Genomic DNA, 142,862 nt, shown 5'->3' on the forward strand with positions numbered 1-142,862 from the left:
GCTGCCTGCTGCCAGGGGAACTCTCTGAAGCAATGCACCATCTATATAAAGATATGCCATCATTAATTACTATATACACAGTATATACTACCTGCCGGTAGTTCTCTGCACTAAATATCATTCCACATACGTCTTAGTTTACATTTTTGGAAATGTATTGAGCTGATAGGAGATAAGGATGAGAGGGCATCCTACCTGGGATATACCCAGCCAAAGATGTTAACCCAAATATACATGTGAGGCTGTCACCAAAGAAAAGTTCTTTGACCAGCTTAATATGTAGGCTGAATGGGCCAACTGGACAAGCAAGTTTTAAGCCCCCTGGATTTCATGTTGTGTAATTGCTGAGCCTGTTCAAGAGAAGCAGCTACTGGGCCTTGGAGGGAACTGTCCAGTCTGATGGCAGCATGTTATACTGGGCCTTAGAGTGCGTTCACACGAGCGTAGGCGTATTTACGTTCGCACGAGCGCAACGTATATTCGCCGGAGAGAACGTTTTTCGCCGATCACGACCAGAGCTAGAAAGCGTATTTTCGTTTGTTCCTACTATGCAAACTATCTTTTTGGCCATCGAATATGCGTTGGCGCGTATTTCGGTCGCATATGTTCCGGGTTTTTTTCGGGTTGCCATTTTTACGCGCCGTAAAATCGCCCATGTGAACGAATACATTCGAAACCATTGCCTCAGATGGTCACGTATATACGTTTGGTCGCAAAAACGCGCCGTTTATGCGCTCATGTGAACGCACCCTTAGAGGGAACTGTCCCGTCTGACGGTAGCATGTTATACCCAGCCTTGGAGGGAACTGTCCAGTCTGACGGCAGCATGTTATACAGGGCCTTGGAGGGAACTGTCCAGTCTGATGGCAGCAAGTTATATCGGGCCTTGGAGGGAACTGTCCAGTCTGATAGCAACATGTTATACCGGGCCTTGGAGGGAACTGTCCAGTCTGATGGCAGCATGTTATACTGGGCCTTAGAGGGAACTGTCCAGTCTGATAGCAGCATGTTATACAGGGCCTTGGAGGGAACTGTCCAGTCTGATGGCAGCATGTTATACTGGGCCTTAGGCCTCATGTCCACGGGGAAAATCAGGCCCGCTACGGATTCTCCATGGAGAATCCGTAGCGGGTCCCTCCTGCCCCGCGGACATGAGGCATAAAAATAAGAATTAACTCACCTCTCGCACGCTCCGGATCTTCCCTTCATCGCGGCTTCATCTTCTCTCCGTCATATCCGGATCTTCTTTCTTCGGCCTGGCGGATGTGCACAGTACGTCGGTTGCAAGCCGCGCATGCGCCGGCCCGAAGAAATTAGATCCGGCCGCGACGGAGAGAAGATGAAGCCGCGAAGAAGGGAAGATCCGGAGCAGGTGAGTATATTCTGATTTTGGTCTCCCGCGTATCTGGACGACTTTCATAGGCTTCAATAGAAGTCCAGTCTGATGGCAGCATGTTATACCCGGCCTTGGAGGGAACTGTCCCGTCTGACGGCAGCATGTTATACTGGGCCTTGGAGGAAACTGTCCCGTCTGACGGCACCATGTTATACCGGGCCTTGGAGGGAACTGTCCAGTCTGATGGCAGCATGTTACACAGCAGAACTTGCTTAGCAGATTGGCATACAGCTTTGTGCAAACTTCTGTTTGTTTAACTCTCTGTCCATTCTGGGCTCAGGAGTCCGGTGGGCGGATCTTCTCAGTGATTGACAGCCTTCACTATGAGTGCGCACACAGAGTTAGCTGTCAATCATGATGTAGGACCACCCACTGGACTCCATATCCCTAAATGGGCAAAGATTTAAATTAATTGCAGGTTGAACTGAATCTTCTCCCACAAAAGCTGTATATTAGTAATTACCGGGAGTAAATTGTGTGACGCTTATATGTAATTCTGCTTCTCCGTGTTCAGTCTTTAACCATTATATTTACTGTTTTTGCACATTGATTTTCCAGAGCGGGGTCTCGTTGTGTTCTGACAATGAATATGGGATCCAGCTGGAGGCGATGACCATACAAGTTAATGACATGGCTGCCAAAATGAGACCTGCATTTATAGAAGAGACAGATTCCAGGCTTGGTGTCTATTTTCACCAATGGATTTCTTATTCACAGGACTTTATTTCTACCGGACTTTCCGCAGTTGGATATATTCACAAAAAAGTGAGTTATCCACTGCATCAAGAGGAAGATTCCAGGCTTGGTCTCTGCTCTCACCACTGGACTTGATTTCTACCAGACATTCAGCAGTTGGATAAAGTCACAAAAAAGTGAGTTATCCACTGCATCAAGAGGCAGATTTTAGGCTTGGTCTCTGTGTTCACCATTGGACTTGACTACTACCAGATTTTCAGCAGCTGGATGTATTCACAAAACAATCGAGCTATCCACTACATCAAGAGGCAGATTCTAGGCTTGGTCTCTATGTTCACCTTTGGACTTGACTACTACCGGATTTTCAGCATTTGGATATATTCACAAAAAGGTGAGTTATCCGCTGCATCAAGAGGCAGATTCTAGACTTGGTCTCTGCGTTCACCATTGGACTTGACTACTACCGGATTTTCAGCAGTTGGATATATTCACAAAAAAGTGAGTTGGCAGCTGCATCAAGAGGCAGATTCCCCGCTTGGTCTCTGCTCCCATCCCTGGACTGGACATTTTCTGGATTTTCTGCAGTTAGATAAGTTCACAAGGAAAGTGAATTATCTGATGCATCAAGAGGCAGAGTCCGGGTTTGGCCTCTGTCCTCAACAATGGACATAGTAGACATCCACAGCCTTAAGGGAGGGCAATCCATCAGCCATGGTTCCTAAAAGGTTTCCTCTACTGGGGCTTTTTACTCTCCTGCGTGCTGAATTTCTTGACTCTTTGTGAGTCACAGGCCCATCAACATCTTCATCAGCAGGGCCACAATTAATACTATTGCTATGACTTCTAATTAGAACTTCTACATTTGATATCTTGAATTAAGTTAATAAAGAAGTCAGTGTAGAATTGGGCGTTGTGAATCTGAGCCTCTTTATGAATCTTTATAGTACTTATAATAGTAGAGCAAAGGTGATCTACTGAATACATAGAAGATCGAATTGTGTCCCTTGACTTTTTCCCAAGTCCAGACGTTGCATGTCCTGTTCTGGCATTTGTGGTGCAACTTCACTGTGGTAAGTGGGAAATACAGAAACAACCAAATTCATCTTGCCCTTCAGACAGGGGAGTAACCTTCAATACATATTTGTGTCTTGCCTTTCTAGTTGCTTTTTCCACTTCTTTAGGGTGCCTTCACACTGGCGAGAAAATCGCGCAAGATTTGTGCGTTGCGTGACACACCAATATGAAACCCATTCTTTTGAATGGGTTCATACACATTAGCGATGTTTTCCTGCATAGCACCGCAATGCAGTGCTATGCGGGAAAAACATTGCAGCATGTCCTATCTTTCTGTGAGATCACCTGTTGTTTTTGATGGGGCTGTCGGCAGCAGCGCCGGCCCCATTGAAAGAAATCTGCGATCCTCTGCTGCAGCTGTGACTCCCTTCATCCCTGCAGTGATGCAAGGCTGTGTTCACATAAAAATGCCTCACATCTACGGTGCTTTCTCGTGGTGGCAAGTGCGATATCAGGATGTGAATCACGGCCCGATATCGCACTCACCAGTGTGGAGGAGCCCTTATAGTGTGAGATACAGGGTGCTAATAAAGGGACGCCACAGCACATCTAAGATAAAAAAGCCAACAGTTTTTTTTCTTGCACCACACTTTGACCCCTTTGTGCGACCTTTGGTAGATGATTTCAGTGTCATTAGATTTGTGACATCCTCATCACTGCCGGAAAATCATAAAATTTGAGTTTGATACATTGAGTGACTGGTCAGGCAAGGCCAAAGTATCTATTTTAGTTTAAACAAGTTTTATTAAGATATTTTCAAAAATGGTACAGGAATAAAACATCCTGTGCCCCCACGCAGGGGGCTAATTATTGTCTTCGTAACATCCATTAGATTTTAATACAACACTGTACGCCTAGTGTGGAGTATTGGGAGGGGGTAACAAAGGGCATAAAACGAGGAACACCGGATCCTGAGGAGCCAGTAGGAAAACTACTCCCCCCCCCCCCCCCCATCCCGATAGAGCAACATACCTAGGTCTGCCGCAGAAGACGGCAGCAGAAGTGGTAGCGCGGGCCACAGGTGCCAAGTGCTGTAAGAGGAGTGGAGGCGGGGGAGACAGTCCGGAAGGTCTCCAGGTCCAGAAGATAAGGTAAGGGTGGCTGTCACACATAGAGAAGCAGAGGGAGAGAAGAATCAAAGAGGGAGTGCAGGCCATGCGAATGGCGCTGCTGGGCGCCCAGCAGGAGGAAGAGTTGGGGGCAGGGGGCAGGGAGGACGGCAGTGAAATTGGCATAGCAGAGGAAACTTCTCTCAGCTCCTTGCCTCCTAACCCTGCTATAAGCTGGAGGCAGAGAGGGGACCCCGCACAATACATAAGTGAAAGGGGAATCCCCAGAATCTTGGAGACAAAAGAAAGAAACCTGGGCAATATAACTCTCCTATAAGAGAGAGCCCCGATAAAAGAAGTTGATATAAATAAATTAAATAACTCATTCCCCCCGACATATTATATATAATAGTGTATCAGATGACCCTTCCCCGACATATTCTATATAATTTTACAACCATTTCTCCAAACATTTTATGTTCGCGTAGCAAACATCGCATCAATCTAGTTTTACATAGTGATCCTACAAAGCTCCCAAAAACAGTCCAGCCATATGTCCCCTATATACAGTGGGCTTCAGCAACGAAAGTAACATGCACCTACCTACATACATTTATGTCACTCTGGATGTGCAGTCTTATTTGCTATGCTTTAACTTTTCAGAATAAGATGTTGTGTGTGTAACTGAGTAGCACTATTTTTGGCCATTATATGGCTTGTATATAGAATTTAGCACTAGTTTTCTCCCTTTGCAGGCTCCACCTCTATTTCTCAGTTTATTCTGAGCTGGTGGGTGTAGATTAGCTGCTATGTTGTTTCCCATAAATAGCATACATAGAGAAGATGTGATACTCCTCCCCTATTAGATCTCTAGCATACACCCTCAGAAGTAACAGCAGCATGGAGGACAATATACAGCAGTAATGAGCAGGGATCCAGCACTGTGATGACTTAAAACACTTACTAGAAGCTGTTCCCACATCTAATTGTGAATATCTCAGCTTCTGTCTCCCTTCAGCAAGCAAACCTCCCACTGTAGTATACAGAAGTTGATGTTCATAAGTTTCTGTATGTTTCTGAATGGTCTCTGTAGTCTTGTGCTTATGTGTTGTCAATGTGTTCCATGTGATTGAATGTGCATAGGTTCAAGTTCCTTTCTTCATTAACATTCACCCCTAATAAATCAGGACCAAAAGCAAGAAATAAAAGATTGGAAAGAGACGAGATGGGAAACACATAAGGTGAGGGAAGGGAGGGGTGGATGAAAGAAGGCAGTCTATGATACTTCTCATATGCTTATGCTAAGTTGGGATATAGGAAAGGGCCGCTCTATTGTCCACTTCGGGGATTATGTTCCTCATAGATTTGGCGGAGTGGAGGCTGCAATAGAAGGTAGGCCCGGGTATACTGGATGAGTCGGGGATCTAGCTGTTCAGTTTCATAGGCACATGGTAAGAGAGTATTGATACCAAGATGCCCATGTTTTTTCATATAACGTTTCGCGGTCCATGACGATAGCTTCCAACTTCTCATTGACCATGATCCAAGAAAGTTTAGTTTTCACAAAATCAATGCTAACTGAAGTCTTCCTCCAGGAGTGAGCGATTGCTATTCCTGCTGATAGAAAGCAATATGATATCCATTTATGTACATGTCGGGGATCCTTCTGCCCAAGAGAGCTTCCCAGGGTGATTTTTGTAGCTATAAGTTTGTGATGGAGAATATTGGGGTGTATACCTGAACCCAAAAAAGTCAGAGCTTTGGGCAGTTCCACCAAATGTGTAAAAAGGTGCCCTCACCTCCACAACCCCTGAAACATAGACCTGCCGTCCCTGGGAACATATTCGAGGTTCTCTTTGAAATCATGTACCATCCCATTAGGAGTTTGTAGCCAGCCACAGTGATTGATACATTGATGGAGAGTTTAGCTGTAGATAATGCGATTTTATGCCAATCTGACATTGATAGTTCTTTGCCCAACTCCCCTTTCCATCTCTTCATGTAGGGAAGCTTATGTATAGGTGTTGTGAAGTTAGAGTACAGTTTGGCAATTATTCCAGAGCCCCTGGTATTTGTATTGCAAGGGCTTTTGAAAATGGTCATAACGGCCAAATCTTGCCTGTTTTCGGAGAGATAATCAATACGTTATGCTTAATTTGTTCAAGACAAAAGATTTTCGAGTTTGGACTTCCCAGAAATATTCAAATTGTCTGAAGCCTAGCCTTTCAACAAAGTTGATTATTCTGGTGAGTTTTCTAGGTATCCACCATCCAAAGTCAGTTTCATTTATACCAGGGGTGAAAGCTGGATTGCTGAATATACTTGATATGGGGGAGATGTCTAGATATCAGGTTATATCTTTTGGATCATCTATCCCAAAATGCCACAGAGGAGGGCAGGGTAGAACGCAGGATTGCTCTCGTGTTCTATTCTATATGAATAAACCCTTTCGAGTGATTAGGGAAAAACTGTCTGAGCCTCAAATGATACCTATTGGGGTCTATTGTGGCAGAAGAAAATAGAGGTTAATTGTGCTAATTGGGCGCAGTGGTAGTACTTTAGGATGTTACGAACTGCCTGGCCTCCTGCGCTGCGAAATGCATATATAGTGGATTGTTGGATGCGTTTGGATTGTAGACATTTCAGATCGACTGCTAGGATTGGGATAGACAAGGCGTGAAAGAGATATTGAATTTTTGGGAGCCATAACATTTTAATGGAGTGGATTCTGCCTAACCAGTAGAGATTATAGGATGCCCAAATATTCAGGTCTTGTTCCAAGGTTTTAAATAGAGGAGGACAGTTAGTTTGGTATATGGGCTCAAAGGAGTTTGTGAGATGTATTCTCAAGTATGGAAGGCTCTTAACCCATTGGAAGTTGAAGTTAAGTTTCAAGAGTTTTAACATGGGGGGGGGGGGTTACGTTTAGGTTTAAGGCAAGCGATTTAATGTTGTTGACTGAAGCCCGATATTGCTCCAAATTTGTTCAGGATGTGATATATGTTAGGGACAGAAGTAAGGGGGGAGGAGACAAACAGCAAGACATCATCTGCGTAAAGGGCACATTTGTGTTCCTGTCCCCCAATATGGATACCCTTCACATTTATGTTTGCTATGAGCATAGTTGCTATAGGTTTGATTGCCAACACAAATAGGAGAGGCGATAGGGGACAGTCATGCCCCATTCCCCTCTTGATGGTTATAGTGTCAGACTCAAAGACGCAGGGAAGGTATACAGCGCTTGAATGAGAGTCTTAAATTTCGTTCCAAAACCCATTCCCTCAAGAATATAGAATAAATATTGCCATCATACTGAGTGTCAAAGGCTTTGTGTAAATCTAGGCTAAGGACAAGTCCTTGCCTATTCTCCTCCCCGTCTCATTCGGATTGTACGGCCGAGAATATGTTGATTCCCCGACTTGTTTGATCAGTGGCTTGACGACCTGGAATGAATTCCACCTGGTCAGGTTGAAAATACTGGCTTATGAAGGTATTGAGTCTAATGGTCATGATTTTGGAAATAATTTTTAAGTCATTGTTAATTAGAGAAATAGGGTGATAGTTTTTGTAAGTTGTATGATCCTTGTTAGGTTTGGGGATAACATGAATAAAGGCTCTAAGGGAGATAGATGTTGGGTTTGTAGGAGAGAGAGTCGAAAAACCCTATAAGAGCGCCGCTCAGGGATGTATGAAAATATCTTATAATATATATTGGAGAAATTGTTTGCGTTTAAGGTTTAAGTGATTTTATTGCCACCCATTAGAGATGAGCAAGCACCCAAATGCTCGGGTCCGTGTTATGCGAGTCGAACTTTTCGTAAAATTCGAGAGCTCTACTCTAGTAACAAACCCCATTGACTACAATGGGAGACTCGAGCATTTTTGTATGTGGGACGCCGGGTCCCGAGCTGAGGCACGTCACAGTTGGGAGGAGCCAGAAGCTGGGGCGGGGTCAAACATGATTTGATGCTCATTCGAGTAACGAGCACCATCGAGTACGCCAATACTCGAACGAGCATCAAGCTCGGCAGAGTATGTTCGCTCAACTCTACCACCCATGCTTCCTCCACTGTCACATCCTCTTCAAGGATTTCTCTGTATTCTAATGCTAACCTAGACAGGGCTTTATTGAGCAGTTTCCTGCACATTTGATCAGGGAAGCGTCTTTTAGTGTACATGCGATTGTAAAACTGACCAAATGCCCCTCGAATCGTTAAAAGGTTTTTGCTCAAATTGCCATTTTGAAGGCATAATTTAAGAAGTGCTGGGAGGAATAGCCTGGGAGCAAAACACTGGACTAGTAGTCTACTCTGTCGGTCCCCTTGTGAAAAGAATTTATATTTGGACCATCTCAGTTTTTCTGCTATGATGGTCAAGCATAGATTTAATTCAGTACTTGCTTTAGCGATCTCAAATCGGAGATCCAGAGAGGGGGTCGTTTTATGACGTTCAAGTAGGGAAAAGTATTGGGTCTCTTTTTGCTGTAATTCCATTGCTCATTGTGCCTTTATTTTGGAAGCTAATTGAATGAATTTTCCTCTGATCACAGCCTTGTGGGCTTCCCAATTTGTAGCATAAGAAGTATCTGCAGGGTGGTTGTGCGGAAAGATGTCCTCGATAGTATCTAGGATGAGAGATTCATTCAATCACCGATGCCCAGTGGTTTTGTAGCTGGTTATTTTTGTAATAGAAATTAAGTACGGACATGTCAAAATTTTTGCTTGAGAACAATTTGGGGGGATAAATCTAGTTTGGATGAAGACGTGGTCTATTCTTGTGTATTTATTATGAGTGACTGAATAAAGTGTATAATCCCAATCCGTAGGGTGATAATTCCTCCATATGTCCACGAGGTCAAGAGAGTGCAAAAGCTTTGCAAAGTAATGTGCTGAAGCTTTTGGGGGGGGGGGGGGGGGGGGAATGAGTTTTGATCTGAATTAGATTTATCTAGGGAGCTATCTAGGGCTAAATTAGAATCTCCACCAATAATAATTGGGCCTTCAAAGTGGGGGAGTCAGGTGGATAGGAGATTATGCAAAAATTGTATTTGTTTAGTGTTGGGGGCATAATAATTAACAAGTGTGATTTGCGAACCATTAAGTGTACCCGAGAGAATATTAAGAACCTACCCTCAGGGTCCCAGTGGATCTTCTGTGGAGCAAGGGATGTTTACCTAGATATCCAGATCCCCCCACCTCTCCTCCTTTGCGGAGGCCAGATAATGTGTAGGGTAGTTCCGCTAGAAGGCAGCCAGAGTAAAGGCTAGGGCAAAATGCATTTCCCGGAGGAAGACCACATTCACCCGAATTCTGTGGCAAAGATCAAAGGCTTTGTGTCTCTTGATGGGAGAGTTAAGCCCCTGGACGTTGTGAGACAAAGAAAATTGATTTAGTATGCATATTTAGGCAATTTGTAAAATTAGCAGTTAATATACATGGTCATGAAGGAGAGGCTGGATAGACCCTGAGAGCATCCATCTAGGTAACCCTTCTCTGGAGGAGATTGTATAAGGTCTTGTAATGGGAGGAGGGGAGACAGGGAAAGGAAACAATCGTGTGACTGGGGGGAGATAAACATACAAAAACACTAAGTGTTTGGGGATGGATTCCCCTAAATTGTGTCACAAATGTGACAAGGAATAGAGGGATGGTAGTTATAACTATCAACCACCAGTCCATTGTAGTAGGGGGCAGAAGCTCCTGCATAACATATCACATTCGGAGTTCAAATAAGTCAACTTCAAAGGAAGGCTAAGAATAAATTCAACAGGTAACAGCTTACCCTGGTTAGAACTGGTGGGAGGCGTGCATAAACACAAAATGTTCAAGAAACTTCAAGCGTACCACATGACATACAGTCCGCAGGTAACAGCTTCATGTGGGTAAAGCCGTGAGGAGACCCCTTATAAAGAGGCCTATTGACTGCAGGTCATGTAGTAGGTCCTGCTTTCCTTTTAGTAGTGGACTTCCAGAGTGGTGAAAGTGGTGTATGGTCGTCTGTAGAGATTGTCGGTGGAGTTAGCTTATTGCAGAGGCGGCCAAGTTGAAGAAGGGATTCACCTTTGGCAAAGGAATTGAATCTGTGTTGCTTGTTATTGTACGAAAAAACATAAGCGAAATGGAAAAGACAAATGGTAGGGAGTATTTTTGTCTGCCAGGCATTGCAATAGGGGCCTTAAATGTTCTGTGTCTCTGAATTGTCTCTGGAGATATATGCGTGGAGATTTGAATCTTGTGGCCTGCAATGCAGATGGTTTGTCAAGCTCTTGCTGTTTAGATGATTTTTTCCTTAATGGAGTAGAAGTGTGGCTTTACTATAATGTCATCTTTGCACTGTGCTGCCAGTGCCCTGTGGGCTCTGGCCAGTTCCATGTGGGAAGGCTCGATGTCTGGGATTAGTAATAGAAGGAGCTCAAGACTGCTTTAGATATGTCTGTGATGCCTTCGGGTAATCCCCTGATCCTAAAATTTTTTCTTCTGGATCTATTTTCAAGGTCTTCTATTTTCATATTAGCGACCTCCAGGCATTCTTGTAAGTCAGATACCATTCTAGAATTTAGATTTTTATTCTAGAAACCGTGGAGTCTAAGGAATCTAGCCTTCTCCCAATATCTGCCAGGTCTTGCCTGAGGGTTTTGGTAATGGTTGCCGTGGTTTTGGAAAGTTCGTTGGATAGCAAATCTTTGAATCTAGATAGAAGGCAGGTGTCTGGCGAGAAATTTAGTTGGCGTGGAGGAACTAGTTCTGGCATGGTGGATGGGGAGTCTGGGCCATCAGGGGATTTAGACGTGGCGTCAATACCCTCTTGACCGTAGAAGTCCTGGGACAGTGAATCTGTGTTTGGGCTATTTGGCAGTAGGGGGACATTTGACAGCGCCAATAGATCACCACTTGCTGGGAACGGGGTTTGTCAACTCTGCCTCCAACCAGCAATTGCTCCGATTGATTCTCGAGGTGTGCTGTTCAGACAAGCACTGCGGTGCTTCATGAACCAATCATAGCCATTTAATGCAATGGTCGTGATTGGTTCATGGAGCACCGCAGCTCAGCCAATTAGAGCAATCGCTTGCTGGAGATGGGGTTTACAAATCTCGTTACTAGTAAGCGATGTTCTGTCAGTGCCGAGAACTGCAAGCAAGCCTGCCCAAAACTGCAGAGACCAAAGAGAGGGGCCTGGACGGCACCTAATAAGTATAAGACATCCCCCCAAAATAAGACCCCGTGCCTCTTTTGGGGCAAAAAATGGTTTTATTTTCGCGGAAACATGGTAGTTTAGAAGTGGGACCAAGGGAGCATACAAATTGAAAAATCTACAGGTATTGAAACCACGCCCCGGTCAAATTGACCCACCTTCCTCAATAGCAATCACAACAGATGTATGCCGGAGCTGGATATCCCATCTCTTACATATGGCAAGGGATTTTCTAACCTATTTAGCAGAAAGGATTCATCAAACAAGGCTCAAAGATCAGTGTTACCCACAAGGGGAGTGAGGGGGGCAAGCCTTGAAATCAGTCTCAGGTGTGTTACAAAGCTATCTTATATGTCAAGAAGCAGTCCCAGAAAAAACAAGACTTTAAGATCCCGTCAACCAGCGCCTCACAGAAGCTAAAAGACCCCCATGTGCCTGGTAGGGGGCAGAGTTTTGTCCTAACTCCACCAATAATTTAGAAATGCGGTTATGAAACATGTCTAATATACATTTACATATATAAGCTTTTTGATATAGGGAAAACTTTGGTAGGCCCGCTCTTCCCTTTTCTTTATGCCGAATTAGTATGCTGTATTTCAAACATGGCTTGGAACACCTTCCTCATACAATGTCGGAGAGAGCCTAAGAATATGGAACAAATAAGATATAGATATTTTGAGTGAGAGGGCTTGAAACAGGTAGAGGAATTTAGAAGAAGAGCCCATTTTCAGAACATTAATCCTCCCAAACCACAAGAGAGTAAGGGGTCGCCACCTCTTCAGGTCTATCTCAAACAAGGAGAGCATGGGTTTATAATTTAGATTGAATAGTTGGTATGGATTAGCTGTCAGAAAAATCCCTAAATATTTGATACAATCATCCCACCAACGGATGATAAATGAGGATCCAAGACTCATCCGTTGACGGCAGTTACATTACGAATTTCAAGCTTGTGGACATTAACCTTGAAATAGCTAGCTCTGCCGTATTTTTTAATTCCCAAAACATTGTTGGAAGGGCAACTCTAGGGTTCTTCAAATATATTAAGAGATCATCTGCAAACAATGCTACTTTATCTCATTCTCTCATCCGCAATATGTGTCACACTGTACATGTCCAAGGACCTCCAAAACAATCTTCAAATTCACTGTACAGGCTCTGTCCATACCACAGAATCCTCAGCATAGAATGATTCCTAATTGGCCATCATCTACAATGTTACTATGTATCCTCGTTAAATCGGGGTATCATATCTGCTCACAAAATACTTTGTTGTTTTGGCAACCTTTATACCAATTTAACTTAATTTAAAATAATAAAACTTATATAGATATCTTCATATCTTTCTTTTTATATCCCGTTGTACATGATTGAGGCAAGCCGAGAACAGGCGAGATCTAGTCGCCAAAACCACCCCTGAAAAATATATAAGATGTATAAATACATATATTGATCAAAGTTACAAGTAATAAGCATAAAACCATAAAAGTATCTAAGGTGGAAATCCATTTAATTTCTTTTCTTCTAAGAGTCTGCTCCCGATCACACCCCTTCCCCCGCATAGAGGAGCCAAATGGTCAAATCACGCTATACAATGACTAATGGAATCTTCTACTTCAGTAACATGTTTAGAAACCTGTAAATCAAGAATCTTCTAGTAGTGCTCTTGTACTTGTTAATACAGTCACATACCTCCATAGGTGTTTCCACAACGTATATCTTACTACAAGGACATTCAAGCCTATAGATCATGTAACTGGACCAACAAGTGTAAAATGATCAAATATATATTTTTCCTTTATGAGGATGTCAGAATGTGTCACCCTTTACCAGAATACCACAATTTAAGCAACCTAAGCATGGAAAATTACTCTATTTTTGTGGCGTAAGTTAGTCACATTCTTTAAAGGATCCTACATCGACCTTAATCAACTTTTCTCTTAAAGTATGTCTTCTTCTGAATGCCATCCAAGGAAATGTACCAAATTCTAGTATATAATGAAATTATTTTTTTTTAAGACCACACCACGACGTTTGGGTAAGATCTTTACTAATTTCCGAAGCAACAAGATTCCATCAGCCATTGCAGTCTACAGTTGTCCCAACGGGAGGTACAGGCAAGAGTAGCTATTGGCTTATAGTCGGCTGCACCACCACAAGATACTTCTTGTCTGATGTAAACCTAAAGGAGGAAAATGATGACAGATCTTATATTCTTTCTTATTACAGATTCAATGTGCAGAATTGTGTGACGCATGTCTCCAGACTGTTGCGCGGAGTTGGAGTTGCCACCCATTTCCCTGGCATCTCATTTAACTACTGCTAAACTCTTCAATCTTGAGCTCTATGGGAGTTTATGGTCAGGTGTTCAAAAGCACCATGAGACCAAATACTGCACTGGTGCTACTATGTGCCGCTGCATGATTAGGGCCTCCTAGTCCTGGTGTCCATGTGCAGCACCTCTGGTTGGCAGGGATTGATACGTGGAGTTAGAATAAGACATTTTGGTTTGCTTTAATTTTGCTCACATCTGCTTAAGATGTTCCATTAGCGCCTCCATCGCAGACTCCGATAAGTTACTGGACAGAATAGCCCAGCATGCAATGTTATTTTATAAACAGAAATGGCTTATCCAGCACACATGCTATCTACGTATTTCGATACAGAATGAAAAATGGCTTTTAATCTGCCTGCAATTCTGCATTTTAAAAAAAATGCAGAAGGCCCTGCGGATTTTGGTACAGAATTCCTCAGTGGCAGCTTAAGCTGCATCTTGCGGTGCATCCTGGTGGAAGAATTCCAGTTGTGAGAAAGATCCCTTAAAAAGGGAGCCCATCATCTGCTAAATTGTTCTCCTACCGCCACTATAGTGTGATGGAGCATGAAACAAGCAGGTCACACATGGTGGTATATAATATACACACCCTTCTAGAAGCAGTTCTTGCTTAAAGGGCACGCAAATAAAGTAAGTTCTCTGTCTCTTAAGTCAGCGTGTCACTGCAGAAACCCAACTCTCCTCCCGTTCGCTGCTACACCGTGTATTGAGGTCAGCACTAAGAGCACTGTAATCTTGTGCACACACCATGCACCGCTCCTGAAGCATCTTCCCTGCAAATGCACCATGGAGTGAGGTGCACAGAACATGTGACATTTCAGTACTACCAGTGCCAACATCAATACTCCGAGGGTGGCGGCGAACAAGAGGAGGATGGGTTTCTGCAGTGACGCACTCAGAATAAAGCCGTGCAAAAAGATATTTTTCAATGAAAAATGCTTTGATTATGCAAAATATTTAACTATGCAAATTTGGTATCATTGTAAGTGGATATGCAGAATAAGGACTGCACAATATTAAAAAATGCCAGAATTGCATGTTTTGTTTATCCCAACTCCAAAAAAAAACCAAACAAGTCACTGTACCCCAGAATGGTCTCAACAGACACATCACACAGCCCCTCTGACTCAAAAAATTAAAGAGGTGATCGACAGCTATAAATGGATAGAGAGCAGCAGTTAATACTGTGCAGTGCATTTGATATAGTGCTTAAAACTCATGGGAAAAGGAAAGGGAGATGCCAAAATGTCTCTTCCTCTAAGGGTTTATTCACATGGGTGTGGAAAATGGACCAATTTCTATGCATGTGACATCTGTGTGCATGTGATTTAAGTCTGTGTCCGTTCGCCTTCACGTGCTCAAAAAAAAAAAAGATAACGGAAAAAAAAACCAAAAAAACCCTTTATTGGAATTGCTAAACATTGCTCCATGGGGGAAAAGAAAGCAAAAAAAGGAGGCAACACAGATGGCATCCGAGTGCATTTTTTTCTCTCTCATTAACTTAAATTGGCGTTTCTAGTCCAGAATAGGGCATACTGCGATTTCTTTTTGCTTACCTTCTCTATTTTGATCCTCATTAAATTCCAACATTGCGACCCACTCATCTTTGTCATATACTAGGCTATAGATCAAAGTACTAGAACCCAAGACAATGTTTCTGGGTAACTTCACAAGCGGCAGCTTTGTAGCAGAAACTAATTTGGCTGTATAAGGCTTGAATTAACTCCTGTGCTGCTGCAGACAACCCCACCCTGATGAATGGGACAGATCTTCAGTCACAAAAATGTCTGCAAGTGTCGTGCGAATATACCACACACTATACATGGTCATGCTGAAAGCCCATGATTGACAATTATAGCGACTAGAGCCCTATGTGAATGTCTGATCAGTAACAGCACCCATGAAAATTACTTTTTAATCCCAATTGCATTTCTTCTCTTCCCATTGATTAGATCAGTGGTAACCGTGATCAAACAGAGAACATATAGAGAAGATACAGATCATGTCTTCCCTGCATGCCCTCCTTCCACAACAGGAAATTGAAGCCTAAGCATATGTTCACACGGGGCAGATTTTGCAGCAGATCCAAAGCTAAAAGTCTGCATCAAAACTCGCAGCATTTAGTGTCGATTTAGATGCGTAATTCTTCCCCTCATGGAGAAGAGGTGGATTCCGTAGCATAATCGGCGATAAAATGGACATGCTGCTGATTTAAATTCCGCACCGTGTGTCAATTTCCGCATGGGTCTTGTGTGGATTTTTTCTGCAACATTTGGACAAGATTTTCAAAATCTCATCGACTTTGCTACTACTGTACATACAATTGACTGTGCGGAGGGACCACATGGAAAATCCGCCCCATGTAAATATAGGCTAGGGGTGCTTTCACCGGGGACTAAATATTCCACAAGAATGTTACAGAATGCCTTCTTGGGGAACATTCTGCAGCAGAATCCACACGGCTAACGTGCGGCCTTTGATGTGGAATTGCCAGCAGAAATCTGCCATCTTCAATTCCACACTGAAACCCGCATTTGGATGTGTGGAACTCTGGAACAGCATCTCCTGTAATGCTGTGGAATATTCTCTCCTGCATGAAAGCACCCTAAAGACCCTCTTTTCATGGGATGATCACCAGCAGGCATGAATACTCAAAGGAACCTTCATTTGTCCATTCAGTTAATATACCCCTGAGCACTCAAATGCTCATTGGTCGGCTTTATGAGCCCTTTCATGTGGCTAGAAAACCGCTAACTCATTGACCGCAGATCTTCTCGTGTAAACAGGGTAAATACTGCCGGCAAGTGCAATCTGTGGCCAAGTGTATCAATGATCATTCGTCCCCCTCCCCCTACTGATCCATTGAATGTGAATGGCTATAGTGTAGATCGGCAGCAAATTCACTTGTGTAGAAGGGCTTCAAGGGTACATTCACAGGTAGTGGAATTGCTGTGGATTTTCCCCGTGGAAAAATCTTTACTACCAGTGCGGATTCTGACATGGATCTGCCGCAGACTTCAATTGAAAGGGTGAAATCTTCTACAGATCCCATCAAAATCTGCAGCAAATGGTACAGCCACACACCAAAATGCACACTGCAAAGTATGTTGTGGATTTCGGAGTGAATCAAGACCACATTCCACCGCGTGTGAATGCACCCGAAGGCTAAAATTGACATAGCAGATGAGGCAGAAATTCGAGCAACTTGCAGAAATCCACATGCTTGATGCAGCAACTCCTCCACTCAGATGGACAGAACCGATGTGCAGTCGCAGAAATGTCTACAACTTCTTTCATAGGAAGAACTGATGGGGTTCCAGGGCGAATTCACAACGGGAGTCCTGTTCATGTTATGTAAGCATTCGGTGAACATTGCAGAACTAGTTAAGTCATTCAGCAGTAGGACGCAAAAACACTACAGAATCAGAGCTGTTTGTACTGTACATTTTATACAAATTTAAAAAAGAAAAGAACAAAAAACAAAAATAAAGACACACACTGGAAACATTTGACCAAAAACAGCATAATTTGCATCACCTAATGCCCCAACTTAAAAAAAAAAAAAGCGTGTAGACATAGTCAACTTACATGTTTTTTCATCTGTATTGCTGAAACTAACAGTCCAATGGGGAATAAAAATGATATAAAAAGGGGAGGGCGGGTTAGCAAAATAATTAAACTAAAATGGGGGGGGGGGGGGGGGGGGGGGGGGAACAGAGCCCGGGTGTGCAAATCATTTCCACATACACACATATGAAGCTTTCAACCGAATGACCCCAGAAAATGAGCTTAAGGGCTGTGGGCCCTACGTGGGTGCTTGAGGACTGCTAAAATCTATTTTGGAAGGGTTAGAGAACCCATATACATATTAAATATACACATAATATATTTTGTTTGCATTATTTGTAAGGCAATGAAATGGTAACAAATTGTATCAGAAAAAAAATATTCATATATATTTCTTTTCTTCTGCTTTTCAGATTTCAGACCGATCATTATGTAGGGCAAGTGGAAAAAAAAAGTCAAACACATAATTACATGCAACACTTGTGTTCCTGTACACAAAATAATCCGACAAAAAGTAATAGATTTTGTGATTTAAAAAGGGAAAAAAAAAAAATATTTGGTGTACTGATTTAATCAGAAGCAAGGATGAGGAAATGGAAGGCGGGGGACCCAAAAAACGTACAGAAGATTTGTGGATAGACACCTCTACATAATCGTGTCTACTGCACAGTCGATCTAACATTCTTAAACAAAAATGGAAAAAAAATTCTATAGAATTAAAAAAAAATAATAATTAAAAAAAAAACATTAGGCATTTCACGCTTCTGACCAAAGGGTGCTGAGGGGGAAAAGGCACTGCAAAGAACAGGCGTGCCCATTATCTGTTTGCAGGCATAATGGAAATATCTTAAAAAAATACCTTTACTCATTCATCCATTAAAAGCACAGCAGTGTGCTTCATGTATAGTCATACAGCTGATGCATCTTACTGACCCCTTTCTCTTAACTTAAATAAATGTTCTTTTAAAACTACCCAGAGATGCAAGTGTAAGCCTGGGAGCAGGTTGTGGGGGTAGACAGCCATCAGCAGGTTCAGTGCATTTTGCAGAGAGGGTCCTAGGAAACAAAAAAGTTTGGCCTCTCATTTAACACAGAGGAGCCCTCCAACATTGGCCATAAATTCTTCCAGACTCTTAAGGAAAGACATTTTCTGTTTTCGGTCCAGGGTGGGGGGTGTGCTGCTTGCAGTTAGTTTGTTGAAGGCATCTGCTAAACGCTGGTAGATAAGAGGATCCTGCTGACTGGATAAAAGCGTCTCCACCAACTCCGCATATTCTGCCTGCAATGGAAGAACAGGAAACAAAACACACAAAAGTCACACTGGGGCACGTTCACACCAGCGTTCAGGCTTTCCGTATTGGGAAAGAATTAAACGAGAATTAAAAAAAAAAAAAACCCCCTCCCCCCAGTTTTTTTCTCTCCTCCTATTGATTTCAAGGGGTTTAAAGAAAAAGAGAAAAAAACAAACAAACAAAAAAAACAGAAAGCAAAAGGAGTAGCTCATCCTTGCCCAAGTAAAAAGCAACACAGAATATGTAGTACCACACTGTACTGTGGAGGGGCGCCACTGGGCAGCCAATCACTGCCAACACTTCAGTAATAAAGCATCTTATCACTGAAACGTCTATGTTAATCTGATGGACCTTCAATCCAAATCATATGTACCACGGAAGCAGACTCTGTAAGGCTCCTTTCACATGCAGCGATAACCGGCTCGCGTGATGATAGAGTTGGCTCGTGCGGTTTTAACATGCATTTTAAGTTGCTGGAATTTCGTTCGCCAATCGTACAGTCGTTCAGATTCACAGCACCAGATGATGAACGAGCGATCGCCGTTTACCCGTAACAAGCGAACGATTATTTTTATGCGTGCGTAAAACGAACTATGAATGATAAGTGAATGAATTATTGTTCGTCGTTCAAATCGCCGGCCGCATTTACACTCAACAATTATCGGTTAAATTCGTACGATTCAACAATTTTTGATCATTTTATATAAAGGAGTGACTGAGGAAAGAACATTGCACTGTCTGTTGAATATATTGTGAGCCAGCACCGGAGTATTCATTAATTATGGACTATAACGAAGCTGGCATATATGGACTTCACTCCCGGCCGCTTCCACCCACACTAGTTTCCAGAAAGACGACTGGCGTTTTATCGCAGCAGCGCTGAAGAACATACTACTAGTAGAAAGTCCGTCCCAGACTGCAAGATCATTTACGGACATTCCTATTCAGAGCCTAATCTAGTTTGCACGCACTAGTTCTTGTAAGATGCACTCCGCCGAGCCCATATGCATGTGATTTATGCCTTCAGATCTAGCGGTCTTGACGCTCTCTGAGTGCGGTGCCGCGTCCCTTTTAGGTCTATGTTGGACCTTTGTTTATTATAGTCTAGTTATCCTTATATGCCATATATTATGACATTTTCTGTGGTCTCTAGGCGTTTATAGGGGGGAAATCCTATTTAGACACATGCTGGTTGACTATTTGCATGATATATTGGCAAGCGCAAAGCTGGCATTAACACCTTCCTGTCCACTGACAGAATTCTTCCGCCTGTAAAGCTTCAATATTGGAAGACGTCAGACAGAGTATGCTCACTTTTGCCAGCTGCTCCTTTGCCTGTGCAGCTCTGATGTGTTGAATGTTGTCAATTCCTGCTTTAGCCAGCAGATGGCACCATTGTATAATGGCAGAAACAGCGAGCCTCCTTAAGAAACCCTCAATCCAAAAATGGATTGGAAAGGGTTACATTTTAGCTGCAATAGTTTTATTAAATCGTAAATCTTTAACACCTGATGTTTTATTGAGGCATTCTTTCTGTGATCACTGTATTGTTGCGACACTATCATGTGTTGGAATGCAGCTTTATTATGAATACTTTGACACATTTATATGAATATTTTATCTTTTCTCCTTAGGGAGAGCACATAAGGAGAAAAGACAGCATCTCTGACCCCCGTCCCAGGCCTCTCACTAGCAAAGCCAGACAGCTATGTACATGGAGTCTGGCTTTGCTTTTAATTCTCAGTCATTGTTACAAGGCTTGTATAAAAAGTCTAACTTTGCTTGAAGGAATGCTGCCTTCCAGTAGGTGGCACTGTGGAGGATTTATTCCATCTCCTTTATATGAAAACTGTGATGCATTTGGATACTTTACCCTAGATCATGTGATCAAGTGAACATGTGTGTTCAAGCTTTTGGGTGGTAATTAGCAACTTCAGGTGTTGTGCTCTTAAATATTCTGTATAGTTTTTAATTAATTTGCTACGACAGAGTACCGGATGGCAGTGGAAATGCGCCAGATGGAATACCACCACCATTGTGTGTTGTGGTCTCCTATCAAAATATTTGTAAGAATTTTCAATATTAAATTTTGTGCCATTTTCTTCAAGTATTGGATGAGCTGGATCTTTCTCTGTATGTAACCAGCTCAGCTTTTAGCCAGATATGTCCATGCAGATTGGAGGATGTGGTGAGCTGGACCTGTATGAAAACTACACACTGTGCCTCACAGGCACTCATCACCACCATAGCATCTAGAGGGTGGACCACAGAAAAGCACTCCGGCACCACACTATTCTGATAGTGGTCTCAAAGAAAATATGTCAGTTGTCCATAACAACCAATCACAGCACAGCTTTTATTTCTTATACTGCGGAGGTAAATGAAAGCTGTTCTGTGATTGGTTATGGACAGTTGTTTTGCCAACAAACCACACCACTCTATGTCCTTAAGAATATCAGCTGTAACTATGTAGCAGAATGGGCAAATATTACTTTTTATATTAGTTTTATTAAACGCTTCTATCAAACTGTGTAATTACTCAACACTCCATTAGAGGTCAACCTACACTTTAGTCACTGGCAAAGGGTTAATGTGGCAGCCAGGCCTTGCGCAGGGTCCCCTTGATCAGACTGTAAGCACTTGTGAACAGGGCCCTCATTCTCTTCTCTGAATTTCCAATCATTTTCATCCTCCTCAATCATCCAGTGTCCAATCTCCTCACTATTATATCCAATAATGACACGGAGCCCTTCATACAGTCCATGTAATAATCTTACCTGGTTTAGGCAGACCAACGTGTAAAATGCTTCACCTGCGGCCGTTGTCATTTCGGTGTTGTGTTTTTGTAAAACAAGCATGTCAAAGACCAGCTGTGGAGGAAGAATATAATAAATCTCAGCGATCACTTAATACGATCCATGCAATAATGAAGAATGGAGAGTGCCTACCTTTAGAAAGTGCCTTGTTGCCGCCAGCAGTGGGGAGTCCGTGTCCTGTGCCTTCGCACACTGCTCCGCTAACGGGGTTAATGCTTCCAGACAGAGCTGGGAAACCTCCGAGCTCATGCTGATTAGTACAAGTTAAGGAAGCTAAAGAAGTATAATGCAAAATGGTCGTACGGGAGAACATGTGTAACCATGTATATTAGACCTGCAGAGTACAACATTAATTTACCCCAATGAGATGACTGGGCTAATAAACCGAAAAAAAGCTTGGGGTTGTAAGATGTATGTAGTGCCCTTTCGATCACAATCCATAGCGTCCCAACAGCTTGCAAAATGTCCTTACGATTATGTAGTTTCTACTCCTATCCAATATAAAAACGATAGAGCCCACTGGCTTTCTGATTCAGACCTCCCAAATTTGGACCATCTGATGCACTTCCTATCGGAGACTTTCCTCTGGATTGTACTAGAACAGACCTGCATACTAGACTGCTGCCCCCTATACACAGATTGGCCGCCGGAGTCTGTCAGATCTGTAAGCGGATTACTATATATGGGGTAATAGAGCACTTCCACACTTGTTAAGACTCCCAAATAGGCAATTCTGGATAGATCTTGGAGTCACCTCCCTGGAGCATGTATACATTTGATGGAGGTTTGGCCTCCTTTGCGCAGGTCATTTTACAGATACCTCCAGGTAAGACATGCGCTCAATGCTCAGTTCCCAGAACCACATCAGTCCCTTTTGACCTACCCCTTGATAGGAGTTTTGCGCACACAAGGACCTAGAGGGTTAATCTCGCAGATCAGCTAAAATTTCACACGTAGAGCTGGGTGTCTTTGACTAATGGCGAGAAAAGATTCCTTCGCTCTCTGAAGAGGAGTGGAGTACTGCAATGTCCTCATCAGGAGCCAACAACAACATGATTCAATTACATATTATACATCAATGCTATCTGACGCCAAGCAGACTGTCGGATGAATAGAACCCCCAACACACAATGTCACCGCTGTCAGACACCCAACGCTAACTTTAACCATCTGATGCCGAGCTGCCTGATCGTATACTCCTTCTGGACGGAGGTTACAGACATCCTGGGACAACTAATGGGGGTGCCACTTCCTGTAAACCCCGCTGTATGTCTGCTAGGTATACTGGATGAAAAGGAGTGGCAATTCCATATCAGCATTTTTCTTGGAGAGGTGCCATTTTTGGCCCGTAAGGCTGTAGCATTGTACTGGATGGATAGGAGACCCCCGACGCTCCCACAGTATTTGTAACTGTTTCGTATACTTGAACCATGTTACACTCAGGTTTGTACTACAATTTGATATGTTCTTATATTCTTAGTAAAAAAAGTTTAAAAAAAAAATATATAAAATTTTGATAGAGCCGCTGGCATTGCTGTCAGCACAGGATGGGCTCTTCAAATAGAAGTCTCAAAAGGCCCAATAAGTTTTTGTAAGTTTTTCTGTGAACCACAGCACAATCTTTATACAAATTTACATCAAGGGTATTCCTTGGCAGAGTGCTTAAAATGCTCCACAATTCTGGATTCAACTGTGAGTATGCAAGGCCAACGGCTGGTTCTTTTTCCTTACCCAATCCAGAAGACCAAACAGCTGCAGAAACTCTCAAACCTACATTCAAAGGAGTTGTACCAAGACTGAACATTATCTCCTGAACATTATCTCCTATCCACAGGACTGTCTGACCGGTTGGTGTCTAACCGCTGAGTGCCCACTGATCATGAGAAGGAAGGTGCAGAAGCGCGGAATAGCGGTTAAGCACGCAAGCTGCCCTTCCAATCATTACAATGGTATTCCCTGAGATAGTGGTTGTACTCAGATATTTCCAGTAATTGCAATGAGATGAATGGAGCAGCAGCGCGCATGACTGGCCGGCCCGACAGTCAAACAGGGACCCCCCTTCTGATGATTTGTTAGTCATACCCCATCATGTTGATAGGTGATGACTTTTAATCTTGGCACAAGCCGTGAACACTTGCCCACTGGATGTTGAAGCCTGACATTTCACAGAAGGAAAGGATACGAGGTCATCCCTAGCTCCAGAGAATACATGAGGCTCTTGAACAGATCTTCGGGAAGCTGCGGAATCTTTTCAGGGAAAATCTCACATATAAACGTGATCAGCTTGTAGTACTGATTACATAATGACGGGAACTGCAATAGATAATGTGTCATGAGCTTCTGGATTACATCACAAACTAGAAAACAAAGTAAATAGGAGCGTGAAGACGAGATACGAACCTTTAGCAAGTCTTGTGACATTAATGGCAGCACAATATTAACACCATATAAAACTACATCAGCTGCAGACACTGGCCTATTTGTCGCTTGTCCTTGCTCATGGGGGCGAAAAACTTCATCTGTAACAGATTACATGATATACATTACAAATACATTTTATTAAAGGAGGTGCATTATCATACACATCTCAGCTGCTGCAGAACATCTAATAAAAAAAAGAAATTAGACTGTCAGCGAATCAGCGGTTGGTGTAAGAGATTCTTGCAAAAGTGAAGTTAGACAGTCCTCTTCTGCAGAATGTTATGCAGCACCCATGTGGCACCGCTCATCTCTGTATAATCACTGAAGTCTAACATCAAATGTGATGCTTATAGATTTGCAGACATGTCAATGAAAAACCTATTGCATTGATGTGTATTCTAAGATGTGTAAGGTTGTACCAGAATCGCAAGTCATCACCTTATCACAGTGATTCCCAGCTCTGGTCCTCAAGGCACCCCAACAGGTCATGTTTTCAGGATTTCCTCTATAATGCACAGGTGATGTAATTCTTGTGAATGCCTCAGACGTTGCCACGGGTGTTCTTTCCATAAGATGTCCTGAAAACATGACCTATTGTGGTGCCTTGAGGACCGGAGTTGGGAAACACTGCCTTATCCACAGTATAGGAAAAACTTGCTCATCGGTGGGGTCTCAGAGGTCGGACCTCCACCGATCCCAAGAATGAAAGGTCCCATTTCCCCCCATCCTCCTTCCAGTGAGGAAAAGACTGAATGAAGTGCTGGCTGTGCAAGCGCTCTATTCATTTTCAATCCAACTGCGGGGAATAGGCAAGTGCTCAAGTATTTCCATCAGCCCCACTGAAATGAATGGTGTACTGACCATGTGTGCTTAGCACAGCGCTCCATTCATTCTGATGTCACTGCGGGAGGAGAAGTGACCCCATGGTGACTGACCCAGGGAGACAAGTGTTCCCTGTTATCAAGGTTGATGGGGGGTCCAGCGGTGAGAACCTCACTGATCAGCAAGGTATCCCTTATCCTGTGGATAGGGGATAACTTGCAATTCTAGTACAACCCCACCATTAAACAGTTATAAAGAAACACAGCAGATTGCAAATTATGAGTTAAAGGAGATGTCCCGCGCCGAAACGGGTTTTTTTTTTTTTAACCCCCCCCCCGTTCGGCGCGAGACAACCCCGATGCAGGGGTTAAAAAAACCACCCGCACAGCGCTTACCTGAATCCCGGCGGTCCGGTGACTTCAATACTTACCGCTGAAGATGGCCGCCGGGATCTTCTACCTTCGTGGACCGCAGCTCTTCTGTGCGGTCCACTGCCGATTCCAGCCTCCTGATTGGCTGGAATCGGCACGTGACGGGGCGGAGCTACACGGAGCCCCTCTCTGGCACGAGCGGCTCCATAGAAGAAAGCTGAAGACCCGGACTGCGCAAGCGCGGCTAATTTGGCCATCGGAGGCCAAAAATTAGTCGGCACCATGGAGACGAGGACGCCAGCAACGGAGCAGGTAAGTATAAAACTTCTTATAACTTCTGTATGGCTCATAATTAATGCACAATGTACATTACAAAGTGCATTATTATGGCCATACAGAAGTGTATAGACCCACTTGCTGCCTCGGGACATCTCCTTTAAGACCACTGACGGGTATAATTATAAGACGTCTTACAAGAAAATCCAAGCAATTCTGACACAGCTGTTTTGTTAGAGGCGATGGTATACGTAGTGCCATGCCCTGAGTCAGGTCATACCTGTGTCACTGAAGTCAATGAACTCTTTAGATAGCAGATTGGTGAGAAGTTCCATGATGAGCAGGAGGTCCTGGTACTGATCCTCCTCTGCCGTTACATCTATACGCTTTCTTCCCAGATTATTTTTGGAATATACTTGAAGCAGGGTCAGGCAGGCTTCATAGAGATTCATGGCTTTTGACTGGAGAAATATAAAACATAACTTATGAGACTGATGACTGACACAAGCATTCATGTCACCACTGTGTGATCTCTGCAGTCACTTACATTTCACCAAAGTAAGGCAATAGAAAAACTAATTAAAATCCATACAATAGAAGTACTGTAACGCTGGGTTCACACAGGGCGGATTTGCCGTGAAAATTCCGTCCGGAATTTCCGCGCGGCAAATCCGTCTGCGGCCGCTAATCTCGAGATTGGCCAGCCATGTGGACGAGATTTCTCAGAAATCTCATCCACACGGGACGACCAATCCGCTGCGGTAAACCAGGCAGAAACCGCAGCCGCGGCTTTGCTGAATGCAGCAGGTCTATTTATTTTTTATTTCCGCTTCGGCCGCGCTCTCCTCTATGGGAGCGCCAGCCGCAGCAGGAGAGCGAGCGGCGGGGCCGCTTCAAAGCAGTTCTCCCGGTTTTTGCTGCGGCCGAACCGCGAGATTTCCGGCGGGAATCTGCCCCGTGTGACCCCAGCCTAAGTGTACTTTATTTTGCTGGAGATCCAGCACATCATTCATCACCCCAGGCTGTACACCATGTATCCGGGTTCCTAATGCAACCATTTCCTTTTGCTGCACAACCATGCCATTTATAAGCCATTAAGCCTTGCTTAAAAAAAAAAAAAAGGAGCACATGCAGACAAGATGTTTTAGGAGGAAAGACCAAAAATGGAACCAATGCCCCTCACTGTTTGCTGGCAGCATAATTGCGTGGATGAATGGTTGGACGTGTACTAACAGCAGTCACACGTCAGGTAGCCTAAATGTTCCTTAGTGGCGGGATTTCCTCTGCTGTCACTTGGATTGGAGGTTCTGGAGTGGAGTTTGGCAAATGTGCCAATATGTATTTTTTTTTCATGTTACAGTGCCGAATGGCAGCAGCCCAAGCTAGTCACGGAAAGGGACACCGGGCCACAGAAAGGCAAGAACAACAGGTTCATTGGAGGAATTTCCCTTAACAGCTTGACGACAGAAAAACAATATACTGCAAGACTTCAGTATTGCAGTATAAGAATTCAAATGATCAAAGTCTCATGGGGGTGTTTTCACGCAAGCAGAATATTTCCGCCATCCAGACCTAAATATGCAGTTACTGCAAAGTTCCGCTCCATAACCTGCATGTAGAGTTTTTCTAACTGTGCATCAAATTTGAGTTTAAAAACCTCTTTCCTCATATTCATATATGTTAACAAAAAATATTTGGTATTGATGCATTCATACGAGTCAGATTTTTTGAAAGGGAAAGCGAACAAAAATAGCTGTGCCCTCAAGGGGTTAAATATAGTTATCACACTAATCACAATGAAATCAAACTGCCGCCAGTCAACTAGCTATAGAATTATCACTTGTCCATTGCATAAACAATACCAACAATCAGTGTTTTATGACATGTCGTAAGGCCGCATGCACATGGCCGGGTCGGATTCCAGATGTGGGATCCCGCACCAGAATCAGACCCTGTGCTCCGGCGGCGACCCCTGCATACAGGTCATGTCATTTCTTCTCTTCTGTGCTGTGGATGTGCCACCAGATGCACATGTGCAGTACAGTTACCCGCGGAAGGGCCATAGGACAGATGGCTTTCATTGACTTCAATGGAAGCTGTCCGTGCAAGGTCCGCACTAGAATAAAGCATGCTGTGATTTCCCCCCTCCCCGGGGATAAGCGATTTTGCATAGCATGCTATGGCAGGTATTTGCTGCGGAATCTGGGGGCAGATGCCGGCCTTAGATTCCACACTGCATATACAGCCGTGTGCATTGGGCCTAACACTGATCAGCGAGGGTCTGTCCGCTGGGAGTCCATCAATGCTAAGGACTGGGTGATTTAATTTCTAAGGAAGTAGAAAACATTGCATTTATCCTTCATTAAAGTGAATGGATCTTAGAGAAAAAACATGCTAAACAGTAGCCATAACTTCCAATCATTCAGCGAGGAACACCTTGGATAAAAAACCTCCTCGTTCTCAGGATTGGTGTATTCCACTAGATGAAGGACTGCAATTTGTCAGCCATTACATGTATCATAGTAGACCGCTTGTTAAAGTAACTGTCCCTGTTCCCACATTATGGGGAGTCCGTACTTACCTCTCCAAGGTAACAAATCTGTTTATGTGCAACTTCTACAAAAACCTCTATAATAAGGTTCACAGTCTCTGGGGTATTCTTATAGACTTCCATTAACCCAATGCAGTTAGTTAAAAAGTCCATAAGGAAGTTGAAGAGGATGGCCACATTGTCTATCTGCGTGGCTTCTGCAATCCCACAGAGGGCTTCTAGTGTGGCTGTGATCTCCTGCTTCACCTCCTCCTCTTGGCAAATTTGCTGGAAGTTTTCTTGATTTATTACATTCAAGAACCTCTGCTGTAAAGGCTGCAAAACCTGGCAGAGATAAAATATAAGATATATACAAGACCAGTTAGTCATTGATCCTTTACAAATGGGAGGTGGCACAATGCTTCTGCGGCAGCCCTCCTGCCCACGTAACAGGCCTCCCACCCAGTCAGCGGCCTATAGTACCCCGCGAGGGGGAAATAAACCCTTAAACAGCCTGTCAGCCTATATAAAGAGTCAAACACTCAGATGTACGTCAAAATGGTATCAAGTGAAACTACAGGTCGTACTGAAGGAAAAAAAGCCTCCACACACCATTGATGGAAAAATAACGTTAAGATTGTGACCAAAAAAAAAAAAATAGGGAAATTTTTTTTTGCCATAACAGATATGCTGTAAAACAAAAACACCCCCAAAAAGTTGTGTTCTTTTACCACTTTGCCCCACTCAGACATTTTTTTTAGTACATTAATGGTATCATAAAAAAAAAACTAACAAAAACAGCTTGTTCTGCAGAAAAGAATGCCCCATGCAGCTATGTCCATGGAAAAATAGAGTTCCGATTTGTTGAGAGCTGGAAAGAAGAAAAATAAATAAAAAGAAAAATGGCAAGCATAGAAAAACATGGCTGCTTTCTTCCAAACACAGCGCCACCCTTGTCCATAGGGTTGTGTGTGGTACTGCAGCTCAGCTCTTATTCATTTTAATGGATCTGAGCTGCAATCTCACTCAAAACCCTATGGACAAAGGCGGCACTGTGTTTGGAAGAAAGCAGCCATGTTTTTCTATACCTCGTCAACCCCTTTAAGCGAAAGGCCATTAGCCTGCCATGCTCATTACAAGGAGTTGCTAGATATATTCTACACAATTCGATGTTAATTTATACAGGGATGGGTAATTCTACTGCATCTCTAGCCTCAGGGAAGCTCTTTGAAATGATTTTCAGCGCTTTCCACTGCCACACCATAAGCTTTTACTTTGATGAAACTAATGTTTGACACTAGATTAGTAGGAATTCTTTATTGTAAAGGACCACATAACCTCCGTTTAAAGTAGATGCAAAGTTCTGGAAGCCAAAATATCAAGCCCATGACCCGACAAATGAAAAATTCAGTTGTAGACAGTATACAAAATATCAAATCTAATAAAGTGACCAAAAACGACACAAACAGCAACAATAAAAAGGTAAGCCAATACAGATCATCTGTCACCTCAGTCCAGTATTGCTGTTTTGTCTCCGAGTCCATGTGAGCAAACCCTCCGAGTACCAGAGCCTTCATGAGCGTCCTTTGTACAGAGCTGGATAGGTAGTTGAGGGGAGGACTCCTCCGTGCAAATTGTTTGGCAAGATTCCACCAGTTTTCACACTGTATTACTAAATTGGCTCTATGAAATAGAATCTCACTATCAGAATCCAAGAAATTCCCATTATTCTGTTATACAAGATTAGAAAAACATAGCTGATTTTTTTTCCTCCCAGAAACTGCGCCGCACCTGTCCATGGGTTGTGTCCGCTATTATAGCTCAGCTCCATTAAAGTGAATAGGGCCAAGCCGCAATACCCCACACATGCAGTGACAGGTGGGCACCACTATTGAAAGAAAGCAGCCATTATTAAACCCCACACAACCCCTTTAACTTTACTAAAGGTGGTAAAGAGATATTCCTCTATATCAAGCAAATCGCTATATGGTTATGTACAGCAGCATTACAGAAATACCAAACGCCTATATGTGTCCACTATATTCCATGGGTGCCTTCACGCGGGCCGTAAGCATCGTGGATGTCATAGCGGAAAATCTGCAGCATTTACAATACAAGCCACGTGATTTCAGAAATCTCCTTCACATGGCGCGGTAATTTTTCACAAAGAATCTGCAGGTTTTTTTTAAACTGCAGATTCTAAATCTGAAAAATGTCTCTTTATGCTGAAATACAAGGGCTAAATCCTGCAGCAGACCCACTTAAACAATACGGCCATTTGGGTGCAGATTTGGCCACTCCAGTTTTCTATTGCGGAATACCTGCAGCAATTACACCAAGTGTGGAGTCACACCATGGGTTATTCTCTATAGGTTACTGGACTCTAAATGTAAATATAAAGCGGGTCCCATTGGCTCTCCTGACAGGTCGATTTTACTAAATAGTTTACGCTCCATGAAAACCATTGTGGAGCACCTTCTCTTACAACTGTGTATTGTGCTATTCCTCTGGTTATCTCTCCTGGAAATGTATGAACAAATTGACAATTAGGCGTTTACCAGCCTGTCAGTGGGGCGTCTCCATACACACTAACCGTCCAATCAGTGTTAGTGTGTAGGGTCAGAGTATTCACACACTGCCAGGAGGAATAAAAGAGCAATAGCACAATGCAGGGTTCTAAGAATAGATGCTCTGTAACTGCGATTCTGGGGGGATACAAGTATTTACTAAGGCGGTTTATATTCACAAGATTTAACCCTTTCCAATCCAATTTGTATCCTGGTTTTCCTAGGGGGCTTACTCTTTTTCTGCCGTTATACAATGGTGGTATATGCTGGCTAAAGCCAGTACTGCATGAGGTGACACGTTGGATAGGCTCCGACAGCAGAGGGGCTGGCAATATACAGTAAGAGAACCTTGACGGATGTCTTCCAACATCGGAGCTGTACAGCCTTAAATCATTATGTCTTCACAGGTCAGACAGTGGATTGGAAAGGGTTAAGTCTGTGCCTGAAAAATCTGATTTCTATGAAAACCACAGCAGAAATCTGCGTGTTTAAGCACATATTTTAGCCATGAATTTGCACATTAGTTGTAATGGATTGGTTTCATTCAATAACGCTAGTGTGGAAAACTAGATGCGGAGTGCACAAGTGACATTTTCTAAGACACAGCTTTCCATTTTATTGGCACACTTCCCTGACGCAGACGTGAAGCGAATTCTGCACGGACTGCACGCCAAATCCAACGTGCAAACAGAACAAGTCCGGAAAGCCAACAGATACTCTATAAACGAGACCTGGATGCAACTTACCTCTCCCTCCTCTCCACCAGGGCTACTAATAACTGTACAGTGTCATTGGCCAGCTCCTGCTCAGAGCTCCACACCGAGAGATTGCTGATCACTTTTTCTAGAAGATAACCAATGATCCATTGGGACCCTTCTGTGTCGGCACCGAATGCTGTATTTAACGGCAAGCTGATCTAGAAGACACAGAGAAATTATCCATACAGGCCACGAAGACAGACCAAGAATCTGCAGCACAGCTCACAAAACGGGGGATTTTTCTCCATTAACTTAACTTCCTACCTGGTCATACAATTTTTCATCCACAAGTAGATAAGTCTTTGCCCACCGTTTCAGAAACCAAACAATGTCTTTCCCCATCTGGGGGCTTAGAAGATGGGTTAAATCCGCCCTCGTGGCACGAGACTCTACTTCTGAAGCTCTTAGAACTGCAGAGAGTAACCTGCATTGGAGAAATGTAACAGTGATAAATCACCCAACACCGGCGCCTCTTCTCAACACAAATATATTAGATTTTAGTAATATTGATCAAGAATTGTGCCTGCTTTTTTCCAGCTATGTCAGAAATACATCGAACCTAGAGCACACTGTGCTTTATAAAAAAAAAAAAAAAGCGCTACAAATGCCAGAGTCAAACACACTATGTAGCACTTTTGATGATTTGGGCAGCCTGTCCACAGGTGTTGCGCTGCGAGAGCCGCCGCCCGGGAGCAGGAGCCTGCAGACGGATCTCCGCTGTCAGTCTATCTGACAGATAGGCTGACCGCGGAGAAGTCGCGGCAATTCACAGCATGCTGCGAATTGCCGGCCGCAGAGAATTGCAATGATTCTCCACTCGTGGAGAGGGGGGCGGCGCTTAAAAAGATCCACCACCTTAAAAAGATGTAAGTGCAGGTTTAAAATCCATTTATTAAGCTCAGAAAAAGGCATAAGTTTGGGATCACTGTAGTCTTACTTGACCCACAGGATAAAGAAAACCTCATTTTTGCAGCATCATGAATGTCTAAACGCAACCCCTAACCTCCGCCCCACCCCACCTATCACCACGGAAAAAAAAAGGAGTACATTTTTTCCATTTCTCTCCACTTTAAAACTTTTTAAAGCTCCCCAACAGATTATACATGTTATGTTAAATGGTACCATTAGGAAAAACAAAAAATTAAGAAGGGTTGCAGCAGGAAGGAGTTAATAAAAGACCAAGCAAACTTTTTTTTTCTTTACTGATGCCCATAAAAACCATTATTAAATTGTTAGGAATTTCACGACTGATGATATACCAGACTGACCTGATAACGGAATCTGTCCTGTTACACCCAGGTATAGAAGATGCTTTCTCACCAGGAGATCCCAGGATTTGCAGTGTTGTATTGATGTCCACCTCAGTTGATTGTTTAATTGAATATTCCATTACTTCTGGAGGTATTAATGGAGTCTCACCCTGAGCATCATCAGCCAAGAGGTAGCCTGCATTAACAAAACGCAAGTCAGGCTTAAGAATATTTGCACTTTACCCCCTTTGCCACCACATCAGTTAAGTGATTCTATTAGAAGCTCCATGAAATAAACACTAAAACAAATGGAGAATGAATTTTTGGTCACAATCGATAAGCTCATTGCTTGAGTGAACAGCACGAGCGGTGGTTTTATACTTACTACCATTTACATATAGACCTGCACACCAACAATTTCTGCTCCAGTGACACTGGTAGTAATGTGATACAAAGAGGGGAGTTGAAGTAAACCAATGTGACCTCAGCTATGGAGATCCCAGACTGTCTACAAGAGATTCCAGACGAGGTCAAAGTGATTCCTCTCCACTGACCCCAGGAGTGCACCACACAAGAGATTTATCGCAGACAGCCTTGAACGTGTGCATTCTCTCAAAGATGACAAACTCACTTCGGGGATTGTACACACCTTCATAATACCATGCTGTATAGTTAGTGCCTAAAAAAGTGGAAGGAGGGTTTCTACTTTTATGTTATGGATCAGATTTCCCCACCACCACCTCCCCACTAAATATACATCCCTCGGGGTCAAGCACATGGTCGTATTATGGATCTGTAGAACGCCCATGGAACTCTATAGAACCCCCCACAATTGGCAGCTTTCTTTCTATAAACAGTATTGGAAGAGAGTCGTCAATCGTTGTCAGGAGGGAGGGGGAGTTCGAATGCTGCTCATCAATACAAGGACTTGCAGCTCCTGCAGATACAGTTAGGGCCAGAAATATTTGGACAGTGACACAAGTTTTGTTATTTTAGCTGTTTACAAAAACATGTTCAGAAATACAATTATATATATAATATGGGCTGAAAGTGCACACTCCCAGCTGCAATATGAGAGTTTCCACATCCAAATCGGAGAAAGGGTTTAGGAATCATAGCTCTGTAATGCATAGCCTCCTCTTTTTCAAGGGACCAAAAGTAATTGGACAATGGACTCTAAGGGCTGCAATTAACTCAGAAGGCGTCTCCCTCGTTAACCTGTAATCAATTAAGTAGTTAAAAGGTCTGGGGTTGATTCCAGGTGTGTGGTTTTGGATTTGGAAGCTGTTGCTGTGACCAGACAACATGCGGTCAAAGGAACTCTCAATTGAGGTGAAGCAGAACATCCTGAGGCTGAAAAAAAAGAAAAAATCCATCAGAGAGATAGCAGACATGCTTGGAGTAGCAAAATCAACAGTCGGGTACATTCTGAGAAAAAAGGAATTCACTGGTGAGCTTGGGAACTCAAAAAGGCCTGGGCGTCCACGGAAGAAGACAACGGTGGTGGATGATCGCCGCATACTTTCTTTGGTGAAGAAGAACCCGTTCACAACATCAACTGAAGTCCAGAACACTCTCAGGGAAGTAGGTGTATCTGTCTCTAAGTCAACAGTAAAGAGAAGACTCCATGAAAGTAAATACAAAGGGTTCACATCTAGATGCAAACCATTCATCAATTCCAAAAATAGACAGGCCAGAGTTAAATTTGCCGAAAAACACCTCAAGAAGCCAGCCCAGTTCTGGAAAAGTATTCTATGGACAGATGAGACAAAGATCAACCTGTACCAGAATGATGGGAAGAAAAAAAGTTTGGAGAAGAAAGGGAACGGCACATGATCCAAGGCACACCACATCCTCTGTAAAACATGGTGGAGGCAACGTGATGGCATGGGCATGCATGGCTTTCAATGGCACTGGGTCACTTGTGTTTATTGATGACATAACAGCAGACAAGAGTAGCCGGATGAATTCTGAAGTGTACCAGGATATACTTTCAGCCCAGATTCAGCCAAATGCTGCAAAGTTGATCGGACGGCGCTTCACAGTACAGATGGACAATGACCCCAAGCATACAGCCAAAGCTACCCAGGAGTTCATGAGTGCAAAAAAGTGGAACATTCTGCAATGGCCAAGTCAATCACCAGATCTTAACCCAATTGAGCATGCATTTCACTTGCTCAAATCCAGACTTCAGACGGAAAGACCCACAAACAAGCAAGACCTGAAGGCTGCGGCTGTAAAGGCCTGGCAAAGCATTAAGAAGGAGGAAACCCAGCGTTTGGTGATGTCCATGGGTTCCAGACGTAAGGCAGTGATTGCCTCCAAAGGATTCGCAACAAAATATTGAAAAAAAAATATTTTGTTTGGGTTATGTTTATTTGTCCAATTACTTTTGAGCTCCTAAAATGTGGAGTGTTTGTAAAGAAATGTGTACAATTCCTACATTTTCTATCAGATATTTTTGTTCAACCCTTTAAATTAAACGTTACAATCTGCACTTGAATTCTGTTGTAGAGGCTTCATTTCAAATCTAATGCGGTGGCATGCAGAGCCCAACTCGCGAAAATTGTGTTACTGTCCAAATATTTCTGGCCCTAACTGTATAAGCGGATTTCAAGAAAAAGTACAGTAGCAGATAATGTATATGAGGCATCGATGGAATCAGGGTCTCACTAGTTTATGCTACGCTCAGACAGGCGAATTAAATCTGGTGACTTAAACCGTTTAATCCTGGCCGAATTGCACAAACCCTTCCATGAGATAAGAAACTATGCCAAAAGCACACAAGTACATAAGGGATTCTCACTAACCTGTAACTAAAATGAGCCAATGAATGTCTTCATACAAGTCATCCAGCACTTTATTATCTATTGACCCCGTTCCTGGTGAGGCCAGTAACTGCTGCTGGTGCCTTTGTAGCTGCCCGTGAAGTCTCGTCACTCGATCCTCTAACAAGCTGAAAGACCAAAATTACACTGTATCTAATACTTAGTGCAGACAATCACAATTGCACTATATAGAGGACTATGGACTTTACAGGATGATTAGAAGCATTGCTCCTAGGAGAGCGGCTCCAGGGGTCCCATTTGCTCCATAGTAGAGAGCAGGGAACTGACGTACAGTCGACTGTATGCGGCTGTCATGTGCAGGGGCGTGGCTATAGAGGGGTGCAGGGGTAGCAGTCGCTACCAGGCCCTAGAGCCTTAGGGGGCCTAAAGGCCCCTCCATGACATAAGATGACACCAGTATTATGAGATGCACATGGTAGGTTGGGGGTTCCAGTCACAGATTTTGCATCGGGGCCCAAGACATTTTAGTTACGCCTCTGTTCATGTGCAGGAGGACTAACTTCGTGTTATCTGCCATTGATAAGGAAACCACCAGACTATAAGGCCAGCTGAACACAAATGTAATTCAGTGCATGCTGCCCGCATGTGATAGTCATGCGGCACGAAGCAAGTATGCAATGAGGATCCTCACTGCTAATAAAATGAGGGTGTCCTGTACCTAGTCAGCAGAGGTATGCAGTGGTCCGCTGCTATTCTACCCAGCATGCCCACGCTGGCCAGCTGATCAGAAAATAAGTCACGATCGTCTTCCTGAATTTCATTTATTTCTTCCTCCTCCCGGGAGGCAACACCATTAGCAGTCTGGGGAGAAAAAAAAAAAGAGACAGTTAAAAATATTTCACAAACCTTAAAAAAAAGCTGCAAAAATTATGAATATTAAGTTACCACAACTTGGTTTCTGACATCAGTTTTACCTCCACTGACTAGATAAATCACTTATTAGATGTGTGCAAAAATCAGCAACCAATACAAGCATGTTCTTTATCAAAGGTCCGAATATATACATCAACATGTTATCACAGTGCCCTGTTTTAGATGATCCAAGCATGAAATAAATCCCAATAAATTTAGTCAGCTGTTCTGCTTGCACCAAAATACTATTTTTATGTAGGGCAGTCAAATCAAGCTCATTTAAAAAGGCTGCTATGAAATAATAAAGAAATCCCCGTCGATGTGCCCCACTAGGGTATATGGATGTTATAGATGTGGTTTCCCCCTTTCCTAGTCCAGTGGTAGGAAATGGTAACTAGCTACTGTCTATTGATAAACAAGAAAACAGATTTGGTGGTCTTTGTAAGTTTTGTCAAAAACTTACTTTTTTTTAATTTTTTTTAAACCAGATCTGACTGTGTCGGCATTATTTAATCTGCTGTCCACTTTCTCATTGTTAGGTCTCATGCACAATTGCACTATGATGGATGGAAGAGGAAAATGGAATCCATAAGAGCAGGAATCCAGAATCACTGTCCAAAACAGTTTCATCCTACGACACAACTGAACAGATTCCACTGGCTTTAATAGGGTACATTCAGCTTCTATTACACCGTTTACAGTATGATATAGTGCAACATGCTTCACCATTTCACCTTGCATTTGAACAGAGATTCCAAAAGAATCCCCGGACTCACAATGGGAACGAAGCCTTAGAGATAACAGCAGGGAGAAGGATACACACCAGTGAGTGGAAAAAGCATCCAAGTTTTCAGAGAGAGCAGATCACGAAAGGTCACACAAAGTGTATATAGGGAGGAACACACATGGGCCAGAGTAGATTTCTGCTATAATGTATCTAGCATATATTATAGTAAGTGAAACTGGCAATATGAGGGAAAGCCTACTAATGCAAGGCCCCACCCACTTTTTGGAACCATGGTGGGGCATGGCATAAAAACTTTGGCACGTGAACCAAAACTGCAACTTTTGTACGCCAGGAACCAGATATAAAAACAGCGATGAATATGTCCAATAGTCTGCACTTCCAGCACCCATTACTGAGAGGGACAAAGCCGCATGAAGCAAAGCCATACTACAAACAGATTGCATATATGACATGAGGTCTGAAAACAAATGAAGGACTGAAATTTGCACACTGAAAGTTATTGGAATTTTTTAACTCAAGGTAGCACCAAGAATCATTTTTTTCCCCCATGTCAAAAGTGTTCATGGCCTTTACAGGAACACTATGGTAAATTATTACCAGGTGGCTTAATGAAAGAATATAGCCCTGGTAACCAGCTTTCACAAAGTCCATTGGAGACCTTTGAACGAAAGAGGAAACCTTTAGAGCTAGGTACCCGACAAATAAAGGTTCGCCTACACGAGGCAGATGGGCTTACATGCTTTGATCAAAATATGTGCCAAGAATCTCATATTTTATGTAGTTTGTATAAACAGTGGTGCAATATTATTCAGATGGTAGATGTATATATGAGTGCAGAGATACAGGACAATGTTACTGCACTTAGGAACTATCTTTCTGTTGTATCAAGGGGGACACTACCTGGATGATGAAATTACATGGATTGTTCCACACCGGCAGGAAGAGAAACTCCCATCAGTTACTGGCAATGAGAGGCTCCTGTCACACAGTTATAATGAAGATGACAGTTTATTCTCCCTGGCTGTACACTTACTTATGGTATTTAACCTATTCAGGAGGACATAGAGGGTATTGATAATCACACTGTCCTCCCAGCGGGCATAGATGGTAGTGGCTCTAGCGCGTCATGTGACGATTTGCTACTGCATCATGGGAATAACAGCACAGAATAGTGAAAGAAAGCGGTTATCAGACACCATCTTGATTTTTAGATTTCTATCAGACAGGAGACTGCACCGCATGGCAGTGACTAATATAGAGTGCAACAGAACGGATGGAAAGATGTGTTTTTGCTGGAGTGCTTCTTAAAAGGAAATAGGCAAATTCTGGCAACACAACGGGGGAGTTTTATCAAAACATTTTTAGGTGTAGTTTCAAAACACAGTTTAGTTTACGCATTTCTCCTTTTGATTTTATGATTAGTCAACTTTCACATGATATGGTTATACGAAGGGGATAAAACTCCCTAGGATTTATGGGGTCAACAATTCAAGCTTCTACATTGCCTAATCTATGGATCCTTCTCAAGTGTTTTAGAACTGGGCCCAGAAAGCAAACCGTTGCCATTCCCACTACTAGAACCAAGCAAATATGGCAGTATATGAAGGGACAGCGAGAACATGCTTGCATCAATCGTTCCAGTTCAGGTCAGGATATTCTATCCCTCTATAATGGCTCAAGATCCAATCAAAGCCGGCATCCTATTAAAGGACACTGGCACAGGGAATATGTTTACAGCATTCGTTCCAGTTTAGGTCAGGATATTCTGTCCCTCTATCCCTCCGTGAGGCCAACAAGCCATTGTTAATGAGCGTATTAACATTATACGCATATGAAAATTAAAGTGGGTACAGAGAATTAGGCGGGCATCCTGAAGTAAATCTGCTACACACTTCAGCACTTCTCGCTGCACACTTCCCAGATTCCTGTCTCTCCTTAATCTAAATCACCAAACACGTCTCTTTTGGTGACTTCAAAGCTGCAGCTGCCGACTACAGAGGGCTTCCTATCCATTTGTAAGCCCTGACTACCGCTTTGAAACCAAGTAGAGCTGCGGAATGTCAGCTGTGCTTTAATTTGTTACTTTGAGCTAAATAACTTATTTGATAGAGTACGGCCCCCCCTTCATATACATGACACTTGTTACTCCAATTGCATTAGCATTTTGCCCTTAGCATCCTATATATGTGGATTAACGAGGCTACATGCCTTTAACAAAGTACAGAATTTTTTGAAGATTATCCGCTTTACTGTCAGGGTGAATAGTTGAAAAGGAATCAGAGGACACAGTGAGCTAGTCACAATAGCATGGTGTACTGCAATGCCTACTGATAAGTAGTCGCTGCAGATAGAGAAGCTCAAAATGCATATGGAATAAGATAGTAGTCCTGCACCCTTCAATGTCCATTCTATTAGAATACAATACTTAAAAAGAATTAGCTAAATCACCTTCAGAATTGTATTTGAGGTATGTAGAGGATGTGCTGGTGCTATACAAAATCAAAAGGACACTGGAGAAAAAAAAAAAAAAAAAAGAATAGTATTGCTCCCATTTAGGCCGAGATGGGAAACCACTGCTATGGCTACTGGTCGCCTGGCTGGAGCTGAGTGCAGATTTGGTAGCTCTCATTGAAGTGAATAGCTATGGAAACAGCACAGTGTGCTACACTGTTTCCATAACTCCTCGAATTCACTTCACTGAAAGCTATGGAAACAGCAGGAAAGCCTACCTCCAAGCCCGCACCATTTGGTGCAGGTTTTATCGCATACTTCTGTGAATCCCACAGTGAATCCCACAGTAGAAGCGGTGATGAGCCTGAGATACTGTGAAATTAACTTCCACACTACACATCAATTTCCACACTGGTTTTGAGCAGATCATTTCCGCAGCTTGTAAACAAGATTTTTAAAGTCTTAGCCACTTCGCTCGTATGGTAAATGCCGCCGAATTTCCGTGTGGAGGACTCCTCCCTAATAGCACTCCATTGATTGAATAATAAATGGTCACAAAACTAGAAGGAAAAAATATATATATTATACACCCACTGCAATGCTGCTTGGGAAAAAATAAGGAGCCGCCAAAAGGGAAACATTGTTGCAGTCAAATGTGAAGTGAAAAATGATCTGGAGGAATTTAGGATCCCTATAGTGACTCAAAACAAGTTTATTCAGAAAAATGGTCTTCAAGTATTGGCCACTCCTTAAGAAAAACGTTATTGGTCTTCCTTTCACCAGATAGGGCCCAGCTTTGTCTATAGGAAGAGTAAGAAAATGGGAACCTTATGGTCTCCATGGTGGTAAAAAAAAAAAAAAAAAAACTGGGAAAAGCATATGGAGAATATAAAGGAATTCGGTTTTAATCTGTGCAGAAATTGGGAAATAAAGTCAGGAATTGCACATAAGAAATGTCAGCTGTGGCTGTGCCACAGATCAGATGGCTTCCATTGACTTCTATGAAAGCTGACCCATGGGATCCGCAGAAAAATGGAGCATGCTGTGATTTCTTCCCGTGCGATCCGCACGCCGGTAAAAAACAAAACAAAAAAAACACAACAAACAAAGCACATCCGCATGCTCTAAATTGTTTTGTGGATGCTAATGCATCCCTATTGGCGACTAGAGCCGCGGATCTCTCGCGTGTGGATTTTATAATTAAAATCTGCACGTGGACATTGGGCCTCACTGTGGACGTGCCACAGATCCGCGGGAAAGCAGGAGATTTAAAGAGAGAAAAAAAAAAAAAAAGATATTCCACTGCACATGCGTCTGACACGTCAGCTGGTGCGCCAGACGCATCTGCTGTGCTGAAGGAAGATGGGGGACCTGCACTGGATCAGGACAGGCAAGAAAATGTATTTTTCTGTCCATGTCCGCAGGCACGGCTAGATTCCGCTGCGGGATTTAGCAGTAGAATCCGTGCGTGCAAGTGGACATAAGGCCTTATTCAAGGTGAGGTATATGTAATAAAATGTCCTTGCAATAAGTTGTATATAGGATGCACTAAACGCATATTTAAAAGACCAGAGTGGGGAAACATTTCAAAAAATATTTAAATGTACATTTTATTTAAAAAAAAAATAAAAAATTGTGTCATCCCCTCTTGAAGCATTATGCTGATAAAACATGAAGGGAGTTGGGGGTTTCTTAAAAGGGTACTCAGTTTTTAACTATAGAAAGTATATCCAAGCATGAGGGCTAGTGATTTCATTAATAAAACAAAAACAAAAAACCCCACACGTTAAGCGCAGGATCCCAATGGATTCTTCTCAGTACGGAACCAAACAGATTAATACAGCCAGTTCGGTTTCGGCCCGGCTTTGTTCCGATATTTTGAGCCAGATCTGCGACACAACCTCGGAGTTTCCAATGCAGATCCGTAACCGGCCTTACTTCAGATGTTGATTTGTCCTTTTGAGCATATCAGTAGTTTTGCTTACTTGCTTCCACCTGTTTGCGCACTGGTTTGTTGTGTTAGATTTTTTAAATTACTGCTACTGTAAAACACTGCAGATCTTCCAGTCAGTTCGGCTGCAGAGGATCCACATGACATCTGCCACATGTGAACAAACCCTGACAGCACCACATCACAGAATGTGGTCAAACTGCAAGTCTGTGCACAGCACCGCCCTCAGCCGAGGAGGACAGAATTCGGTTACTTCCCAGCAATCAGTAAACTACAGCTTATGGCAGTGATAAGTCATAACTTGTAGGCAGTGGAAAACCCCTTTAACAGCTTTCGGCAAGGTGGTTATATAGAATATTTTTACATTATACACACATTGCTAAAAAGAAAAAAATCCTCCCCTACAAGAAGTTGTCGGAAATGAATGAAACTTTCTCTGTGTGATTGTAACATTAATATTAGTAATTGATTACAATATCAGAGCAAAAGGAGACTTTATTGTGGAAAACTGAACCCTTGAAGGGAGGCTCTAGTACCCTATTGTACTGCCTCAAGCTTGGATACAAGATATGATACAGGTGGGCATGGAGGCTCCAGTACCCTGTTGTACCGCCTCTAGCTTGGATACAAGATGTGATACAGGTGGGCATGGAGGCTCCAGTACCCTGTTGTACCGCCTCTAGCTTGGATACAAGATGTGATACAGGTGGGCATGGAGGCTCTAGTACCCTGTTGTACCGCCTCTAGCTTGGAAACAAGATGTGATACAGGTGGGCATGGAGGCTCTAGTACCCTGTTGTACCGCCTCTAGCTTGGATACAAGATGTGATACAGGCGGGCATGGAGGCTCTAGTACCCTGTTGTACCGACTCTAGCTTGGATACAAGATGTGATACAGGTGGGCATGGACGCTCTAGTACCCTGTTGTACTGCCTCTAGCTTAGATACAAGATGTGATACAGGTGGGCATGGACGCTCTAGTACCCTGTTGTACTGCCTCTAGCTTGGAAACAAGATGTGATACAGGTGGGCATGGAGGCTCTAGTACCCTGTTGTACCGCCTCTAGCTTGGATACAAGATGTGATACAGGTGGGCATGGAGGCTCTAGTACCCTGTTGTACCGCCTCTAGCTTGGATACAAGATGTGATACAGGCAGGCATGGAGGCTCTAGTACCCTGTTGTACCGACTCTAGCTTGGATACAAGATGTGATACAGGTGGGCATGGACGCTCTAGTACCCTGTTGTACTGCCTCTAGCTTAGATACAAGATGTGATACAGGTGGGCATGGACGCTCTAGTACCCTGTTGTACTGTCTCTAGCTTAGATACAAGATGTGATACAGGTGGGCATGGAGGCTCTAGTACCCTGTTGTACCGACTCTAGCTTGGATACAAGATGTGATACAGGTGGGCATGGAGGCTCTAGTACACTGTTGTACCGACTCTAGCTTGGATACAAGATGTGATACAGGTGGGCATGGAGGCTCTAGTACCCTGTTGTACTGCCTCTAGCTTAGATACAAGATGTGATACAGGTGGGCATGGACGCTCTAGTACCCTGTTGTACCGACTCTAGCTTGGATACAAGATGTGATACAGGTGGGCATGGAGGCTCTAGTACCCTGTTGTACTGCCTCTAGCTTAGATACATGATGTGATACAGGTGGGCATGGAGGCTCTAGTACCCTGCTGTACCGACTCTAGCTTGGATACAAGATGTGATACGGGTGGGCATGGAGGCTCTAGTACCCTGTTGGACCACCTCTAGCTTGGATACAAGATGTGACACATATGGGCATGGAAGCTCTAGTATCCTGTTGTACCATGTCTAGCTTGTTGTTCATTCTAGATCCTTCATCTATCAGTCCAAGGAGAGCCGCTATAAAGAGCAGATCTCGTTTAACATGGAAAGCACATTGTATTCAATGGGTACAGTGTAATGCTTCATTTAGTAAAAGGGTGGCAGGTTTTGCTTTTAGGACTCATTTTAGGAAAAAAAACAAATAAGATCAGGATCGTTGAACACTCCTATTCAGTAAGATTCCTACTGCAGCTTAAAATGTGCCCAAGTTTCCAAAAACTTTTCAAAAAGTAGCTCAGGCCCTGACTGGTTGCTGCTTTGCTGTTTGCACCCAGGCTAAATTCTATCAATTCAATTTTCTATGTAGACTATTTTTCTGCTGCCCTGCCGTTTGCACCCAGTTATGGGTGAGGGAGGTTTTTCTAAGCCAGTCATTCTGGCAGCGCTCCACTGGCCTGGACTTCCCATGCTGCCTTGCACAGCATCTGGATGCCTGCTCCTCTGTTGCGTATAGCAACTAATAGAGTCTCCCTGTATTCTTTTAGGGCAAGTTCAGACATGACAAAATTTTTTAGGCACAGATTTTTCCAACTGCAAGTTTGCTACATATGGATTTTATGATGGATGTTACTCATTGCAAAACCCTATTCACTTGCACTGTAGTTTGTTGCCAGTGTTCATTCGAAAGCTACACTCAAAATTCTCAACAAGTTAAGGTCTCTGAACATGTCCTTACACAGTCACTTCATGGAGTGGAACACTCACCAAATTCCGGGTGCCGTCTGGAGCAGCTAGATGGCACTGGATGTAGGAGTTGAACACCTGGACGGCATGCTGGGTAAAGAAGCCTTTATGGAAATGTTTATCATCTTGCACCAATGTGAGCCAGGATTCAAGCAGCTTATCATAAGCTTCCATGTATACCATGTCATCTTTGTCAAGCTGCAAGAAAAAAAACGAGAGATTATTTATATACACACACACACACACACGTTATTCCCAGTCACTGATGTAAAACAGAGCTTGTAAACAAGGATGTACAGCCCACCCAGATACCTGCAGCACATGTGCATCACCTGGCGCTTACAATATAGGCTCTATAATAAGGGCTCCCTGTCTGCCATCTATGAAGGTATGCAGCTATCCTGTATACTGATGACACTATCAAACATTCTTATCCTGGGAAAAGGCAAAATGTAAAGTTTGCTTATACGATCTATTGGATCAAAGGATTAAACCCCCAAATCAAATCAGGTCAATCCAGGTCCAATGGGGCAAACCTACAGGAACAAGAATATACTTTTGCTAAGCGGCGGCAACATTACATTGTGGACTGTGTATATAAAACACATGGGTGTCGTATCATAGCCTCTAAATCCTTTATGCTTGCCATATAATCTCCGCAGTCTAGACTCCCCAGTTCAAAGCCGGTGTGACTCGGTCAACAGATCATATAGCAGGACTGCTGGAGACCCGGCAGCTGGGGAGACCCGTCAAAGCCGGGACTGCAAAGAAAGGCCTTGATTCCTTGCTGTATATGAAAGGACGACGGGGAGAAACTACAAATCTGTCAACTCTTCTAAAATGTGCGCTGAAAATACAAGTATGAACAGAGTCCTTCTAGTTCAGAAAAGGGAAAAAGGTGGCCATTCGCCACAATGACAGTTACCCCAGGTTAATGTGCACTGGCAATTCTGTCACATCTTAGCAGATATTAGCCGGTATACTGAGCAGTTTGTGACTTAAGGGGCTGTGCAGGTTTTATGTAGTGGGATCGAGAGCGTTTCCCGTCCCTCAGAAACAGCACCACACACAGGCTTGTCTGGTATTGCAACTCTGCCCGATTCAAGTCATTAGGTAGGATTTCTGGTAGAGATGAGCGAGCATACTCGTTAAGGCGATTTACTCGAGAGAGCATTGCCTTTTTCGAGTACCTGCTGCCTCATCCCTGGAGGGGGGGAGCAGGGTGGAGAGTGAGATTTCCTCCGCAATCCCCCGCCCCCCCCCCCCCCCGAATCTTCAGGGACGAGACAGCAGGTACTCGAAAAAGGCGATGCTCTCGAGTAAATCGCCTTAACGAGTATGCTCACTCTTCTCTAATATCTGGAAAACAAATATGCCCTTTTTTCTCATACTAGAAACTTTTTTAGGCCACTTTCACGTGGCTGAGAAAATCGCACAAGAGGTGTGTTGCGAGATCCACAAATCTCGCATGAATATGAACCCCATTCCTTCGAGAAAAAAATTGCGTAATGTCCTTTGTTTGGGCATTGCCTCGAAACATGTCGCCCATTGTTTTCAATGGGGCCGACACGGTGTGCGATTTATTTAAAACAGTGGGAAACACTTTTGCATTAGACATCTGATGCCAGGTATGTAGACACAAGCTAATATCTGGGGAAGATTATGGTCTTCAATGAACAGATCAGTTGGAGTCCAGATCAGTACTAATAAGATGAGAACAGGAATTAGGTGGCTGACACAAAAGCATATTACAGCCATAAGGATGAAAGTCTTGGCCTGACCAGGGGGATCCTGACCTGAGCACAGGAAGCCATGATGCTCAGAGTTCAGATTCGGATACCCACAGTCCCCTGGGACAGTCATTGCAGGCGCAGAAATCTGGCACTGGCCTGTAGTTGTAGTGGTAATCCGGTTTCCAGGAACCCTCCATACAAACACCTTTATATTCCTGGTTGCTTGTATGGAGGATGATTGGGGAAAAAATATATTTTTGAGACAGACTGAGACCAGAAGTGATGCAGACAACTGATCATTGTATTATCCCAGGCAGAGGGCTTTATAAGAGGCATGTATGTTTAGGATACTGCACTTCAGATTGAGGACACCTGCACACAAACATGTCTGATTCCAGCTGCGGGATACCACAGCGGAATGCAACCCTGTGCCCGTCCGGTGTTGCCCACGTACTTGTCAGCGCAAATGGCCTTCTGTACTGCGGATGTTCCGGACAGCAAACAGTCGAATATGCGCAGTACAGAATCTCCCGTACTGTCGCTAGGCGATGACGTGGATCCCGCGATGCTCACTGCGGAAAAACTGCAGTACGAACTGCTTCCGTTGACTTTAATGGAAGCCGTCTGTGAGGAGCCTGCACTACAATAGAACATGTTGAGATTCTTTCCCCTGCGAGCGGAAAATGGCAATTGATTTTCGCTCATGGGCAGGATGAAGCACTTTTGCTTATCATGTAAATTGCAGGAATTTGCTGCAGACACCGGCCCCGGATTCCGCAATACAAATCCGGCCGTGTGCAGGCAGCCTAAAGGGTGTTCGATAATTAAATGTTCTGGTTTAGTGCATAACTTTACTACAATAAGAATTTGATATAATTTTGTTGAGTCTCAAGGAATTAAGAGGCGTAACCAACATATACCCTGTTTCCCTGAAAATAAGACCCACCCTGATATTTCAGGATTTTCGGGGAGACTTGAAATATAAGCCCTACCCCGAAAATAAGCACTAGCTGCATTACATTAAAAAAAAATAATAACTTACCTACCGAGCAGACTGGTTCTGGGTCCTCCTGCTACTGTCCAGAGTTCTGCCGCACGTCCTGCAGTCCTCGTTCACCCACAAAATCATTCATTCCTGGTTACGGGTTTGATAAACCCCACTTACAGGAAGCGAGGGCTCTGATTGGCTGAGCAGCGCTCGAGACGCAATCAATCAATGCAGCTCTTGATGAACCAATGCGGTGGCTGTGATTGGTTGCTCAGCCAATCAATGCAGCGCTCGATGAACCAATCAGAGCCATCGCGTTGTAGAGGCGGGATTTTTTTGAATTAGCCAATAGTGCATCTCAGCACGTAAGGGCTCTGGAGAGCAGCAGGGGTTACCTGGACTGAGCCCGCTAGTTAAGTATAAGACATCCCCGAAAATAAGACAGTGCCTCTTTTGGGGCAAAAATTAATATAAGATAGGGTCTTATTTTTGGGGAAACACGGTACCTCCATGACCAATTCCTTTTCCTCCTCTCAGAGTAGTTTTATAATTAGTTTTTACCCTATGATAAAAGTGCTGGACTATCAGCATATCGGGATTATTGGATGTGGAATATTCTAACTATCCCTATCTTTTTCCTACTTATCAGATGTACAGCAGAGGCTTTATGCCACGCTGCTAAGAGAAAAACCTACACACTTGGCTGTGTGCACTTATGGCAGAAACAGCTTTAAACTGGCCATACATACAAGAATGCTTTCACCTATATTTACACTTGCATTTGGAGCCTTATGAAAAGTTTACTGGTATTTTTGAAAGCAACAAAAGCACAGACTGAAGCACTACTCAAGTTTTCAATATTTCTGATGGCAAGAGCAGTACTTCAGCCTGTGGTAAGAAAAGAAAAATCACAGCATACTCCATTTTTGCGCGGCTCGTGGACGGCTTCTATTGAAGTCAATAAAAGCCATCTGATCCACGGGACAAGTAGGGGTTTAAAAAAGAAAATAAAATCTGTACTGCGCATGTCCGGTGGCGAGCCGTGTACACTATCTGCAGTACTGATTAGGAGAAAAAAAAGCAAGTACCCGCGGACGCTGCTGCGGCCAGGGTCGGATTCCGCATGCGGAAACCAACCCACCCCTGTGCAGGCGGCATTACGCTTGTATACTTGTGTAAATAGAAAAGCGCAGCATTCCATGCTTTTCTCACACACAAAAAAAATATATAAAAATGGAAATGTTTTAGGTTTTGTTTTTTTGTACGTTACAGACTATGGGAACCAGATGGAAATGTATGCAAGTTTAGATACTGTACATTTAACGTACACTTGTTTAAATTTAATGCCTTAGTGAAAAGAGTGTTAAACTACAAAACTTTTATAAAGTTTACAGCAAAAAATTACAGTTTTAAGTGTTAAAAAAAACACAACAACACTGACAAAAAAAGGTTACATCGGGTTAATTGATACGTTTTAAAATGTGCAGGTATATGCTTAAAATGGCATGTGTTTATTTACTTCAAGTACCTTTAATCCATACGTTAAGCCTACATGAAAGTCCTGATGTGTACAGCCCATGTGTTCTGCATGGAAAGAGGAGTGAGCAGATACCAGACACCTCTGGTGGCAGGTCATTCCCCCTCAGAACAAAAGGATCGGGCATGTTGAGATCCAACAGCCTAATCCTTCTTTCTCCACATCATCAGCCATCTGGAGTAAATTGGAACAATCCCAAAACATTGGCTGGTCTGCCAGTGTATGTATGGCAGGTTGAGCCAAAATTAATTTAATGTGTATCGCAACCTTAAGATCTGAAGTTTCCCCCCCAACAAGTACAGCCCCCCACGCCAAGATGCCAGTTGTACACCTGGACGTACACTCATATTTACAGCAAAATCATGTGAAACTATTACTTACTACTTCCTCCAGGGCCGCACTTCTTCCAAATGAACATGTGAGGTGTGTGAGGCAGTTCACGAAAGATGAGAACAGGTCGTTAGGAATGGCAGTCAGAATATTGCGTGGAAAAACGGTTATTAAATTACTGATTATATTGGAAATTCCCACCGCTTCCGAATCTTCTATTTCTATCCTGAACAGAAAAGAAACAAGATTAAAAAAAGGCGAGAAAAACAGAACGCGGAACGTGTCACACGATGAGAGCCTGTGCTAGAAATAACTGCACTTCTCCGAGTAGGAGCCATACGCACCCATTAATTGTGTTTAGTAATCCTTCAATGAAATGTGCCAAGTAATCTACTTGTGACCTCTCGTCAGGAAAGATGGGTCCGTGAAGAGACGCCAGCTGTGCCAAGCACTGAAGAGAGTCTTGTGCCATGTCGGAGTCTTCCCTGATTTTCCGATGAACCTGTAGGGAACACTTCACGATCACCAGCTGTATCACAAAAAGCACGCCACTTTACAAACAGTCTTACTAAAAACTTGCCAGGCAAGCAGCAGATCTCCTAGTCTAAGTTTGACGGCAGTCCCCTTTTCCACCGGTCTTACACTCATAATTTAAAATAGCTAAAAAGTTCCTGGGTGCTACCTTCATCTTGAAGGCCGAGCTAAAACAGATGCCAGCCCAAGACTCACTGCTCCTTCTAAAAACAGCAGTCATGACAGTTATCTGGATTATGCCAGCTATGCCTGAGCTACTGCGTCTGGCTAAACTTAGATGACAGTTTCAAATCAAGTGTATACGGATGTAGCTTTGATGGAGGTAAACACCACAGGGAGTTAATCAGGGGTCCCGGCTGAGGCCATGCCTCTCACTCACACAACAGTCAATCATTCACAACACTTAATATGAAAGGCTGTGTGTTACCAGCGCTGCCAGGACCCTCAGCTATCTGCCAACAGCATTGTCACGTCTCCCAATTAACCAGTTCAAGACCTCTATTGGGATGTCTAGCGCCCCCATGTGGTAGCAATATTTAAAGACAATTCCAGGCAGTAATTAGGTGGCTCCTAGGTCCAACTGTTCTGATCCCGGTAGCAGCTTCAGCAGTCATGTGCCATTCAAAATACTAGCTGGACTTGTATAGTTATTAATACCAGGCAGGAAAGCTTTCAAGAAGAATTGTATAGCCATTCTGACATGATTTCTAGAGCCTCATTGGGCTAAAAGATTTAATAATTAGAGATGAGCGAGCATACTCGGTAAGGCGATATACTCGAGAGAGAGCATCGCCTTTTTCGTGTACCTGCTGGCTCGTCCCTGAAGATTCGGGGGGGGGGGGGGGGAGGGGGCGGGTGGCGCAGCAAGGGGAAGCAGGGAGGAGAGAGAGAGATCCCCCTCTCTCTCTCCTGATCTCCTCTGCAACCCCCCCCCCCCCCCCCCCCCCCCGCTCACCCCCGCGAATCTTCAGAGACGAGCCAGCAGGTACACGAAAAAGGCGATGCTCTCTCGAGTATATCGCCTTACCGAGTATGCTCGCTCATCTCTATTAATAATAATGTAAAATCTAGCAACAGACCCTCCTTAAACATGGCACATTTGGAAAGTAGTGATCTCCTAAGTTACAATGTACTCAGGATACAATATCTGCAACATACGCTGTACGTTGAATCTGGTTTCAAGTTACAATGGCTAAGCAAAGGCCAGTGTGAGAGTCCGGAGCTCCGGCACGGGCACTTTGCAGGAAAATCCAGCCAATCAGCATGGGTGTTTCACTAGTGAAACCTTCACATTACTAAAGTGCATGCGTTGACTGGCTGTATGGTAGCAGCTCTATAGTACAGTATAAGGTTATTTACACAAGACGAGTGCGATATAGGTATGGGAAAATCTGTCCTATATCACATTTTTTTATTTAATTTTTTTGTCAGTGATTTTCATGCACCAGTGTGTTTTAGAGTTTAAAAAAAAAACAAAAAAAACAAAACTAAATACACGTTTATCACACCTGTAAAAAGTAAATAAAATAAATACACATCTGCATCCAATAGTGAAAATGGTAAAAAATGCATCACACTTACATGAAAGTGTGATACGACTTTTTTTCACACTCCCGTAAAAAATAATGGACAATTCCCATGGCAGAATCGCCCATAAATATGACATACTGTAATTTTTCGATCTTGCCCCATCGATGTGAGGTAGGTGGGGGGGGGGGGGATGGCTCATATAAAAGTAACTCATTCCTTCCAGTGCGAGTTCCATCCATATCACAACCGAACTGAACGAACATGGAAATATCGCCCGTATAAATACCCCCCTCTATGTTCTGCTCTTTACCTCTATTAGGGTGAGCAGCTGCTTTCACCACCAGATGAAGGCCCCCTGTCAGTTCTCTGGTACACAGTGTTCTGTACAAGACCCTGATGAAGCTCCTGTCCTCACCATAGTAAGTGATTTACATCTTCCAGCTGCTCGTTCCTCTATAATTAAGGACTTTATCTGTATTCGTTATCTGTTTACATATTTTTAAACTTCCATTCCCATAACCTTTGGTTGAGATTTTGGGGTTTCGGATTTAATTACCAATTTTCCATAGAGTTATGGTGTCAACATACGGTATTTTCAACATACAACAGTCGTCCTGGAACCAAATATTGTATGTTGGAGGACACAATTGTATAAACAATACTTGGTCACAATAGATAAAACAGCGAGATGTGCAATTTTAAAATAAATACTGGATAGTTTAATCAAAAGTGTACTCGACTGGGTACCATCATGGTCAACACAGACATGAAATTCCGCAGGTTCTTCATTCCTAGAGCGAATGAAGACTCAAGCATTTTCACCTAATCAAAATACTACAGAAACCTGATCTGTTCACACAATGTGTATTATGTCCTGAGGAATGTAGCAGGACACACACAGCAGTCGGAGAAGGTTACCGCTCAATTCACAATTACTCCGATTTCAAGAAGGTCAGCATTATTGTAAAAACAAAAATAACAACCCGCAAGGCGAGTAGCTACAACACAAGCCATTCCCATGTGTCCATTTATCAGGCAGACATCGTCACGGTGTAATTTGACAAGTATCATATCTTCACAGTTTGGTCTGCCTGATTGACTGAACTACTAATGAGCGATGAACACCTGCAGCCTGGCAGCTTCACAAGATCTTCGGGGGGGAATAGAAAGGGCCTTTGGGGGAAATCAGAATATTTTCATCATTCCGACAACCTATTTAACTATTATTCATTTATTTTTTAATATATTGGTTAGACGTTAAAATATTCAACATCTAAACAGAAAACTGTGTAAACATGCAGGGAAAAAAAGGAACGCGCAAGTTATTTCCTTAAAGGGTTTTTACAGCATTGGAAAAACATGGCTACTTTCTTCCAAAGCCAGCAGCATATTTGTCCACAGGTTGAGAGTGGAACTGCAGCTCAGCCCTAATCACATCAGTGGAGTTGAACTTGGACAGCAAACTGGTCTCTTGGCTCAGATATAACCACTGCGACGTCCTCTTTTTTTTTTTTGCAAATAAGGGAGATGGAACAATACCTCTGCAGCGCCACCTATTGGAAGGCAGCATTCCTGCAAGTCAATGTTAGACTCTTTATACAAGCCTTGTAAGAATGACTGGGAAATCCCTCATCTTCTAGATGCTCTCCCTAAGGAGAAAGGTAGTGTTGCTAGTCCTTTTTTGCATGTTGAAAAACTTAGCGGACTCCTACTTCTATCGGCTGAGAATTCTGCATTACAACCAAGAGAACCAATTTAATATTCTTAGATCTTCTGTAAGTCATTTTTCCTCCTTCTCACCCCCTTTTCATTCAGATAGTACATGTAAAAAAATAATGTATATGGAGAGGGCAAGTATTTAAAGGGGTATGCCCAAGATCAGCTTATCAATAGGATGGGTGACAAAGTCTGATTAGTGGGGATCTCACTGCTGAGACCCCCAATGATCCCAAGAACAGGGGTTATATTTCCCCTTCTCCTCCTCCCTTGCTGCACTCGCCCATATTACACAGCACTGCTCCTTCATCTTAATGAGGCTCATGGAAGTAGTGGCGCCACACATGTGTAACCACCACTCCTTCTCACTGCAGACGATACAGAGAGCCTGCAGTGAGGACGAGAGGGGAAAAGGGACCCCTGTTCTCAGGATCAGTGGAGATCTCAGCAGCGAGACCCTCACCAAATTGGGCTTATCACCCATCAATAGAATAGGGATAAATCAATTTTTGGAATACTCTGTTAAGTTGCTTTGCGTCTCGTTTTCTAGCCCAATATAAATTCTTTTTAAGGGGAATGTTTAAAGTTAAAATATCAGTATGTTGCCAATTTCTTCCAAAAAACAGCACCTGTCCACGGCTGGTGACTGGCATGGCAGCTGAGCCCCACTCACTTGAACAGAGCCGAGTTGCAGTACCAGACAGCCTACGGACAGATGTGGTGCCATTTCTGAAAGAAAGCAAACATGATTTTCTAATCTAGGAACAACCCCATTAATGCAATGTCCATTTAACCCCTTAACGCAATCAAACATACTAGTACGCTGGATGTGCAGGTGTTTGCATAGAGCGGGATTGAGAGCAGAGTCTGCTGCATATATTAAGTGTGTCACCCACCCGTCAGCTGACCACAAAATTGACACAATGCTGATCGCTGCTGTTAAAGGGATTTTCCAGGGAAATGGCTATTGAGGACCTATCCTCTGTAATGGGCATCAATGATAGATCAGCTAGGGTGCGCTGTCAGCACCCCCGCACACGGGTACTGAGCAGAGGCTGCTAGTCCAACTCATGTGGCGGGCGATGCTTGTAGCTGCAGCTCTTATTAAAATCAATGGGAATTGCACCTGCAGTAACAAGAGCCAGCCACTATACAGGGGGCAGCACAGCAGCCATGCGTAGCGCCACTGAAAGATACCCGATCAGCTAATCGACCCAGATACCGAGCGGCAGACCCCAGCTGATCAACTACTAATGGTCATCAATAGTATCTCTGTGGAAATCCTTCTTAACCACTTTGATTCTGACAGCGGCATTTAAATAGCCTGACAGCCGAAAACGTGAGCCTTATTTGTTCTGGCAGCCTGGGACATTATGCAGGCCGCCATGGACATGTATTTGTTAAGCTCTGCCTATGGCACAGCTTAACACATTGTCAAAATACAATACTGCAATACTGAAGTACTGCAGGATATTGCATAAGCGATCCAACGATTGCAAGGTCAAGTCCCCTTTAAGGGTGGGTGGAAGAATAAGCAAAATAAACCCTTCATCAATGAACAGAAAAATATTTGGCATCACCGTGTCCATAAAGTCCAGTCTATTACTACATTTATCCTTTACAATGTATCCCATATGAAAGGGAAAAAAAGAACTATGCAATTAGCACTGTGCTTTTGGTCAGCCCACTTTCAAGAAAAAGTTTTATAAAAAGCAATCCAAAGGCTTGGCCAGAAGATGGTGACTTAAATGTTTTCTGATTAAAGTTTTTTTTTTGTTTTTTTTTAAAACATGAAAAAAAAGGAAAATACTACATAAATTTGGTATCGCCATAATTGTATTGATCCACAGAATAAAAGTTGACAAGTCATTTCTGCTGTGACATTTATGCCGTAAAAACAGGATCACAAAAATGGTGCAATTGGCTTTTTTTTCCCCCCAAGTCAATCCACTTGGACATTTTTAAAAATATATGATATATTAAATGGTACCATTGAAAAATTCAGCTAATTTCACAAAAACACTCATACGTTTACAAAATAAATAAAAAAAAAATTTTGCCAGCGGGAGGGATAAAAAACAAAAACCAATGCCTGGCCTCAACAAGTTAGAATACTTGGGTCTCATCATGCATTTTGTACATCATGTACAAGCCTCTTAAATGCATGCAATTTCCATAGACTTCCACAGTGTGATTTTGTCACAGTGAAAAGAAATATTGCAAAGGGTAGAAGGACTTCAGGATAAGTCATCAATAGTTGATCAGCCGGGTGGCCAGCGTCCCACTGATATCAAAGGGAGCTGCACCTGCAATTATAAGTGCCGGCCACTACACAAGTGTCAGAGCTGTGACTTCCAATCCGACCTTCACATATACCAGCGCTTTCAGTGGACGACCGATCAGCCGCGGTCCCGAGTGGTTTGCTCTAGCCGATCAACTACCGAGGACCTATCCTGAGATCTTTAATAGTATTTTCATTGAAAACCCCTTTAAGCCTTTGGTTATCTCCAATGCTCACACTGAAATTAATGGAGTGGCAATGTACGTCCTCAACTGAGCTCCACTTGTGCAGGAACAATCTCAGGATCGGTTTGGGTGCCCCCACCGATCAGAATCATACAGATTGGGGATAACAGACAACCCCTTTAAATGGATGCTGGAATAGTCACCCAATATAATATATTTGTGCCTCTTGCATTTTAAGGAGGCAGACAACTTTCCAAGAAGTGTAACTTTCCAGAAGTGTAACATTTCAAAAGTACAAAAAAAAACACACATCTCAGGTGAAATTGTTTAAAATTACTGTTGCATCTGTGTGAAACAACCCATAGAGAATGACATGCCGCATGAAGCCATGATTAATTTACTCTGTTCATGACATTTTGATTACAGATTTACCCAGAAAAAAATATTATCCATTCGTAGGGCAGACAGCTGAAAAGTTCTAGAAACTCAATATTGCTGTACGGGCCAGAATGTTATTTTTTGTAATACAATAGTAGAAGGATATGAAAAGGATGGGTGCTAAATAAACAAAGTAGTAATTACACCATGTCTCACCGAAACCATGATCAAAGATCTCCAATCAAACAAGATGACGGATTAGACAAAGTCAATCCAGTTGGCAATAAAGAGGACACGCTCCACTGTGGCTGAGGCAAATCTCTGATTAGATAGATAATATATGGTGCACGGTTACGAGGTGTTTATATTCCGTCTCATTCACCATGGAGACCTACAGAAGACCCATAGACTCAAAAAACAATGAGAGGCCACGAAGAGTTAACTGGCTGAGCCAGAGGATATTTGCAGGAGGTGGTCACAGCTGAAGGCAGCAGTTGTTTAGATGTCTACTAGACAGCTGTTCGGTGAGCCTGTTACTGGTCTTCTATGGAGTTTTACACCTCATCAGGCCAGAAACACTGTTAGCGAGCCTCAGCGGCCACGTTGTGCCGCTCATAGACACAACACACTGCTGCTCTGATCAAGGCCCCATACGGTGAACACACCGGCAGGTATTCCCTTCTCAAGAGACAGGAAGTCTATAAGGAGCTGCTGCTGCTTCTTCAAGTCTTGTATCGCTTATATGAGGGATGGACAAAACCTAGGCATCACATAGCCAATGTGCCTAGAGACCTGCTACTGCAAACCAATGTGTTTTCCATTGAGTGTTGTTTAAAAAAAATAATAATGGTCCATTATAAATACAAAAATTGGCCATTCAATTGGTCTTCTAAAGTTGTAGTTGTCCATTCTTAATGTTTTGTAGAATTTAAGCTGCTAAGGTTTAAAAAAAATGTTCTTTTACTAACAAAAGTGAATTTGTAAGAAAATGCACACAACAGAACTCAGCATTTAGTAAAAGGATGGGGCTTCCTAAAAACCAGGACGCTCTTCCAGAACAGGTTCAATTTATTGGCATGGAGAAATAGCTTGCAAACTGGCTACCTCCATTAAATCGGTCTTGCTCTTTTCTAGTTCATGCCCCATATATCTTGCTTTATGACCCAGAACAGCGAGTCAACTGACCCTCTATCTTACCTGCGCCTGTCATTAGTAATGCAGAGCAATAGGGAAAGCATTATATCCCTGCTCTGTAAGGGCTGAAGGGCAGTCAGTAAACCCAATTAATAAACCTACAAGTCATAAACCTAGACCAGAGAAAACTGGCTGCAGCCATGCAGTTACTAAAATATGTAAATTAGGGCTTATAAAGTTAGGCATCATTTCTTCCCGTGTCTCCAAAGAACTTTACGCTAATACCACACGGACCTACGCCATCCATTTAGGTCATTCACATGGGTCAGTATATGCTATTAGAGATGGCATATACTGGATTAGAGTAGAGAAAGAAACATTCTACCAAAGACAGACATTGAGCAATTGCATTTTGAGTCGCGCCAATTAGGATAGTTTGTTAATTTTCATTACTGATCACATAGTAGTAAAATACTCAGATATATGACCTAATTTAGAGAGGCATCAGGGACAGGACAATGCAAGCTTTAGTTGCAAATCTATGCAGAATATTAAAGAGTCACAAAGACATAAAAACTAAGTGCTAATTCTATATACACACACAACTGTAATGTAAATGGGATTATTAAAGCATGCCAATAATTCAGTACTAGAAGCAATCAAAAAGTACTAAAAATAAAAGTTACAAACTTAATTACAAAACAAACATTTATATCTGAAGATGCATCAAATTTAAAAGACAACATGACAGCTTAATTACATTTATACAAGTTTATTTTTTTAATTGGATCTCATAATATGTAGTTTTAAATCCATTTACCATTTTATTTGCAGGCTGCAGAAGGTTTGCCATCATTGTGCATTATATCAAACTTTGGGAATGCCAAGCCTGAATCACTTACTAGAACGGACTAGCATCTTGGCAAGCGTCTGCTATAATACTGCATATTGAATTGCTTTTGCAGTACATTAAACCCATTTTATCACATGACAGGTTATACATGATATATACATTTAATACAAAACAGAACTAAGGTTTCCTGAAGATAAACATCTATGAAATAAGATAGAAGGAAGCAGAACTTACTGTGAAGAAAAGCTCCATAACTCTGCTATCCAAAAGGGTTTCACGCCAGGACTCTGTCGGCTTCAGCATCACATTTTGGGAGGACTCGAACATAGCTATATAATGTCTGCCCAGTTATCTGGTGTCAAGGTCAACAATAACATTCCTGCAAGCCTTAAAAGACAGGAGGAAAAACCCCAGGAGCCTGCAGTCCAGCAGCATCCACTACACAAGAATGCAATGGAAACAGGCTTTAAGCCTCTTCACATACGCTGCATAATTCATGCATGAGGCCAAGGAATAAAAGGTATTAGGCGGTGATAGAAAAGAAAGCCCGAGGAATGCCAGATAACAGTTTGATCATTATTATGCCGAATGCCACCATCATGCAATCACTTTGATAAGCAGGGGGCTAATGTGACAGGAAAGAGGGCAAACAGCAACCCCATGACAGGTGCTACAGTTTATGCAAAATAGACCCCCCCCCCCAACCCACTCTTCATTACTTTGCCATTAATCTCCATTCAGGAAAACAAATGTGATACGAGTCCAGTATAGCGGGGGCCTCGCTGGGAAGTATCTCTGGTTTGTTCAACTCCTTTAAGAGCAGAGATAAGTCATACTTATGTATTTATAGATGTGGTGGTAACGAGGGGATGACAGCCGGGGCACAAAGGATGCAAAATGAGGGGTCTGAACAGTAAAAAAAAAAAGTTGAAGGCGACGAATGGCCTTTAGTCTTACAATTACTTCTCCTAAATTCTAAGAGTTTAATTAAAACACTGTAGTCAATTGCTTTCTAAGACTTCAACACTAATTTTTGCTGAACTTCAAGCTTTCATAGCATTTTGACACAAGTTTCTAGTAGCTTTTTTTTTGCAACATTTAACCCCCTCAGTGGCAGGTTTAGGTAGTCTTCAGCACATTTCAACACTGATTTTTAGGAGATTTTCTGGGTGTGCCATTAAAGGGGTTAAAACCTGCAATAAAAAAAATAAATAAATAATTAAGCATTATAAGAGAACCTACAGTTTTGTGGGGGGGAAGAAAAACCAACACTCTCTAAACAAAAAAGCCTACAATGTAAAAATTCTGTTGTGTATGAAGACTTTTCAATACTCTCTTACAGCTCCTTGACTGATATGATTGGCTCCCAAAATCAAACATTTTGTACGCTCTTTTTTCTCCTTTTCTTAATGTTAGGCAATATGCACATTTGTTTTGCAAACTGTCAATTTAGATGTAAAAAATAGCCCTACAGTCAGTACTACTTGTACCTTTTAAAACAGACACCTTGGCTAAATCAGACAGATCCCATCGTAAGTTAGTTGCATTTATCAGACACTGGAGGTAATTTGTACAATGGATCAGGCAGTGTCGTAGTTTCACGGTAACCATATGGAACACTAAAAAGACATAAGACCGTCCAGTTCCACCTTTTCTTTTCTGCACGGTTGATCCAGAGAAAGACAAAAACAATTCCTATGGAGGTAGAAACCAAATTTTCCTCACTCTAGAGAAAACTGCTGGCCAACTCCAATCTGACAGTCAGAATTATCCCTGGATCACCGACCCTTCTGAAGCGATCAGTGACCAGACCATGTAATACGGTTATACTCATTGCTACTTCCATTTTCTCTTCATATGTCAATTTTATAAGAATAGAAGTCAAACTATTCTCCATAAACCGAAACAAGAATATCAAGGAATTAGGTACTTCTAATACCTCAATATACTTCCTGTGACAAATGCAGCAATTTGAATTTGAAATTTTGGAATCTAAAAGGCATATAAAATACACAAAAAATGCCAAAGAGAAGCTTGTGAGATTACTCGTGTGTTAGATCCCGAATCGTGAAGCAGATGGCACTATATAAAGATTATTACCAATATAAGCCCTAGTATTTCCCTCAGATCAGTCACAGACAGGAGACTTTTCAACTCCCTAAACAATTCCACATGACTAAGATTAGATTTTTGTATTTTCCTCGTGTGACCGACTACAGTGCATTAGAGCCAAGGCAACCTAGATGCTGCCTTCCCAGACCGTGCTCAGTATTAGAGGTCATGGGCACTGAAACTACTACTTGTGAACACACTTTTCACACCTCCACTTTATATGAAATATTAGGCTGCCCAATTAAAGGGGTTGTCAGATAATTAAAACATTTTATAACATGTACGATTAGAATTTAAAAAAAAAATAAAAATACTAACCTGTTACGGACCCAGTTGATGCTGCAATCCCACCTGCTAGGATTTATGTCACTGTAGCTGTAGTGTGCCCATATACCCACCTCACCACTGCAGACAATCGCCAGCTTCTGCAGTGTACAATACAAGACAGCTGAGGACAAGGACTGGCTGCAGCAGTCACATGGGTATACAAGAACATCACTTTTGCTGCCCAGTAGGGAGAACTGCAGTAACAGTTTGTAAGGCTGAATGAAGACAATGTCCATCTAGTCCAGCCTGTTTATCCTCCTGTGTTGTTGATCCAGAGGAAGGCAAAAATCCCAAGAGCAGAAGCCAATTAGCCCTTTTGGGGAAAAAATTCCTTCCCAACTCCCTAACGGCAATCAGACTGTTTCCTCGATCAACCCCTAATAGTTCCTACCTGCCTATATACCAGGATTAACAATTAACCTAAGATTTATATCCTGTAATATCCTTCCGCTCCATCAAGTCCCCTTTTAAACTCCTCTATGGATTTTGCCATCACCACATCCTCAGGCAGAGAGTTCCACAGTCTAACTGCTCTTACAGTAAAGAACCCCTTTCCATGTTGGCATATGTTGTATGCAGTGGCAAGGGATCAAATTGACGAACAAAACTTTTTTGTACTTTATCCTACATGTAGAAAAAAGTCTCTCCCAGGCCCACCCTTAAAATTAAAATGGAAGGGGACAGGGAGAGAAACAGACTAGTATAAAGACACAAGCCTATTTCAGATGATGTAATGAAGCCATATTTCATTAAAAAAATAAAAATACGGGAAAAAAACACCATGAGGAATTGAGGTATTGCACCAATAAGTCAGCAATGGGGATTGGACAAAAAGTTGCACATCTACCCTGCCTGAAAATACCTCCGCTACTTTTCTTTATATATGTTCCTATAACCAATTCTACAGTCGACCACAATTTCAGTACTGTAACAAGACTGATGGCACAAAGTCTTCCGACTTCTTGTGTATAGTCTCAACTCTATAGAGATGTAGAAGAGAACTCTACACAATAACATTTAAATTGCTTCAAAAATCTATTGTTTCCTGGGCAATATAAAGCAACATACATGTAATGTTCTGATGCCAGCTCTGGATGGCTGAGGCTGATCTATTCGAAGTGCAGAGTTCATTTTTAGTCCTTATATCCATCGGCATTAGTGTCTGACAAAAGGTTATTTTAGGGCTCACATACACAAAATTGCTCTGGAACACCCATGAAACTAATTTCTGTAAAACAATTAAGCTTTGGTGTTTTGAGCTCTTCTGTATACAAGTTCAGTACTGAAAAAACCCCAAAAAGATAGAGAACACTGGTGCACTCCCTAGAAAATGTCTATTACAGAGTAAGAACACAGGACCAAGAGTAGACATCAGACGGCTGTCGATAAATACAGAAGCAGACAGCCCCATTCATACACTTTTTCTGTCAGGGGTACACAAGTTCAGAAGTTGCAGAAGGAACACGTATAAGCCCAAGAGGAAATTCTACTAAAACTACATTTAAACAAAGTAAAAAAATTCTATAGAAGAAGAAAAAACACAAAACTGAAAACTTCTCTACTACATGCACTACAACATGACATCACCTATTGTTTTAATCCTCCCGTGAAGCTCTTGGGCAGGTGGTGGGTGAGAAGCTCTGTGTCAATGACGGACACTTCTTCAGTAACCATGCCCAGCTAATGTACATGTACCAATCGTCTCTTTAAAAGGAGCGATAGGCTGGCTGCAAAATTCCTATAATGCATTATACTTTGCTCAACTACAATAAGGTCTGCCAAAGGACTCCAAAGGATGTTGAAACACAATAATATCATAAGGGCTTTGGAGAGACAAAGGTAATACAATACCCGAGGCTTATTTATACTGGAGGTATGAAAGTCACTGCTCTTATAAACATGCAACATCAGAGTAAGCTGCCTATATCCAGGGAACAAAAAGGGTTCCTGTAATGACACTTGTAGAACAATAATGCAGGTCCTCCGGCCTGCCAGTATCAATTACTGAAACCTGCTACGTTAAGAGGCTTCTCCCTCCTCTCACCCTGCTCCGAGGGCAGATAATCAGCGCGTATCCTCTACTCGTAGACCTCCTGATCAACAGAGTTTAGACTGTGGGCATATTGTAACACCTCTAATACGGCCATGTTACAGATAATACTGCAACTGTATCAGCATTTGATCTTTATTTGCTGCCATTGTTTTATTTTATATTGGGCAAACATGAATGCGTACCAATGTATGCAAGTACCGAGGAACATATAGATCAAATACGGTTGACAAACCGCTGCATTCTAATTGCTTTCTATACATTATAATGGGCGTATTTTTCACGCAATACTGACGAAAGTAGCACATGCTGCGTTATAAAACACAGCCGTGAAAAATATGACTATGTAAATGGATTCAAAGATTTAGATTAATTCCATATTACAGTCTGTAAAACAAGGATCAATTGAAAGCAGCCTTATTGGAGATCCTCACTTACCCTTGAATGCACCATATATTAGAGAAACGACTTTTAAAAAGATTAAGCTACGACTATCTAGTCATTGGGTCATATTGGTTTAGATGAAAGTCTCTGGGGCAATGGCAAAGCAAGTTGCATATAAATTTAAGATTTTATGTTCTGTAGATGAAGCTGGGTATGGGCGTCAAGCAGGATCCATAATATGGATATGTACATGTCAAATAACGGGCCTCAGAGAGTCTAGTAAACCATTTTTTTACTTTTAAAAAGGAGTTTTCTGTGACATTAAAAAAAGTTAAGCGTTAAAATGGAGAAATAGAATATGCCCCTCTTCTAGCAGCTCCCCGTCGAGTGCTGCAGTCCCGCTGCCTTCCGCACGGAACCCAAAAGCCGTGGCAGGCAGTCATGTGCCATTCACTCTGCATATGAACACTCAGCCACTCCGGTTTCAGCTGAAGCCGGTGTGAGTGGCTGATCAGTCACGTGTACAATGAACATCAGGTAACCACCTGCCGCTGCTTCCAGGTTCCATGTGGAGGGCACCGAAGCTGCAGCGCTGGACAGCCAATGGGATAGGGGAGTATTCAATTTCTTTTCATTTTAACCCTTTATAATTTAAAGTCCCAGAAAACCCCTTTAAGTAATTGTTGCCCTTAGTTGGATTAAATCTGAAGACTCTTGTGCTACTAACCACCAAAAAAATGTAACCTTCTGAAATTGCAATCTACAGTCCACCAAGGCCGTGCAGTAAAAGGATATAGTTTGGAGGCAGAAAGTTCCAACTTAAAACTTGATTGGCTAGTGCAAGATAGCGCTGGAATACTGAAGACATCTGAGCGTTGAGGTTCTCCCGCCTGCTGAACTCCTGTAGAACTTCTATCGTTAACATAAAGATTCGCCGTAAATCCTCTTCCTAGAAGAGAAGTAGAGACATTACACAGCTATCAACCCTTAAGCCGCCACACCAATCACAGCAAGGAATGAAGGGAGAAGTGCCTCTCCGAGAAGCGGCCATAGAAATGATCCAATGTCATTCTGTCATCAAGGCACTAGCACTCCATTAAACTAACATCTAGAAGAAAACCCTTCCATAAACAGACATTTTCCCCCCTGGAACGCCTTCCTTTCTCAAATACTAGGAATACTGGGTGGGATGAAGTACCACGTCCGGCACGCCCAAAGTTGGAGAGAATGTAGGTCTTTAAGCTGCCCATCAGAAGAAAACAAGCAGAAAATGGTGACAGCCAATCCATGCTGTGGGTTTATTTTTTTACTGCAGTATATGGATGAAATTTCCTGTATTCTCATCTACACTGTAAGATACTGCACGTGAACATACCCCAACTGTTGTGATTTCTGATTTTCGGGATGAGCCCTATCCACTGACTATAGTAAAACCTGGAAGAAAATGACCTTTCAGAGTATGTGTGCTACGTTCACAATTGTTGGAAACAATAGGAGAAACCCTGTCTATACAGTATTTGTGGAACACCGCAGGGCTGAACGTCTGTTAGACTAGCAAGTGTCTTGTGCTTTTCAATAGTGGGCAAAGAGACACAATTACAGCTTTGCAAATCTGTGAACGTTCACTTTGCCGGATGTTTGTTGACTTTTTTCCCCAAATTTTCTATTGCCAATCTGTATTTTTCCCCTCAGAAGACAAGACTTCGGACACAAATACTTTAAAAGCGCAGTTTCATAGAATGTCAAGGAAAAATGCAAAATGTAGGGTCTTTTCTGGTGTATTGTTTCGTTCAAGGAAAAGCTAAAACATGTGTAAGAGATGTGTAAACAGGTTTTAGGACTGTCTCCATGGTTTTTTTCCCTGGGTCAGTGGTTTATTAACCCCTTCCCACTCCATGACGTACCGGCACGTCATGGGAGCCTGGTACTTCGCGCAAAATGACGTACCGGTATGTCATCGGGATAGCGCGAGATCATGACTGTCCGGAGATGCGCCCCCCACTGTTAGATCGCGGCAGGGAAAGAGTTCACAGAGGGATCGCGCTCCCTCGGTGTCTCCGGCCGGCTCTCGCGATCTCATCACGAGAGCCCGGCCTGTCACCATGGCAATAGGACGCCAGACACTGGCGTCCTGTATTGCCTATGCCTATGATCGCTGTATAAGCGATAAGGCATGGGAGAGCACTAGCTCTGCCATGCCTTATCACAGCGATCATAGGTACAGTGTTGAAAGTCCCTCAGAGGGACTCAAATAGTGAAAAAAAAAAGAAAAGTGTAAAAAAAGAAAAATGTAAAAAAAAATATGTAAAAAAAACCCCCTTTTTTATGCTTTTTCTAATATTAGCATAAAAAAAAGGTAAAAAAAAAAAATTAAAACCCCACATATTGGGTATTGATGCGTCCGTAAAGACGTGTACAAAAAGTTGAACACACTTTTTATTTTGTACAACAAAAAGCGTTTTAAAAAAACGCAAAAAAACAGAGGCAAAATGCTTATTTTTAGCATTTTGCCTCACATAAAATGCAATAAAAGTGATCAAAAAAGCCGTACATTCCCCAAAATGGTACTAATAAAAACTACAGCTCGTCTCGCAAAAAATAAGCCCTTATAGAGCTCCGTACATAGAAAAATAAAAAAGTTACAGGACTTTGAATGCAGCTATAGAGAAAAAAGGCTTTTTATTGCAAAAAAGTGTAAAAACCTAAAAAAAATATATAACAATTTTGGCATCGTTGTAACCGTACAGACCCGCAGAAAAAATTTAGTGTGTCATGTATGTTGCATGATTAACGCTGTAAAAAAACAAAACAAAAAAAAAAACCTGTCAGAATTGATGCGTTTTCTCTCCCTATCATAAAAAAAATAATAAAAGTTTTACGATATAGTCTATGTACCCAAATGTGGCACCGATAAAAACTACAGCTCGCCACGCAAAAAACAAGTCCATATACTGCCGCGTCGACGGAAAAATAAAAAAGTTATGGCTTTTGAAAAATGGAGATGGAAAAATACCAAAAAAAAATCGCTTGGTCCTCAACGCCAAAATAGGCCGTGTCATTAAGGGGTTAAAATCTAGCATGTTTAGCATCTATTCTAGGTAAAGCTTTTTCATAGGCTTCTCTACAGGAAGAAAAAAAAGTCTGTATTAGGCCCAATGCCCATGGACAATCACTGCGGAATTTGTGGCCAGACGCCTGCCGCGTATTCCACAGCGATGTCCATAGACATGCCATGTTTAAAGATTCTTCCACGAGCAGAAATCAACTACAGCAGGCTTTATTTTGTGTGGAAAATTTGCACGGACGGCTTCCATTGCAGTCAATGGAAGCTGTCCAATCGGCGGCGATTCCAAAATGTCAATCCTCGTCATCGAGACACTTGCTGCAGATCCGGACAGGGAAGTATATATTGATTTCGCAGTCGGAATCCGACTCGGCCGTGGGCAAGAGGCCTTAAGGAAATAAGTCCTTAGAAGCATAATATTTTCAAGATTTTTTTCAACTTGAAGGGCTTTTCTAGAACTTAAATAAAATAACAGACTTAGGACTGTGTAAAAAGAAAACATGCTCACCTACTGCAGCGGCTCCCTGTCCAACACTGGAGCCTCTGTGCCCACTTGATGGCTCAGCACAGTGAACGGCACGTGACTGAACGCCTGTTTCTTTTCGAATCTGAACGACGGGCACTCAGGTTCCAGCGCTGGACAGGAGCCACAGGAGTAGGAGAGTTGGGTCACTTTGCACTTCACAAAATTCTAAGCCTGCCATCTTTTAAATTCAGGAAAAACACTTTAGGGCCTTGCGCCAGTGTTTCCCAACTCCAGTCCTCAGGACCACCAACAGGTCATGTTTTCAGGATCTCCTCTAGTAAGAACACCTGTGGCAATGTCTGAGGCACCGACAATAATTACATCACCTGTGTAATACGGAGGAAATCCTGAAAACATGAACACACTGTGGGGTTCCTGAGGACTGGACTGTTCTGTTTTTGTAAGAGGACGCCCAAAGAGTTGCATGAATCTCTTACTGTACCTGTATGCGCTTCAGATCCCATACGACGGAAAGAAAAATAATTGTAGCATCTCCACTGGGCACCATTTACAGGGGAATGCTCTACTAAAAGCATTGCTTCTAACGATGAACCATCCATACACAAAGTCCAACTGCTCCCAATCAGTATGAATGAGCTTTAAGAGCAAGCATACATGTGACCAAAATTTCTGCTATACTTGACATGATGTCCATTGACTACAGGGAAAAAACTTGATAAAATAAGCCTCAAACAAATGGATCCGATTTTTGAAGTCAATACTTTTATTGGCATGTGCATTTTTTGTATTACGGTTATAAACTTCTAAAAAGTGATGACCCTTCATGTATGACAGGTGGAGATATAACAAAAGCTCAGATCTATTCTTTATTACATATACCGGTAATTATCCATAGAGCAAAAAGCAGCATCGAATGGTATTTTAACAACTAAGAGGCTAGGAAATTGAAGTTTCAAGACAACAGGAGGCAAAATTCCCATTTAAGCGCTGACCACCTGTAGTAGTGATAAGAGGGAATGAAGAACCAATACTGATCAAACAGGGAATCTTTTAAGGTGCTTTTACACAAAGATTAGCAGTCAAATTCGAACGATGGCAACAATGGCATTTTTTGCATTTCATCCAGACATAAAGCTCCTTGTTCTACAAAGACAGTTTTAATGGTGTTAAGCACTTCAAGTGTGATACAAAATATAAGACAAGCAGGCCATCTGCAAGCAGGAGGGAGGAAAACATGAGATTACTTTGGACAATGGCCAAAGTTATTTTAGGGCAGTCATTGTTAGATTGTGTTAGCTCTGTGTAGCATGGTAGTACCATATCAGTGAAAATCACCTCCCGACAACACAGGGATCATGTGTCATGGCAGAGGAGGACTACTTCTGGAGAAAGTCAGATACATTGCATCTTCTAAGCCAGAGTTCTCTAACTCCAGTCCTCAGAGACCGCCACCAGGTCATATTTTCAGGATTTCCTCAGTATTGCACAGGTGATGTAATTATTGTCGGTGCCTCAGACATTGCCACAGGTGTGCTTACCATAGGATATCCTGAAAACATGACCTGTCGGGGTGCCTTGAGGACTGAATTTAGGAAACACTGGCTTCATGTGTGTCTGTGGAGATTTGATAGCGCACAGACAGGTATCTGCATACTATCCAATGCGAGTTGCGCCCATTAAACTTGGGCAGAATTCATGATAGCATGCAAGTTGTACCCAAGTATGGCTTTTCACGGACTATCATCCGAATGTAGGTGAGAGTTTCATGTAAACCCAGCCACCAACTTAGTGATGGGGGAGAGTTTGCTCACTAGTAGTTTTGTTTCATCTAAATTAAGGGTGGTTTCACACCTGAATTAGGGGTTCCACTTTCCTTCTCAGTTTAGGGGAACAGGAAAGGAGGATCCCCATGGTAGAACGGCTCCTTCTCAGGATGGAACCCAACAGCGCTGAATGGACCCAACTGTCTATAATGGGGTCGGTTTGATTTCCGCTCATCTGGCCAGCTCTTAGATGAAATAAAAAGCGGAGCATGCAGTGGTTTTCCTTCCGGTAGTTTAAGCCGGATTGGACGTTCCAATGCAGATGTGAAGCTACCCTAAGAAATAGTCCTTGATTGGATTGCCTGTTTACACCAGACAGCAATTGCTCAGAGTCTTTCAGTGCCTAGTCCAGTGTTTGCTCACTCTGAGTAATCTCTATGTAAAAGCACAGTTTGTACGCCAATAACTTGCTGTATCGATTTTTTTGGAGTGACTATTCCTTGCATATGACTTGGGGTGACTTTACATAGGACAACTATTGCTGATCTATTCAGTGCAGTTGGTTCACAAAACTACTGCAAAACAAATGGGACCCCATGACAGTGCAAAGTACTAAGTCTTGTGATGAGGACATTTAGCACCTACATATCTGCGTACACGAAGGCCATATTCAGATGTGGCATATTTGTTGAAGACTTTCAGTACATATTTCACACTAAAAATCTAAAGGATTTAGAGAACAATGCTAAAGAATGGGGATTTACAAAGCCCCATTCACAAACGTTCAGTTATAGACATAAGAGTGTGCTGCAGATTCTAAAGTCCGCGGCATGCTAGTAGACTAGGATTTGCCATGGATTGCCACTGCAGAAGGCTGAAATCAACAGCAAACTGTCATTAGCCAAAATCTTCCATGGTGGAAGGGATCTTAAATGAAGGGTCAAGTCGGAGTGGAGGGGCAGCAATGCTCATCACTGTAGAGTACAGAGAACGACTCACCTGAAATATTCTCTTGCAGTTCCCATGAAATTCCATACTGAGGCCGATGTTGCTGGTTTTGCTGGAACTTGAAAATTCTATAAGAAGTGCCGTTAATATGGAGCAAGCCAACGTTTGCTGCAAAGAAACAGACGAGAGGTTTGAAAGATTCCCGACATTTCAGCATACGATAATACCTCTTATTGCTACATAAGACTAATAGCTGGACTTGTCAAACACCCCCAAACCAACAGATACAGGGAGCGCAGCTGTTTTTCTTGGTTGTGAAACTCAATGAACCCAGCTCATTAATTAGAAAGAGGTCATATAGTAACTAGGTTCACACCAGTATACTTCACCATGCATGACAATGGATTATAGACAATACAGACAACTGCTCTGGTACTCAATGTATTATCAAAACTGACAGCGCTGTAGGCCGGGGTGTTACAAGCTGGTTATATGGCAGTTCTTGATTTTCTTAAAAATAAAAGCAAAAAAACTATAATACATCTCTTTTTTGCATCCATTCATGTGTGCGACTCACAAAACTGAGACTTTTGATTTTAATCTCCTTACTATTCAAAAAAATAGATTGGTTTTCTGTCCGAGGGGTCACCTGCCTAGGACCGATCTGTTCCATGGCCTCAAGGGCTGCAGCTGAGTTGTTCAATTTTGTACCCAAATAATCAGGTTTCTATGTGGTTTTTTGGTCCCCTTTACTGGAAACTGAGTGCTACAAAAGACACATATGCTACTGCTTCCCTTAAACAATGGCAGATGTTTATTGTGCGTTACTCTACAGATTAGGAGATAAAACGGCTGATGACGCCTTTCACACGGACTGCATGGCATCTACTGGAGGGTTTGTGGGGCACTTTGGGTCAATTATATATTGGACAATGGTCACATGGGAGTGGAATCTTGGATATACAATGTCTAAGAGAGCCTTGTTATAATTACCAATATCATATATGTCAGTGAGCCCATTGTCTTGCACTTAGGCAGCTTTCACACGGCCAAGAAAATCAGGCAAGATTTGGGCATTGCAAGACTTTTGAATGGGGTTATATTCATGAAAAAAACCTGTGGATGTCCTATCTTTGCGCGTTACCTGGGAACTCCTCGCCCATTGTTTTCAACAGGGCTGGAAAACATTGCATGGTGTGCAAGGAGCATGCAAGTGTGATGCAGGACCTCCCATTGAAAACAACGGGAAACACTTGCCTATCCTCCAGCATGGCTGAAAGCTACTCTACCTGAAGTGATGGGAGGAGTTTTTAAATAAAAACACTTTGCATCCACGGGTAAATCACATGTTCCTGAGCCCGATATTGGGCTCGCCTGTGTGAAATTAGCCTTATGTTACCTTTTACTACTTTTGTTTTTTTGCTCGATTTGTAAATGAAGATTTCCCATTGAAGATGATGTGATGTTTTTACATGCAAATACAATTTAAATAGGTTTAGGAAACTTTGGCTGGATCGTTAAGTCGTTAATCGTGGAAATCAAATCAATTACAAAACATTTTGCATATAAAACAGTCTACAAAGAGAAGGAATACTGAAGTCCAGCTGTTCCCAAAAATCTCATTTTGTTATGTCTCCTGTAGAAAGCATACACAGAAATAGCAGGTGGCATGGGAAACTTTTAAAATGCTAACGGATGCCAAGCGACCCAGTGGGCAAGCCGGAGGGTGTCTGCTACCTGGAGTGTCCCATAAGCCTGCCCTGGGAGATTGTGGACTGGTGCATGCACAGAATCGGCTTACAAAAAGGGACAAATGATCTGCACATCTGCAATTTCCCAGCACATGCAAGAGACATCGCTTCCTCTGTGAATACCCCATACATCATCCATGTCACACGGGCAGAGAGGAGCATGTTTATGGGACAAACTCCGGACAGCTCACTTGCTGGGTTGGCCGGCATGCGTTAGCAGGCGGCATGGGAAGCTTTAAAATATTATTTCTGCAAGTGTGATTTCTTCAGGAACCATAAACTAAGGCTGCCTGTCCACGGGCGTTGCAATATCCGCCGCGGAAGCTGACGCCCAGGAGCAGGAGCCAGCAGACGGATGTCCATGGCGAGCCTGACAGATAGGCTGATCGCGGAGAATCATGGCAATTCGCAGCATGCTGCGATTCGCCGGCCGCGAGCGGAGAATCGCTATAATTCTCCGCTCGTCGACAGGGGGGCTGTGCTTTCCATAGCAACGCTATGGAAAGCATGCACTGCGTTTCCCGCGGCCGGATTATCGCCACGGGGAACGCAATGAAAATTCACCTAGTGGACAGGCAGCCTACTAAGAGATTTACTAAGCCCAGCAATTTGACACCAAGCTTAGTACAATTTCCTCCAGCGCATGAACAGGAGCGGTTTCTGGTACAAATCTATCTACATATATAAAAGCGGAAGCCCTCACTGACTGGCTCGCCACTAATTCTCTAACTTCCTGGTAATGTACAAACGTGAGACTTGGCAAGAGCATTCTTTAGGTCCTACATGTGAAAAGTAAAGTAAAGGGGGTCACAACTTGATTACTGAATGCCAATTGCAAAAGTAACTGCAGCTCTATGTTATGAAACTTCCCAATGTCGTAGAAGCGTGAAATTTGGCACTTGCATTCTTTAAGTCCTAAGGAAACGTTAAGTGGTCACAGCTCGATTATTCAATGCCAACTGCAAAAGTAAGTGCATCCCCTATGTAATGTACCAAATCTAATTCTCTAGCTTCCTAGTGTCGTATAAACATAACATTTGGCATGACCATTCCTTAGGTCCTAAATAGAAAGAGTAAAGGGGCCACAACTCAATTATTCAATGCTAGGTGCAAAAGTAAGTGCACCCCTATGTTATCCGACTTCCCGATGTCGTACAAACTTGAAATTTGGCACGAGCATTCTTTAGGTCCTAAATAGGAAAAGTAAAGGGGTCACAACTTCAATATTCAATTCTAAGTGTGAAAAACTGTGAAAATCCAAGATACACGACAGTTCTTTTCTCAGAAACGATAAAGCCTAGCGAAATAATTTGCATACTGAGGAGAATCTACCTCACCTCTATGTGTATACACTGAGGAGAATATATTGTAAGGCTGTAAAGTACATAAGGAAGCGGGCATGAGCTGTAGGGATGGAGCATGCTTTTAAGGCTAAGAAGGGGCCGCAGCCTCCAGTCTGGGGTTAAATCTGAATAAAAACTGGTGTTACATTTAAAGGTAGAAAGGGGAGAAAATGGGAGGGGTTGCACATTCTGCTGAAAGACATCGGTACACGCAGTCAGAGGAGAATCCAACGCTCCTCTATGTGTATACATGACAGTAGATTATAAGGACAGCGCCTTGGAAGGGATATATAGGTGCAACACAATTTCTTGGAGAGATCTTCACAAATCCTCACACAATCCACCTCAGTAGAGAGCCGCATGCAGGAGAGAAAATAGACCCCCCATCAAACAATTAAGACAACCAAGAGATGCACTCAGACTCAAGTCAGTCAGAGCGCATCTTTTGGTTGTCCGCTATGTGTATACATATTCTATTCTTCGGTTCCTCTGAACTAACCATGACTCCATAAAATTTTCTGTGCAAAGAGGTAACTCGTGTGAAGTTGGGTATATTAGCTAGTTATACATAAATCTGCTGGCCCAGGGCGGCCACGCCCCCCTCCTAACCAAGGGACATTCAATTTTCCTGAAAGTGGCAAGGCCAGCAGAGTAGCTGCAAAGTCATGACATTTTTGCATAAGACGCCCTTATGCCAAGTTTTTTTTTTACTTTTGTATGCCAGCTTTATGATGTAAAGCTTTCCCTAATATCCCTTTCAGGTTTTCAGTCTCTGTAGGTCGCTTTATATGTTTGGAAGTGCTGACAGGTTCCCTGTTAAAGGGGGATTGTCAGAAACCACCCATTTTGAGACACAAGCCCATGGCTATTAGCCGATCACTGTGCGCCCTGTTCTTGGCAAGCAGACGATTTTGCAGTGGGAAGCCATAGACCCTGGAGGGGAAATGTAGTATTACATGCTGGCCATTCAAATGATTGGCCAGTCATGTAACAATAGTGGTTTGGGTCTGTCAGAGATGATCTCTGTTCTGGCTTACAGAAGGGGGTCCCAAGTGAGGTCCTTCCCTCTCTGATATCCATATGCCCTCATTAGGGATGGGATTAGGGAAGAAATTCTATTTACAGAATTTTTTTAGTTCTAAATTAAAACATTCACAGCAAAAAAAAAAGCCATAAAGTGCCATTTAGATGGCACTAAAATATGTACCAGCTTTAAAAAAAAAAACCCAGACCATTTTATTTTACAAGGCAGCTTGTGAAGAGGATACAAATGTGTTACAAGAAAACTGCAGTGTGTCCAGGAATTAGAGGTTTCAGACAGAACTAATTGCACTTCAGCCAGAACATAAAACACTCGAGAAAGATTTGTGGTAAATTACAGCAAAACCATCTGCGGGAATGTGAATAATGGGACAATTCGGTTATTTACACATCATCAGAAGTAACTCGCTCCGCCATAAGAATCCCAAACTATAAATCACTGTTGTCAAGCAGAGTCATTAGCGCCAGGCACAGGGTTGGCACACACTGCTACTGTACAGCAGAGCCGTGAGTGGGTTCCAGCAACAAACCCTACTGGATCACAATATGCCCCCTGCTAATTATCTACATATACCGTCCATTTAGGCCTTTCACACTGTAGGATATACTAGCAAATACTTTTTCCCCAGCAGCTTTTCTCCTATAAGTGCCATAATGCCAAATTAGGCATAATAAACATTTTCCTAGAAGTTATTGCATGAAATTGCCCCACTTCAGCGGGTACGACGCATGTTGACAAGCACAAATATCGGGCAGAGTTTCTCGGCCAATATCACGCTCGCCCGTATGGATGTAGCCTTAGAATGGGAAAACCCAACAAGCTGATCAACTTCCAACAAGGTTGGGTCATTGATACTACACTAGCCGGGGCCAGGATGTCATACATGGCCAACCTTGTGATGTTCTCTGCTGTAGTAGTGTGGAGAGTATACCGAGAATGGTTTGATTGAGGCAAGAAAACAAGAGTTGAGATACTGTGGACAAAACTCAACAAAAGGAGTCAGAGGAGGATGTCAAGAATTGCCTGATGACAGGCAGTGTATAGTCAACGAAATTGTAGCTGAACAGAATGCTGGTTTTTCAAATAAAGTATGTGAGCGATGAGCTGGTCGTTCCTCAGCATGGATGGGCTAGAACAGAGAAACAGTTTGAGAGCCAATGCTTTCAGAGAGATCTAGAAAGGCAAGACTGCAGCGGGCAAAATAATGCAAAAACTGGATCACTGAGCAGTGGAAAGACATCAGGCGCATAGATGAATTTAGATTTCTATAACATACTGATGGGAGGTCAGAATTTGGTGCAAGCAGCATGAATTAATGAACCCTACTTATCAGGTATTACCAGTTCAGGCTGGTGGAGATGGACTAATATCATGGGCCAGGTATGTTTTCTTGGTACACCCCGAGTCCTCCAATACCTGTAGATGGATGCCATGACCAACTGTGTTTGCTGTAGATGGATGCCATGACCAACTGTGTTTGAGGCCAAAAAAGGTCCACTGCACTAATCAAGCAGCCCATGCAGAGGCTCTCTGGACAACATGAGGTTACTAGGATCATCCTGATGAAACAACCCCTCCAAGCCGATGAGGCAGGAGAGACGTGTGAACTTGTCTCATGCACTTTTTTTTTTTTTAAGGCTATGTACCGGTAGTTTTATTAACTATCTACAAGGACTGTAAAATATGTGGAAACTCAGTAGCCAAATTGTCCTTAGAAGTTGCCATCTCACACTAAAAATAAAAAAAAAGCCCATATTTTCACATCTGTAGTGCACGTTTGCTTGAAGCTTTTTACCGAAAAGCCTAGCAAAAATACAATTGATAGACAAAATTAAGAAGCATAGAAAAATATTGAGTGCGCGGGTCCATGAAGTAGTAAGTCAGTAGTCAGACAGAAGTGTATGCAATACCTCACTACAGAGAAGATTAAAGATGCGATGATACTATTTATGCAGGCTGATCCGACAGCTGAGAGTCAAGCCCCAGTGCCACCAACTGGCGCATCATGTCACTACCTTGACCTTACAGACGCTTGTTATCTTAGCTAGCACGTGCCGAGCTTAATCCCTCTTTGCCGGCCGATACCTAAACAGATCAGACTTGAATAGCATGAGTGTCACCGCCTTCCTTCCAGCCGCACAACAATGGCAGCTATGTCAATCTTTTCAGAGGTTAATGTCAACCGTAAACAGCAGAAGCAGCGAAACAAGGAGGGACGGCGGAGTGACGGATGCTCCATTGTATGCGACACATGCCTACAGTGATTACCTGGGACATGCACTCAGGGTCAAGCGTCCATCGATAACACTACTACATGGCCCGTTATACAAGTATGACAGATTTACAACCACTGCACCCGTTAGCTTTATTAAATAACCCACAACCACCCTGCACGTTGAACTACATGTATCAGAAGGTCTGCCACTTTGCATCCACTCTGTGTGCGAGTATACACCAAGCAGCCACCCCCCTCTATATTAAGAGGCTGTGTGAGTGGCTGTCTCATCGGTATCCCTCACAGGTGTAATTAGCTCCCTCATTTGGTAGTCAGCTACCTGCATGGTGAGAGGATGCATCTATATGCACTCCTCACTCAGTAAGTAATGGCCGTTTTCTGTGATTGTTTATGAAATAACCCACATCAAACTACAGTGTACTCCCTTCCCTAAGGGCTCATTCACATGGGCGTATTGTCATAGCGCATTACGCATGCGTATTTCCTGCGTGTAACACTCGGTGAATGGAGGTAATGAAAGTCTATGGACTTTTCATTCTTCCATTGACACCTGCGTTGGAACTGCGAGTGGATGTGTGTATAAAATAACCCACAGGAGAAATAAATTACAGCATGCTCCATTTCTATACCTGCGAAAGTAAAGCGTTTAATACGCAGCCCCGCTCTGCACGGAGCAGGGAATTTGGGAAAAAGAGTCACACTGCGCATGTCCGTGACGCCAGAATCTCGGGCATGTACAGTGCCAATCGCCGCCCGGATGCGACCTCTGCCAAGAGAGTGAATGGGCTGTGATGAGTACAACGCAGCGTGGCTTACAGTGTTGTACTCATACGCCTGTGTGAATGTGCCCTAATTAGTCCGTATAACGACATACACTGCAGAAAACAAAAATTAGGTTCTTTTGGCATAAAATCAATGTGGAGGGTGAAGTTCATATACAGTGAATTTCGTTGAGTTTTTGTTTGTGTTTATAACTTATTTTTCACTTGGAAAAGGAAGCAGCCAATGACTGCAAGAACCACTAAGCCAGAAGACTAACTGAAGGTGAAGGTAAAAGTCATATTCCGGGTTATGCCAAGTAGTTCTACAAGAGAACCTTAAAAAAACAAACAAAAACAAAAAAAAAAAAAAAACAACTCTCTTAATGAACTGAAGCTTAAGATGGACCAATGCCTCTACAGCCCCACCAAATGGAAGGTAGCATTCCTGCAGGTCCGTATCAGAACAATTAACGATGACTGGGAATTATCAGCCGAAGGCAGAATCTTCTGCAGAAGGCGAACATAACCATACACAGACAGCTGTTTCAGGGTAATTGTCCCTCAGTGTGCAGTAAGTTTCCTACTTGGCCACTGAGAGGCCTATAGAGGTGGGTCAGTAAGGGTATCATTTCTCCTTAGGGAGAGAATCTAGTACTTCTGAGACTTCTACCATTGATGACTTATCCTCAGGATACATCAATCAATTGGATGAGTTCCTCCACTCTGGATTCCCACTGATCAGATTGCAGAGCCCATTGTCATTGTGAAGAGTACTGGAAGAAGATATTGGTGTCGACACTGCAACAGCCGCTTTGGTTCCACAAGCACAACTCCCATTGAATTTAATTGGATTTGTGCCTGCATTACCAAACTCCTCTCACTGTAATAGGGAAATTGGTTTCTGCACTTCTAGTGCCTCAGCTATTGGATGTTTCCTGTATGTGGATTTCAAATCCACGTGCTAAAAAAAAAGCACCCCCCAAAAAGGCAAAAAAGGTGTACTGAAAGGGTAAGCTCAAGGTACATACAGCAATCTTATCAGGTCAAAGATCTATGCAATCGCATATGCAGTATGTGTTAGGAAATCTTCTGAGACTCGAGTTCACCAAAGAATGGTGGAAGCTTTGAATGGTCAAGTCCAGACGCTGATCCAGCAGCCCCCGAAGTATGGGATGCGACACTCATGAGTTGACACCGTTGTGCAATAAAGAATGGGGCCAATTTTCTCGAAGTCACTGACCGATGAGCAGATTCTACAGGGGTCACTGGTAAGTTACACCATCATTTCCATACATTCTTAGATATACAAGGTCATTTGATGAAGACTTGGCTTGAGGTGGAAAGTTAGGGATTTCACTTTATTTTCTCCGCACCTTTTGTAGCCCCCTTCACCCTAATAAACCTGCAGTAGTAAAACACATGTTTCACCAATGCAAATGAGTGATCTTTCATCGTTGACAATCATTCAACAACAAGAAGTCACTTTATACAAATGCCTGTAACTCTTAAGAGACTAAAAGGGGGAGGCCACGAATTGCGGAGGAGCAGCTGCCTCTATATGTGCTGGTATGTAGAGGTCAGCCGGGCAGCCAAAGTGGGCAACAGTGCAAGTGGAACAAGAACGACATTAGGGTTATGGGATGAAAGGTCAATGGAATAATTTACTTTCAAGAACACTCAAACAGCAGATGCCGCATGCTGCTGTACCCTCATTAAAGAGGCATTACTGACTGACAGAGGGGGATTAGCTGCGGCAGGCTTCACCAGAGAAGGAAACGCTGCAATGCTACTTACTGGTTTGTCACTTTAGTGACAATTTATGAAGACTTGCTGCATCCTCAGTTCTTCTCTGGCAAGTAACGATACTAATGTATGCGATTAAAAGGACCGCAGGCATTATGACCTAACAGGGTTCATTTACATGGGCGGATTTGCACTGTGTATTATGCACGCAATTTTTGCACGTGTTATACGCAGTGAAGAGGCCCTATCGACTTCAATGGGTTCGTTCACATGAGTGCATGTTTGATCGGTGAAAAAAAAACCATAAGATATGCTGCATGTCCTATTTTGGTGCATATTGAGGTGAAAGGGCCTGCACAAATAAGCTGGACACTTGTGTAGTCACTACTCGTTTATTCAATCAATGGGTCCTTCTGCATACACATACAAAGTGTATTCGCAGCACAAAAACCTACAGAGGGTAGAATACGGGGACGTAAGCAATTTTTGGTTGCGTAAAAATGTAGCATGTTTATGCGACTGGTACATGCTAATGCCCGTGTGAATGAGCCCCAACTCCCTGCAAGAGAAACGTATGATCTCCAAGAGCCTGCACGCCACTGCAGCACCAAGCTACATCCATAAGGCATCCACAAGGTCCATCATCCTTATGAACTTAGTATTGTATGTATTGTTCGACTTTTCCACTTGACATTTTGGATAGATAAGCTTTATTAAGGTTCATTAATTACTTTTTCAGCAAGAAAAAAAGGAAAGAAAGTTCTACATAAATGGACAATCATCACGTGCCGACAAGTCATTCTCACACCAGATACATAACTTCAGATTGGTCATACATGACAGACATAAGCTTCATATGAATGGCAATTACAAGGGCAACATCTGCTAGCTAAATAAAAGAATGGCTGCCATTCTCTGTAGCGGGACATAAAGGAGTCCAACTAAAACATCACAGGAGTGCGTAATATTTATATACCAGTCACACAGTGCCTGGTGCCAACGATGCCCCTGGGTACTCTTATGGTGAAAATGGAAAGTTTAAGTAGCTATGTTCCAGATAGATTATATTTCACACACACTGACTGTATGTATGCATATACACAAACATTAATTTCATATACAGTACCCATAACTGGAATATAGCTACTTAAAAACTTTCCATTTTCACCCCAAGGGTACTCTACTCCAAATCAGCACCTCTGTTGATTGTATTTGCTACTCCAGAACGCAAATACGACACACAGAAGTCCTTAGTTCCATGCTCTTCAATTTACTCTGCCATTGAAGACTCAATGCAGGCAAGCGTGTAGTCATGATTTGAAGGGGTTATCCAACCGTAGACCACTGATGGCCTATCCCCATGCTAGGCCATGAATAGTGGATCAGCGGGGGGGGCCATTACCTGGAACCCCTGCCGATCCGCTGTACAGTGGGTTGGTGCCATTGTGCACGGAACCACTTTCTGCAGGAACCAGACAGCCCCGTTCCCACTGAAGTGGTCAGGCTTGGTATTGCATAAAATAATCCCCATTCACTTCAATGAGAACTTTGCCTGCGATACCAAGCCTGGCCACTGCAGTGAGAATGAAACAGTCTGCTTCCTGAATACGTTAGCGAAGTGCGCCGGCCGAGGGAACAGCTGATTGGAGGGGCCCCACGTGACAGACCTCTGCTAATTTACTATGGATGACCCTATCCTCAGGATACGCCAGTCACTTAAAGTTAAACATTCCCTTTAATTGAGCTAAGGTTTCATTCCGGAGTCTTATAGGCCACAGGCTGAACCAGACACAAACTATTCAGCTCTACTGGCATGGGGTGACTACATTTCCCTAAGGGGCCCAACACCAAATCCAGAAAAAGACCACCAATATGGGGGAACACTAAAGAGAAAACTAATCTATGCAATGCACTAATACTATGAAAACTGCTATTCTTACTGCGTCTTTCTAAAACTCGCGTCAATGTTTCCGCTTTTTCTGTTTCGTAATTGGAGCAGGAAAAAGGAATCCCTAGAAGAACGGACCTGTTTTATGGCGTAACTGAGTGACGCCTAAGAGGACCCAGTTGACTATAATGAGATCAGTTGGGTTTCCTTCCAGCATTAACACCCCCCCCCCCCCCCGACATTATATGCCGTGCCATTTTGTCTGGAATTTAGGCAGTAATCAGAGATGGAGCCTCCAACGCGGACGTGGTCAGAGCCTATGTAGGGCCATAGGTCAGAGCCTTCTGTTGGAGGTATATGTCGGGGAATCCTCCCCTACCACCGATGGCTCAGAACATGACGTGAAGTGAGCTTTACTGGTTCTCCAGTACAAAGTGAAGACAGCAGAATGAGATTTATCATGTAAGCACCTCACTCACAAAAGCCGCATTCTCTGGCCGGGCAGCCTCCTCTTGTTCTCGGGACAGATTGTCTTCTATAATCTCCTGGCACGGGCCCAGTAGCATTATTCCCCAAAATAAACTTCACAAAAGGTTAGCGCTAACAAAGGCGGCTCAGCTGCTTCTTTAGAGGAACAGATCAGCGAGAGTGGAGCCATCAATCACTACATACAGAAGAAACCTACTGCTGCCCACATACATCAGCATCTCCTCACATGGATTTGTGGTTGGGTTATTACATGATGGTTTATGGTATAATGTTCTAGACACACAGAAAACATGAGCCATATCACCTCACAGCGGGAACCAACCGGCCGACTCCAGGGGCACAAATAGGAGGGTTTTAGCACTGGGATTGCAATATGGAAGAGCAGTGCATTAGAGACGGGAAGGACCGCTGTGATTTTGTAATTTTTTTTTGTTCATTTAGGGTCTCTTTTTAATGCAAAATGTGAACGGAAATTCCTCAAATTGGAGGCCGAAAACTGTATAGACCCAAGAACTTAAGCATGGTTCTCTGTTCTGCTACATATCGCTGCTGATACATTTGTTGTGTGTCTGCCATGGAGTTGCAAAAATAGGCCAACAGACAGGGAAATTAATGTTCTCCTCGGCCAGGTAGAAGGGCCTTAACCTCTATGCGTCGATCACTCTCTAGAGTGGTTCTCTCCCACCTGTGGCCCTCTAGTTCTCGTACAACTAGACCCCCAGCAGTCTTTACGGCCACGGCTCTCTACATTTCTCATCAATGTCACCTTGCTGGGACCCCCAACCAATCCCAAGAACTGTGATGCCGTTACCAAGTAGATGGCTGACCGGCAGCACAGGGAATGTCCCTGCCAAAGGGCTTCTTTAATAAGCTTTCTAACATTAGTCTAAGTGTAGCTACTAAAAATACGCAGTGACACTGAAGAAAATATCATTAACCCCTTCATTCCCCGGAACATATATTCAGGGGTGTGGTGTTTTTATATAACGGTATCAGGGATCGATCCTGTTCCATATACACTATCAGCATTCGGGGATTCCAAATGAGGCCCCACCCCCTCTATGAGCTTGTAAGATGCCGTTTGGTTGCCATGGCATCCTGGGACCCTCTGAAGGCCCCCAGTGTGGATTGCCTACTAACCCATGCCTGTGGTATAGTTTCATAGACTGCCTGTCAAGAAGTGGTATAATGTAATACTATGGCATTATATTTTATGAACGGTCAAGCATCAAGTTCCCCGGGGGAACGAAAAAGAAAAGTACAAAAAAGTTTAATCATTTTTTTATTAAACATTCGGCATGACTGCATCTGTAAAGAATCAATCTGTCAGAGTAATGCATTATTTATCCCATACTATGAACATCCGAGAAAAGAAAAAAGTAGTACACAACGCCAGAATTACATTTCTTGGCCTCCCCGTCTCCAAGAAAAACATTTAATAAAAGGAGCAATTAGAGCGCCATATGTACTCCAAAACAATACTATTAGAAACTACAGGACGTCCCGCTAAAAAGGAGCGCTCACACAACTATACAGAAAAAAAAAACAAAAAAACCCTCTATATAAATTTGGCATTGTTGTAATTGAACTGACTCACAGAATAAAGTTATGTCATTTTTGAAGAAACAAACTCTTTTATTAGTGATTTTGGTGCCAGGAGATATTTAACCATTATCTGCAATATCATATGCATTTGTGTTTCCAGTTTCTATCAATTAACACAGGATATGTGACAACTACCGAATAAGAGCCAACCCCAGGTGAGGCAGCAGCCGAATCCTGAGACTTCATTAAAAAGGTGGCCTTGCAAGTAGATCTCGACATTCAAGTCTACGGGAGTTGAAACAGCACACCCCCCCCCCCCCCACAGGTTTTCAGCAATGCCGATTAATATTTATTATAGAGTAAAAAGCCATCCCGAGAGACGCGGCGGGTACAGCTGCTAAAGCCGAATGACGGAGCGTCTAGGGGAGTGCAGATGTTCCCAGCTGCCGGTACAAATGGTAGTTTTATCGTAGTACTCAGTCCGTGACATCCTTAGATCTGCGCATCAGCATTCTGGCTTCTGGGACTATTTGAATAGTATTTGCATGTCAACCGGAAAGAATGTGGATTGCACGCTGGGGTCATACGACACGCCTAAAAATATGAACCGTATACCAATGAAAGTTTCCAATGTGTTGGAAACTAATACTATATACGCCTCACTCTGCGGCCTGTAACACAAACCAGATAAATGCAACCGCCCCCTGCAAACTAGGGCAGTGCAGAATGCGTGTGACCATCAGAGGCATACTACAGGAGCCGAGAGGACATCACTTATTCATGAATCACTCCTAAAGCATCACAAGACCACATTACCCATCACATGGATCCACTTACAAACCAAAAGGGTCGGACCGCATTAGAAATTACAGTAAAGGTCTCATAATTCAACATTCGCTTGTGATGCCAACAGAGTAATTAAAGGGTAACGGTAGAGGGTCCCCAGTGGGTAGCCCCATCAGTCAGAAAGGAGAATACTTTGTTCTGGTGTGCTCTAGCCGCCCTTGTATTACAAAGCCAGCCCATTCATTGCAGCGGCTGCCATGTAACACTAGGCTAGTTGGCTACGGCTGTCCCCAGTAAAATGAGCCGTTTGCCAGGACTGCAGAGAGCTACATTTTGAATGGAACCACTTGATGGGCTGGCGCCTTTAAGGGCCCCCGAGCATGTGCCCTACAGCTTATAGGGAGCACAGTTACTGGTGCATAAGTAGCTCTTGAGTTAAAAGGTGTTGTCCAGATGTAAATTATTGATGGCCATCCTTAGGATATGCCACCAATAGATCAGCGAAGGGCCTACCCCCTCTGATGAGCTGTTCGTCAGGCCAATGCACTCATGCAAGGAGTAGATTCATGCAGGGAGCAGACAGCTCTGTTCCCATTGCAGCGGCTAGGCTTGGTACTGCAGGCTATTAACTTATTTTTTATCCTCGTTTTATTAATCATTTAATGAATTTGGTATACTGGTACATTCCATATATCATTGTAATTGAATCTATTGTCATAATACTAACAGTTCTTATTTGTTACTGAATATCATATGCAACTTCCACTGTCTGTTGCATGTATCTCATACACCATTGTAATAGAATATTTTCCAATTTCCAGATGATGAACAAACAATGAAGATACAGCTCTTTCTCATCCCTAGAATGTGTAAAACACACACACACACACACGGGGTTCAGCCGTGTGTAGCCACTTGTTCTCCCTGCACTGCTCTGAAGTTCTTTCATCAGGCAGGGTTTGCTGAAAGAGCTGTGTCTGACTGGCTGAGCACTCAGCCAATCACAGGCAGTGCTCAACTGTGATTCATTGAATGGCTGAGCGCTGCCTGTGATTGGCTGAGCGCTTAGCCAATCAGATACAGGTCTTTCAGATTTTAAATCACTGCCTGATGAAAAAACTTCAGAGCAGTGCAGGGAGAACAAGCTGCTACAGGTGGCTGAACCCCAGCAAGAGAGGAGAGGGGAGTATATATTTTTTTGTATTTTTTTTTTTACACATCCAGGGAAGGGCTTATATTTAAAGCCCTTCCCCGAAAATCACTGCAGGGGTTGCCGGCAGCCCATTGTATTCAATGGGCCCGCCAGCAGCAGCAGCGACGGCGGCCCCATCGATAGCAATGCGGCAATGTGGAAGCAGGCTCATAACAGTTTTTGCTGTTAAAATCAGAGCCAAAATTCAGCAGAGAGCCTGCTCACAAGTCTAGAAGCTTGCAAGCTGAGGCACTAGCAACCCAAGGCATCACTGTATACTGCAAAATTTGTCAAAAGTTTTAGCATTAAAAAAAGTGCATTTTTAAAACTGGGAAAAAAAGTCACAAATGCCAAAATGCAATAAATCAGCAGATTCTCTCTTCAGAAATAAGCAGTTTTGGTCAGTAATAGCAACAGTCAAAGAACAAGTGGGGTTAATATTCCCCTGTTCCAACTTACATACCATAGATGACATAACCTATTCCCTGACCCCTCTGTAATGAAGCCTGACCTTAAACAAGCTGGATCCTGGAAGGAGTCACACTACACCAGCCAAGCATTACACAGCATTATCCTGCAATATGGGGGGATTGCTGCATAGAGTCGAACTGGGGAAGCCAACGACACCCAGGATCTGCTAGTGGAAACAAAACCACACGCATGACTAGAACTTCTGTAACCATGTCCTGGAAGGAAAATGGCCCGCTCATACCATATCCCCACCTGCAAGCAAACCACAACATAAGCTTTTAAGTCCTAAGAATTATTCTGCCTGCGCCCATCAGTAAAGCATCCCGGCTCCACGTCCCCTCCTCCTCTCTACATGGAATGGTTATTCTGGGCTCAATTTTCCATGCTATCTAGAGCATGGATCACGAGCTTAAGCCGTTCCCCAACCGCCCTGCTAGTACATACCATGTACATTGTAAATGCAGAGGGTCCTCTGCTCAGGATCCCCATTTTGAGTTGGCAATACCCCTTAGAAAGCCGTCTGTTCGGTGTCCGACTGCCATCTCCACCACTACAATAGACATGCATGCTTGGCATAGACGAGTGTCCATGTGTTCTTAATAGGGAGGGTAAAATAAGTTACTACCAAAAACTTATGGCAGCAGCTTATCTCCAATTATTGTCATTCACTACATGATCACACATTCACTTTTTAAAAGGACATTGTATAATATTACAATTTTCCCTTTTAGTCCCTTGCCACCGCTTCCTCTGATAAAACCTTTTTGATGAGCGGGTCCCAAAGTCCAGCCATCATGGGGAAATGACAAGAGGACAGCAGATGCTGCATGTATTATAGCTATAGAAGGGACAATGGCTACTTGGGTCACAGGAGGATATCTAATGACTGGCATGTAATCGCTCAACACGAAAAAAGTTAACTACAGTGTGCCCACTGAATGAGGAATGGATGCCAACAGATCTCCCGATGAGCTGCACATTTTAGGACTTACCACCCTTCACACCAATCACTGTGCATTGTACACATCTCAGCACAAGACGATGGAGGTCTGAATTGTGCAAACCAGCTGTCAAACTTTTCTGGTACCGACAACTGAGGCAAACTTAACTCATTACATTGTGTATCTTGCTAATGTCAGACACAGAACTGAGACGAGGCTTATGCCCGTACGCCTGAAAACATTCAGTAGCTCTGCACACAGCAGTACTCCAAATCATGGATATGACTGCTTATTAACAGGACATATGTGCCACAGAACAAGAACTACAACATAAAGCGAAATACTGAGAACTGACAGCACAAAAAGACCACGTAGTCTGACTAGTCGGCACTCATACTTCCATTTTACTTCTTTTGGATGGATAAGAGGCTTACACCAGGCGGCGCAGTACATTTATTAGTTGATTTTCCAAACACGACTGCCGAAAGTTTCTTACAAGCATCTACTACTCTTTCAGTAAAAAAAGAAAAAAAATGTTACGTTTTGCGACATTTCTTCTCATCATCCCCTCAACTAATTTCAGATTGTGCCCCCTTGTTCTAGTGTTAAGCTTCCTAAATAAGACACTTCCCGCATAGAGAGATATATAAAGATTTCCATCATGTCTCCCTCTCTCTTCTTTCCTCCAGGCTTTAAGTCTTTCTGCCATTCCCCACCCCCACCCCCACCCCCACGGATGACCTATCCACTGCTCGGGACCCTGGTCCATCAGCTGATCATCCTGTCCACTGTCCAGTGCAGCAGGCTGGATGTTGTCATAAGTGGACAGAGGAGGAAGTGCCGGCACAAGCTACACTCCCATTGAAATCAACGGGAGAGCAGTGCTGCTACAGCCCTTCTTGCTTCTCTGCTGTTCAGGACATCACATCCAGTCCTATCCAGGAGAGGATCAGGAAGGGCTGCAGCAGCACTGCTCTTCCGTTGAGTTCAATGGGAGTGTAGCCTGTGCCGGCACTTCCTCCCCTGTCCACTTATTACAATATCTGTCCTATTGCAATGAACAGAGGGCCGGAAGATCAGCTGATTGATAAGGGTCCCGAGCATTGGACGCCCATCTATCAACTATTAATGGCCTATCCAGAGGATACGTCGTCAGTATACCTTTCACCATTCTTGTAGTCAGTTTTTGGACTTCTATTTTATCCGGGTTTTTTTTCAGGTTTAGGCCTCATGCACACGGGCAGATTTTTGCTACTGAATTTGGAGCAGGTGTCCGCCTCTGGGTTCCACCTCAAATATCCTTTATAGCATGCTATGGAAAAGTGATTTTTCATGCACACGAGCAGAAACCAATTGCTCCATTTTCCTGCAGTGTCCGCATGGATGGCTCCCACTAAAGTCAATGGAAGCGGTTTGACTCGTGGCCCGTGCGCAATTTCACAGGAAAAGCAGTTTAAAAAAATAATTATATATCTGTACTGCACATGTCCAACAGCGAATGGTGCAGATCATCCGCAACACTGAGAAGCAGGAGAATGACAGGCATGCAGGGTCACCGGCCGCGGTCATGGCCGGATTCCATAGCCGGAATCCAGAGGTACTGCATGTCCACAACTGAACACAGTGGGATCACAATCGCCCTCTTTCTACTGGTTATACCTCTAGGTATGCAGCAGAGCATACTTCTTACTTTCTTTGCTGTCCAACCACAGTGTGGACTCCTAAATCGTTCTCTTCAGAAGTCCTGGATAACACAGAACAGCCAATACGATACTCTTAAAGGGGTTGTCTCGCGAAAGCAAGTGGGGTTAAGTACTTCTGTATGGCCATATTAATGCACTTTGTAATATACATCGTGCATTAAATATGAGCCATACAGAAGTTATTCACTTACCTGCTCCGTTGCTGGCGTCCCCGTCTCCATGGCTCCGTCTAATTTCGGTGTCTTCTTGCTTTTTTAGACGCGCTTGCGCAGATGGGTCTTCTCCCTTCGGCTCGGCAGCAGTGGCGTTTTGGCTCCGCCCCCTTGTACGCGTCATCGCGTAGCTCCACCTCGTCACATGTGCCGATTTCAGCCTCCCGATTGGCTGGAATCGGCACGTGACGGGGCGGAGCTATGCGATGACGCGTACAAGAGGGCGGAGCCAAAACGCCACTGCTGCCGAGCCGAAGGGAGAAGACCCATCTGCGCAAGCGCGTCTAAAAAAGCAAGAAGACACCGAAATTAGACGGAGCCATGGAGACGGGGACGCCAGCAACGGAGCAGGTAGGTGAATAACTTCTGTATGGCTCATATTTAATGCACGATGTATATTACAAAGTGCATTAATATGGCCATACAGAAGTACTTAACCCCACTTGCTTTCGCGAGACAACCCCTTTAAGGATTTGCTCTCCCACGTGCATTATTTTGCATTTGGAAAGACTGAACTGCAGTTTAGATTGTTTTGACCTTTAATACAGTAAACCTAATTGTTCTCAATATTCAACACATCACCAGGACTATCAACCCTATAGTACACGTCTGGGTCATGAAAACAGACAAACCTTACCTATTAAATCCTCTATATCACTTACCAACATTTAATTTAAAAAAAAAAATAAAAAAAAATAAAAAAAACACGTTATTTAACCCTAGATCACTAAACAAATTTTCGAGTTACACTGTCACTACATATTAGTCTCACAGACTAACAAAATTAAACTTTAATACTTAAATCGAATCAATTAGTGAAAAAGTAACATAAAAACGGACATTTATTAAATTTCCTAAAAACTATCAAAGTAAATAAACTTATTCCTTGCAGTCATAGTAAACTGGAACAGTGTGTTCGCCACAAATGGCTTTGCTGCAGGAGCGGTAAGAGAACTTGGTCATCATGTGCTTCCGGGATGGACAAAATGCGCTAATTTTGTGATTTAGTTTGGCTGTGCTTGAGAAGTACTTGTCACAACGCTTTCAATGTTCAAAATATCTTTGATACTTGCCTTAATACACTTCCTCAAAGTGACAGTATCAGACAACCACGGCTCAGCAAGAGTATCTGTGAGACTAAGGTTTAGTGATCTAGAGTTAAAAACACAGCATTTCAGATATCAGCTACTTACTACTGTAGGGTTACCGCTGCTGATCAGTTGATTGACTTCATGGAAAATGCTCTTGCAGTCAATGGATTTATCTAAAGACCCTCTCTTTACTATGACCGCTACTGCCAGCAGGATCTGTTCTCGTACGTATTTCTGAAGGCTAAAAGAAAACAAAACAAACAAACAAAAAAAAGTTGGGCCATTTTCAGAAATGTAATAAGTAGTACAGGAAGAAAGTTTAGAAGGAACAAGTTATATAAAGGGGAAAATACAAAAAGGCGGGACAGTCGTATGACAAGAACTACTATGCAAACCATTAATCTTTTTCTGACAACCTTATACCTGTGTAAAGAAAATCATGATTGCAATGACAGGTCTTGTCATAGGGACACCGTTGCTCACATTACATGTACGGACTGTCATGACGCAAACCCTTTAAGTTACACAAAAGTAAAAAAAATTAAAAATTTAACAAAAAAAACAAAAACAAACACACCTTATAAAAGGTGAAGACTTTTCAAGAAGTTGTTACGGGCAGGGAGTAGGCTAATCTTTTATTCGCTGCCCTTAACTTTTTGAGAAGCCCCAGAAAACCCCTTTACCTTTCAAGCTCTCATTTATATTACATGTCCACTACCCGGGGGTCCTGGTACTCGCCTCACCTGGTGCGCTCTAAGTTTCTATAGTTTGCACAGGGTTAAACAAACCTCTAATACTAAAGTGTAAGTACGGTCCACATCTCTGCAGAATGCCTACATGTTTTTAGAAGTTTGCCAAAGCCATATAACCTAATGTAGTGTGCGCCCCCTACTGGCATAGAGTAAGGATGTGCAGCTACGAACAGAGTTTTTATGACATAATTTCACAAGCTCATCATTACAAAAGCGTTTCCGATCCCCTGTAAACAGAGCAGCTTGTGAATGTGCCGGCGACTCACTACTTACTTGGGCCTTTGTAAGACATAAGTTAGAAGGAATGTACGGAGTGACTCTATGCTACTTTTTTCCAACAGGATCCATTCTCTTACGACAGCTTCCATGATCGCCGTGGCAGCTTGAAAAAGTACGTAGTCCACTTTACTAGTTTCTGTGAGGGAAACAGATGTTCATACAGTTAGTATACAGTCTTGTTACTTCTGACAATCACTACTGATAAACCGTTCATCCAGAATAATTCATGTCTTTGGAACTCCTCAAAATAGCTGACAAACTTTCTCCACAGATTTCTACACTTTCTGTATTAAGGATGATTTACAACCACACGACAACACTTACAGGAAGGAGGATCTTTGGGAGAGTCACTTGTATCGGCTTAGTTTTCCTGTATTTCAAACGTATCAATGAGAAGTAAAGCAACTTTGCAATTAGTTTTAGTTACAAACTTTAATTTTGCATCAATAGTTCCTATGAAGACCCGTGTGTTTCCATGGTTACGGACCATAAACCAACCCTGTGTTATCTGATCTTGCAGTCAACACCATGTTGCTTATAAACATACATTTTGTCTTCTATAGCAGTTACAGCTATATGGAAGAGTTTTGCAAAGTTGCTGCATTTTACATGCATCTGCGTCGGTTGTAGATTTGTGATTTAACAAAAACTAAGGTTCTGTGTACGACAGCATCTAAGCACTAGTCACCATATATGTTGGGAAAAGCTCCTGGCACACAGGTCCAATGGCCCTTATTGATGAATATTGGCATATATTGGCATATATTGCGCCAATTTTTTTTAGAACTCAAGTCTTAAATTGTGCTAAATTTACAAAAAGTGGCACATGGAACAATTTACCCTACACTGAAAATAGCATATTTAATATTCATATAAAAATCAAGAAAAAAAAAAAAAAAAAAAAAAACACAAAGACATCCATGCTGCTTTAGGCCTCCTACCAACAGCAGAAATTTGCTGCGGAATCCGCAGCAAGTGCCGCCGATAGGATGCTATAGGAAAGCTATTCTTCCTGCACACTTGTGGAAACCAATTGCGATTTTTGCAAGTGGAGGAGAAAAAAAAAATTGCAGCATGCTCAATTTTCATGCAGATTTCGCGCAGACGGCTTCCATTGAAGTCAATGGAAGCAGTCCGATTCGCGGCCCTACCGCAATAGCATTGTGGAAAGGTCGCAGATTCCACGTCATCGAGAAGAGCAGTAGTTTAAAAAAAATATAAAAATGTACTGCGCATCTCCGACGGCGAGCCGTGCGGACCATCCGCAGTACAGATATAAACTGAAAGTATCAGGTACGCGCGGCACCTCTGAGGGGTTCTGCATGCGGAATCCGGCTCTACCGTGTTAGACATGAATCTTTGGGAAACGCATTCATAAATATGGGCAAATGCATTCACAGAGTTGTATTCACTTAAGAGCCAAAAGCATGGCCTCCCTCAGGGTAGTATACAACAGGAAAATGCAGCATAGACCTCTTAAAAAAACAAAACCCTGTGCAGCAAATGTTCTTTCCAGTGGCAGAGTGACATGTCAACGTACATCTATACAATAACACTGTATTGAAGTCTATTGAAATCAATGGGAGCTGTGCCTGCAGCTACAAGCACTGGCCATCACATAGGGGTCGGAGCAGCAGCTTCTGCTGTGACCACAGAGTATACTGGCACTGTCAGCATCCACCCAATCAGCTGATTGGCTGAGACCCGCTGTTCGGGCCTTGGCCAATCAACTGCTGAGGACTTTTCTTGATACGTCATTAATAGTATTTGGGTGGAAAATCCCTTTAACGTGACCCTTCAGAAGGTCTTAAAAATGTGTCTGTAGTGGTTTACAAGCATCATTACACTGGTGTCTTGCAGCAATGACTTGCACTCCAGTTTTCCTTATACTATTCTTATAAAATAACTTTAAGGGCCACTCTGGCGAAAACTCATTTTTCCACACCTGCCCCCCCCCCCCTCACCTGAATACCTGTCACACTCTGGACGTGTACCCTGTATATTGCAGTCCTTTTCATGCAGTACAGCCTCTTGTCTGATGCTTATCAGGTACCATCTAGATGGTGAAATTTTTGCTTTCACATCAGTCCCATGATCCATCAGCACAGCATCGCCTAGAGCAGTGTTCCCCAACTCCAGTCCTCAGGGACCCCCAACAGGTCATGTTTTCAGGATTTCCTCAGTATTGCACAGGTGATGTAATTATTGTCGGTGCCTCAGACATTACCACAGGTGTTCTTACCATAGGATATCCTGAAAACATGGCCTGTTGGTGGTCCCTGAGGACTGGAGTTGGGGAGCTCTGGCCTAGAGGCCATACCATTTCTGGCTGGTTGGTGGGTGGGAGAGTTTAATTTTCATTACCTTCTATATGCATGTAAATAAGTTACAGGCTGTAAGTATACAGTCAGGAGGATGAGCTGTAATCTCCTCTATTATAACTGTGACAGGAGTTGAGTGATCATCATCAGTAACTGACAAGAGTGTCTGTATCCCCCTCTAAGCATTTTCTGTGGTAAGGTCCATGTAATACCGTAGCATCATATATAAACGGACTAGAAACTGAGCACATAAACCTAAGTAAATCAGAGCTGGTCAGAATGCAGATCACATGACCATCTGTGGAGAAGGCGGCCAAGAGTCTCCAGTAGAAATAACTAAGCAAAACACTAGCCAATTATATATACCGCGGAGCTAGTTACATAATGAATGAAAACAAAATTTCACCAGAGTGGCCCTTTACAGGGATTTCCTATCTGAAACATTAAAAAAGGTGGGTTTTTTTTGTTATTTTTTTAATGTAGTCTGTGCCTTATTTTGATGTATTGCGAATGTTAATATTTGTGTTCCCCGAGCGGGCGCAATGTGGGTATCTGAAACCCATATGCAGTGTTAATTGCATATGGACTGCGGGTCAGATAGCCATCATTGAAGTCAATGGAGGCAGTCCAGGCGAAGACCGTGGCAAAATAAAGCATGCTGCGAATTTTCTTGTGCTCGTGGAATACGCAATTTGTATCCGCGAGTGTGAGAAAAAAGTGAATTTACATGCTTTTCATTTTGCTGCAGACGCCCATCGTGAATTCCACAAGTGGAATCTGCCCGTGTGATCCGGGCCTAAGTCAGCTAATGTGATCTTTGTTAGTTTTGCCTTTATCTGAAACTCTTGGCCTCTTTCTGCTCAGGCGGTCACGTGAGCTCATTCTGACCAGCTCAGATTTACTTGGGTTTGTTAGTTTAGTTTCAAGTCAGCATATCATCTGTGTGATGGACCCTACTGAAGGAACTGCTTAAAGCGGGACGCAGACATTTTTAATCAGCGTTCCTGAGGATCACACACCTCATCATACATTATAATAGAGGAGATCACAGCTCATCCTTCCGACTGTATACTTATGGTCTATAGTTTATTTAAGCGAATACAAAGTGTAATGTCAGTGTTTTCCCTGCAGCAGAGCTGGTACAGTATCTACTGTAGCTTCCCATGTAATGCTGTGCTAATGCAACATGGGATTAATCTGACAGCAAAAAAAATCTCAAGTTTTAGTTGGTGCCTGATAAGCATCAGACAGGAGGTTGCACTGCATGGAAGTGAATGCAATATACAAAGTGCATTCAAATTCTACGGTCTCCTAATGTTTTTCTCTGGGAAAAGGGGAAGATAGAAACAAGGGACACCTTTTAGAAGATGTGAGCATTCTTTGGAGATGATCCCCCATGACAGCGGCTGGAGTTAGGAGTGCTTTCAATACTTAAAGTGAACAGCGTGTAATCATCCATTTGTTTTACTTGTTGAGCGAGACATGTGGTGAATATGTCATAAATGTGAAAAATAGTGTGCTCATGGGTGCAACAGATAAAAAGCGTCCGAATGTCCTGTGAAAGAGAACCAACAGATCCTCGTTGGCTCTGCATCAGCTGCTTTGACATGTTTTGAGCAAGTGGTTATGGAGGATCACCAAATAACTGTGAAGTGATGGCCTGCAAATTCAGCATTTCCATACACCATCCTGCGTGTAGACCTGAAGACGCGGAAAGTTTCCCTTCAGGTGGGTGCCGCAAATGTTGACCAACGATCACAAGGCTGGATGAGTTGCAATGTACCAGGCGATCTTGACATGTGATGACGGCATGAACAATGCCTTCATTCCGTAAATTGTCACAACAGTTGAGCTATGGATGCAGTTTTTCAGGACGCTCTGTGGTTGCACATTCTCCAGTTGTACCGTTCTTCTGTTAGCAATTTTCCAGTGTACAAAACAGACTCCTAAGGACGCAGTGGCCATAAAATTAAGCCATTGAAGTTGTCAAAAAAGCATGTACGGAGAGTATGTTGAAAAGTGTCAACACTTTCACCTTTCTGGGGGGTTTTTTAGAGCAAAAAATTTGGAGTCCTAAGAACGTGGATACACCTTGTACACAGGAGCCATCCAGAGAGTGACAAGCAATCAGATCAGGGAGGGCGGGGATGAAAAAAAATGCCTTTTTCACCAGAGTGGCCATTTTAACAGAGCTTTATAACGACCATTAGACTGTCTGCCAAAAAGAAGTTGCAGCGAATAAAAAAAAAAAAAAAAATTTCAAAAACCAAAAGCATGCCATTTTTAAAAATGGGCGTCACTGCCAGACATTTAGGCCGGGCTCACATGACTGTATGGTAAAGCACTTCTTTTACCTTTCTTTTATCTTGTTTTTACCTCATTTTAAAGCAGTTCTTGTCCACATTTCCTTCAAAGATAAAGAAAGATTAAGCTCAACTCAAACTCACCTAATATGTGTTTGCATACAGCAAAGGGCGACTTTGATTTTCTAAAGGAGAGGAATATGTGTTCTGCGTGCTGCCGTTGTTCATTGTTGACCATGGATGGCGGGGCCTGCGAGAGCAGAAAACAAACATTATCAGCAAGCAAAACAGTGAAGTGTATTTAACTTTTCAAAATTACCTGCCAGGTGTGCATGAGAAATAATACTATTAATGGCCGTTCTAGGACTTGTACGCTGTATCCAAAGCTGCACGGCTGGGGGACTGGATGCACTGAAGAGAAAACCCATAGGCTTGCACCTCTCAAAAGCATAGCGCTTTAGGTTTGATTTTTACTGATAAGACAGCGCCATCTAGGGGACAAATACCATCATTACACCAAAACTATAACTGAGCCAACATCAAGACTGTTAGCTTCAGTTTGGAAGCTGAGGATTGCAAAATACACTCCATCAAAATATAAAACAACAACAACAAAAAAAAGACACACAGAACATTCACTTAGAAGTTGTCAGAATCAAGTGATTAAACTTTCTGCGTGCAATTGTAACGTTGATATAATTACAATATCAAAAAGTATAATTTATTGCCGAAGCCACAATGGCATGGTTATAACGCAGCCGCATGGTTGTGTTATCAACTAAACACAGCGTTCATAACACAGCCATGTGCCGTCCCAAACCCGGAAAAATGGGGAGGAGTGAAGACAAACATGAAGACCTACTACACTATATACCACCAGCATATTCCTCGAAAACACGTCTGAAGAGACGGTGCTGGAAGGCCACCCCACCTGGGCTGGAAAACCCCTACAATGTTCCAGCAGTCGAGCAACAGCATGTTGGAATTTGTAGCAGACAGGGAAAACCATCCTGATGGCGGCCTGCTGATGTGGCACATAGCGAAAGATCGCCCACGCTTTACTAGAATGTATAAAAATTGGAACATGGACCATACGTGGAATAAATATAGCATTTCATTCTTTTTAATGTCCAATTTGCCAATGAATATCAACCTTCTGGAGATCAGTGAACTTCACTAGACTGGGAACTGATACTTTACCAGAAGTGAATAACGTCTGAAGGAATGGTGTTGTCTTCATAGTGAACAAAAATATTAGAAAAGCTGTCCAAGATTTCCGTGCCATAAGCGACAGGATCACGACCGTCCATATCAGTGGAAAACCTCGCGCCATATCTGTAATACAAATATATGCCCCGACCACTAACACGGATGAACAAGTCGAAAGTGTTATGCCCATGTCCAAGAATCCTTGCAACAAGTCCCAAAAAATTGGACACCGTTTACATCAGCGATTTCAATCCAAACTTCCCACCGAAGGGAAAAAAAAAAAAAAAAAAAGTATAGGGAAATTTGACTTAGGAGAAAGAAATGCTGGTAACCAACTTTTCCAATTTTGCCAAGAAAACAGATTAGCGATTATAAACACATTGTTCGCACAACCAGAACGCCACTAGTACACCGGGCCGTCTCCTAACAGAGTTCACCGCAAGCAGATGAATTACAGTTCAGGTCTAGCAGCAAAAACGTTCCCAAGCGCAGACTGTGGTCCCGACCGCTAACTGCTTGTTGTCAAAGATCAAACTAGGTTTCTGAAGTCGCAGAAAAACAGCAGCACCAATGAAGTTAAATACGGAACATGGCGGGAATCTACAGAATACCTGTTCACAAACATCCGCAGAAACCATCAACCGCAAACAGAAGAAACTAACAGAAATAGAACCCGATATCGTGGAGGATGACGATGATTGGGCAGTGAACCAGCGACCACATCGGCAAGCCCCTGGAATCTATTGCCTACCTGCTTAAGCCCTGCCAGTCCAGATGCCAACAGCACTGTCGCATGATTTGGGAAGCAAAATCGTGGCCAAAAATTGGGCAAGGTCAGTTTTCGTGCTGCTTCACAAAAAAGGCCACCCGATAGGATACTCAAAATACGGCACAATATCCCCAATACTGCATGCAAGCAAAATCCCACTGAAGATTATACAATAATGCATGACGGCAATAGTGGAATGGGAACTTCCTGACGCACAAGACGGTTTTCGCAAGGAAAGAGGAACAAGAGACCAAATTGCAAATCTCCAATGGATAATGGAAAAGGCCCGGGAATACCAGAAGGTGTACATATGCTTTATCGATTACAACAAAGCCTTTGATTGTATTGACCATGGCAAGCTGTGGCCATGCTGATGATAAATGGGAGTCCCGGGACATCTGGGGGGCAACTCATTCAGTCGTTATATGGGAACCAAGAGGCTACAGTCAGGACCTCCAACAATAATATAGAATGGGTCTAAATTGGGAAAGGCGCACGCCAAAGCAGCACCTTATCCCTTACATTGTATAGCCTGTATGCAGAGGCGATCTTGAGGCAAGAGTGGTGGAAAAACCATCAACAATCCCAAATATGCCGATGATACAACTTTGCTGGCAGAAAGATCTTGAACAACCAATTCTAAAGGTTAAAAGGAGAAAGTAAAAAAGCAGGCGTATACTTGAATATCAAGAAAGCCAAGATGACTACAGCTGGTAACAATACAGGAAAATTTTTTTTTTTTTTAAAACTATGAAGAAAGCAAAGCAGTTCAAGACTTCATCTCCCTCGGATCAAAAATCGACTGCAACAGAACCTGAAATCAAATGATGAATCGTGCTAGCTCGCAGCGCAAATGTAAAGTGTGGATAGGATTTTTAACTTTTATTTTCTTTTTTTACAACACGGGCAATATTTTCTATGGAAGCAGTAAAAAGACAAAAACAAAAAAAAATTGCCTTCACATGCCATGTGAGTGTGATCCATTTTAAAGCATTCTGCTATTGGAACCACATGATTTTTCATGCACGTGAAAAATGGATGCAAATAGTGCATTACTACAAAGAGGCATCGCACACGCTTGAATATTGCAGTCAAACAGCAGGTAAGGCGGTCAGGTTACCCACTGACCTACGTCGCATTTGCTCGGGTGAACATATCCCGAGGGTACTTGTACACAAGCCCAGAACCAGCCTGTCATACAGAGCGTCAATCAGTGCTTCTTCACGGTCATTCCCGCACAGCAGAGGATTACCTATATGGGATAAACTATAGTTATTAGTCGCCCCCATACAGACTGCATGCATCAGACGTACATCTCCTAGCTTACACAGGGAGGTGTGCAGCTGACCCGCTAGGATTTAATGTCCATATAAGAGACCCAATCCACTGATGGACAAGCATTCAGTCGTGGGCATATTTACCTGATCCAATGATCGGGCAAACGTTTTGGGTGAACGTTCTTTCCCAGCCATCAGATTAGTAACTGGCCTTGCAATCCGAGAAACCGTACAGCTGGTTATATAAACAGAGAATATCCTCCGACAGGACAAACATCCTGGTAACCGTTTTTTCCGGGAAGTTTGTCATTAAATATTGTTCCAGGTATCTACAGCGATAATCTGCCATGAAAGAAGCGAAGTGACCCAGACCTTTGGAGCAGTCACTAGAGTCAAACACTCAGCCCTGAAATATCTCCGTTGCCATTCATGATTTGTTTTTCAAGGAACTGCTTTCTATGTAACTCCTGGATCGGCCGCCATCGTGGTGAGGGATCCACTGTGGATCACAGATGAGATCGCCAGCAGGAGACTCCCGACCTCCTTACATTCATCCCGCTGTTAAAGATCTGCACCAAAACCCACAATGAGATTTCATTGTTTTGAGCCAGAATTTAGCAACGGATTTCACTCGATGCAATGAACTCAAATCTGCAGAGAAAATCTGTGACCTTTCTAACAGATCGGGCATGCCAAGGATTGGAAGACCCGCAGAGCACGGAAAATTCATTGCAGATCTTTTTTCCAGCTGAGAATGGGGGTCTGTTAGAGACTACATTCACCAACATCGTACTGTACTTTACTGCAAAACTTCCCAAACAAGTTGGCGTAGTGTGAAAGCTGCCCAAGAGCACAGGTACTTTTAGTTCAGCCCCCCCTCCCCCCTCTTGTTGATACAGAGGAAGGCAAAAAAAAAAAAAACTGAGTCAGAAACCAATCTACCCTTATTCTGGAGCGGAAAAAATTCTTTCCCAACTGTCTATATCCTGCAATGTTGCAGCGCTCTGAAAAGACGTTTAGCTCCCTTTTAAACTCCTATTGATTTTGCCATCACCACGTCCTCAGGCAGAGTTTCGGTCTCACTGCTCGTCTGTGTTGGTGATGAAACCTGCTTTCTTCTAGACGTAGCGGATGCCCTCTTGTTACCGTCGCAGTCCTGGGTATAAACAGATCATGGGAGAGATCCTTGTATTGTCCCCTAATGTATTTATACATGTTTTTTGATCGCCCCTCAGCCGTCTTTTTTCCCAAGAGTGAATAATCCTAACTTTGATAGCCTAAAGGCCCAATTACACCAGCCGATGATGGCAAAAAATAACTAATCAGCGATCGTTTTAGCGATAATCAGTGTGTCTAAGCGTGCGCTTTTCGGGCACTGCTAGCTGATCGTTAAATTCAGTCCAACCTAAAAATCGTTCAGACTTATAAGCAGCTCTCCACAGGTATCAGAAGACGGCGGTCGAGACCGGGGACAGCAACATAGGGGCCACGTGCTGACATGGGAGGGGAGAGGACAATACAGGGAAGCTGTGAGTGCCTCAGCTACAGGCCACAGTGAGACAGCATAGATGGCACACTCCCAGGTGACCTGGAAGGCGCGAGACTACAGCACGGGGTTCACATGCCTTGCAGAGGGAAAAATCCATAGAGAACATACAGACTGACCATCAGCCAATCGGAAGCTAGGCCGGGGGTGACAGGAGGTGTCAACTTCAGCCAAGGCCGGTCAGCCCCTAGCTTCTGGTGTCGACAAGATACAGCAGTACCGGCTCTGTCATTAGCACTGTTGTCTTGTTGGTGTTCTAGGTTCAAATCTGTCTGATGGCAACATTTGGATGGTGTTTTTATGTCCTCTGGGGGGGGGGGGGGGGTTATGCTTCCTGTTTTCTTCCTCTGGAGCAAAGAGCAGAGGTGTCTTGAGTCATTTGTTAGCACTGCTGCTTTTAAGAGATAGAGAGATGGTTCAAATCTGACCTCGGCCAACATCTGGATGAGCTTTTCAAATACCTTAATGGTATTTGAACCTAGGACCCCGACTCTGAATGGCAAGTGTGCCAGCAACTGAGCCACATTAATAGAAGAAAAACACACACACAAAATTTGTTTTTTTTTTTGTAAAATGATTTTCAGTCGATTTGTGCTTAAAATTCAGATTGTGATAATCCGCTTGATTTTATTGTCAACCATGACAAGCAACACTTAAGGGCCTTTTTACTCGGGCTGAGAAATCGTTCAGTCCAAATGCACCAACAGAATGATGATCGACTGCCTGCTTATTGTGAATGGAAGTGGGAAAGCTGCAACAATCGCCAGAATGATCCCCGCCCCGCTCCGCCTCCATTCACTAGCAATGATTGTTTCTGTATAACGGCTCAGGAACGATCATTGCTGATCATCTGCGCCCAACAGGTCATCTAGTGTAAGAGCAGCCTTAGGCCTCATGTCCACGGGCACGCATGGATTCCCAGTGCAGGATCCCGCAGCGGATTCCACCTCTGCCCGCAGCCATGAGGGCAAAAAAAACATTTTCTTACCTGTCCGGATGCGCGCGGGTCTTCTCCTTCACGTTCAGATCATCTTTCTTCTGCGCGGCAGATGCGTCCAGGCGTGCCACGCATGTGTGCCGTGCTTGTTCTTTTAATCTGTTTTCCTGCAGATCCGTGGCACGGTCGCAGTGTCAGCTGCAGATCGGACGGCTTCCATTGAATTCAATGGAAGCCGTCGGCACGGAAAACCGCACAAAATAGTGCAGGCTGCATTTTTTTCCCGCGCATGCGATCTGTACGCCAGGGAAAGTTGACATCTGCAGGTATTTAATTACCTGCCGATGCCCAATGAATGCCTATGGCCATATTGAACTGCGGATCATCCACGTGGATTCCACAATTCAATTTTGCCCGTGGACATGAGGCCTTAGGCACAAATTTCAAAGTAACCTGGGCAGGGGTTACACCGATCTGCATCAGGACGGTACACGGTAGGCATGAGAATGGAGCGTCACATATAGCCCACGAATGATGTCGTACAATCCTTGAAATGGCTTCATGCAATTTCAGAACTGGCGTTTGTTATCTCTACAGTAGCATATTACTAACTGCAGCTGTCATAACCATCATTAACTACAATGGAATCAAGAGGATCGGTGTAGTGGGCGGGGCTTAGAGGTCAGGAGGTGCAGGAGAATACCGCACTGTCCGAGATGAAGCCAAGAGGACTCTGGGAAATGAAGTAGCACTGGAAGTCTGAACAGGGTGTAAACAATGCAGTGGAAGCCACAGAAAGAGGAGTAGAAAAATCAAGAGCAAATCTAATGGAGGGACTAAAGGCCCATTTAGACAACGATTAGCGCTCAAATTTGCTCAAAAGCTGTCTTTTGAGCAATAATCGTTGTGTGTAACGGCACTGACATCATGCAGTTTTCCCTAAGCCGTCGCCGAGTTGTCTGTCAGCGTGCTGAGGATGAGCCTCATCAGGGATTCACAGCAGGATACAGCTGATACTATTGTTTCAGCTGTATACTGCTCCCTGATCACAGGATGGGTATGAAGAACAGAGCAGTCCAGCTGTATAACAGCCAGACGCTCCGTGCAGAAAACAGCTGGATGGAAAAGGCAAGCGGGAGCACCACGCTTATCTTCTGCATCCTCCGCTTGGAGCGCTCGGTTATATAACAGCCGGGCGCTCCGTGCAGAAAACAGCTGGATGGAAAAGGCAAGCGGGAGCACCCCATTTGTCTTCTGCATCCTCCGCTCCGAGCGCTCGGCTGTATAACAGCCGGGCGCTCGGAGCAGGGAACAGCTGGATACAGAACACAAGCGGGAACACCTCACTTGTCTTCTGAATCCTCCGCTTACAGCGCAAGGTGATCGCTCATCTTGGGCTGCAAATGACAACGATTATCACTCAAAAGTTGCTTGAGTGACATCTTTTGAGCGATAATCATTGTGTCTAAATGGGCCTGAAGACCCCATTTACACTGATAGATGATCACTCAAAAATTGCTCGAGTGACAGTTCTGAGCGATCATCTTTGCATAGTCTATAGTAGCTAAGTAGCTACTAAAGAGCTATGCAGGCGGAGCGGGACACCGCCACTATCGCTCAGCGAACAATACAGCTGTTCTGCATAAGCAAACAGCTGTATTGTTCTCCACGCTTACAGCTCGATGTCCGTGCATTAAGACGCCACAGTTATCGCTCAAAAGACAGCTTTGAGCGAATTTTGAGAGAGAAGCGTTGTGTTTAAATGGGCCTTCATAGTATTGTGTGAATGACCATTTTGATATTTGACTTTGGCCTCAGATGACCCCTTTAACACAATCATATGTACTATGGTTGTGAAAACGGAACCCAATTCCCGTTGTGTGCAAACAACTATATGGTAGACACAGAGCCACTACCACAGAATTATAAGCACCCCATGTGCTGCCATACGGAGCCCTACAATTCTGGAGAATACCTCCATAATATGGTGTTCAGTGGAACATTGCATGATGCATACAGAATACAAAGTATAGCAAGACCCCCTAAACAACTGTGAGCACTATATGGTGACTCCATACAAATTGGTGCTTGTACACACCCTAATAAGACCATCTGCTGGGCCCCAAAGGGTCCTATTCACAGGCTGCAGTTCAAACCCCCTGACAGGGACAAACTCTTATGGTCTATAAACATACCCAAAGGGGAAAAAAATTACTAAACACTAGTGATTTTACACCAAATTTATCAAGAGGGTTGCATGTCTTAATAAATTTTGTGCATCTTTGGCCAGTATATGGGCTATTAATGGAAACCTAGGCCAAATTCCAACATGTTATAATAGCTCTATTAGGCTTTGGTGGCCACTTGAGAATGTCCCTATATATTCTGACACTGCACCCCAGTACGGCATGCTGATTAAGGCCTCCCTCTCATAGGCGTTTGCAGAAACACACCCTTTTTAATGCTGCACAACTGCAGCTTCAGCAGCGCTGGCATGCGTTATGCCAGGGTTTTGACTGCGTTTTCAGCGCAGCTGAAAAGACAGCCAAGGAAGCTGGGGAAAAAATAAATAAAGCATTACTCACCTAGCAGGTGCCGTCCGGGTCCCTGCCGCTGATCTCTGGCGCTGATCCAGCAAGAGATTGCTGTGATTGGTGCCAGTGCCGAGAACCAATCACAGACATTCATTGACTGGCTCGGCTGGCCCTGATTTGCTGCAACCAGCGGCGAGAACCAGTCACAGTAATCTCTTGCTGAAGACGGGGTATTCAAACCTCGCTACCAACAATAGATGATTTGTTAGTGCAAGGAAAGCGTGGAGCAGCGCCAGGGACCCGGACGGCACCTGCTAGACGAGTACTGCTTTTTTCCCTGATCTAGTGTGGCTAGGGCTGATTTTTGGGGTAGGGCTTATATTTCAGGCACCCACCCGAAAATCGTTGTGCAGTTAAGGCCTCATGCCCACTGCCGTGGCGGATTCCGCCAACGGAATACTAAAGCGGAGTCTGACACAGCAACCCTCAAAGACCCCTACTCACCTCTCTGGATCCGCCACATCAGTCCCGTCCAGCGCACATGCTCAGTATAGCGCCGGCAGTGGGCAGTGACGTGTAATCATGTGATACTTCCACTGTGCTCACAGCAGAAGTATCGCGTGACGGCAGCTTTTATTGACTACAATGGAAGCCGGCCGTGTGTTTTTCCGCAGCAATTAGAGCATGCTGTGGTTTCTTTCATGCTGCGGCATTCCGCGGTAGAATTCTGCAGCGCGAACATTGAGCTATTAGGTTCAACAGAACCTATTGGCTGCGGGATAACAGGGCAGATTTCCGTCTGTGGGCATTAGCCCAAACACTGCACCAAGTTGTGCCACGTTTTCAGCAGTTCTGCTTATTCTTTTCAATGGGCGACGCACGCCTGAAAATGGCCAAGGATAGAACATGCATCGCTGTCAAAGCGCAGCATTGAAGACGCAGCGTTTTGACGCTTGTATGAGCAGCCCCATTGCGCTAAAATGGCCGCACTAAACGCTGTACAAAAACGTCTGTGTGAGGGAGGCCTTACACAGAAATGATGGCGAGGTTACAGAACATCTTGTAGGCTGGAGGAGTCGCATCTGCTCACCCCATAAAGAAATTTACATTTTGTTTTTATTACCAAATTTAATAACCATTTACCCTATAATGAAACGTTGCTCTGTTTTTTTGTTTTTGCTTAACCCCTTAAGGACAAGGTCTATTATGAGCCTTCAGGATAAAGAGATTTCAAGTAGAATGCCATGAATGTGCCATAAGTCGGACCAGATGGGTATCAGAGGTGTCCCTATACTATATTAACGTACCTGTATCGTTCAGCGACTTGTGGACCTCTTAAACCGTATGATGTTGGTCCAGTCAGTCAGATCGTATGCTAACATTACAATGCAATGTACTGAAGTAAAGTGTAATGCAGTGTAATATCGAAGAGAGGAAGTTACTGCCACATTCAGGACAGAAATCCTATCATCACGTGGGTTTTCCATGGATAAGAAAAACTTTTAAAAAGGAGTTAAAAGTTGATTGCGAACACCCCTGTATCACCCCTCCACAGGGACGTATTTGCGTGTGTAACATGCAGAGAATACAGCCCATTGATTTCAGTGGGTTCACCCTCATCCTTGTTTTTGCACGCACAAAACAGCATGCTTAGTGCTCATTTGTGTACCTAAGGTCCCATAGAGCTCTGTGGGGGGCGCATACCCAAAACCTGCGTAATTGTGCGTTATGCTGCATAATTTTGCGGGGAAAAACAAACACACACCAGGAACTAATTAGGCTAAATAGCCTTTTACATAGAGACGCTCTGTGCCCCCGCACCCATATGAAACGTCCCCGTCAGCACAAACAGTACAGTTAAATGCACAAACACCCGCACAAAAGTTACGTTCCCAGCGCAAATACCGTGCGCCAACATGGGTGTTTTTGTGCCTAAGCCCATATGAAGCCAGCCTAAAAGTGATAAGTCGTCTGATCGGTGTGGCTTTCACCACCAACCTTGAGAATAGGGGTCCCATGTCCCCCCCCCTCCTCTTCAATGCGCACTCCCTGCACCCCTGAATATTCCTGGTAATGTCTAGTTCTTGTAATCAGCATTACAATGGAAGAGTTCTGCTTCCATCCCCTTCCAGTATAATTGTCCCCTTGTCACAGCACGGCTCCTGCAGATGTGCAGCTACAGCAAATTCTCAAGATGCCACCCGTAACAAAGCACTACCAGCCGTACAATGGCCGTACCGCCGGCAGCTAGGGAAGACCATGCTTGTATCATCATACCCACAGATGCCACAATAATGGCACCCTGGCATTCCCAAACCCACCTACTGCACAATGCTACCCGGGGACACCAAGTTACTAGAAAACTACAGCAGAAACTTAAATCAAGACCATAGATGAGCCATAATATAGTGTACAATGGGCAAACAGCACACAGTATACAGCCGGTCCCCAGACATCCCATATTGTAGGCACCAATATACAATATGGAGCCTTTTACGCTTATGGCCGTGTGAACCCAGACACAAGCAGAAGACAATTGCGGTTTCCGCTTGCGGATGGAAAAAAAAAATGCAGCATGCTTCGTTTTGCTTCATGGACGGTTGCCATTTAAAGTCAATGAAGGCCGCGGATTCCATGGTAAAAGCAGGAGTTGAAAAACAACAACAACAAAAGAGCTGTACTGTGCATGTCCGACAGTGAGCCACGCAGATCATCCGCAGTTACAGAGCAGCCGGAAGAAGAGAGGTACGCACCCGCTGATAGCGGGCCGGATTCCGTGTGGGATACCGCAGGAGTAATCCAGACCTGCCGTGCGCATGAGGCCTTAGCCACGGTCATGTTATAATACAAGCCCTAGCACAGGGTGTCTGCGGGGCCGAGGGTCTGTTCCACACTGCAGGACAACGCAGACGGGGAGCCGCTTGTTGCTGCGCTAATATAACTACAGGAAGTCAATGTAAAGAGACGCCGTCCGCTATAAACTAAGTTATGGCGCCCCTAGTTCAGATGACGGGGAGTCTGGGATCAGTCTCCTACTTCTGCTGCTTTTACACGGAAAGATTATCGTTCGGAAAACCATTCAAACGAGCGAAACTGAATAATCGTTTGTTCCGTTTAAGCTCAGTCAACGACTAAACGCTAAACGAGAATTGTGCGGTTCTCATTCATCGCTCCGTTTCGGTCGTGCAATTATCGTGTAGTTTAAACAGCGATCTCCAGTGTCTCATATAGAAGTGTGTAACACTAAATTAGTGAACGAGATTTGCGCAGTGTAAACAGACTGCCCGAGCACGGATGATGTCACCCGCTCGTTCGCCCAGGTAAACTACAATCGTGAGATTCTCGTTCTGTGTAAAAGGTTCATTACCCGGACCCCATTCCTGCTGCATCTCTTGGCTGAGTCAGCGGGCACACAGAGGAGCTTGAATCCTCAAAAAGTTGTCTGCAAGCATCTCGCATTCATCTATACGGGAGGTGCGCACACAGCTTTCTGCAAAGAGTCAAGCACGGCAGCTTCATCAGGGGTCATCGCAGGAACAGGGGAGCGGGCAAGTACGAGACACCCACGTCATCTCACTAGAAGCATCATAACTTCATTTATGGTACTTCTAGTTGATATGTTCCCTTTAAGACAAAATTAGCAGAATTAGCATTAATAGGTTTCCGACTGTAAGGCTGGGTTCACACGGGGCGGATTTGCCACGGAAATTCCGTCCGGAAATTCGTCGCGGCAGGTACGCCTGCGGCCGCTAATGCCAGGGTTGGCCAGCCATGTGGACGAGATTTCTCAGAAATCTCGTCCACACGGGACAACAAATCCGCGGTGGCAAAGCCGGCTGCGGTCGCACTCTCCTCTATGGGAGCGCCGGCCGCAGCGGAAGAGCGAGTGGCCAGGCCGCTTCAAAACTCGCAGCTAAGTGCCGCGGGTTTTGAAGCAATGCTTCTCCCGACGGAAATCTTGCGGGTTTTCACTGCGGCCAGCCCGCGAGATTTCTGCCGGGATTCCGCTGTGTGTGAACCCAGGCTAAGGCTGGGTTCACACGGAGCGGACCCTCCGCACAGAAATTGTGCTGCATTTACAGTAGCAGCATAGTGGACGTGATTTCGAAAATCTCATCCAGGAGCTGCGGAAATAACCAGCACAAAATTGTGCAGAAACTGACTAGCAGCGCAGAATTAAAATCCACAACATGTCAATTATGTTGCTGTCTCCACTGGAATTCGCAATGAAACCCGCTTCAAAACCCTTAGTGCAGAATTAGAGCCCGGCATTCCGTGGCTGACCTGCTGCAGATCGTCCGCTGCCGACATTCTGCTGAAACACAGCCCTGTGAGCGCAGGACCTGAAACAAGCAGTTACCTTACAGAACATGTTCAGTCAGTGGAAGCTGGACGCAGTTGAGCATGGCACCGCATTGCACTAAGCATGCTGGGGTCACCGTTTCACAGGCCACTCGTAATCTAATATATGATGCTTGTGCCCGCTGCAGCGCACACAACAGGGATATGCATAGGAGTACACAACACATCCACCTCGTTAAGACCTGGTCTGTGTCCCCTTCTGTGTCGTTCCGCCTCAAGTGTCAGAGTCGTCCTCTCTGCGCACCTGGAAACCCCTCATGAAATCTACATACTGCAGCTCCTGCGTTTTGCCCCATTTCCTAGTACTGCGGCAGTAAGTCACACATCACCCAGCAGCGTGCATCATGCGTTATGGACACTGCCATCGTGCGTCACAGTAGGAGGTCTGACTTTTTATCGCGATTTTAGAAAAAATGTACCCACTGCTGCTGACCCACCGGGCACTTGGCACAGGGGCATTCAGTGCAAAGATCTTATTTCACCAGCTGCATTCATCCATTTGTGGCAGCGTCACCATCCAACACTGCTGGCATCATGGTACCCAGAATGTGAGCACTGATGCCGCGAGGACAGACAGTGATGCTGCAGCCTCTGATTGGCTACATAGGTCACCTGACTTCCACTTTACAAATAAATTGGGGAGCTGCTGCGCCACCTACTGAGGAGAAGAGTACTGCTTTTGTTGTTTTAGCTCATGGCCAGCTGTTTTTTAAAAAAAAAAAAAACATTTAGTGGGACAACCACTTTAGCCTCTTAATTACATTTTTTTCCTCTTCATTTATGGTTTTCCTCCTTACTTTCAAAAAATCATAACTAATTTTTAGTCGATGTAGCTGTCTGGGCACTTTTTTATTGCAGTACATTTTTCAATGGTAAGATTTCATTTACTGAAAAATGTTTAAAAAAAATAAATAAATAAATAAATTTAAAAAAAAAAAAAATCACAATTCTGCCAATTTTTAGGGAGCATCTTGTTTTTACAGTGAGCACACCACGGGAAAAATTATTCAATACTAAATTTGTATGGGTTATTTTGCTGTACTACTTTTCCAGCCAATAGAGTTCTGCGAGGGCTCATTTTTTGTGGGATGCCCTGTTTCAGCACTCCTACTCACCTAACCCCTTAATGCCACAGGATGTATGTTTACATCCTCGACCCATGGAACTTGACACAACAAGACAGTTACGTCCTGACGGCACGGGCTCAGATGTCCTCCTGCTGCATCAATGTAGCATGTAAAGGGTTCACATGAGTGCGCTTCCTCTGTGATGTAATCGGCCTGCCATGACCTGTGATCGCCATTACAAGCAAAAACACGTTGAAGTACAGACTACTGCGAAGCAATATCCTAGCAATCATAGCTTTTCAGCTTTAAGTAAATAATGAATTACATTATTGAATAGCTGTGATTGGCTCATCAAACGCCGGCTGTGATTGGCTGAGCCACGGCGCTCCTGAACCAATCACAGCATTCTCTTCCTGGAGGCGGGGTATTCAACCCACATTACCAGGAAGAGAATGGTGTTTCAACGCTGAAGCCAACACGTAAGCCTGCCGGAGCGCCTGGAGAGCAGTGAGAGGGACGCTGCCTGCAAGGTCAAGTGGGCCACCTGTGAAACTAGAGGCGAAATCTTGGCGAAACTGCAAACCGGCGAAAGGAGAAGACAATGAAAGTAGAGGTTTGACTGTAGTGTTTGGATTTGTTTATGCATACTACGTTGCCCCAAAAGAGGCACAGTGTTTTTTTATGGGGTGGTGTAGTGGTGATCGAGCACCAGCCAATCACAGCCATTCAGTGATGTCATTCACTGAATGGCTGTGAATGATCGAGCACCAGCTTTGATTGGCTAGCGCTCAATCCAATCGCAGCGCTTACTTGCTGGAGGCGGGGAAATTCAAAACCCCGCTTACCAGGGAGATGACAGCGGGGAGAATAACAGTGCAGCCTGTTGCACCGCCAAAGAGATCATCGCGGGATACACAGATGCCAGCTGCGAGAGGAGTATTGCGGTTCTTTTTTTTTACCTAGTGTAGCTTGGACTTCTTTTTGGGGGAGGGCTTATATTTCAACCCCCCCTGAAAATCAGGGTAGGGCTTATTATTGGGGAAACATGGTATGTATTGGGGAAACATTCGTTACATTTATTAAACAAGTGGTGACAGATAACCCGTAAGAACCCTAGATTTTATTAATGCAGTTAGTGTAAATGACAGTCGTGCATTATCATGCAGATATCAGGTGTATACGAGCGCTGGAGCGCGTGTTCATCAGGTCGGTTTTACACCTTAATCAGAACCAACAGTGGGTGATGCGTTCCAAGAAACGTGAAACTATAGAACCCCAAGTCCTTTTCACTCCCTCTATGTGTCACAGTGGGGATTCTTGTACATTTAATGATCACGCACAGCAAATCCCATTAAAAAAAACAAAAACCTAAAATGTGAAAGAAAAAAAAAAGATACATAAAATAACTTCCAAAACAAAAAATGAAAAAAACAAAAATGAAAAACGCTGGTTTTCTTTCCATTCTCCCTCCCCCCCCAAAAAACAAACAAAAGTTATACAACACAATGTATCTTAAAATGATACCATGAAAATACAACTTGTCCTTCACAAACAAGCCCTCGCACAGGTATGTTCATGTCAATATAAAGAACATGATTTATGGAGTGCGACAACGGAAAGACAGAATACATTACTCCATCATTAAAGGGGTTGTCCCGCGCCGAAACGGGACGGTATAGGTCCAATGAGGTTTGTGGGCACATTTGGTAAAGTCTACATACACAACTAGAGGTCCTAAGGAAATGACCGCAAGACTGTAGTTGCCATTTAGCCAATAAAGTCGGCACTACATATCAGGAGACCGGTCGGGCACTTCCACCACAGTTGCCAGGCTCTTGTAACTTAATCTAAGAAGGCATGCCCGCTACGTTAAGCCATTTGTCACGCTCATGAATGACCATAACAGCCCCAAACCCTTGTCAACCAGAAGTGCTAGGCCCACTGTAATCAGCGGGGTGGTGGGATACAACGCACTCTCTTAAAGGGGTATTCCAGACATTTACTATGGATGACCTGTGCTCAGGATGGGTCATCAATAGTTGATCGGTGAGGGTATCCCACCAATCAGTAGGGCCGGAAGAGTAATAGACGGCTTCACTTCCACCAAAGTCAATGGGAGCGCAGCCTTCCAATACTCTTCCGGCTCCTCATCGCAGTCAGGGTCGAAGTGTAAAGACGTTGATCCACTTCCACCACCCATATGTCCGGCCCCGCCATACCAACAGCCTGCCGGAAGATCAGCTGGTATCCCAAGCAGATTTACTATTGATGACCAATCCTAAGGACGTATCATCAATATTAAATGTCTGAAGAATCCCTTTAAGGATCCTCCGATCAGGTGAGGAGTATTGGATCCCCTCCGACTAGTGACCCCTACCACTTCTCACCAGCACCCCCACACACTCAAGGGTCCAATATTCCCTTAATATGTGGAAGATCAGTCCACTGCAAGGAGATTGGGGGCAGCCATAATACCGCCATACTGTACACATCACCACATTGCATCACACCACTTACAACGCGCTCAGCCGGTTGACCACTATGTAATTCCAACCCCTGTCCTGACCCATCTAAGGAGCCTAAACATTAAGGTTATAGAGGGCAGCCAGAAGTGAAGCCCCTCCTGTATGTGGCCAGTGCTAAAGGGGCACCAGCTGGGCAGTGCCAGCACCTGTGGGCACGGGCAGGAGCTCCTATGGAGGTAGATCTGGTGAAGTGATCTACAATACAAGGCAGCACATGAGAAGAGGAGCCCGGCTGCGCAGGAGGGGACAGGGCAGCACCCCTTGCCCCAGCACGGTGTGGGCACCTGCCCCTCACACGATGCCCAGCACAGCCCTCATGTGCCGGTCACACACGCAGCTCGCCTCGCTCCTCCTGCTAGCCCCCTCTCACCGGCCGGACCCCACTCACCATTAAAACTTTAGCAGCGCTCTCCAGCTGGGCGATCACTTCACTCGCACCCAGCGCCGCCATCATGGGCTCTGTTCAATGACGCGCCACGCAGTGCAGTGTGGGATAAAGCGGGGAGCAGAGCCAATGGCGGCCCTGGGGGAGGGGAGAGGGGGAGAGGAGGGTCCTCATACTGGCACCGAGGGGAGGAAGAGTTTAGGGAGAAGGGACCAGAAGTTTTGTGGAGACGAGCTGGCAGTATGGCCGGTGCGGGGCGGCACGGCTGCGCGGACAGGAAAGGGCGCGAGAGCAGGGGGAAGGCGACGACGATGATTGAGGGGCCAGCTTCCATAGTAGTCCGACTAATCGCTGAGATATGTCTGAGGGGGAAGCAGGAAGCCCTCACAAAGCCCTGAAAGGGGGGAACCCGAAAGGTGGCCAAACATAGTGGACTAAGGCTACCTTCATGGCTGGGCGGGCGCGATACCGGGCCGAGAAACCAATATCGCGCTTCTTAACGTGTGTTTTACCCGTGGATGTGAAGCGTTTTTCATGCGAGACCGCCTCGCCTCACGTCTCCGACTTTACGATCCTCCAGAGCGCCGGGAAGTGTTTCTCATTGGTTTCACTGGGAACCATCGCAACGCACGGCCTGCGATATGTTTGACTGTCCCATTGAAAACAACGGGCGATGCGTTCCGAAGGGACACGAAAAAATAGGACAGGCAGCCATTTATTTTTAGTTTTTTACCTCACAACGTCGCTGTGAAGGAAAGCATCGCTCATGTGTGACTCCATTCAAGAGAATGAACTTCATATTGGTGCGTCTCACAACAGAGAAAGGTCTCGCGAGATTCACGCTCATGAATGAAGCTAAGGCCTTATGCCTATGGGTGAAACGCATTTCCGCCGCGGGAGACCTGCGGAAACCATTTGCTTTGGGATTGCGGATGTAATGGTTCTTCCATGTGGATGCATTGCAAATTATCCGCGCGCAAAAAGAAAATCCGCAACCCCACGTCCCAGCCTTTTCCCACCTCCCGAATTGATTTTAACCTTCAAATCCACAGTGCATCCTCACTATTGAGCCCGTCCGCACTGAGACGGAGCATGCTGCGAATTCTTTTACGCACCAACAGTCCGCAAATCAAATCCGCATGCTTACATTTAGCTGCAGATCCAATATGAATTGCAGATCTTCCAAGCGGATTCCGCAAATCAAATCCGCCCATCGACATTGAACACCTAAAAGGTGTTGAAAATGTATGATTTCAACCAAAACGAATATTTCTCAGTTAAAATTCAATAAAGAACAATCTTTTTTAACAGACAGAGGCCACACGGTCGTCGTCAGGAAAGAAGGCGGCCATGTTTGAAATTTTCAACCAATAGGCTAAGGATATTGTCGCTCGCCTGTTGTTGAAGAACACGTTTGGCTGCTTTACACAACTAAAGGCTAATGTAGACTAAAATGGAAATGGCTGCACGATGGTTCCCTCAAGGACACAGGGTGATTTTGTCACTAGGAAACCCGAACATTCCTCAACAGATGTAATTTTTGTCAAGTTCTGTAAGAAAGCAGAGCTGGACGAAGATTATGGCGCAAATGTTAGAAGATTGGCTAAAAGAAATCCTGCCTTTGTTGCTCATAGCAACCGATCATAAAGCGGATTTCATTTTTCAAGAGCGCTATGAAGATTGAAAGCTGATCTGTGACCGGTTGCTAAGGGCAACAAAGCCAGTTTGTTTTAGACAGTTTAATTCCCCCCCCCCCCCTCAATCTATCAAGCCATCAAACCCCTCAAAAAAGTGGACGATACCTATGACTTCAATACGTAAACGCTAACAAGCGTCTGACTCGGTTAACGTGTTTATTGTTCGTGAATTCTGGTGAACAGGTTCACGAAAAGGGCGTCCGATGGCACTGGCTTGTATTCATAGATTGGTGAAAAGATTTGGGAGAACTGGAAGTATTTTGACTCAACGCGTAATAAGCCGCATATTTCATGCCCTCAACAATGTGATAGGGCAGAACGCTGCTGCCATTACTGATGTCACATTAGCCAATATCCAGACTCGCGTACAGGAGTGTTTGGATGCCGGAGGCGCCATTTTCAGCATATGCTTTAGGCAGACCTTGTTTTGCAACCTGCAGTGTAAATACAGATCAGCTCTCATAGGGAACCAGACAAACGACAAAGTTATTAAGGAATGTTTACGTTTTCTGGAGAGAATAAGGCCGCCTGCACACGGCTCGGATTTGCATTGCGGAATCCGGAGCGGGCGTCTGCCTCTGAATTCTGCAGCAAATACATACCATAGCATTCTATAGAAAAGCGATTTTTATTTATTTATATATTTTCCTGCCCACGAGTGGAAATTAATTGCGATTTTCTGCTCTGGGGGGAAAAAAAATTGCAGTATGCACTGTTCCTAGGTGGATTCCGTGCGGACGGCTTCCTTTGAAGTCAATGGAAGCCGTCCGACCCGCGGCCCTTCCACAATCATCATTGCGGAAAGGTCGCGGGATCCGTGTCATTGCCTAGCGACTGTGTGGCATCTTCTGTACTGCGCATGTGTGCCGGTCGGCACATCTACAATACAGATAAAAAGGCTGTGGACGGGTACGCAGGGGTCAGATTCCGCTGCGGGATCCTGCATGCGGAATCCGACCTGTTCATGTGCAGGCGGCCTTACCCTGTGTATAGTGTCAAAAATTGCCACTTGGACATTGTAATTGTTCTGAAGCCCCAAAATGTCAGCCAACGGTAATACAAAATGGAGATTAAAGATAATTAAGCGGATACTATTAATAATCTTTATATAGCGCCAAACATATTCCGCAGCGTTTACAAAAACGTGGGGATGCACAAAGACAAAAATACAAAAACAGTTACATAGTAATCAGTTGATGGAAATAGTAGGGGTGAGGGTCCTGCTCCAATGAGCCTACATACTACAAATAATGGGGTGATACAGAAGGTAAAGTGCCTAGAGATGTGCACGGTATGGCGGGGTGGAGAGTGTTGGATGCTATACACATAAACAATGGTCAGACATTTAGCCGTGTGGTGGCTGAGTCAGTGTGACTGCCGGGGGTGGTTGATGATGGCTAGCAGGGGTTGCAGTAACTAGGACAGGCATCACGTTATCAGGCGGAATAGAGAGGGGTTTGGTTTAGGGTATATGGTATTCCTCCCTAAAGAGGTACGTGTTTAGAGCATGCCTGAAATTTAGTGAATCAGGGATTGCGCGGATAGTTTTGGGTAGGGCATTCCAGAGGACTAGTGCTGCTCTGGAGAAGTCTTGGAGGTGGGAATGAGAGGTTTGAATTAATATGGTCTGATTTTGCTAGCAGAGCGAAGGGCCCGGGCTGGGTGGTGGATTGAGATGAGGGAGGCAATGTAGAGCGTCGCAATACTATGAAGAGCTTTATGGATGAAGGTAGTGAGTTTAAATTGAATTCTGTAATTGACGGGCAGCAAGTGCAGTGACTGGCACAGAGCAGAGGCATCCGAGTAAAAGCTGGACAGGAAGATGAGCCTGGCGGCAGCATTCAAGAGGGATTGGAGGTGGTAGAGTCTGGAGCAGAGGAGGTCGATCATCAGCAAGTTGCAATAATCGAGGTGAGAGTGGATGAGGGCAACAATAAGCGTTTTTAGCGTGTCCATGGTGAAAAAACTGCGAATTCTTGCGATGTTCTTGAGGTGCAGCTGACATGGTCGGGCCACAGATTGGATGTGGGGGTAAAGGAGAGATTGGAGTCGAATATGACCCCAAGGCAGCGGGCGTGCTGTTTGGGAGTTATGTTGGTGCCACACAGTGAGTTGGAGATGCCAGGATGAGGTCAGTTAGTAGAGGGTGGATACACCAGTAGGTCTGTTTTTGAGAGGTTCAGTTCTAGGTAGAGAGAGGACATAGTGTTAGAGACAGCAGACAGACAGTCCGAGATGTTTTGGAGGAAAGGTGCAGAGATGTCACGGGAAGAGGTGTATAACTGGCTGTCGTCAGCGTAGAGGTGGTATTGGAAGCCAAAACTCCTGATGGCTTGCCCAATAGGGGCTGTGCAGATGGAGAAAAGGAGGGAACCAAGAACCAAGCCCTGGTGGACCCCAACAGCAAGGGAAAGAGGGGGGGAGGTAGAGCCAGCAAAGGAGACACAGAGATAGTGGTCAGATAGGAGGAGAACCAGGAGAGAGCTGTGTTCTTTAGGCCAATGGATCGAAGCATACTGAGGAGGAGTTTGTGGTCAACAGTTTCAAATGATGTGGAGAGATTGAGGGGAATCAATAGAGAGTAGTCACCCCTCGATTTGGCTGTCAGGAGGTTGTTTGACACCTTTGTAAGGGTGGTTTCTATTGAGTGTTGGGGCGGAAGCCAGACTGTAGGGGGTCGAGAAGAGAGTTTTCTGATAGATGGCTTACAAGGCGGGAGTAAACTAGGCGTTCTAGTAGTTTGGAGATGAAGGGGAGGTTGGAGATGGGTTGGTAGTTGGCAGCATCAGTTGAGTCCAGAGTTAGTTTCTTTAGCAGTTGGGATATGATGGCATGTTTGAAAAAGGAGGGAGAGGTTGGAGAGAGGTTGAAAATAGTGGCGAGATGGGAGATAACCACCCAGGGGGGGGGGACCGGAGGAGGTGTGAGGGGAGAAGGTCGCTAGCACAGGTGGTGGGACGAGCAGAGGAAAGCAATCTGGAGACTTCTTCCTCTGTTGTTGGTCTGAGTACAGACAGTAAGCAGGGGCTGTTACTGACCAGACTAGGGTCGGGGCTTGTCTGAGATTAGGAAGTTATTTCCTGATGGGTGTTGTCGATTTTCTTTTTGAAGTAAGCAGCCAGCTCTTCAGCACTGAGATCTGTCACAGGGCACTGCGGTTTAGGGCTGAAAAGGGAGTGGAAGTTATCAAAGTGACATTTAGGGTTGTGAGATAGTGAGGAGACGAGAGAGGTGAAGTAGACTTGTTTGGCATGATGGAGTGCTAGGTTGTAGGTTCTGAGCATGAATTTGTAATGGAGAAAGTCCGAGGATGTTTGTGACTTTCTCCACAGCCATACAAAAATGCTCAAGTCTCCCATTGTAGTCAATGGGGTTCGTTACTCGAGTAGAGCTGTTGAATTTTACGAAAAGCTTGACTCGAATAACGCGGATCTGAGCATTTGGGTGCTCGCTCATCTCTACTAGTGAGAGATAAAGTATCTCTACATAGACCGCACGTTGTTATCTTCATAGAGGACGGCAGATAACATTGTAATCTGCAGGCAACCGCAAAGAGAACAATGCAGCCGTGTGCACAGCTGGGCGTGTGATCAGTCACACGCTAGGCTCTGCAAACAGCTCCTACAGACGCTTTTACATGCAAATGTAGCTGATAAAGTGTTAATGGCCATTAACACTTTATGAAATAGATTGCAAAATCTTTCAGTCATTTGAAAGAATATCTTTGTGTGTAAATGGGCCTTTACTGGCCTGTAGAGAGGCGTTACTAGACAGCCAATCAGTGCAGGCACTTCAGTAATGCAGGGATTTTATCAGTGAAATGCCCATGCTGATGAGCTGGAATTTCCAGTAAAGTGCCTGTGCCGCAGATCCGGACTGTCTGTAACATTGTATGTTGAATGTGGTTTCAAATTACAATGAACTGGGAAAGACCACTACATGTTGAAAATATTGTATCCTGAGGCCATGGTAACTTGAGAGATCACTGTGTATAGTTCATAGAAAGGATCATGTTTCACAGCAGCCCATGTTGAGCCGAGGATTGCATTTCTTTGCTTGTTTTACTTATGATGTGGCCTCCCAAAGGACAGAATTGACTGAGAGGAAACTTGGTTATTGATGTTATTTTACACTTCCCCTGTTGCAAGCTAATACATGGCTGATAACGTGACATTTGTCCTGGTGTGCAAGTGGCCCAAGTAACATTGTGTGGATCAATGGAGGTAGTCACTGCCTTCATTGTATGCTCACAGTCACAGCTCATGTGATGAAATGATCAAGACTGCATAAACTAGAAAGTACGTCTTTCTACTCTCTCTGGTGGCTGTTCAGTACTCAACCCGCAGCTGTATGATATTCCACAAAGAGCTCTGTAAAAAGGTGTATTGGTAGTTAAGGGGTTAAAATTGAAATACAATATATTTTTATATCAAAATCCAAACAGTTAAGAAATATAATTCCTTTAATTTTCCTCAATTATTTTCGGATTGTCACTTAGAATTTAGCGAGATCCTGCAAAGAATAAAGAGTTGTCTTTTTCTGATTTAGTTGATTGTACTTTTCTATAATTATTCTGCCCTTGCTGTAATAGAAATTATTTCCCCATACACTCATTTCCGGGAGGGCTTGTCCTAGACAGCAGCCAACCGAAGCACAAATAAATACAATGTAAAACGTGAAGAAGAGACTTCAAGTGAACAGGGCTGTGCTGCAATACCAGAAACAGTCCATGGACACGAGCCGTACTACAGGAGCTGAAGACCTGATACAGTACGTATCCTCAAGGCATTGTGACTGTATACACACTTTTGCAACTTCTGAAACTTGGACTTCTGAGACATAGATTAGAGAGCTTGGTAGTATTTACTACTGAAGGGTCCTGCTGTTACAAAGTAGAGAGCTAGCCCACCATACCAGAACATCAGGCCTTCCTAAAGTCAACCATCTGCGCTGTAGACCTTCTCATAAGACAGATTCTCGATGAACAGTGAAGTCAACCATCTGCGCTGTAGACCTTCTCATAAGACAGATTCTCGATGAACAGTGAAGTCATCCATCCAGCTGTGCTCATACCATCAGTACTGCCACGAAGGTAGGCTTGGAGAGAAATGGATAAAATCCAGCGACACAAAAATATGACACTATTCATTAGGGTGCAATTGCACAGGCGATTTTCCTGCACAATTTCTGTGTATTGCAAGATGCACAGAAACCATAGCACATAAAAAGAATGCATTGTTTGTGCATTTTCGTCTGATCTTTCTCTCGTGGTGCTGAGAGAACAAGCGATGCGAGAGAAAAATTGCAGCCTGTCCTATTCATGTGCACACACAGCAGCTTATTCTGAAAAGTTACTTACACTTTAAATAAAAATTACCCAAGCATAAATATGCATGACAAAAATGAATCTTTCACAAAATTAACCATAAAGTGACCCTCTTCACTTTGGAAGGGATGATATGGTAAAACTGCAGTGATGCACAATGAGGCAGCACCTCATTGACCTAAGCAGCCATAACACCTATCTTGCCTAGTAATTCCTCTTACCAAACTGTTTATCTATATTCCATATGTCACTTAAAGCAACATGTTATATTTCCCAGATGTATGCTGTTATGTGTTTTCTAATGTTATTTGGCAATATTCTGCGTCGGGAGTTGTATCAACACTCCTTAAGGAGAGCACTGAGGTGAGTGAGGAGACTTATACAAGGCCATGCATGCTCCTCTGGGAAATAATAATAATAATAATAAATAATAATCTTTATTTGTATAGCGCCAACATATTCCACAGCGCTTACAAAGATGGGGAAAACAAAAGTACAAAAATTACAGAGCCACCGTTACATAGTAATCAGTTGATGGAGACAGTAGGGGTGAGGATTCTGCTCCAACGAGCTTACATACTACAAGTAATGGGGTGATACAAAAGGTAAAGGGGCTGGAAGATATGTACCATATGGCGAGGTGGAGAGAGTGGGATGCTATACACATAGACAATGGTCAGACATTAAGCCGTGTGACAGCAGGGACAGTTGATAGTGGCTAGCAGGGATTGCAGTCAGTAGGTCAGGGAGCATGTTATCAGGCGGCGTACATACGGGTTTGTTTAGGGAATGCGGTATGCCTCCCTAGAGAGGTGCGTTTTTAGAGCACAGTTGAAGTTTTGTGGGCCCTGGATTGCACGGATAGCCTTTGGTAGTGCATTCCAGAGGACTGGTGCTGCTCTGGAGAAGTCTTGGAGGCGGGAATGAGAAGTTCGAATTAGAGTGGCGCGCAGTCTAGTTTTGTTAGCAGAGCGGTGAGCCCGGGCTGGGTGATGGATTTAGAGGCAATGTAGGGTGGCGCTGCGCTGTGGAGGGCTTTGTGGAGGAAAGTAATTAGTTTAAATTGAATTCTGTATTTAACGGGCAGCCAGTGCAGTGATTGGCACAGGGCCAAGGCGTCCAAGTAGTGGCTGGACAGGAAGATGAAACAATACCTCTGCAGCGCCACCTAGTGGATGGCAGTATTCCTGCAAAACAATGTCTGACCCTTTATACAGGTCCCAATATGCTGTAATAATCGCAGCACAACAGATATATAGGAGAGAAATACTCACTAGAGCTGAATGGGCTCACTAGGTGCCAAGCTGAAAATGGATGCAGACCTCCCATCCAAAGTCAATCAAGATATATAACGGTATCTTCAGCAGCATCCAGGGTTGTTGAAAAATTTGCAGTAACTTCTTAGAGATTTAAAACTTCACCTTTAATCCATTTCGCATATAGATACAGCAACGTTTGGACTGTGTAGTGTACAGTCTTTATCAAGCCACTGCATTGGCTTGATAAAGACTGTACACTACACAGTCGAAACGTTGCTGTATCTATATGCGAAATGGATTAAAGGTGAAGTTTTAAATCTCTAAGAAGTTACTGCAAATTTTTCAACAACCCTGGATGCTGCTGAAGATACCGTTATATATCTTGATTGACCCTTTATACAGGTCTTTGTAAAAATGATTGGGAATTGAACACCAGAATCCATACACATACAGCTGTTTCAGGGTGTTTGCCACTCATCAGTATGCAGTAGGCTTGGATAGTGAGAGGCTTATGATGTGAGTCGGGAGGGGTAACATCACTCCGTGAGGAGAGCGTCTACAAGGTGTGCGAGGATAGTTATAAGGAGATGCTGGCTTGTCGTTCCATGCAAATGCTCCCCGCTCAATGCTTCCTATAGGAGGTAAAATTTTTTTGCACGAGCGCTGACAACCTTAGTGGTGACGTCAGCGCCCGTGCAGTCGTTCAAAAGACTATCGGCCGCTGCAAAGGTTTTGACTGAAACGACCGCTGACAAGTGAGTGATTTTTTTTTAAATTTTTTGCATTCACACTGAATGATTATTGCTCAAATTCCTTCATCTGAACGAATTTTGACCAATACTCGTTACATGTAAATGGGCCTGAAGTGGTAATGATACTTTACCTGTGAGAGCAGGTTTTCTAATGTTTGTTACTCATTATTTGTTATGCTAATAACATTCCACCTGCGGGAGCAGATTTTGCTATGGTGCTAAACCTTTGCTCAGTTACTCTCATACTGAATTTTAAATCTTTTTAGTCTGAGTGTCAACTAGATATGGCTGTTTGTCCCTATATTTATTTCATGTTTATTAAAAATTTTGTATATGATTTTTGGCCGAGCTCATGCAAGCGTAATTTCACAGCGTATTACACCCTGTATGGAGTCAATGAAATTTTCGTTGATCCATTCACACTTGCGAATATTCATTGCATATAATACGAGGGCAAAAAAGCAAGGCAGTGTGTTCTATTTTACCATTAATTACGGGCCCATAGAAGAATTAATCAAAACAAATCCAACCTTAAGGGTCGGTCAGACGAGCGTTTGTTTTGCGCACCAATAGGCGTGCAAAAAAGATTGCCGCTCGCATGTGTAAGAAATCTTGTGATGGGCAATGTTTCATGCGCAGAAGACCCGAGCTTGACGAGCATGAAAATCACCTATTCACTAGAGCAAGCTGCTCCAGGAGGCGAAAGAGAAGAAGCCTCACAGCGCTTTGGGATTTCCCCATAGCAGGGAGATAGAGTGGAGCTATAGGGGATTAACCCATAGCCAGGAGAGACGGAGCAGGGCTATGGGTTAATGCCCCATAGCTCCACTCTCTCTCCCTGCCATGGGGAAATCCCCCATAGCTCCGCTCTCTCTCCCTGCTATGGGGGATTAATCCATAGTCCCATTCTCTCTCTCTGCTCTGGGGACCCCCGAGGGATATCCCCATAGAGCAGAGAGAGTGGGAGGGGCTATAGGGCTTCTCACAGAGATTCCCCATAGTAAATATAGAGGGGGCAAGACTAGAGGGGCGGGGCTATAGGCCTAAAATCTCTAACCCTGCCTATTCTCCCACGCTCTTGGGGAAAATCCTGTAACCCCGTTTCCTTATCTCTCCCTGCTATAGGGAAATCCCTTGGGGAGAGAGGTGGAGGGAGTCCCCTACTGCTGGGGTATTGTCCAGCAGCGGGACTGGAGAAATACCCTGCTGTCTACAGCAGGACATTTAAAACATGCTGCCCATAAGCACATTTTACATGTCCCACTGTAAATTCCTGTTAGTCCCTGCAGGGATTAAGGGAACCCTCAGGGAGTCCCCTCATCCCCGCGGGGACTAACAAGAGTTTACAACAGGACATTTAAAATGTGCTTTTGGTCAGTTGGTTTTAAATATCCTGCTGTAAGCTGTGGGGAATCTTCTTTTCCTGCACAGGAGTTACCATAACCTCCTGCTCCCATAGGATTCAATGGAAACCCCTGCACAGCTCGCACCACAGATAGATCAGGTCGTGTCATTGGTGTGCATCACGGAGCTACATGTGACCTGCAGCATGTCCTATCTTTGTTAGGTGTGCGCCGTTTTGTGCGCCTAACATTCTCTCATTTGAGCGCTTCTATAGGAACTAGAGATGAGCGAACACCAAAATGTTCGGGTGTTCGTTATTCGTAACGAACTTCCCGTGATGCTCGAGGGTTCGTTTCGAACAACGAACCCCATTGAAGTCAATGGGCGACCGGAACATTTTTGTATTTCGCCGATGCTCGCTAAGGTTTTCATGTGTGAAAATCTGGGCAATTCAGGAAAGTGATGGGAATGACACAGTGACGGATAGGGCAGGCGAGGGGCTACATGGTGGGCTGCATCTCAAGTTCACAGGTCCCACTATTAAGCCACAATAGCGGCAAGAGTGCCCCCCCCCCCCCCCCCACTGTCAGCATAAAGATCGTCCTCCTCTGGCACAGCTGTAACAGCTGTAGCAGAGAAGAACGATGTTTGCCCATTGAATTCAATGGAACCGGCAATACAGCCGACTCCACTGAATGCAATGGGCTGCCGGCGATCGCAGGATGAATGGTCGGAAAGGGGTTAAATATATAACCCCTTTCCTGCAATTCATCCAGAAATGTGTTACACTAAAAATATATACCGGCGTATAAGGCGACGGGGCGTATAAGACGACCCCCCAACTGTCACCTTATACGCCGGTAATACAGTGGAGCAAAGAATAAAAAGCATTACTTACGTTTTTAGATGATCTGCGGCGCTCCTGCAGGCTGTCACTCCCTCCTGGTCCACGGCAGACAAGCTTTCTCCACGAAAGACTTTAAATCCCTGCCTCCAGAAGCACATGTGCCTTCAGCCAATCACAGCCAATGACAATGATGTCATTGAATGGCTGTGATTGGCTGTGTTTCTGGAGGCGGGGATTTCAAGGCTTGAAATCCCCGCCTCCAGAAACACAGCCAATCACAGCCATTCAATGACATCATTGTCATTGGCTGTGATTGGCTGAAGGCACATGTGCTTCTGGAGGCAGGGATTTAAAGTCTTTCGTGGAGAAAGCTTGTCTGCCGTGGACCAGGAGGGAGTGACAGCCTGCAGGAGCGGCGCAGATCGTCTGAAGAAGTGAGTAATGCTTTTTATTCTTTGCTCCACTGTATTACCGGCGTATAAGGTGACAGTTGGGGGGTCGTCTTATACGCCCCGTCGCCTTATACGCCGGTATATATTTTTAGTGTAACACATTTCTGGATGAATTGCAGGAAAGGGGTTATATATTTAACCCCTTTCCGACCATTCATCCTGCGATCGCCGGCAGCCCATTGCATTCAGTGGAGTCGGCTGTATTGCCGGTTCCATTGAATTCAATGGGCAAACATCGTTCTTCTCTGCTACAGCTGTTACAGCTGTGCCAGAGAAGAAGGATTTGTCTTCTATATGTTCTCAATGGGGTCAGCGCTGCTGCCGCTGGCCCCATTGAGCGCATATAGAATGCATCCATAGCGAGCAGCGGGAGGGGCAGATTTCAATACTCGGGTGACACCTTATCTCCCCAGCCACTCACAGCAGGGGGGTGGTATAGGGCTTAAACGTTGCAGGTGGAAGTTGTAATGCCTTCCCTGTCTTTATATTGGCCAAAAAAAAGCGCTAACGTCTCAGGGAAGAAAGTTTAATTTACCAGAACACCGCATGGTGTTCGTTACGAATAACGAACATCCCGAACACCCTAATATTCGCACGAATAGCAAGCTCGGACGAACGCGTTCGCTCATCTCTAATAGGAACCTATTGGTTTCCTACTAGAAGCATGTTCTGTGCGCTGCTAGCAGCGCGAAAAAAAAACCGCTTGTCTGACCAAGTCCTAAGGCTGCGTTCACGCATAGCAGATTTGTTACGGATTTTCAACAACTGAAAAAAATTGCAAAAAGTCTGCGCCGAATTCCGCATCAAAAATCTGCACCTTTTGATGCAGATTTGCTGCGGATTTCACTACTGTAATTCAATTTAAATTGAAAGGTTGAAATCTGCTGCAGATCAGAATTGTAGATTTAAATTGAACTAGTAAAATCTGCCTCAGATCAGCACCAAACGGTACAGATTTTAAGCAGATTTTGCTGCAGATCAGCTCTGAATATTTTTCCACTGAGAAACATCGACAGCAGGTCCACTATGGCAGAATGCACCCCTGCAGACCTGTCCGCAGTGTTCTTCATCTGTAATGCGGATGTGCCAGCCAGCGCCAGAAATCGCTATTGATTTCCTCTCATGGACAGGGAAAAGCAACTTTCTATAGCATGTCTATGGGCAGTTTTGCTGCGGAATCCGTAGACCGACACCTGCTCCGGATACTGCAATGTAAATACGCCTGTGTGCATTGGGCCTAAATGTGAATGTACCCCAAGTGTAGATTCTTAAAAATAATCATAACCTATTCTATTAAACCTGCAGGTAAAGGAACATTCTCACGTGTTTAAGGGCTTATGGGAGTTAAAGGGAACCCATCACCTTTGGATAGCACCATAAACTAAGTTGGGGAGCTGAGGAATGTATTTTTTTATACTTGCCCATTCCCATGTTTTCGTGTTGTTTGCTGGTGAAGTCTGTGCATGATCCAAAAATCTGACTGTTCTTAAACCGCTGTGCACACGCTATCCTATACACTTCTATGGACAGTGTGTGCTGAAAAGAGTTTACTGCAGGAATACAGTAGAGAGTAGATTAACTCAACTAGGATGTTGTAGCATTAACCATCCAGACAATCCCTAATGCACAGAATTTCAGACGTGCCTTAAAGACTCACCTTTTCAAAGAAGCATAGCGACTCTCCTGATCTAGCCTCCCGCCCCCAAAATACGCCTATCATGTACATTTCCTGCCCCCGTACCTCTTGTACTACCCACCCCGTCCAAAATGTATTTAACACCACGTGTTATTTTGTCTTGATTGAGCTCCCCTGTGCCTCGAAAGTGCTGCGGAATAAGTTGGCGCTATACAAATAAAGGTTACTATTATTATAAGTATTACAGGACTGAAGATAGTGACAATCACTTTTATTTCAGTGGTTGTACCACAGTAGACTTTTATCACCTATCCGTAGGCCCACTGCACACGGGCGGAAATTCCGCGGCAGGATTTCCCGCAGAATTTATGCCCGTTGCCGCTGCCATAGGATTGCATTAGAAAACGCAATCCTAGGCAGACGGCCGCGATTTGTCCGCAGCCGGCACACAGCGCAGAGAGGGGACGCCGGGAGCGGGTGAGCTGCAGGCCTCATGCTGGGGCACAGGACCGCATCCCGCTGCGTGAATTCTCGCAGCAGGATCTGACCCGGCCGCCTGCAGACGGCCATAGAATAGGTGATAAGTCTGATCAGTGGGGGTCTCACAAACAGTAGTCCCTTGTCCCCCTGTCCTCTTCAGGTTTGCTGCACTCAGTCGCAGTGATGTGGAAATTGAATGGAGCAGCGGTTGCATAATGGAAATAACCGAGGAAAAGCACTCATCTATCTCTGGCATTTCTACTAATAATGAATAGACCAACTTTACCATTAAAGTTGATTAAAAATATTCTATAATTTGGTGTCTATAGATCCTCTGCAGTTCTGTGTTTTTCCATGGTTACAGACTACAAACAACCCTCTGTTGTATGATGTTGTAGTGTCACTATCTTCTATCTGCTCCGTAGTTCTTGCTGATCAGCAGAACATATGTTTGCATTAGGTAGACATGATATACCACATTTGAACCTTGTGATGGAAGTAAAGTGGCAAGGAAAAGTAAGGAGTTACCTAACCAAAGTAATCATACACAAATAGTTGTACAACTCATGTGTCTTATTGAGTGCATTGTGTTAGCATCTACAGTACAGCGATAAAAAATAAATAAATAAGCAAACCCTTGAATTGAACCCCTTAAGAACATGTCCTATTGTAGCGTTGAAGACGCAACAATTTTTCGGGGATTTTCATCTCCACTATTTTTTTTGTTTTCTTACACTGTTTATGTCCCTGAAGGGGGCCTGATCCATATCAGATATGATCGCTATGATAAAGCATTACAGAACTTATGTCCTGCAATGCCTTACTGCTTGTAGTAGCTATTATAGGCAATGGCAAGGCAGGACGCCAGTATCTGGCACCATGGCAACATGTTGGCTCTCCTCGATTACATCTCGGGAGTCCGATGACGTCACAGAGGGAGCGCCCTTCCCCTGTGAATCCTTTTCATGCCATGGTCTACAAAGATTACGGCACGTAGGGGGCTAACAGCAGGAGTCGCTGTCCGGCCTCCCACAGTCCAGCAGTTTCAGTTTATCTGTATTTCTGGAATGCCCTGCACATATAACACTCTTACATGTCATAGACCTTATTAACTTTTTAACTTTTCTTTATTTGATTTTACTTGTGTGCTAGGGGCATTGTCTTATTGCACATGGGAGATCTGGGCACTACATGGCAGAAGTTTTATTAAAAAACGATTGTCGATATTTTTTTAGTTTAGATGTATTGCAGCAATACATAAAAAAGCTGCAAATGTGACCCTAAATCACAATACATAGAGCCTTGTGTGAGCTGCTAGGTAAGTAAACTGATGGATCCCTTTTTAAGCTAAGTGAGATGTTCACATGATGGTAAGATAACCTTTGAATATAATTATTCCAGTGCTTTTTGTGCTGCCATAGACCTGCGTTAAATCACACCCTCCATTATGTTTCATTGCTTCCACAGTAACAATAACCTTCATTTGTGCTATAGTTAACAAGTTTGTTTAACATAACATTCGTAGCATTCTTCTTGATCCTGTTTGAGTTCTGTACTTTCCCACATTTTTTACAGCATTTTCACAAAGGGACATAAAATTTAACATCTTAAAGGGGTTGTTGTAAAAACAGGTTTCCTACACAGTAACATAACAAATGGAACATCACAGGCTGTTGCAACCAATTACAGAGCTCTGTGCGGTCATTGGCTGCAGCATCCTGTGAACATGACTTCATAAGGAAGACATGGACACAGCGGGGAGCTGGTAGAAGGGAGTATATGCCTGTTTGTTATGTTGCTGTATAGGACACATGACAATCCCTTCAACATCTAGGGGCAGTGGAGTAACATGAAGATCCTACGCCCCACAATACCACAATAGGGCCTCATATCAAGTATATGCAACGTATTATAAATATGTTATGTTGCAGAGAGTCCTTTGGGCAACCATAGCCAGCAGAACCTGGTTGCAACCGCTACCTCTGCACCCCCGTAGCTGCTAAACTGCTTTGGTGCATCCATGCATATAACATACTCACCTTACTATGTTCCAGCATTTTCTCCCTTTGACAGCCACCACCGCTGCGGTGATTGTCATGGTTGGGCATCCGTATTTTGCACCATAACTCAATTAACCTGCATGTACTGCTGTCTGGCCAATTGGAGTGCTGGGTGCTGTTTAGAAAAGATCAGCTTGCCTCATTTTGTGCCAATAAATAGAAAATGTGCGCGTTTTGATTAGGTAGAAAAAAAACAATCCAAAATATGAAAGGGGATTACCTCTCACCTGGTGAGGTGGAAGGGCTCATAAGAGAGTACACCTGGAATCCTGTGGAGCCTTGATAAATCAACCTTGCCGTCTGGAGTACCCGTCCCGAAATGGACATCCACACGGGAGAGCAGCGTAGTACACACCCCAAGTCCGCAATGTGCTATCTTCAGAAAAACTATGAATAAAACTATACAAATTCATGAAGAACTTGGTCCAACAAATCATACGAACTTGTGAACAGTACATTTCAAAAACCAAATTTGCCTGGTAGTCTGAAAAAAGCAACTAATGTTAATCTGAACACTAAAGCTCTAAATTCATCAGATCTCAATGGATTGAATTTTGCCATTTCGTTCCACCAGTAGTACAACTTCAACTGATATCCAAGAAGTCAATTTACAGGATGCCACTATTGCAATTTCCAATGAGGGCGCTAAACTCACTAAGTCCTCTACCTTAAATTCTGAGCCTTTTTTATCTGACCTTCGTTTCCCCATCTCCGAAAATGGGCCACATCTCAGAACCTGCCTATTATTATTTTATCCCTAACACTTCAACTCCCTCCGTTATTCCAATCTGCCTCAGTAAAAACCCATTAATGGTGTTACCTATGAAAATCACACAATTTCACAAACCGATATCAAAGTTCTTCAGATAGAGTAAACCCAGAAGAAGGCGTAAACGAGGTGAAACATGCTATGAAAAAAGTCAAACCCAATCTTAATCCCAAGAAACACTGGTTATGGGGAGATGGAGCTCGGACATGTGTTATTTTCGATATCTCTAAACCAAATTTGTAGACCTGAACATTTTTATTAGGAATTTAACCCGTTGAAGCCATTTTAACCTAAAAGCACTAGGTGGTACTTTTAATAAAATACCATTTATCACTGACTCTTTCACCGATACCCAGGCCATACTTCTATATGTTGAAATGGAGAACATTGCAGATGTGATGGACATCTCTTGATGTGAAAGCACTGTACAGGAAAATTAATCATGATAAAGGGATTGAGGCTGTAAAACTGTTCCTGAGTCAGAATCCATTTATGCCACCATCCCAACAAGCTTTTGTTACAGAGCGGCACCGTTGCTCACCTGCTCTTGGGTGTCTGGTCGGTTCCTGTCGCCTCCTTGTGGTGTGCACTGTCCTCTGCTCGCTCCAACCACTCTATTAAAAGGCCAGTATGCACTCTCTATTTAGGAATTCAACCTCCATGGGGGATGCCTAAGCAATTGGTCTCATACTGTTGTGACAAAGCCCCCGTTTGTGTATTCCTGGTTCGGTCCTCTGCTACTACTGACAATCCTGACTTCTGTGCTCACTGATCTTGCCTCTGTTACTGGACTCTGCTTACTGGATGCCCTGACCTACTAGCCTGGCCCTTGTTTAAGCACCTGTGCTGCTTATTCAGAGTTGCAGGTACCGTGCCTCAGCCCAGTATAGCATCAGCTGCCACACAGCCAGGACTATCTGTGCGTGTAATAGTATAGGAACCCTGCAGCAAAGCCGGTATAATGCCTGGAAGGGTTAAGTGTGAACTCAGAGTATAGACCTGTTTCCCAAATAAAGAAGACCCCACATAAGGTGGCATTTGCGACACGTTACAATACCCAGTATTCCATATTAAGACAATTCTAACCAGACTCTGGGGCATTCTACAGGGTGACTCCTTCTTGAAAGAGGGAATCCTGATCTCTTGCAAAGGAAAGTCCTTCAAGACTTTGCATCCAAATAAACACAGGACAAATCTCTGCAATGCGCACCCCATCTATAGAAGCCCTACAATCCATTACTGGCTCCTTTAGGTGTGGTTTGCGCAATTGTAAATGTTCCAATATTCAACACAATAGACAGGAGATTATTATAGAGAATGAACCAAAACCATACCGATTGAAGCATTTTTTAATTGTGGTTCTAGCTATATAATCTATTGCTGGAATGCCCCTGCGGCTTGAACTATGTGGGTAGAAATATTAATGCCTTATGGATGTGTGCCAACACACAACGTTCCAATATCTCTAATGGTTATATTAAGCGTAGTGTTTCTAGGCACTTTGCCCCTAACCATAATAAAGACGTTTTGGGTATGTATTTTACTACTTTAGAAAAAAACCTTGGTGGTGAATTTTTAAGTTTCTGTACGAAAGAGATGTACTGGATTTATAGACTCAATACCCTTGTTCCTAATGGCCTAAATAAAATGCTGGGGCATGTTTAAAACGGTTTTTCTTTTACATTAGTTTTTTACGTTTTTAATATATATATTTTATCTCTGACTGGCACCATCATAAGCCCTAGACAACACGCCCGCTACCTTGGGGTCACACTGGACTCTGACCTCTCCTTTATCCCCCACACCCACTCTCTGACCCGAACATGCCACCCGCACCTCAGAAATATTGCTAAAATCAGGCCATTCGTAACCACGGACACGTTAAAGACACTTGTTGTCACCCTTATCCATTTCCAACTCGATTATAGCAATTTGCTATTCATTGGCCTTCCACGCACCAGATTCTCCCCTCTCCAATCCATACTAAACGGGGCAGCTGGGCTCATTTGTCTAACCAGCCATTTTTCAGAGGCCTCTGCACTATGCCAGTAGCTGAACTGGCTGCCCATCCAGTGCAAAACTAAATTTAAAGGGGTTGTCCCGAGGCAAAATCGAAATTTTTTTCTCTGCCCAGTCCCCCTTCTACAGCAAACATCCCAATGTACCCGCGGAAAGCGTTTTTAAAGATGGTTTCTACTCACCAATTCAGCGTTTCATGAACATAAAAATTCTTCTTTCAAAATGGCCGCCGGTCCTTTCCCAAAGGTGCACCGCGGGTCTTCTCCCATGGTGCACCGTGGATTTCTTCTCCAGTCTTGCGTTCCACTGCCGATTACAGCCACCTCATTGGCTGATCGGCACCACGTGACGGAGGCGGAGCTACGATGACACGGAGAAGAGGGAGGAGCCAGGACGCCGCTCGTGAGCCTGGACACAGCCAGCAGAAGATTCTTATCTGCGCAAGCGCCGACTGTTGCAGCGACCAGAGAAGAAGGCTTCAGTCGTCGCCATGGAGATGGGGACGCCAGCGCCAGAGGGGGTAAGTGTATAACTTCTGTATGGCTCATATTTAATGCACGATGTATATTACAAAGTGCATTAATATGGCCATACAGAAGTGTATAACCCCACTTGCTTTCACGGGACAACCCCTTTAAACTCCTTACCCTCACCCACAGAGCTCTCCATGGCGATGCGCCATTGTACATCGCTTCCCTCCTGTCCATGCACCACCCAGCCCGCATACTCCGATCCGCTAACACACTCAGACTAATATGATCCTCACCTCCAGGACTTTACCAGAGCAGCACCGATCCTCTGGAATGCTCTACCCCAAGGCATCTGGACAATCCCCGATGCACGAAATTTTAGACGCGTCTTAAAAATACACCTCTTCAGGGAGGCATACCAAATCTCCTGACCTAGTCCCCCTGCCCCTCCCAATGGCTCCCCACACCTTCCACCCTGCTTATTGCATACGACCTCTATCCCTGCACCTCCTTACCGCCCCACCCAATTTGCTTTCTAATAACTGATTTCCATATGTAATTCCTGTATTACCTGTTTTCCCCCATGCCTTATCTGCCTTCCTCTAGTACCTCCTGTATCACCCCCACCCCGTTTGTTTCAAACTGATTGTGTATCACATGTAATTACTCTGTGCTTGAAAGTGCTGTGGAATAAGTTGGGGCTATACAAATAAAGATTATTATGATTGTATTTTTTCCTCCTCCATATATATTTCTTATATATTTTTTATTTTGTTCTGATGTTTTTAGATTCTTTTAATATTGCTACATTTTATACTATTTATATTGTTTTCTGGATTGCCTCTATTTTATACTTTGCAATTCGTGCATGCAAACCAAAGATGAGTCTCCATTATACTTTATTTATTCTCTATCTTGAACTCCAGATAATTCTGCTAGATGGAACCACCTTTTGTAGTGCCCTGGGCTGATGGCACACCGAGGCACTTCCAGTTGATTACATTTCCAGCTCTCAGTGCGCCTTTTTGCTCCGAGCGACGCTGGAGCAAAAAGTAGGTTGTTGACACTATGCACGCACCCTATGTTTGTGTATTGCACTTACAGCTTTTGGAAGTCAGGTCTTCCTTCTGCGGGGGTTGGCGTTTCAGACCTCGGGGCGCATGTTCTTCTCTCTCTGATGCCAGACACGCCTCATGACCCACTGACACCAATGCTGGTATGAATTTATAGGTTATTGCATTATGTATCACATGCTTGACAAAGGTCAGTGTTTGTTTCCTTATCCTCCAAAATGCGTTGCATATAATCCTTTTTGTTCTGCACGGATTCTGAATAAATGTCAAGTGGATTTGCTAAGTTGCTCGCTTCCTTCATACCTCACTTGTGCTTCGCAAATTTCCTGTGTTACTACTACCTACTTGGAGACGGCGGTGTAGAATTGTTCCATAGCCCCAGAATGAAGTGAGTACCTATTTGTACATCCTATATATAATCTTTGACCCTGTTAATTCACTGGACAAACTCTCAGAGCTGAGTGTATATATATTTATATATTCTTGTATCATGGATTTCATTCTGTGCCACTTATCAGGTGTTTGTATCTAGATTTCCCTCTGGACTAAGGGTGCTATTACACAATCAACGCTAACCCCCATGATTTAGAGCCTACTGCTGGGCTGCAGCTGGACTTGCAAGTTCAGCCGAACAATTAGTTTTAAATCACAAGCACTGGCCCCTAAAGGTGTTTTCACAGGGGGCGGAATTTGGCTACAACACGCGGAAAATTCCTGTATGAAGTAATTATTTTTCAATTTTTGGGGGGAGGGGAAGGGTGCACACAAAGAAAAACAAAACAATCCCATTTTCTTTCTTTTTAGGCTGTTGGCATGGTATAAATATTACTTTTCTTACAGACTTTTTAAATTCTTATTATTGATGCTATGTGGATATTTTATACCTTCACCTTTTATGAGAGAATGTAGCTTCTGTGACTTTTTATAAACTTTGTGATGAAAAGGTAACATGACTGTATATATTTAACTTTAACTTTGTTTTAGTCTTTACACTTTTTCAACTGGCCAAAAACTTTTATTATAGGAAGAGAGCTGTAGGGAGCTATCATCTCTTGGAGAGGAGTGTCACATTTGACACCTAAGCCTGGATTGTACACGTTTCAAAGGGAACAGCGGATTAACAACTCTCTATCCAAACTGAACATCCCCCTTTTTTAATAGTGAGGTAATTACAGGAAAATGGGCTGCTGAATATTCATTGTATTTACTCCCTTATTGACTCACTATCCAGTCCTAACCAAGGAATTTACTTGATGAGATAATAGGTAGTTCTGAGTCAAATGCTAGAAGTTAGAGATGAGCGAGCGTACTCGGAAAAGCACTACTCGCTCGAGTAATTTGCTTTATCCGAGTATCGCTGTGCTTGTCCCTGAAGATTCGGGTGCCGGCACGGAGCGGGGAGCTGCAGGGGAGAGCGGGGAGGAACGGAGGGGAGATCTTTCTCTCCCTCTCTCCCGCCTGCTCTCCCCTGCTCCCCGCTGCGACTCACCTGTCAGCTGCAGCGGCACCCGAATCTTCAGGGACGAGCACAGCGATACTCGGATAAAGCAAATTACTCGAGCGAGTAGTGCTTTTCCGAGTACGCTCGCTCATCTCTACTAGAAGTATAAAACATTTTTTGAAAACTAGAAAGATCTTCACATTTTGAGGGTCAGCCAAGTCTGAGATGTGTCCCCTAGTTCACTTAGGTAAAGTGCCCTGGTGCAAGCACAGAGTCATGACCAACTCCTCGAGTGACGTCACAACAGGACGTTTTCTCAGCAGACCGTTTTTGCGGGTTGGTTTGCCATTGCCTTTCCCAGTAATCTTTTACCCCCCAGCAAGCAGGGCACTCATTTTACTGACCTCGGAGGAATGGAAGGCTGAGTCAACCTTGAGCCGGCTACCTGAACCACACGGGGATTGAACCCGCAAACTTCAGGCCGTGAGCGAGAGTTTAGGACTATATTTCTGCTGCTTTAACACTCGAGACCAAAAACCTACACTCTTGGAAACAGAGAACCATTAAGGTCTTACTTTACGTGTTAGGTCTTCTGTGTTTTCTCCCTTTATTTTATAACTGTTTGCTTGCAGCGTCTGTCTTTTTATTAGGTCTGCTTTTTAACTTTTTTTTGTAAGTACTGCTTCTTGTTTTGCATTGAAGCTTAAAACTTTAAGCTTAGTCCTTGTGTGCTCTGATCTAATGGCCTTTGATAGGGTTTACACCCTGACTGCTGGCGAGCAGTGTGTGAGTATATTTTTGACTTATGGTCCGTTTACTAGGAGTAGTGGCGGTGTATAGACTGTGTTGGGGTGTGATTTACAAACTGCATGGAAGGTAAGCATGGGCTAAGTGAGTGAAAATACAAGGCGCCTTGAATTAAATATTTATAAAAAAAAGGGGTTTGGTACTGTGTTAGCCAGTAGAGAAAAGTGTGATTGTTCTCAGTAAGACAAAACCAAGTAATCTTGTAGGTATGATACCTTTTAATGGCTAACAAAAATACATGAGGTTAATGCGAGCTTTTGGACCTCACAGATTCCTTCATCAAGGCAAAATTAAAACAAGATTACTTGGTGTCTCTTCCTGAGATAAATGTATACACACTTCAAGATGAAAAATATCTACATAAGAGCTTTATTACTAGATTTATATAAACATGAAAGGATGTCTGACATCTAAGACTACTGACATCTTTAGAGACAACATAATACTACATATTGCTGTCGTAATTCAATTCAGATTTAAAAAAAAAAAAAAAAGGCCATAGACAACCATAACTAAAGTTGTGTATATATTTCCTGGAACACCACATAGATGAATAAATTACCCACTTGCAGTCACACCCATGTCACGTCCTGCGAAAGTGCCTACATGACAACTTGTGTGGCGCAGAGTGTTAAGTTCTCGCTCACAACCTGGTGGTTGCGAGTTCAATTCCCGCATAGTTCAGGTAGCCGGCTCAAGGTTGACTCAGCCTTCCATCCTTCTGAGGTCGGTAAAATGAGTACCTGAAAGCGCTGTGGAATAAGTTGGCGCTATACAAATAACAAGTCCCTTTCCCTTTCTGATATCATTTGGTCTCCGTAGGGAACATTTAGTGTCTATGTATGGAAAAGATAGACTTGATGTTAGAGTGCTTCAAAGACGTTTATTTAGTATATTTTCATTTATTTAACCTAAGACACACAAGTTGTGATTTCCCCTTCCCCAAACAAAAATAAGTAAAAGGATGACCTCATGAGTACACTTTAAGGTCCTTAATTGATTGGTCTGCTTGTGAGACACGATGTTCTTAGCTTACAATTGTGTTCGCTGTGGTATCATCAAACTAACACTAGATGGCTCTATAGAGTAATACTTGGAAAGAAGAGGTAAAAATGTGCAATATTCAGCAATTCTACATTTCAGTTACGTTATTTTCATTCTGTGCCAATATATATGAGTGAAGAATTTCCATTGAAGTCAAGAAAGAGTCTGACAGAATAGCTAAGCTATGAGATACAGAGGCACGCAGCACTTGGTAGAGCTCTGCGACTTGTTTTACAGCAATTAGTGAAGATCAGAGCACCCAGGCTACAATGCTATAACCCAGGTTCACATCAGGAGACCTGGGAGTAAACTGCACTTTTACTGTATATGTCTTACATTATTCAGGTATTTTGAATGAAAGTTCCAGTATAAGATATTATATTTTTCTCTAAATGAAATACTCCCAGATGCTACTGCAGACCGACACGGCCTCTGTAGGGAGTCTATTCCTAAATATTGATGCAAAATATGTCTGCATAGATTTTCTTGACAACCTTTAGCATATCTTCACATGGCGGAAATTTGCTGCGGAATTCACATCAAATTCACAGCAGATCCGCATCGCTGAAGTGCCCAATTGCTGTTAGTGGGTATTTTGTCTATATGGCATAGATATTTTTCACTCACAGATTTGATATCCACGTGGAGAGAAAAAGTGGGGGGACATATTCACTACTTGACATGGAATCCTCACCGGGAAATCCGCATGTGCATTTGCCCATTGAAAAGGGATAAATCAGTGTATGGATCCACAGCCCCACACATTCATAGCTGCAGTGGTTTTCAAGGCGAATTCCACCTGCGGGAATTTACCAGTAGACTTCACAGAACCACTTCCACTTGTATATGGAGCAATATCCATATTTCCTCAGGGAATTGCTCATGGTACGATCACTTAAAGGAGTTGTCCATCTGTAAATTACTTTGACCATAAATTTGTTTGCACAATATTGCACTTCAATCAATTTCAATAGGAGAAACAGGCGGGTTAGTATTCATTTGTCCTGCAATGATGATGCCCATTGCATGGAAATGAAGATTTATATGTTGCCTATTGCAATCTATAGGCCATCGATGCAAAAGCACAGGCAGACTGGTTGCTACAGTGCACCTCTGTTATACATAATAGCCCTAATATGCATACTGATGTAATATTGCCTAAGGCAAATAATCCCTTGTATCAATCTTAAATTGCCAGAAATTTTCTGTATACACTACTACTAGGGGTGGGGGTGAACGGGACATCAGAAGTAACATAAGGAAATATTTGATTGAAAGGGTAATAGATGTTTGGAACAAATTTCAGCAATGGTGGTTAGGAAATGAAGTGAGCTGCCTGCAATAAGCATCTATCTATCTTAAGAGAGAAATAAAAAGAAAAGAATTTAAGGGCGGACTAGATGGCCAATGTCGTCTTTTTCAGTCATCAATTTTCAATATTTCTAGATTAAATTTGGCTTGCCCTAGCGATCATATAAAATTGCAGGGGTCAGAGAAGCTGGATCTGTGGGGATCAGCTGCCTTTAGGCCCCATAGTTGTAACAGCAATTAGAGACCTGCAAGGAGATGTTTGTGCTTAAAGAGGGTTGTTCTCATCTTGACAAATCTTTTTCCATTTTGTCACAGTGGCTCAGGATGGGCAACATCTCTCCTTACGGAGAGCCCCAATAAGGTGAATGAGAAGACATATAAGGCCATCCATGCTCCTCTGGGTCATATACAAATAAGATGGAACAATACCTCTGCAACGCCACCTATTGAATGGCAGCATTCCTTCAAATCAATGCTGGACTCTTTATACAGGTCTGTAGAGCAATGATTGGAAATTAAAAACAAAGCCAGAATCCATATACAGACAGCTGTTTTGTGGTTAAGGAGAGAGGTTACCCCTCCCAACCCATGTCACAGGCCTCTCACTAGCAAAGTCAGGATCCTACTTGCACACTGATGAGGGCAAAAAAAACAGAAACAGCTGTCTGTGTATGGATTCTGGCTTGGTTTTCAATTCTCAATCATTGATCTACAGACCTGTATAAAGGGTCAAGCATTGGATGGCAGCATTCCTTCAAATCAATGCTTGGGATTATAAATTATAAATGACCTGGAGGAGGGAATTGATGGGAAAATGACCAAATTTGCAGACGATACAAAGCTAGGAGGGATTGCTAACACTAGGGAAGAGAGGGAGAGTATTCACAATTCTTGAAAAGCTTGAACAGTGGGCAGCAGCTAACAGAATGGTATTTAACAAGAAGAAATGCAAAATCCTATATCTGGGCAAGAAAAATGAAAAAAGCACATGCAGAAAAGGAGGAATCGGGCTAAGCAGCAGCACATGTAAAAAAGACGGGTATAGTAATAGATCATAGACTGAACATGAGACAACAATATGATGCAGCAGCCAAAAAGGCAAACACAATTCGGTGATGTATTAAGAGAATCATAGAGTCTAGAGCATGTGAGGTAATTATCCCCCTCTACTCTTCCTTAGTCAGACCTCATCTGGAATACTGTGACCAGTTCTGGGCACCCCACTTTAAAAAAAGACAGACAAACTGGAGCAAGTTCAGAGAGGGTTACCAAGATGGTGAGCAGTCTGCAAATCATGCCCTATGAGGAATGGTTAAAGGATCTGTGAATGTTTAGCTTGCAAAAAAGAAGGCTGAGAGGACACTTAATAGCTGTCTACAAATATCTGAAGGGCTGTCACAGTGCAGAGGGATCAGCCCTATTCTCAATGGGATAAAACTGGGATAATGGGATAAAACTGAAAAGGAGGAGACACAAATTAGATATTAGAAAAAAACTTTCTGACAGTGAGGGCAATGAGTAGAACAGATTACCACAGGAGGTGGTGAGTTCTCCTCAATGGAAGTCTTCAGAGTTGGACAGACATCTGTCTGGGATGATTTAGTGAATCCTGCACTGAGCAGGGGGTTGGACCCGATGACCCTGGAGGTCTCTTCCAACTCTACCATTCTATGATTCTAGTTTATGGTGCTTATATGATGTAACAGAATACAATTCAAAAGCCGGCATCTCTGATGGTATGGGGTTGCATTAGTGCCTGTGGCATGGGCAGCTTACACAGCTTCAAAGGCACTACCAATGCTGAGCCTTATATAGATGTTTTAGAACAATTTATGCTTCCATCCAGGCATCATCTCTCTCAGGGAAGGCCTTAAATATTTCAGCAAGACAATGATAAACCACATACTGCATCCATCACAACAGTATGACTTCGCAGCAGAAGAGTCCGGGTGCTGAACTGGCCGCCTGCAGTCTAGACTTTTCACCAATAGAGAGCATTTAGCGCCTTTTGAAATGCAAAATCCAGCAAAGACGAGCCAGGACTGTTGAGTATCTATAGTCCTACATCAGACAAGAATGGGACAACATTCCTCTTCCAAATCCCCAGCAATTGTGGGTGTACTTTGCCATTCTAGACAATAATGTGCTGCTGACAATGTGGCAATACTCTGAGAATGGTCAGCACTACTTCCAACAAGACCAAGCGCATTGTCATAATTCCAACACTGTTTTACATTGGTTTGAGGTTCTGGATGTTCCACGATTGGACTGGCCTACACAGAATTGAGATCTGAACCTGAACCCTACTGAACACTTCTGGGATGAAGGGGATAGTCAAGAAATATGAACAGCATTCATCTTTTTCATGAGAACACACCATAATTTGTTGGATACATGGAGGGACATACCAGCTGCAGTGTATCAGATGTTAGTAGAAAGTATACTATGGAGACCATTTAATATCATTAAAGGGGTTGTCTCGCGAAAGCAACTGGGGTTAAGTACTTCTGTATGGCCATATTAATGCACTTTGTAATATACATCGTGCATTAAATATGAGCCATACAGAAGTTATTCACTTACCTGCTCCGTTGCTGGCGTCCCCGTCTCCATGGCTCCGTCTAATTTCAGTGTCTAATCTCCCGATTAGACGCGCTTGCGCAGAAGGGTCTTCTCCCATCTCTTCGGTCCGGCACGAGCGGCATTCTAGCTCCGCCCCCTTCTACGCGTCATCGCTTAGCTCCGCCCTGTCACGTGTGCTGATTCCAGCCAATCAGAACCTTTTAATCCATCTGTTCTCGATAACCCCACTTGAAAAAAATCTAGGATTTTTGAATAATCTGGCTTATCCGTGTCTGGACAATTTGGTCTATACCATGCATAAAATCTATCCCAGATTCTGGCATAGATCTTTGAGGTAATGGTCTTACGGCTTTTTAATAGGGTATCAATTACCTCCTGAGATAACCCTTGTGTTTTTAGTCTTTGCCTCTCAATAGCCAGGCCGTCAATTTTAGCCACTGGGTTCTCTGGCAGAGTACCGGACCCTGGGATAAGAGGTCCTCTCTCAGAGGAAACATTATGGGAGATTGAATCGCCAAGGAGGTTAGCATTGGAAACCATGGTCTCTTTGTCCAGGCTGCAGCGGCTGGACCGATGAAAATCACCTTGGTTCGGCTTGTTTGTATTTTCCGTAGACAACGGGAGAGGAGGGAAGGTGTATGCCAAGGTCATGTCCCAGTCCTGAGACAGGGCGTCTAATGCCATCGGATGATCTGTAGGTTTTAGTGAAAAGAATTTTCTGCATTTTGCATTTCTCCTCTCAGCAAATAGATAAGACTTGTGGCTGCCCCAACTGTTTCATAAGATGGTGGAAGATCTCTATATTGAGGGCCCAATTTCCTGGGTCCAGCGTTTTCCGGCTTAGGAAATCCGCTATCTGGTTTTGGGACCCCTTTAGGTGGACCACTGATAGTGACCGGATGTTGTTCTCCGCCCAGGATAGAATTCTTTGTGCCATTCCCCGCAAGTGTGGATACCGGGTGCCTCCCTGGTGGCGGATAAAAGATATGGCAGTTATATTGTCAGATAACACCTTTACGTGTTTCCCTCTAAAAGGTCTTCTGATCAGACTAATGCAACCCAGATCGCCCAGAGCGCTTTATAATTTGATGATTGGGCGCTGATGTGGGTTGACCAGGAGCCTTGTTGAATTCTATCGGCCACCTGGGCCCCCCAACCAGTTTTGCTGGCATCCGTGGTGACTGTCACACAGGGGGATGGTGCCCATTTTACCCCTTTCCTAAGTTTGGATGGTGACAACCACCAGTCTAATGAGTTTTATGCCCCCGGATACGCTGAATTTTTTATCTAAAGAGGCCTGAGTCTTATCCCAAGTCGACAAGATAATTTGTTAAAGAACACGGGAATGGAATTGTGCCCAGGGAACTGTGGGTATGTAAGATATCATATGCCCCAGGATTTTCATCGCCTCTCTAATAGAAACATACTTTTTCTTTTTAAATTTCTGGAAGGAATTTATAATGTGAGATATCTTAGGTTCCGGGAGAAAAGAGACTTCGTTTACCGAATCTAGCAGTACCCCCAGGAACATTTTCCTAGTATCGGGCAGTAAACTAGATTTTTGGAAGTTCGCTAACCAGCCCAAGTAGGAGAATAGACTGAGTGTCTGGTCTAAGTGGGACTGCATAGACTCCAGATCCTTTGCTGTTAACAAAAAAATCATCCAAATAGGGGATAATATTGATGCCTTTTCCACGTAGATAGCTAATCGGTTCAATCATGACCTCAGTAAACACTCTCGGGGCAGAAGAAAAATGCTGAACGGCAAACAGACAAACTGAAAATGGAGGATATCCCCTCCAATCTTGACTGCAAACCTCAAAAATTTTTGGGATGTGGCATGTATTGGTATATGATAATAGGCATCTCTTAAATCAATTGTGCACATAACGTGGCACGGCCTTATTAATGGAACAGTAGACCTGATAGTTTCCATCTTGAAGGCAGGATTTTCAATAAAGTTATTTAATGACTTTAAATTTATAAAAACTCTAAATGCTCCACTAGGTTTCGGGACTAAAAATAGGGTTGAATAATAACCCTGACCTCGTTCCTCCACGGGGACGGGTTTAATCACTTTTAATTTTAATAAATTAATAATCCCTTCCTCCAATTTCTCTTGGAGAAAAGGTGAATGAGTCGGGGTGACTACATATTTTCTAGGGGGAATAGACGCTAGCTCCATCTTATATTCTGACGTGATAACTCTCAGTACTCAGGGATTACCATAAATCTGGCTCCATCTCCCTGGGTACTGAGAGAGACTACCCCCCACTGCGATCTCTTTATCTGGGTTCGGGTTTAACGAAAAAGCCGGAGCTTTTACCTTTCCCTCCTTTCGGGTAGGACCATCTGCCCAATTTCCCTTTATTTCTCGTTCTGGGTTGTTCAGGCTCCTTCCGGAAGGATGGGATTCTTTTCTGGAAACAAAATTTGTTGGAAACCCTTTTTTCCTGTCTTCAGCTCTTTCTAGAATCTTATTCAGAATTGGTCCGAATAAATATTCTCCCTGAAAAGGGATTGAGCATAATCTGTTTTTGGATACTGTATCCCCAGACCAGGTTCTGAGCCATAAGGCTCTTCTGGAGGAACTGCCTAGACCTGTATTTCTTGCTGCAAATCTTATGGACTCGCTGAGGCGTCTGTTAAAAAGGCTGTTGCGTTTTTGATCAGTGGGAGGCAATCTAGGATTTCGACTCTGGAAGTCGTCTGCTGGAGATGCAATTCTAGCTGATCCAGCCATATGTACATTGATCTTGCTACAGACGTTGCCGCGACATTTGCTTCAATTATCGTTGTTGCTGACTCCCAGTCTCTTTAAAAGGAAACCCCTCTATCTTACAGTCCATTGGATCTTTTAGCTGCGACCCATCTTCGAATGGTAGTGATGTCTTCTTAACCAACTTGGCTACTTGTATATCTACCTTCGGTACTGTCTGCCACAGAGTTGTATCCTCGGGTGCAAATAGGAGACGTTCCTTAAATTCCCTGGGAATGGCCTGACCCTTTCTGCTTTCTGCCATTTGTCTGTCACAATTTTCTTTAGATTTTCATTAAAATCGGGAAATTTTTCTTCCGTCTAGTTCGAAGTCCCCCAAACATGTCATCCTGCACTGATCTCGCTTGAGGAACATCTATGACTTCCATAGTATTACGGACTGCTGAAATAAGGTCATCCAAGTTTTGATTGGAGAAATAATATTTCCTCTCATCGTCCTCCCCTCGTATTGGCGCTGAAGTTTCTGACCACTTCTCCTCTGAATCGTCCAAATCTGACGCTTCAGCGGAAGAAATCACATTCACTAGTGCGCAATCTTTTCATTTTTCTGGAGGATCCGTGTTGCGGGTCAGATGTTTTTTCTGTCCGTAAAGCCTGTACCTCCTCCCGGACCATAGTACGGATCCCTTGTAGTAAATTTTGTTGTTCTTTTACTATTTATCTGTACAGTCAGGGCAAATAGGTTTTTTAACATTTTCCTCCAATCTTTTTGCGCACAACGCGCACCGTCTTATGCGTTTTTTTTTATCTCCCTTGGTTTTTAATGCTTCCTCCTCTAATCGGAGAAGCCATTTTTACCAACACATCACAATGACATTACTTTGTTTTTTGTGTCCAAGTGGACTACTTACATTTGGCATGCTCCCCTTATCAGCCTCTGCACTTTCCATATTACCAGGTGGTGTAATGGAGTCCCAAAAGCTGAGAAAGCGTTTTGCAGTTTGAATTTGCCGCCTTTTGAAGGGAATTACCGCACTGCGCGTGACGTCATCATGCTGTGACGTCATCGCGTACGACGCGGCGCTTATTAAAGCGAGCCGGCCGCCGCTAGATGCTGGGACCTAGGTGCAAAGCACAGTAGTACCCTGCCATGGGTCCTCCGGTCTCCTTGACCGCTCTGGATGGTGCCGAACGATGCGCTGCTGCTGTAGAGCTCCTACACCCAGTTGGAAGAAGACCTGCGTCCGGTGAGTGGATCCTGCAGCTTTTCCTTAGCGTCCTTCCTCCAGCACAGAGGAACTCCTTCTATATCCATTGGGACAAGAAAAACCACTGGAGATGGATATAAGGGGGTGGCCGTAAGAACTCTCCTTCCTGTCCCAATGAGCACAGACGGAGCAACCTGCATGTGTGCTGTCAGGATAGACGCTATGGAAAAATTCCTTCCCAACTCCCTAATGGCAGTCAGACTTATCCCTGGATCAATAATAGTTCCTACCTGTCTGTAAGACCCGGATCAACAACCTGCTGGTCACCTAAAATTTATATCCTGTAATATCTTCCACTCTAGAAAGACATCTAGTCTCCTCTTAAATTCCTCTTAAATTCCTCTATGGATTTTGCCATCACCACGTCCTCAGGCAGAGAGTTCCACTGTCTCACTGCTCTTACAGTAAAGAACCCTTTTCTGTGTTAACTTAAAGGGGTTGTCTCGCGAAAGCAAGTGGGGTTCAGCACTTCTGTATGGCCATATTAATGCACTTTGTAATGTACATCGTGCATTAAATATGAGCCATACAGAAGTTATTCACTTACCTGTTCCGTTGCTAGCATCCTCATCTCCACGGTGCCGTCTAATTTCAGCGTCTAATCGCCCGATTAGACGCGCTTGCGCAGTCCGGTCTTCTCCCTTCTGAATGGGGCCACTCGTGCCGGAGAGCTGCTCCTCGTAGCTCCGCCCCATCACGTGTGCCGATTCCAGCCAATCAGGAGGCTGGAATCGGCAATGGAACGCACAGTAGTCATAAGAAAACATTCTGGAGGAATTTTGACCCACTCTTCTTTACAAGGTTGCTTCAGTTCATTGAAGTTAGTGGGCACAGCTCTTTTAAGGTTTCACCACAGCATTTCAATTAGGTTGAGGTCTGGATTATGAATAGGCCAATTTAACACCTTGATTCTTTTCTTTTTCAGCCATTCTAATGTGGATTTGCTGAGGAGTGTGGGATCACTGTCCTGTTGCATGACCCAGTGTTGTTCAAGCTTTAGCTTTTGGATAGATGGCCTCACATTTGACTTTAGAATACTTTGGTATACAGAGGAGTTCATAGTTGATTCAATGACTGCAAGGTGCCAGGGTCCTGTGGCTGCAAAACAAGCCCAAATCAACAAGCTTCCACTACCATGCTTGACAGTTGGTATGACGTATTTGGTGCTGATATGCTGTAGGGTGCCTTTTTTTTAAACAGGCTTTCTCCTGGCAACCGTGCTAATCAAGCCATATTTGTTCAATTTTTCTCTTAATTGCAAGATTTAACATGCTAACGGAGGCCTTAAGAGTCAGATGTAATTTCTCAGAGTATTTCACAATTTGACTTTGGGGTGAATTTTGCCAGGACGTCCACTTCTGCTATGACTGTCTTGCGTGTTTTCCACTTGTGAAAAATCTCTCTCACTGTAGAATGAGAGACTCAAAATTGTTTGCAGATGGTCTCATAATCCTTCCCAGATTCGTGGGCAGCAACAATTGCTTCTCTAAGATCATTGTTGATGTCTTTCCTCCTTGCCATTGTGTTAACACACTCTTGAATGTTCCAGACCAGCAAAGTGCCAAAACATCAGCTTTTATAGAGATGATCAATTAAATCAAGGGCACTTAATTAGCAGCACCTGTCTGCTACTTATCCTCTTAATTCCTAAGGAAACCAGTAAAGTTGTACTTAATTTTTCACACACTGCTTCTGCATTTTGGCCTAGTTTTTGTTAAATAATGACACTGTGTAATTTGTCATGCGTTGTTTATCGGAGGTTGTTTTTACCTAATTTTAAGACCTTCTAAAAAACTGGATATTTTTAAAAATATCCCAAAACATAAAACCATAGAATTCAAAGAGGGTATACTTAGTTGTTCTCATGACTAGGTGAATAGTTACATAATAAATTAAAACCA

The 142,862-nt window shown here is 43.7% G+C and overlaps 1 protein-coding gene across 1 annotated transcript; it reads right to left on the minus strand.

Moving 5' to 3' along the window:
* Positions 1 to 17,443: 17,443 nt before the first annotated feature.
* On the minus strand, positions 17,444 to 109,682 carry XPO4 (exportin 4). The gene is made up of 23 exons (XM_066582176.1): positions 109,608 to 109,682; positions 93,138 to 93,243; positions 88,364 to 88,505; positions 87,441 to 87,579; positions 68,196 to 68,312; positions 62,678 to 62,831; positions 57,244 to 57,356; positions 48,743 to 48,900; positions 48,450 to 48,624; positions 43,832 to 44,008; positions 35,919 to 36,061; positions 35,222 to 35,367; positions 32,430 to 32,607; positions 31,426 to 31,585; positions 31,150 to 31,319; positions 29,345 to 29,519; positions 27,888 to 28,181; positions 25,587 to 25,767; positions 23,817 to 23,935; positions 23,599 to 23,729; positions 21,549 to 21,666; positions 21,378 to 21,470; positions 17,444 to 18,587 (listed from the first exon to the last, which is right to left on the minus strand). The coding sequence occupies exons 1-23, from the start codon at positions 109,671 to 109,673 to the stop codon at positions 18,390 to 18,392; spliced, it is 3,453 nt and encodes a 1,150-aa protein (XP_066438273.1). The 5' UTR covers positions 109,674 to 109,682; the 3' UTR covers positions 17,444 to 18,389.
* Between the last annotated feature and the right edge of the window lie 33,180 nt (positions 109,683 to 142,862).

Source organism: Eleutherodactylus coqui, chromosome 1 (assembly GCF_035609145.1).
Source record: "Eleutherodactylus coqui strain aEleCoq1 chromosome 1, aEleCoq1.hap1, whole genome shotgun sequence".
Taxonomy (NCBI): Eukaryota; Metazoa; Chordata; class Amphibia; order Anura; family Eleutherodactylidae; genus Eleutherodactylus; species Eleutherodactylus coqui.

Excerpts from the sequence above, each read along its gene's own strand:
- XPO4 (XM_066582176.1), bottom strand. The coding sequence starts at position 109,673 with ATGATGGCGGCGCTGGGTGCGAGTGAAGTGATCGCCCAGCTGGAGAGC. Across the intron at positions 35,368-35,918 it reads TGCATACCTCTGCTGACTAG|CTTGTTAGAGGATCGAGTGA; the intron begins GTACAGGACACC and ends TTGGTCTTTCAG. Across the intron at positions 21,471-21,548 it reads CAACAAGGCACTTTCTAAAG|CTGGTCTTTGACATGCTTGT; the intron begins GTAGGCACTCTC and ends CTTCCTCCACAG.